Below are 122,043 nucleotides of genomic sequence, written 5' to 3'. Positions count from 1 at the left end.
AAGTTTGTATATGTTGGGGTCTACGACCTAATGTTGTGGTTGGTAGGGAATGACTGCACTCTTTTTTGGGATAAGAGTTGCCTACGTATTAAGTTCCTTGACTAAACTTGAATCAAGTCTTACGTAGTTCATCTCTCTCTACTTATAGATGTTCGAGTTAACCTTCTTTATTTGCTACAGGCCATTGTCATGTGTAGATCCATAATCTGTGCTATCTTGATGATTCGTCATTACTTTTGATATTACAAAGTAAATGTTTTTTTTATTAGTGAGTTGACTGAGCTCTAGAATTGCGCTAGATCATTTACTTCTATATATGGTTGTAACTGATATTTGGGGCAACCTGAGTCTAGGTCGTTGTTACGTCATGGTGGCGTGGTACGAGCTGGTGAATATACGACTTGGATTGTGGACACGTGTGTTGTAGTGATATGCTTGAGAACGGAGGGTACTTACACAACCTCCTTTATTTTATTTATTTCTTTGGACAGCTGTGGTGTGAAAAGAAAGAAAAAATTGGAATAAAGCTTTTAACACATGTACTGTAGCATAGCTGGTTTTGTTTGAACGGTTTGGAAAATGTGCGGGAACTGTTGGATCTGATCAATGGGCCCAAAATTGCGGCGGTTTGTGGGTGAGATTATGATTACATTTTGGAGTAGGTAAAATGTTTTGTTTGCTTTCGAGATTTGTGCAACTGAAGGGTTTTCGCGTGTGAAGCTTCTTCATTTCTTTACTCTATCAACAAAGGAAGAAAAACAGAGCGAAAGAAAAAAGAAAAAACTTTTCCAACCTTTCGTCTTCAGGTGCGTCTTCTTGAACTCCAAAAATTTGATCTTTTGCTTCTTTTTGCTTTTGTAATGTCGATTACTAGTGATAGTTTGAGTGGTGAAGTGGAGTTGGATCAGTGGAGAGAGAGAACGGTGAGTGATGGAGATGATGGTGTTAGGGCATGTAGTGGAGGTGAGGTGTCATCGTCCTCTTTATTAGAGACGATGACTGAGGTGGCAATGTCTAGGTCGGTGTTTGATAACTTTAGAGACTTGAGAAGGGAGTTTGAGATTGATAGCCCCGATCTGATGATATACGACCTGAGTGGTGAGAAGAACGTTTTTGGTTCAGATTATGTGGCTCGAGATGGTGGGGTTGTAATTACGTATGACCAACTGAAGGCGGGGTTGAGGTTACTGTTCTCACGTCTGACCTTGGACGTGCTGAACTTTTGTAGGAAGGCACCTTTGCAATTTGTGGGTAATAGTTGGAGGGTGTTGCATGTTCTGGATCTGTTGGGACAGAGGGGTTACAATATTTGTTTGTCTGACGTGCTGGAACACTTTACTGTGAAAATATCTTATGCTATGAACTTTGGTTTCCAAGTGATGAGGGGTAAATCACCGGTGAGTAAGGAGGAGTGGTGGCGTAGGCCTTTGTTGATTGTGGGGAGTTATTGTCCTCTTGAGTGTGAGTTGGAGAACCGTAGTGTGAGGACTGATAGTAGGTCGTTATTTGATTTAGATTGTTTTCATGTTGTAGGTCGTCTATTTGTGTAGGTCATTTGTTCTATTTATGAGTTTGATATGATGACGTTCTGACACTTGTTTGTTTTTTAGATATCATAATTCGGGGTTGTACATTAACGGGGGCTATTAAAGAGTTTGCAAGGCTGAACTGGGAAGAGAAAGCGTCCATGTTGGAGGAGGTTGCACATTACTTCAAGAGACGAGGTGGTGCAAAGATCAACAGGAAGAAAGCTGAGCAGAAGAAGAGGGCTCGAAAGCTAGTGCTTGACATCTCTGATTCTAGCTTGGATCCTGAGATGGAGAGGGAGAGAGCCAGAAACTAGCACCTGTTTCTTGAGTGAGAACGGTTGGGGGAGGTTATGGTAGCCGTTATAGTTCTAGACGACCTGAGGGTGAAGTTGATAAGGTTGGTCGTGAAGGTGGGAATGCTGGGGGAGGTGGTGATGCTCCTGCTCAGTTTAGGAGGCATAATCTGAAGAGGCGCTCTGAGGTGGTTGAGTTTGAGGGGGTGAAGAGGACCCGAACTAAGTCCGAGGAACGACCTGGTATGGGGGAAGGTTGTACTTCTTCAGGTCGAGCTCCTTTGAAAAAGATGAATTTGAAAGAGTTGGCTATTGATGTGGGAGTGGCTAATGCCCGAGGTAAGAAGAAAGCTAGTGAGGCTAAGCCAGCAGCCCAAAAGTGTAAGGGGTCGGGGAGTGCGGCCCTAGGTGATAAGATTGCTGAGTCTGACGTCCTAGATAGGATGGTCACCTACTACGACCCAGTGAGTAGGTTGACAAAACTAGTGAAGAATAAGGGCTGCAGTTTTAAGTCTTCACTAGTTGTTGGAGGGCTGTTGGAGAGTATTGCCCTGGATGGAGATAGGCACCAGCTAAAGACTGGAAAGGATTTGGAGGTGAACTTGAAAGATATGGATCGCTCCATCTGTTTTGTAAGTGTCTTTTCAATCTGACTTTTGTTTCGGGATTTGAGTTGCTGTTTTTGCTTTTGACTTATTTTGTTGGTTTGTCAGATTCTAGCCATGTATATGAAGCTGAGGGAGATGGCAACTATCTTTGACCTATACAAGAAGGAGCTGGATGTTGCCAAGGAGGCCTATGACAAGCTGTTGGTTGTGCACGAGGTGGAACGGGATGAAATGTCGGGGCTAAGGTCACAGGTCGGGGACTTGGCTGGGAAGGTGGCCTTCTGTAACCATCACTTGATGCTTCAAGAGTGGAGGTTCAGCATTGGATTGCTGAGAGCAAATGAGCGCAGGACATTGCTGAACAAGCTCAACCTGAATATAATGACCTGGTCGATCTGGTAGAGGGTGGGGATGTTTAGGTTCTAGTGGATGATTACATGGAACTAGAACGTAAGTACAAAACCCTCAAGAGGTCGATCGAAAGTGGGGCTACAACAATAGCGGTGGAAAGTGCTGTTGTAGATGCTATTAGACGACCTGATCTACCATCGACCTGGGTGCTGCTCAGCCCACTAAAGATGCTACCACAGAAGTGCTTTGAACGCGAGTGGTGATCCAGCTAGTGGCCTTGTTGGTGAATAGGGCTGCCCACTAGACCCCTTGAATGTGGAGAATCTTCACCGTGTCAACTGATTGTGGCTGGTCTTCTTATAATCTTAAATGATGATGGATAAATTTTTGAACTATATTTCCTTCTGGTACTGATAACTCATATTTTTGATAGGGATGTTGAGGTCGTTTTCTCAGGATAACCTGGGGGCCTCTAGTATCTAACCGAATTTGTAGTAAAACAATTAAATTACTTGTCTTGAATTGAGATTGTGTTTGAATTTTTATAAATGTGATTGCTTCCATTGCTTTTGATTTGTTATTTGACGATCCGGTTGCATAGTAGTAGACTTCGATGACACGTTAAACTTTGTTAAATCGTTAGATGCCTGTAGGTCATGATTGTTTGTTTTACGACCTGATAGATGCGGCGTAGTTGGCACCTAAGTTTTGTCGTGTCCTTAGGTATGTGTATTGGACGAGTCGTTCCTTTTGGGGGAACTTCTTATTGATTTTTGACTAATAATTATCCTTTGAATGGTAATTATAGTTGAACCAAACTTAACCCTTTCAAAGGCCTTAAGTTGACTTGGGGTCCTTTTGGGGGTCCCTGAGTTTGTATTTGACTAATAATTGGCCTTTACGTGGCAATTACAGTTGAATCATACTAAACCCTGGCATTGGTGTTAAGTTGATTTGTGGTCCTTTTGGGGGACCATGGGTTGGATTTGATTGATAATTAACCACTGCATGGTAATTATAGTTGAGTCGTGCTTAACTCTGGCGTTGGTGTACAACTTGATACTTTGATATCCCAGATCGGATAGCGAGTGCAAGATGCGTGGTACTCATGTAATACAAAAGATAATATTTGTACGTGAAATGCTGATGAGACTTTATTCATATTGATTGATACATTTGGAGACAAATCATTGGAAAAAATGTTTGAGGAGAGCTATATTTCAAGGTTGGGGAAGCACATTACCGAGCTGAGTTTTGATCTAGTATGTTCCATTCCCAACGACTTTTGTGAACTATGTATGGGCCTTCCCAAGTTGGGTTAAGCTTGGCTGGTGCTAAGGTCTTTTTAAGGACCAGGTCGCCAGCTTGAAAAGATCTTAGGATGACCTTCTTGTTGTAAGATCGTTGGATTGTTTGGTGGTACCGAGCTAGGGATATTGCAGCTGTTTCCCTTTGCTCTTCTAGGAGGTCGACTTCTTTAGCTAAGATGTTGTTATTTTCTCATGATTCGACGATGTCAGAATGTGTGATTGTGATTGTAAGCTCTGATTGTATGACCGCATTCGAAACAAAGTGTGAAAGGAGACTCGTTGGTACTTGGCTTGGGCTATTGTTCTGTATGCTCATAAAATGTTCTTGAGTTGTTCTAGCCATTGGCTCTTCTTGCTTTCCAACTTCTTTTGGAGATTTTCTTTGATGGATTTGTTTGTGGTCTCTGCTTGGCCATTACTTTGTGCATATTTAGGTGTAGAAAATGTTTGAGTGATGCGCCATTTTTGTAGGAAAGCTTTAACTTGCGTGCCAGCAAATTAGGTTCCGTTGTTCATGACGAGGGTGTGGGGTAAACCAAATCTTGTGATGATATTAGTCCATATGAAGTTGATGACGTGGACTTCTTTGACTTGAACGAGTGGTATTGCTTCAACCCATTTGGTGAAGTAATGCGTAGCTACGGGGCGTTTTGAGTCATGTTTTTTTTTCGTGGGATAAATGGTCACATGATGTCTATCCCCCACATATGGAAACGCCAGGGGCTGACTATGTTGATCAATTCCCGTGCTGGACTTAGATGGTTGTGGCCAAATATTTGACATTGGTGGCATTTGAGAACATACCTCTTTGCCTCGATGTGCATGCCTGGCCAATAATACCCTTGGGCGATTGCTTTTATGAGCCAGAAATCTTGCTCCTGCATGGTTGCCACATTCGCCTTTGTGAATTTTGTCAAAGATGAGTTGGCCTTTGTGTGGAGTTATGCACTTTAGGTGGGGTCCTCCTATAGATTTACGGAATAATCGTCCGTTGATCATAGTGTATCTGGGAGCTCAAATTGTATGGCACGATCATTCCTTGCCTCGGCTAGGTGTTCACTATGTAAGATAGATTTCAGGAATGGGCCTATCCAAGATTGAGTGATCTCTTTTTTGGATGAGGGCTAGAAGTCTGTGAGGATATTGACACTTTCTTGCTGGTAGGCGGGCCTCTCTAGGATGTTAATGTAGACTTTGCTGGGATATGCCTCTTGAGTTTTTGAGGCTAAGAAAGCCAGACTGTTTGCATGTCTGTTACCCTCTCAGGGAATGTGTTATAGGGAGAATGTTGTGAACGATCTGATGATATCATTGACGACCTGGGCATACTTGGCTAAGTTTGCTCCATTTGTCACATATTCTTTGGTGATCTGTTTGACGATTAGTTGCGAGTCACTGTAAGAATTGAGCTTTCCGACTTGTAGTTGTTGTGCCATGCGGATGCCTATGATTAGTGCTTCATACTCCGCTTCATTGTTGGATGTAGCGAAATCGATCTTGATTGACTTTTGTAACTGGGTTCCTTCTGGTGAAGTTAACACAGCCCCCAGTCCACTACCGCTTACTACTAAAAGAAGGGCTTTTTGTGTCACTTATTTTTTTTTGTCACGTGTCACTTAGTAGAAAAAAGTGACACACAGAGTTTTGATGTGTCACTTTTTTATAGAATGAGAGCTGATGTGTTGCTTCTAGGAAAAGTGACACAAGTAAATTTTTTTTTGTGTCCCATTAATTGAACGTGACACTAGTGGTTTGCCTTATTGTGTCACTTCTGGGTGTAAAAAAATTGAAAACAAAATTAATAAATTATTGAAATAAATAAGCGACACACAAGTAATTGCCTTATGCCATATTTTTAGGTTCCATCCAAAAAAGAATTAACTTTTTACTAAACCTAAAATAAAAGAACACTTGGGGTTAAAAAAGAAAAGAAAAGAAAAAACTCTCTTGCGAAAACGCTGAAGATACTCTCTCTTCCTCCCAAGCCCAACTAATTCTCACCGGCGTTCTAACACTACACACGCTCTCCCACCAAGCAGTCTCTCATCCATCCCTCGTTCTTTTAAGATTGTTATAGGGAGTCCATTGGCCGTGATGTTTCTATTTCAGTTGTATAAACTAATATTCCACATTTGTTGCCATTGATAGTTATGGCGATATCTGTTCCTAGTCCTGAATTGGTTCCTCCTCATTTGAATAACCATTTCATTGAACTGAAGGGCGCGCAAGTCAAGGTATGTTTGCCACATTACTGCTTTACTAATTCAAGTTGCCCTGTTTCAATCTTTTAATTTGCAACTTGGTAATTGATAACATAGAATAGCACAATGTTTAAGAGAAATAATTACATCCAACTGCAAACCATGTAGAGTGTGTAGTTGTTGATACTCTAAACCTTGGTTCTATACCTCATCTCACTCTAATTGGAAAAAAAAAAAGTATTGGGATCATGACAGATTAGCTATCAAAGTTATTTTCTTTCATTTGTGTACCAATGTTTTCCTTCGTCCTTTTTGTTGCGGACAATTTCTTTTTAACGCCTATTGAAGAGTTTTTCTTTGATTATATCGGGGGCCTTACGAAGAAAGTATATGTAAAAGCATTGTTAATCTGCTTGTTACTTGTCCCGATTACGTATCCATTAAGCAAGGTAAAGAGTATGATGAATTTACTATTGGTGCCTTTCCCCCCTTTCTCCTGTTAGTGAAATTATCCTTATCATCTTCTTCTGGTGATGAATGCCCCATACATAACTCGTCTAAACGTATATATGATATTTGTAAATATTAAATTTATTAGATTGCCATGAATATTATGATAAACATACTATCTTGAGCATTTTTTTTTTTTTAGGGCGATAAAAGCAAAAGAAATTTCATTTAGCATACTGTGAGAAGTTTACACTATAGCCCAAGAGAAAATGAATTTACCTTATCGCTGCATCCTGATCTCTTACAATTTGATCAAAGCTGAAATACCTAATGGCCTTGAGAGTGGGAGACACCCACAAAGACTGCTGAGAGTTACAATTGCAAATAATGCGTTGAAGCTCACATAATTTGTCATGAAAAATTCTTTGGACTCTCTTACCAAATGGTGATGTATTGGCATGAGGGATGACTTTAGAAAATAGAGCACGTGAGTGACAGAGAAAGAAAAAGCAAAAAGTACTAAGTTTAGGTGATGAATAGATAATGTGTACATGTGCCACGATGCCTGATAAAATAATTTTGTACTTTATAAAGTTCTAAGACCCTTAGGCTTACAAGTATGCCATTAGGCTATAACATAATATGCTACTAAAGATTTACAACACTCCCAATACTTCCTACATTTGATGTCATGATTATTAGTTTCAGAATGAGTTTAAACTTTGATGGATGAGAAGAGAGAGAGGGATGGATAGGGAGATGTTTATGATAGTTTGACTTGATAATCAAGTTCATTATATTATTGAGTTCATAGAATTTGTTTGCTATATAAATTATAAAATGTACTTGTATAAGTGGAAAATTATCCTTATCATCTTCTTGTGTGTCCAGATTTACGAATTTTTCATAAAAAAAATATGGGAACAAACTTGTACGGGTTTATATGGATGGATGTTTTGATCTTATGCATTATGGTCATGCTAATGCTTTGAGACAAGCTAAGGCTTTGGATGATGTGTTGGTTGTTGGGGTTGTTAGTGACGAGGAGATTATTGCTAATAAAGGGTTTCCTATTTTGTTCATGGAAGAGAGGTATACTTATGTTTCTTATTTTCGTCTTACTCGTTCGCTTTTTGTATCAATGTATGTTATAATTTGAATGTGTATGTAGGAAAAACTGTTTTTATTACTATCTAGTTTATGTACCTGCGTAGAGAATACGTCTTAATGGAAAGGTAGGTCATTATGGTATTTGAGCTTCTGATTGATGCTCACAAACACCAACTCGAGAATGAGTCCTGTGATAGGCCACTGTTTAGAAGAAACCCACAAAGTACTGTTTAGAAGAAACCCACAAAGTCTGGGCAGATTTTCTTAGTAGTGTCCCTCTTATTACACTCAATCAACTGCATGGTTTGGAAATGTTAAACTGGTCATCCAGTCATGCATGCATTGCAACAATATCAAGGAGATGTTAACAACTATGTGAGTTTATTCTTTATTTATTGTATTTTTCATTGTATATTTGATTCTATCTTGAAAATAATGAGGATGAAACAAATGCATTTTCAGTGCGATCAAGACATCAAATATGTCCAAAGGAAAGAGAAAGATGAATCCAAATCCAAATTGGAATTATGTGACAGTAAGTTTAGTTTCTTTGGAATACAATACAAAATATCTTCCAATTTGTGTATGTGTTAATGCAAGTATTAATTATGTGTAGTGCCCACAACAACAAAGGGGATTGTATGCGGATATTATGTATTGCGTTTTATGCGAGATTTAGTAGAGGATCCTTGTCCACCACTAAAAAACAAGGTGACTGTAAAGTAGCATTATTTTTCATATAGTCTTAGCTAGCTTATAAATTGGTGCATGTGTAAATATGGTAGGCAATGTATTGCCTGCATTATTCATTTTCATAATATTTATAATATATTTTTCGTTGAACAAGTATTGGAGTTCTCTAGCAAGAAGAGTTACACCACTGAAATAGATGAAGTTCGTCTTGAATTCATCGACTTTATCCAACAATTTATATGAGTAATTAATTTAGGAAAGTGGACTTCCATATTTTCCCTTTCTTTATGTATATTTATTTTTCTTACTTGTGCAATATATCCTTCTTGATTCACTTGTTTTTTTTATTTTATATACTAGTCATAGTAGAATGACGACTTCATGATATGATGTAGGTGCATGGATTAATTAACAGATGAATAGATGGCAGCTAGGTTTTTGGTGTTGGAAGTGCGCACAACATGCTAAGATATTGCTAGGATAGTATTGGCGCTATGCAATTTTATTTATTTATTTATTTTTTTTAATTGTGATTCTTTTGGTATTGGAATGACTTCTTTTGTTGGGAGTCAAGCTAGATGATAAATACTTGGTTTGATCGATGAAATTAATAGAAGTTAATTGTTTTGAATGTTGTATTTTTCTTCTCTAGTGGATGTTGTTTCCGTATCATAAAGCATGTTAAAGTGATTTTGGTTGTGATGTTTTGATAAATGGATGTGGATATTGTTTACGTCATAAAAGCGGGTTAATGGGATTTTGGTTATGGCGTATATATAGGATGGATGGGTTGAGAAATGAATACGATCGGATACAAAAATGAGAAAAAGTTTTTAAAAAAATTATTTTCATTTGTCTCACTTTTGGAAAAAGTGACATAATATCTATTAAAAGTGACACAAATGACCACTTTTATGTGTCGCTTTCTTTTTCATACGAGTTACATGGAGTTGATTCCCAAAAGTGACACAAGTAGCAAGAGGCTTTTGTGTCTCTTTTGACGTACTTGTGTCTCACTCTGGTCCAAAAGTGACACAACTAGTATACTTAATGTGTCACTTTTGACGTACTTATGTCTCACTCTGGTCCAAAAGTGGCACAACTAGTATACTTAATGTGTCACTTTTAACGTACTTATGTCTCACTCTGGTCCAAAAGTGACACAACTAGTATACTTAATGTGTCACTTTTGACAAAATTATGTCCTACTCTGGTCCAAAACGGATACAACTAGTGTCACTTTTGACAAGCACTGTGACACTCTTTCTTAAAAGTGACACAAGAGGCTATTCTTAAGTGTCACTTTTATTAACAAAAAATGACACATTTAGTAAAGCTTTTGTGTCACTTTTGGTAGAAATTTATGTGTCGGGGGCTTATAGGTCACTTCAGAATTAGTTTCAAAAGTGACACAAGTGATTTCTTGTGTCACTTAAAAAGTGACACAAAAAGCCCTTCTTTTAGTAGTGGGTGTTGTTGCACTCTCCATCTACGTAGAGGTGTCATGTGTTTGGGGTGGTTGCATGGTTGATGGAGTGAAGTGATGGGCTCGGGTTCCCAGTTGACATCTTCGACGGGGAAGTCGACAACGACGACCTTTGAGGCGTTACGCTCGGGAACAAAGTCGATGTGATGCTCTCCCGAGTTTTTTAGTCCATTTGGCCATGCAAGGCTGTTTTGTTATTAGAACTTAAAACTGCTTGATGGAATGCGTTTGTTATGACCTTGATCGTGAGCACGGAAGTAAGGTCAAAACTTACTTGGCGAGTATAACAAAGATAGCATTGTTTTTTCTCAATTAGAGTAATACTTTTCTGAATATACCAATGTCTTCTTTGTGAAATAGGCTGGTTTTATTCTCTCGCTTTCATGAAAGAGGACCGGTGATGGCAAAGTCGGTAGTTGCAAGGTAAAGCCCCAGTGTTTCTCCTTCATTTGGTTTGGACAGGACGGGCGGAGTTAATAGGTAAGCCTTTAGGTCGTTGAACGCTTTGTGGCATTCGTCTGTTTAGGTGAATGTTGCGCCTTTCTTGAGTATTTACAGGAACGGTCTGCATTTGTCAAATGCACATGAGATGAATCTGTCGAGGGCTGAAACCATGCCAGATAGCTTGTGAATTTGTAGCTTAAAAGTTGGTTCTGACATTTCAAGGAGAGCTCGTATTTGCTCTAGGTTTGCTTCAATGCGTCTTTGTGAGACAAGGTATTCTAGGAATTTCCCTAAGGCTACCCCAAATACACACTTTGCTGGGTCGAACTTCATCTTGGTTTGGCGTAATCTTTCAAAGGCTTCTTATAGGTGAGAAATGTGATCGCCAGCCTTTTCGCTTTTGATTACCATGTCGTTTATGTAGACTTCCATGGTGTCGCCCAGCAAGTCTTTGAACATCTTTGTGATAAGTCTTTGGTAGGTCGCACTGGCGTTCTTCAAACCGAATGGTAGGACATTGTAGCAGAATGTTCCTTGTTAGGTTATGAAGGACATTTTTCCTAATCCTTTTCTGCAAGTGGTATCTTATTGTACCCACTATATGCGTCCATAATGTAGGAACCGTTATGGTTTCGCCGAATGATTTACTACGAACCGTGAAAACACCCACGTGCAGTGGAATAAGGGGTGTCACGGTTTGGTTAAAAAATTACCTTTTAGATCAGCTTCTTGATATCTCTGAGAATCCAATAGCTATGAAATCAGCAACCACCTCTTGATATTCTGTTGTATCCCTTTCAATAGATTGGACGTTGTGTGGGCAACGATCTACCAACCCCCTTCTTTCTCACAAAGCTAGAACTGATTTTGGATCTATCTTTCCTTGCCTTTCTTTTCAATCCAGATGAATAGTGAATTTTGGCCAGGAGAGAAGGGTTTCTATTTATAGGCTACAACAGGGACCATGAGGAGAAATTAGGGTTGGGCTTCCTGACGGGCTTGGGCTTCCCATGCTCACTGATAAGAGCCCAAAACTGTAGTTTTAACCCCTTAACAATAATACTTTTAGACCAATTATGCGAGTAATAAATAAGAGTTAATGCTAATTACGTGCTTTTATGTATTCCAGGCATTGAAGTCAATTATGTGCAGAAATGTGTCACTTTGGCGATATAAAGGAGCAAGGGTTGGTTGCTAAGAAGTTATGTGATTAAAGGCCAAGATTCAAGGAGAAAAAGCCTTTGTAAAGCCCGGTCGGGGAAAAGTCGAGTCAACGCGGCGTAAAAAAGACTTGACCAAAAGTCGTGAGAACTTCCGAAGATCGTATCTTTGGACTCGAGCCTCGAATTGAAGTACCTTATGTTAAAATGACCGGCTCGGAAAGAACTTTCCAATGGTCCAAACCTTGACCCAATCAAAGGAGAAAAAATGGACGAAAAGCCTATTGAAGTCAAAGCCGGTGAAAAGAGCCCTCGTGGAACTGAAGAAATTGGGCTTTGAGCTCGATTTTCGACCCAAAACATGGACCCTCACCAATGCACGAAAATGTGGATCTGGTCTCCTCCATTTCCACACACAAGACTTAGTTCTTAAGTATCAATTAGCTTAGGATAGAAGGTAGCCATTAGAGAATAATCTAGATCTAGTTTTGAGTTTTATTCAATTAATTAGTTTTCCATTATTGTTTTAGATCTAGTTTTTACTTTGCAATAGATTAGTTAGAACAAGTAAATGATTAATTTAGAATCACATTTAGTTTTATAATAAAGTATTCATCTTTAATTCGATTTAGTTTATTGATTCAATTCTTGTTTTAGTTTTAGTATTCTTAAATTCATAAATTAGTTGTCTTCAATGCTAATTAGTTAATCATAATCTAGTTTTAATTATTTAGTTATCAATTTCATTTTTTAGTTGTTAATTTAGATTTGAATCTATTGATTAGTTAAATTAGTAAAGTTAGAATCTTTATATGATGTCTAGTTTTAATTGATTGGAAATGACAGGTTTCATGAATCAAGAAATAAACCTTCATTAGAGGGTTTGATGAAACCTTGATGAAAACTTGATTGTGTAGTATAGAATGGAAGTTAAGAGTATATTCCACTCTAGAAGGTCGTTGATTCGCCATGAGAATGGGTTGGACATCTTTACATGCTAGTTATGAATTGGTAGAGATGCCATGTATAATTAGGGATTAGAACATCCAATTCTTACCGTAAGAACGTAAGAATTTGATTACAACAATCTATGCTAGTTTATTAAGTTGGATTCAAGGTGGATTCAAACCTTAGTATTCCGTAGCATTTCATAGTTGAATCATTATAGTTAGTATCTTGTTTTTAGTATTCACATCGTAGTATAATCCCTTTGTAAAACTCTTATTGACTTTGGTAGGATTGATAGTCGTAGAAAACTTTGAATGCTAAAGAACTAGGAGTGGAACGAATCTTCTATTCCAACTCTATTTCGATAGATTCGAGAGTAGAAATCTTTGATAAATATAGTATTCGTAAAAGTTTTAGTTTTACTTGCGTTTGAATTTCAACATTTATTCGTGAGTAGAACTATTCAAATTTAATAATTTATCAAATGGCGCCGCTGCCATCTTAGTTCCCTTTAGTATTGTTTTCGTTATAATTGTTAGTTTTCCAAAGTCCCATAACCCACCCACCCTTGTTTGATTCTCACTGTGGTTGTCCGTTTTAGTACTGAAAATTTTCCTCGCAGAATTACACTGAGCGTGACCCGTTCCCTGGGTAAGCTAAATTGGAGCGCCACCAAAGCGCTGAAAACTCCACTTTTTTGGTGAGTCGCGACCAGCGCCCGCCAAGGCAAAACACGAGCCCATTTGGCGCTGGACCTTAAGTTTTTCCCCTGGCCTTGCGACACGTAAATTGCCCAAATGCACGGAACTCCAGCTTGACCTAAAAGCGACTTAAGCCCTACTTAAAAGGCCTATTGTGAGCGACACACCCTCTGGCTTTAAAACCGCCCGATTTCCATATGTTTGTTTCAAATTTCCATTTCTTCATAGTTTTCGGTGTTCTAACTTGTTATATATACCGAAATGCAGCGTAAACAAGGCGCTATTCATAAGAGAAGCAAGGAGGCATTCAGTACTCTTTTCTTCCACACCTCGCATCTCCCACTATACCAAAAGCGGGGATATTCTTAACGGCACATAACCGTTACTAAAAATATTTGTAACGGTTTATTTAAAATCTTGTTTGGGCGTTATTAATATGTTAAGTTATTTACTTACGATTATGAACCGTTACAAATTCTTTTTAGTAACGGTTATTTAGCGCTACTAAAATTAATTACTAATGGTTTTCTAAACTCAATCGCATTAAATATTTTCAAAAAATAGTAACGGTTTCCTTCAATTTCTAACAGTTTGTACCGCGTAGCTTAATGAAGATATTAGTAATGCTTTATTATGAGAAATTAGTAACGCTTTTAGTGTAGTATGTGTTGCTAATTGAATAATTTACTAACAGTTTTTGCACCCATTTCTAACGTTTTTCCTACTTTATAAGTGTTACTTAATGAAGAGCTTAATAACATTTTTTTGCCGTTACAAAACAATTTCATATTGAAAAAAAAATTAATTTTCTCGTGCCACACGTTTACCACCTTCACCAATCACTTGCATAAAATGCCCCCATTTTTTTTTGAAAATTCCACAAAAGTTACCAATTAACAAAAAACCTCACAAATACATCCAATCAAGTATGTACTCCTTTATATTACTACAAATCACAACCAAAAAGTCATACACATAAAGAATATGCGAATTCGGAAATTTGATGCACAAGAAATAAACATTTTAGATTTGTCAGGGAACTCATCCTCTTTTTCTTCGACTATCTAGGCCTCGACATTCCATAAATCTTGAGTCCTGAGAATAAGATAAATTAAAATACGTAAGACATGCAAAATGAAAGAAACATCCATACTTGAATTTAGTGAATGCTAATTTCAAGTCTAATTCCAAATATTACCCAAGTATCTCAAAAACTTTCCAACCAAATGATTTTTTGCAAGACAAAACCTATATGAGTGCAAAATGCCATAATCATACTATTTAATGTTGAAACAGTACCAAATATTCGCTAAAGTGAAAAGTCTATTACAACTAAGAACGTAAAAAAAAAACATCCCAGCCAGCAAGGTGTTTGACTACTGACTAGTAGTAGTCCTAGTTAACTAATGTAGTAACAACTAAACTTTTCTTATTTAAAGGACCCTGGTAGAACAACAACCAATGCACCCTAAATAGCATCTTAATACCTTATTAGGCCACAAACATACCATTATGTGTAAGCACATAGTACACAATGTTGGCACAGAACAACATTCCATAACGATAACACTTTAATAAACCACAAACAACTTCCACGAGAAGTCTTGCACGTTATTTAACTTTGAAGGAAAAAAAAAGAAATAGAGGTGATCCATAAAATGCATAAACATTTGTTCGTTGAAAGCTAAAAAAGTGTTAATGTTACCCCATCAACAATTCTCTTCACTACATTAATTAGTGGTACCCAAAACTTTCTCTTAACTTTTAAGACCTAAATTAACATCAATAACCATCACTATCTCACCATAATCAACAAAACAAATAACAAGACTTTTACACACCTTTAGTAGTAGATTCCCAATGTTGAGTGAAAAACGTCTAAGGCACCGCCATCCTCCCTCCTTTATCACGGGCATGGGACTAGCATTTCAAACCAATAATATTGATTATTAGCAACAAAAAAAAGGACCTAGTTTGAAGGATTTTTTATCTCAATAATATTGATATAAGCATGACATCCTCAATAAGCTAGATTACATTTTCATGATACCCGTTTATCACAATTTTGAATTTTCCTTTTGAAGGTAGAAATCTGATTTCTGCCAAGCAAAAGTAGCCTAAAACCAAAATCGGCATGCATACCTATGTTACATGGACAAGCCATTTTAAAAGACTCAAGACCAAACACAATTCATGATGGAGATCACACAAATTCAATACCGAATTTCATAATCTGAAGACAGAAATATAATTAAAAAATAAAAAAACGAGCACAACTAGAAGTAGAAAATTTGCCCATTTTCAGAAAAGACCACCAAAGTACAGGAATTAATAGAAAAAACATAAATATAAAAAGAAAAAAAACGTTACCTTTGCTGCGAACCACGCTTATATCTTGAACAAAGAGAAGAATATACATAACCTTCACAGTGATCGAGTAAACGAAAGAAAGAGAGAGGTTAGTTTACTGAAAAAATTGCAAAATTTAAATGGTAGTGAAGCCCTATGTAATAAAAGGAAAACAAAAGGAGGATTACAAAGTATTTACGACAATGAGAGCGGCGGGAGAAACATAGTGTACTTGCGGTGGCAATAATCTGGCGATATTCTGCGGATCGCGAGTTCAAACTTGCATTATTGCATGAACATATTGTTTACGGACCACATCAAATAAAACGAAATCAACACTATTAATCAACTCCCTTATTATACTTGTAAAGGGAATATATTTCAGCAGTTAAATTAAAAATAATAACCATAGAAAAGCAATAAAAAGAAACCCAATAAAAGCTAAATAAAGGAAAATAAAATCAAGAATTAAAAAGATTGCAATTAAGAACTTCTCAATGGTAGTAAAACACTCTAAAAGTTACAAACCAAGTCTTTTCGTCATTCAAATTGAGGGGTTCTACTAATCGACGAACCATTATTTGAAATCCAAAGAGAATTAGAAAGGAGAAAAGCTCATAAAAGACTCTAATTCGTTTCAAAATCCTAATACTCTAAAAGCTTAATCACCAAACCTAAGATTCGGAAGATATCAGCACTTTGTTCTATGTACCTGACTGCTACAATGCAGGACACAAAAGCTTACACAAGAGCAGACCTCCATGTCGATACCAGAGAAATTCTCCCACGTAATCATATAATGGACCTACAAATCACGTGGAATCATTAGTAAGGAAAACCTCTCGGATTTTGCTTCAAGTACATAAATAGATTGATCCTGCTACTTGCACAGGTCATTCATATAGCAGGCATAACTTGACTTATAGAGTGTATCAGCAACATGATCTGTGAACTTAGTTAGGTACGCATCTTGTCCCAAATAGGCACAAATCAATGATGAAAATACAATGCAGGAGAAACTAATCTGCAGAATTATAGTATAGAAGTCATTGTTTGGAGTCTTACCGGAAAAATGTTACAACTCAAAGTTACCAAGTGAAAGAGATTGAAAACTTTGCCCCTGAACATAGTACAAAACTTCTCAGTAGCTAAATCAGCGAGTTTATGAAAATCCATACGGACAACACACTTTACTTACTTGAATTGATCGGACAGAGAAATGTCCAAGATCAGCAAACATTGCTTCCGTAATTTCCGTTCCTGATGAAGTTTACTTATAATTACTGAAGTTGATCTAAGGACAAATGTATAGATAATAAGTAAATAAAGAATGAGCGAGCGAGATGCAAACTTTCTAAACAAGATTATTGCTTACATAATACACATGACGACTCCACCAAAGCAATACCCATGCGTGCTTATGATTTACGAAAATAGTCTACTATGTATTTTGGATTAAAAGCACGCAAGATACCAATATCATACTTGAATATGTTGTAGAGACCAATCTTGGCTATAAAGGAACACCACAAGATGATGATTGGGGAAAATGAATAGCCAACTTTATCAGTCCCAAACTATTTGGTAGAAAAGAGAAGGATCAAGATTACCCGCAAACCGAGAGATGCCAACAACAACATCTAAGAAGAAAAAGTTGGAGAAATGGTTCAATCAAGTTTCATTAGTTGCAAAGTTACATTACATTCATATAAGGCGGTATAAGTTGATATAGTTAGTGCTTGATAATGAGTGGATGCTGCGGGTTTGAGTACAAAATACTTTGATCAAGGGACTTTGTTGGATTTGCTGATACCACTCAATCGCGAAAGCATCGCATCGAAGATATAAACCCCAGTCAAATTTGGACTATAAGCATTTGTATTGGATGAAAATAGGCTGGTAGTCTATACAACTTACCCGAGATAGATGGAGTCAAAATTTCATCTCCAATCACCAAGGAACAACCTAGAATCGTGACAAGCAAGAGCATAACTTGAGCCACTTTACTTTTCTCCAGCTTTTCTTTTATTTTTCGAGCTCTCCTTAACTGGTTTGATGGTGTATCTACAAGGAAAACTAAAGGGCTCGTGCACTAGGCTTCAGTATATTTTAGCATAACAAGTTCAGTAATGCCTAAGGTGCTTGTTTGGCATGCTTCAATAGCACATACTTCTCAGTAGTGTGTGTTAGGTATACTGATAAACGTAAAATGCCTAATTTACCTACGAAATAAACGATGAATTCAAAACGTAAGTAAACTAAACTATTTTGATGCTATAAGTTTATCAAAGAATTCTACTCTCAGGTCTATCGAAATAGAATAGAGTGCGAAGTTAGTTCCACTCCTAGTTCTCTAGCGGATTGTTTTCTAATCTAACTAGTCGTTTTAAGTCTATGAGAGTTTTATTTAAAGGAATTATACTTCACGATGCAACTACCCACAAGATCTCTGACTAGTAAACTATCGGTCAACTAAAGGAATGTTACGTTGATTCTATGATAAGGAATTAGAGGGGATTGATTCCACCTTAACTCAACTTAATCCACTAACGATGAATCGTAAGTAATCCGAATTGAGCTGCTTCGAAGAAACAATTGGTTATTCCTAATCCCTAATTATACATGGCATTTCTACCAATTCATAACTAGCATGTGAACAATTAAACCCATTCTCATGGTGAACTAATCATTTCTAGAGTGGAATAGAAAATACGACGACTCTACGATAATCGGAATCAAGCTTTCATCAAGGCTTCACATAATATAACGCATTGAGATTTATTTAATTAAACAATAATGAAATCTAATTTAATGACTAAATTGAACTAAGGACATGAATTGAAATTAGATCTAGAATTGAAATTGACAAAATCGAAATGGATAAAGAATACTACTTTATTGATCTAATCCAATGAAGAACAAGATTCAAGGTTTAATCTAATGAAATGAATTAGATATTGAAACTATACTTAATCAAAAAACAATTAAATAAAACTAGATCTAGAAGCTATTTTAATGGCTACTTTCTATTCTAAGCTAACTATTATTTTTCTCTCTACTTTATCTACCATTAACAAAGACTTAAGCTTTTGTTCTTATACATTCAGATCCAAAATTCGTGCATGGGCTTGGAGCCAGGGTTTGGGCGGAGAATCGGGGCCCAAAACCCATCTTTCGATCCAAAAGGCCTCTTCAGCTGCAGTTGACTTCCACAGACTTTTCGTCCACTTCTGCTCCTCTGATTGGGTCAAGGCTTGGACCATTACAAAGCTCTTTCTGAGCCGGTCGTTTTGACATAAGGTATGCCCAATTCGGAGGTCCGAGTCCAAAGATCTGGCTTTGGAAGTTCTCACGACTTTTTTGCTCTCAGATCTCGCTAAAGTGGTACATTTACGCATAATGGACTTTGAAGCACGAAATGCATAAAAACAGCGTGTCGGTGTTAACTCTTACTTATTATTCACATAATTGGTCTAACAGTATGATTATTAAGGGGGTTAAAACTACAGTTTTGGGCTCTTATCAAACCACCCCCAAACGACATTTTGCTTGTCCTCAAGCAAATATGAAAATTAGAATAAGTGACCAAAAATGGAGTTCTAACTACTCGTTTATTGAGTCGCGATTGCATTGACCATATGCAACAAGGCCTTAAACCACTAGGAATTCCCCTAGTGGACGAGTTATAACCTCGTGAGAGTTTTCCGATGAAGGTACTTCATGAACTTCATCTATCTTCTGACGACTAAGAAAATAAAACTATTGTTTCCTTATTCATGCTCAACTATCTATACATCTCTCTAGCAATTACATCAGAATAACCCGGTCAAAACCCTAAGTTAATATATGCATAATAATCAATCATCTACAATACACATATATCTGATGAGTAGTACTATCAAATGTTTAGCGGGTTTGTTTTCGAGAACTTCGGAATAAATAGCGTCCTTAAGTAGGTTCTCACAATAATAGTCAAGAAACAACACTCGATTTTTCACTCAAGTTTACGTTACTCCGATTAATACAGTGGGCACACTTTACCTTACAATCTCATAATGACAACAAGGAAGCGGGTCGATCAAACACATCCCCACTTACTATCACACTAACCTATTCCTAATTGAGCTTTAGAGGTCTTTATTAGGTGTTCACGGGGGATTAGGAGATGGTTTAAGAAGGAAGGAAATGGATATTCAAAAGGACAAGTCTGAGATAATAGAGTCTTAGATTATGTAACTTAGAAAACCTTGTTATTTTCTTTTTGCTTCTACACTTTGTTTCCATCCTTAGGCCGTATTTTTTTTTTTTTCTTTTCCTTGGCTTTTGACTCCTTTTTATTCTATTTTTTGGAGTTTTTTTTATTTTATTTTTATTTTTCTTTTCTTTGGATGGAAACTTCTTTTCTTTATTTTACGAGCAAGTAACAATTTTTGTTTACACAGGGTTTTCTCTTCTTCTTTCTTCACTCATTCTATTCTCGGACTTATTCTAAATTGGGTAGGTTGATTTATTTTTTTTTTTTTTTGTTTTTTTTTTTTTTGTAACGGGGTAAAGGAATTGTGGTTTATGGAAGGGCTAATGAAAAAGGCTCGAGTGGTGACTAGCGGAAAATAATTCATAGGTTTGAATTTACGGCTATATCGATCCAAAGAAGCGGTCTAAATTCTCACTTAGGATATGGTTTAGTGATCAAGCAAGTGGACGTGTGATTTCTCTATCCGATTTTACTTCTCCTTTGTGTCATTTCTCAAATGTTTAAAGCTCATATAAAGGCTTTAGGCTATATTCTCCGCGATTTGTAGAATAAGTACTCTAGCCTAGATTTGAAACTTCTCTTGCTAACAATCATAGATACTCATGTAATATATTTATAGATAGATGCAAAGATTATTACGTCGCATTATTAACCTAAGTTTCTAACAATTATTACGATGCAACAACTATGTGAGACTTCTAGATTGTTAAGAGCATGGAGAAAAGAAAACAATACCAATATTCCTAAGTGTATATAGCATAAACTTATTTATTTATATTTTTAAATTATTGAAATTTTAACTAGAAAACAAATGCATATTATATATATCTATATCCTAACAGGATGTCTTAATTACACGTGATTCTATGCCCCCAAACAAAAGCATGCTTTGTCCTCAAAGCATTTAAATAAAGAGGGTAGGAAAATACCATTGAAGCGTGAAATTCGAAAACATCTACAAAACAAGGTTAGAACGCGTCTAATATAGGAAATAAAAACGACGCCTTGCTATAAAGAGTTCCACCCATTATGGGGTTAACATAATTAAATTGCTTGGGACATAAGCGGACACTAACGAAACTAAAACTTACCTCCACTCCGTTGTTATTAGGTCATCTTCATCATCCTCTACTTCTATAAAGAAGTGAGGGTTCCTTCAGCGATCTGCCATGCTATGATAATTTGCGGGCTTCACGCCATTTATCATCTATGGTTGCTAACCTATTAAGTGCCACTTGGTCTGATGGGGTGTAGGGTGCAACTGGTGAGGTTGATCCGCCACCCATGCCAAGTCATTGCACGGGAAAGATCGAATAATACTATTGGTGGGTCGACCGTGTCTACCTTAATCCAATCCGTGAAAACGTGTACAAAAAAAGCGGAAAAGAAACATAGCATAATTAGGTGAAATTAAAACAGGCATAAGAAGGTACTTATGCCTCATGGTATAAAGCTCGTGCTAAACTAGACATCAAAGTTAAGGGAAGGTCATAGAATCGGGCGTCCGTTGGCTAAAGCAAAGGAAAACGCTGCAAGTGGCGTCATTCACGGAAGAAAAGCGCCATTCCCCCCTAAAATGTTTAGCATTATCCAAAACATAACAGTTCCTATGTTCATGGACAGGGCTACCAAGAACAACGTTATAGTCCCCTCGGTCCTCAATCTGAAAAATGCCTGCCCCATAAGCCTCGTGCAAAGACTTCATAGGTGTAGACATGCATATTATCGACCCAATAGCACCATGGGTCTTGTATCTCGGCCAGCATAGCAAGTCCAAGAACAAATGCTAGCAAGAACCTGGTAATCTCCATTGGTTCATCGTCAATGTTGATGGAGAACACTTGTTCTCCATCCGGTCTCTCAAAGAAAATGCAGTTATTATAAAAATAATATGCAAGTGCTGGAGAATAAAGTTCAGCCGGTCTTACCATAAGAGGTTCCCAGCCAACATATGTGATCACCTCGCGAAACCAAGCACCGTAAGTAGTGCTTTGGAACAAATCTTCGAAAGATTTCGGTATCAATATTGGAGATGTCATCTCAAAATTACGCTTTGAATAGCTCACTTAATGATCCGAAACTTCACTACGAAAAACTGGAAAATTTCGGTCCGAGAAGTCGGGCGCTGGCGCGCTTCAACTTAGAAGCGCGGCGCTTTGTATTTTTGATTTCCGAACTTAGCGCCGGTCGGCTTCGACTAGAAGCGCTAGGCCTTTTGTATTTTGATTTCCAATAACTTAGCGCTGGTCGCTCGACTAGAAGCGCTGGCGCTCTTTGTATTTTTGATTTCCATTAACTTAAGCTGGTCGCTCGACTAGAAGCGTGGCGCCCGCGACAAATTTTTCCGACAGAATTTTTAGGCTGAAGGCCAACTTTAGAGCGCTGGCGCCGAAAGATTCGCAGAATGCGAAAAAATGAAGTCGAAACGTGGGAATCGCGGGTTTGAAGGGGTGAGTGATGGAGTTTAGGTGTAGTGTGAGTTGTGAGGATAGATTGTATCAAGTTTATATAGGCTTAAAGTTGCTAGAATGGATCGGGAAAGTTGCCAAAACTAATTTCGGTTTAGAATCCTAAAATTTCCAAACTTCAGCGGAAACAACTCATATCACGGATTCTAATTCAAACCCGGATCTCTTATTTGGATATTATGACTGAATGTACCTATTTAATCTAGATTTCATCCTACAATGATTCTCAATCATAGATATGCCTATCGGACCATATTTTCACCTTACTCCGATAAATTCTAACACTAGGGTTTTTTAAAAAAATAAAGCGTGAAATGATCAAACCACCCCCCAAACAAGTTTGGAAGGTGGGATTAATATGAGACAAACACACAAACTGAAAATAACCCTTTATATTAAAATTTTCATTGAATTATCACTACAAAATTCACATTCTTGAAATAAAATTACATTACAATAAAGACAACAAAAGTAAATAAAACAACAACTACTAAAACATAAAAAAAGGGAATATCACTCCTCATCCTCTCTAAACACCTGCGCCATTGGTGGTGGAGGGCACTGAACTTCAGTGGTGGCTCACGGGCTCGAAGGTCGGCAGAAGATCGTCCTTAGGCGGACGGCGCTCATGCCTAGTAGTCTGTGTCCTCGAGGCGAGTCCGTCGAGGTGGGAAGCGTGCTAGCATATCCACTCCACTTAAACCGGGCTTCTTCCATCTCGATCCTCGCCAAGCTCCCATCTCTCATCCTCCCTGGTCGCGGATCTCGAAGTTGTGGTGAATGGTCGCTGTCCGAGTCCGGAGGTCGCAGACAGAGAGTGTTGAGTGAACGCGTGCCCCTATGTAGCATAGTCATGCGCTCGGCATCGGACCAACACCTCGGAAGGCATCCGTTATCAAAGCAAGTGCCATCCTCCTCATCCTCCTCCGAATCATCCTGGCCCCCCCACCTCCCTCTTCATTCCGTTCCCTATCCTCGGGCAATTTCCAGACTTGTTGGACACACTCCCTATAGATACGCGGGTTCCGTGCGAGGGTAATGTAAATCCTCCGGCGGGAGTTGCCTTCATCTTCAACATGATCTTAGTGATAAGCCGCGGAAGAGGTGCCAACGACCGTCCCAACCTCGATCATGTTGACCAAAAACTCCGGGATCTGAAAATCGTACTTCCGCTCTGGAGTATCCATAGGGCGTGGAGGCAGTCGACCGATGTCATCGACCTTGTCCTTGCCTGGGACATTCCGGCCAATCCATTTGGCTGTAGCCCGGTTGGTTGGTCCTCGAGGATGCCTGGCGCCTGATGGGAGTTTGGATTGTAGCTCCCATTGATGACCGATGCGCCCATCAACGGCTCAACCCGTCAAACGGGGATCCTGTAAAAGCGGCATCGAGATTGATTCTAGGCGGAATGCCTAGAATCTCGACCAACAAATCCCGTAGTCAACTCCTCCTCTTCTTCTTCCTCACCAACACAAAAATCTTACTCCCTCCAACTCCACGGTGTTATAGAACCGTCGACCAAGTCTTAAGTGATAGAAGTCCTCGGTTAAAGTACCCTGAACTACTCCAGTCTCTACTAGCCATTTCGTCACGTAAAAGCGGTAGCGAAATGGTCGGCGATGAACACTTTGCTCGGAATAATTCGTTGAGCCATCTAGTGTTTGGAATGGAGTGAGGGTCTAAATATGATGTGGTGGTGGTGGATTAACTTGACCGACCTAAGGAAAAGTTGTGGTGGTGGTATGGTGGCGGCGGAGCAACAAATTTTTGAAATTTTGGTCGTTTTTGTTGGGTTAAATTGGTGGATTTTGTTTTGATTGGTGTTTGAAGTCGATTTGGGGTTGGGGTTTGATTTTTGGCGTGGGTTTATGGTATTTCTTTTTAATTTTGATTTTTCTAGGTTTGGAGGTTGTTAATGGCGGTGGAAGATGGAAAAGATGAACTGTTGCGTGAGAATGTAAAGCGGAAGCTTCTCCATGGGCTGGTGTGAAGCTGGTTGGACCCAAGCCCAAAATCGAAATTTTGATTTTTTTCGATTTTTTCGCGAATTTCAAATCAAAATTCCCGCTTCGTTACATGTCCGATTTTTGCAAATGAGATATGGAAATGATCAGGAGAGAATTTCCTATCCAATGATCCATAAAACACTCTATTCCGACTTCGATGACATACGAGATAGTGGAAAACGTCTCTCGAATGCGTGCATGACGTAAGTTATCGCGAACGAATGAAATCTAAATGAATAGATCATGTCAATCCAGAATCGTAATACAATAAAAGCGGCCTAAGCAACTCTAATGGGACATAAAACATTTTAGTACAGAAACACAACACACCCACCCCAAACAAATTTTTTACAACGAAGCTTAGAAAATTTGTTTTAGCGATGGTCTTTTAAAGTCAGATTCCCGAGACTTCATAGATTACTATGTTTATTTTATTTTATTTTTTATTTTATTTTTTTATTTTAGTTTTAGAAGGAAAAACAATAAGCAATAAAGACATAATTCACACCATAGAAACATGACTAAAAATCCGAAAAACATGCAAGAGTGGAAAACGTGAACTATGTGAACCGTGGACTTAGGATCCGTACTTACACGCCACCCACACACTCCATAGGGAGGGTCCGGTTACCTTAATGGTGCACTCACCAATATATTGGAATGAAAGGAAATGCACCAACACAGAAATTTGAGTCGTTTATAGTCGGATACTCAAGACTTTATCTAAAACATATGTATGAACATGCAGTTGATCATATATCAACAACAACCGAAAATAGTTGTGGATCATTCCATAAATAAATATCGAGGAAACATATCCAAACACAATGAAACACCAAGATTTCCTCGACCGCGACTTAGTGGAATCCAAAACGAAGTCGGATAACCCTATTGTGTAACCTATCATGCACCTTCTTTTCATTCTTGAATGAGTGTGTGTACTAGTAAATAAGTGTGGAAAAGTGAATGGTTGTGAAGGATATGGTGGATATGGATAAGTTTTAGAGAAAGGCTTGTACAAATGATGGATGTGGTTTTAGCATCGAACTCATTCATTGTGTGTGTGGACTCCTCAATTCTGAAAAATGAAGGTGTCAAATAGGTTGTCCTTCCGGAAGTATCCGTTTGCTAGGAGGATTTAAAAATTATGAAGCCTGAGAAGAAACAACAGGATCGAGTGCAAACTCGAGATTCCTTTGAAAGGGTGGAAGGAGGGGCATCGAGGTGGTTGTTGTGCAAGTTAGTTCTTGATAGGGTGAATTGTCACCTACTCGAAGAAACTCATCGAATTCCCCATCTAGATTGGTCATATCCACATTACTATGGTAGTCCTCTGCGTCTTTGAGAAAGTCATCTATCCCATCCTCGTCAATAACATGTGTATCGACTAGTGTAGGAATGAAAATATTGGAGTCTAACTTTCCAAAGGAAAGAATTTTGGGCATATGATCATCATGGAACGTGTTGTTGAAATAATCTCGAGCAAAGCTCTCGATCATGCTAACCTCTCCATCCATATATCGAATCGGATGCTTGTGTCCTTGTTTTAAAAACATTGACTTCAACAGCAAGATGGCCAAAAGACATGGACATTGAACCATCCGCGGCAATTAATGAGCGCGTGGCGGGTTGCCAAGAAAGGACGCCCTAAAATGATCGGACACGAGTGGTTAGCGACTTACCTGATCGAGGACTACAAAATCAGCGGATAGTAGAAATCCTGCACTTTTACAAGCACATTTTTAACTACACCCCTAGGGGTTTAATAGACCGATCGACTAATTGCAACGCATTTTTAGTGGGGTTGCATTTTGTCTAGACCTATTTGTCTATACAAATAAAATGGGAGTAAGTTAACACTAGCCCCCGTGTCTAATAACGCCGTGGTCGTATAGGAATCTCCTAAGGTGCATTATACAAGGGATCGACCGGGGTCCTTGTACTTAACAATTCCATTATGGTGGTGATAAGGTTGGGAATTGTTACGTTAAAAAGCGTCTTTTGGTATATTTGTCTTACGCCTAGTAGTACACAATTCCTTAAGAAACTTAGCATGATGTGGTAGCTTTTAATAGCTTCGAGGAAGGGAAGGTTTATAGTTAGATTCTTAAAACATCCCTAATCTCCTCATAATTTGTATCCTTAGTTGACATGGCTAATTTTTGTGGAAACGGTGGTTTCGCTCTATATTTAGCAATGGTATCACTGGATGTTTTACCGTAGCTTTTTTTGGTTGTGTTGTGGCGGGGTACTCTACGATGGTAGGCTCTTGGGTTTCTATTTCAAGATCTAGTAATATAGCGGTGTAGGAGACTCTTGGTGCGGTGGGGTAACTATAGGCATAGTTACTTTGTTATCAACCACTCTGCCGGAGCGGAGAGTGGTGATGGCATTTATCTCACCTACATTTTCAAATTCATTACTAGTATTATCCGTTACCTCAAAGGCTGTGTTTGTTGTTTTAGGATTAGGTATTATGCGTTACACTGGAAACACACCTTTGGTTTGGGCTTTATCTTGAGCCAACCGTTGGGTTAAATTAGTTACGGATTGTAGAAATTTGTTGGTTGGATTGAGCCATGGTTTGAAAAAGTTTTTTGGCTCACTTGTATAAAGGTGTCAAGGCGATCCGGTTTGTGTGGGTGTAGTGGTCACGGGTGTTCTTTGGAACTATTTCCCGTGAATTATTTATTGGTGGATTTTGATAGTTATTATTTACCTAACGATACCTCTATTAGCATTATAATTATTATAATTACATTGACCTTGTGCTTGACCTTGTCGGGGTGTTGCACTTGGTTGTTATAATTATTAAAATTACCACGACCACGTCCTTGTCGTAGTGGAGCTTGGTTAAAAGCTTTGCGTGAGGCTAACATATTGATTATTGTACCACTTGATGTGTGGCGTTTTGGTTATTTCTCCAACCGAAGTTGGGATTTTGTCTCTCAGGCGTTAGGTTCACTATTAATGGAACAAGCCCGTTCATAGGCTATAGGGATGATGGGATTCGGGATGCTTTCGGGACTCCAAATCGAAACTACATGGATTTGAATTTACATTCATAACGGGGATTGGCTTTTGTTGTACGGATATGGCATCTACCTTTTTAGTGAGGGATTCAATTAGAGTTTTAAGCTCGATCTGATTTAACCTCAAACATACTTGGTAGTCTTAAGCGTGGAAGAAGAACTAGCGGAGCGGGGGATATCATCACTACCCCCGGTTGTTATTTAAGCTTAGTTTGATCCTCTAAAAATTTATAAGCCTCCTCGGGGCTCCTTTACTTAAGAAACTACCCCCCATTCATTATGTCAAGGACTTCTTTATGGTGATGTTGAAGTCCTTTGAAAAAAAGGCCTAACTAACGTGTCTTTTGCTAAGTTATGGTGTGGACACTCTATAAGCGGTCGGTGAAAGCGATTCCAAGCCTCTGAAAATGATTCATGAGGATTTTGTCGAAAAGAAATGAATCTTAGAAAGCATCTCATCCTCCGTCTTTAGGGGTGGGTAAAAATGTTCCATAAACAATTTGAACAAGTTTAGCCCACGAGTCCACGATTAATTAGGGGCAGTTAACCAAAGGCACGCCTTATCGGCTAAGGTGAAAGGGAATACCGCTTAATTTAATTTGTTCGAACCAACCGTAGGATGGTGGAATGTTGTTAGGACTTGTTCAATCCTACATGTGTCTTTGGTAAGGTTTTTCATGGTCTAAACCATGAAACACGGGTAACAAATTAAAAATATTTGGAGGGATTCGAAAATCCCGGTTAGATTCTGCTAGAAACGATGCAAGATTTGGGGCTATCGCTCAAGGCTTTGTAGAAGTCCGAGAGAGGAGTCTCTCTTTCTTCCCCATTATATCGGTATGGTGTGTGTGATAGTAGTTAGAAGTGTAGTGTGTGGTATACTAGATAGACTTGATTGTTGATGTTGTTGTGTATTTACGTTCGGTGTTTTATGCGACCACTGACCTTAATCTCATGCAAGACTAAGTCGAGCTTAACTACACATGCAACACCCCAAACAATTCGATGTACTAGTATAAACCTCTAACGGGAGATCGAGGTGTGGAAGAAAGGAATACCTAATTGCGTCCTTGCTTAAGCTTATGAATAGCGTCTTGTGTACGTGTTCGGTGTATATAAGAGAATAAAACACTGAAAAACTTGACAACTTTCGAAGTTCGAAGCAAAGCTGTGGAAATCCGAAATTTCCAGCTAAAGCGCTGGCTTCTATCTTATCTTAGTAGCGCTTCAGGCAAAAGTCGAGCTCGAAAGATATGGCTGGTCGCTCTCTTTGAAGCGTAGGCCTTCGATGTATAAGCGAAGTCCGATTAAGATAAGCGGGTCAGCTCTCTTTCTTTCGGCGCGGTCGCGCTTTCTCGCGTTTTCATGAATTTTTCCAAAAGCTGAAGCGACAACCACATTATGAATCAAACAAGGGTGGGTGGGTGAAATGGGACTTAAAAATTACTAATTCTATTATGAAAACAATGCTAAAGTGCAACTAAGATGGTAGCGGCGCCATTTGATAAACGTAAAATGCCTAATTTACCTACGAAATAAACGATGAATTCAAAACGTAAGTAAACTAAACTATTTTGATGCTATAAGTTTATCAAAGAATTCTACTCTCAGGTCTATCGAAATAGAATGGAGTAGATGCGAAGTTAGTTCCACTCCTAGTTCTCTAGCGGATTGTTTTCTAATCTAACTAGTCGTTTTTAAGTCTATGAGTTTTACTTTAAAGGAATTATACTACGATGCAACTACCCACAAGATGCAACTAGTCGCTTATCGGTCAACTAAAGGGAATGTTACGTTGATTCTATGATAAGGAATTAGGGGGATTGATTCCACCTTAACTCAACTTAATCCACTAACGACATAAATCGTAAGTAATCCGAATTGAACTCGCCCATGAGAACAATTGGTTATTCCTAATCCCTAATTATACATGGCATTTCTACCAATTCATAACTAGCATGTGAACAATTAAACCCATTCTCATGGTGAACTAATCATTTCTAGAGTGGAATAGAAAATCACGGCGACTCTACGATAATCGGAATCAAGCTTTCATCAAGGCTTCACAACCCCCTCTAATGGAGGTTTAGCCTTGAATCATTCCGCAATCATTTCCATTTAGATTAAAACTAAACATAATATAACGCATTGAGATTTATTTAATTAAACAATAATGAAATCTAATTTAATGACTAAATTGAACTAAGGACATGAATTGAAATTAGATCTAGAATTGGAATTGACAAAATCGAAATGGATAAAGAATACTACTTTATTGATCTAATCCAATGAAGAACAAGATTCAAGGTTTAATCTAATGAAATGAATTAGATATTGAAACTATACTTAATCAAAAACAATTAAATAAAACTAGATCTAGAAGCTATTTTAATGGCTACTTTCTATTCTAAGCTAACTATTATTTTTCTCTCTACTTTATCTACCATTAACAAAGACTTAAGCTTTTGTTCTTATACATTCAGATCCAAAATTCGTGCATGGGCTTGGAGCCGGGGTTTGGGCGGAGAATCGGGCCCAAAACCCAATTCTTTCGATCAAAAGGCCTCTTCAGCTGCAGTTGACTTCCACAGACTTTTGGTCCACTTCTGCTCCTCTGATTGGGTCAAGGCTTGGACCATTACAAAGCTCTTTCCGAGGTCGTTTTGACATAAGGTATGCCCAATTCGGTGTCCGAGTCCAAAGAAGATACTTTTTCGGAGTTCTGGCTGACTTTTGCTCTGTATCTTGCTAAAAAGTGGTACATTTCTGCACATAATGGACTTTGAAGCCCGAAATGCATAAAAAGCAGAATGTCGGTGTTAACTCTTACTTATTATTCACATAATTGGTCTAACAGTATGATTATTAAGGGGTTAAAACTACAGTTTTGGGCTCTTATCATATACATGGATGGATAACCAAGAAAACTAATTGACAAGACACGAGTGGCAACAACTAGGACATGTCAAAATGATGCCAATGTGATTATGTAGCACACGAGTCAATATATCCTTAACCTAGATTTGTACCATCTTCAAACAAGTATGTCTCATTGCTCTAAACATCTAAAGTCAATTTATATTTTTCCAACTCAATCAACAACAGAAATACCATTGGAATTTATCTGACAACATCTATACTCTACCCTACTTATTGCAAAATGATACATATTATACATAAGCCATCCAACAATTAAAGATCATTTCATAAAAAGTACAGTTCTAAATAAAACTAATCCACATTACGACCAAGCACTCAACTGGCATGTTATTACAATAATCAATACAACTAAATCAGACACGTAGATATGTGTAATCTATTATCGATGAAATACAGTTAAACACTAATAATGTCACTCCACAATTCTATATCCCCTTATACAAAACAACAATACCATAGATAGTCATTTGATACTATAGATAGTCAACTACAAGCTGGAAATCTGCTCATTTTCTGAAAAAAAAACCCACCAAATTACTAGATTTAATTGAAAAACATAATGAAAGAGAATAAAATAATAAAAAATATATACCTTTATATTAAATCACAGTATAATACTGAACCAAGATAAGAATTGGAAAATTAGGTGAATCGCAAGATATTACTACGATTACATGACAATACTGTGTAGAGTAAAACATATTAAAGAATCGAGGTTAGTTTATCAAAAATTGTAATTCCCTTGATTTAAACCAAGAAAATAAAACATATCACCACTAAAATCATGAACTCCAACACTCATCAGATTACATATATAGAACACATGATACATGAAAATAAAAAAAATCGGATTTTTCCATTGAAGAACATAATATATCAAAATAAAATCGAATTTTTCCAATCGATGAATACAAAATATTAAAATAAAAATCATACCTTTGGTTTTAACTGAAACAACTAGCACCAACATTTATGGATTAAAGTCCACCTGATTGAAAAGGGTGAAAAAAGAAGAAATTATATTACAAAAATTATCATCAAACCCTAGAAGAAGAAGAAGAAGAAGAAGAAGGAGAAGAAGAAAGGGAATACTACCGGATAGCGATGGCGCGGCGGTGGCAGAAGTGTTAATTGGGTTGAGAGAGAGAGAGGTGATGAAAAAACCAGAAAACAAAATATCATAAGAGATATCATTTTTAGATGGGAAAGAGAGCGCGATCTTTTTATTTTTTCCCTCTCCCCTAAAAATTCTAATTTAGGCCACTCAAAATTTATTTTTGGTCTTTATTTTTTTATTTTCTAAAATAATCGTAACCCTTACGGTTTTTTGACAAAACAAAAGTTTTAAAATAACGTTAAAAAATAATTCTCAAATCAGGAAAAATTAACGTAACACTTTATATATAATGTTAACTCCCGAAAACTGTTAGGAATCTAGTTACGCTTGAAAAACGTTAGGAACAAAAAAAGTGTGCGTTATTAATATCCTGTTTTGGTGTAGTGTCCTGTTATAGGTTCATACTAGCATGTCAGGATTGTTTGGAGTGTTGTTGTGTTTCATTAAGATTGGTTTAGCCTTGCATGAGATTAAGGTCAGGCCGAAGAAAAACGCCTAACCTAATCAACCGGCAACATCAACAAACACGCTTTTCTAGTATACGACTTACTACACCTCTAGCTAATATACCACACACACCACCTGAAATAATGGTTGAAGAAAGAGAGTCTCCTCTCTCTGACTTTTACAACGCCTTGAACGATAGCCATAAATCTTGCATCGTTCTATCAGACCCAGTGGGGGATTTCCGAATCCCCCCAAATATATTTAATTTGTTACCCGTTTTTCATGGGTTATACCATGAAAAGCCTTATCAGCACATGCATATGATTGACCAAGTCCTTACTACATTCCACCATCCTACGGTTGGTGCTGAACAAATTAAACTAAGGGTATTTCCTTTCACTTTAGCCGATAAAGGCGGCTTTTTGATAAGCGCCAAGGGCCTAATTACGTGGACTCGTGGGCTAAACTTGTTCAACTATTTATGGAACATTTTACCCACTCATGAAGATGATGAAATGCTTTCCAAGATTCATTTCTTTCGGCGAGAATCCTCATGAATCATTTTCAGAGGAGGCTTGGAATCGTTTCACCGATCTTCTTATAGAGTGTCTACACCATAACCTCCACGAAAGACACGCTTAGTTAAATTGCCTTTTCAAAGGACTTCTACACCACCATAAAGAAGTCCTTGACATAATGAATGGGGGTAGTTTCTAAGTAAAGGGAGCCTTCGAGGCTTATAAATTTTAGAAGATCAAACTAAGTGTAATAATAACGGGGGTAGTGGCGATTTCTCCCGTTCCGCTAGTTCTTCTATAATGATTAAAGCCCCGGTATGTTTGAGATGAAACCCGATCCGAACTTAAAAATTTAATCGAATATCTAATCGAAAAGGTAGAGGCTATTTACGTTCAACAAACGCTATCTCCATCATGAATGTCAACTCAATCCATGTAATTTATGTTTGAGTCGAAGCATCTCGAATTCTATTGTCCTCTCGCCAATGAACAACAACAATCACAACAAGATAATGTTTGCTTGATTAATATTTATCCTATTCCTAACACCCTTTGGAGACAACATCCCAACTTCAGTTGGAGAAATAATCAACAAGTAACACCTCTAGGGTTTAATAATCAAAATGTTAGGCCAGCAACCAATTATAACCAAGGCCCACCACGACAAGGTCAAGGACAAGGTCAGGATAATTATAATTATAACAACCAAGCTCAACCACGACAAGGACAAGGTCAGGGTAATTATAATAATTATAACAATAATAATTATAATGCTAATAGAGGTATCGTTCCAGTTAATAATAATAACTATCAAAATCCACCAATTAATAATCAACGTGACATAGTTCCTGTCACACAACCAGTAGCAAATGCTACTCCATAACCGGATCATTTTGATACCTTTATGCAATCTCAACAATAGATTTTACAAGCCATCCAACTTTCCTTACAACAGTTAGCTCAAGAGAAAGTACAACCCAAAGGTGTGTCTCCAGGTTAAGTGATAGCTAATCCTAAAACAATAAACACAGCCTTTGAAGTGAATGGTAATACTAGTACGAAAAATGCAAACGTAGGTGAGCTAAATGCCATCACCACTCTCCGTTGTGGGAGAGTGGTTGATAACAAAGTAACTATGCCTATAGTTACCCCACCAGTTGTCCTTACACTGGAGATTGAACTAGATACCGTAAAACCTAAGAAATACAAAACAAAGGTTAGACATCCAGTTGATCCAGATGCTAAATATAGAGAGAAACCACCGTTTCCCCAGAAATTAGCTATGTTAAATAGGGATACAAACCTTGACGAGATTAGGGAAGTTTTTAAAAATCTAACGATAAACTTACCTTTTCTGGATGCAATTAAAAAATTACCTCACCATGCTAAGTTTCTTAAAGAGTTATGCACTAAAAGGCGTAAGACAAATATTCCTAAAGACGCCTTTTTAACTGAATAATTTCCAACTTTAACGGAACACAATGGAATCGTTAAGTCTGAGGACCACAGTAGATCCCATTTATCTGACAATGCACCTTAGGAGATTCCCACCACGACGACCACCACTTTACTAGACACGGGGCGAAAGTGATAAGAGCCCAAAACTGTAGTTTTAACCCCGTGTATAGCAGTCATACTTTTAGACCAATTATGTGAGTAATAATTAAGAGTTAATCTTGATTCACGTGTTTTATGCATTTCAAGGTAAAGTCCATTATGTGCAGAAATGTGCCACTTTAGCGAGATAAAGGAGCAAAGGTCGGTTGCTAAGGAGTTCTGTGATTAAAGGCCAAGATTCAAGAAGACAAAGCCTCTGTAAAGCCCGGTCAAAAGATGAAGAGTCAAGGTCCACGCGGGCAGAAATAGTGCACAAAGTCAACAGAACTTCCGAAGACCATATCTTTGGACTCAGACCTCGGAATTGGGCCTACCTTATGTCAAAACGACCGGCTCGGAAAGAGCTTTCCAATGGTCTAAGCCTTGATCCAATCAGAGGAGCACAAGTGGACGAAAAGTCTGTTGAAGCCAACTGCAGCTGAAGAGGCCTTTTTGGACTGAAAGTATTGGGTTTTGGGCCTGATTCTCTGGCCCAAAACATGGCTCCAAGCCCATGCACGATTTTTGGATCTGAAAGTATAAAACCAAAGCTTAGCTCTTTGTTAATGGTAGCTAGTTAGACCTAAAACAATATAGATAATTCTAGATCTAGTTTTCAGTAGATTAATTAAGTTTTAGTTCCATTTTCAATTCTTGTTTTAGATTAAGTCTTTGAATCAATGTTCTTGATTGAGTAGATAAATAAAATAGTTATTTTGTCAATTTCGATTTTTGTCATCTCGATTTATAGATCTAGTTTTAATTCTTGTTGATTATCATTTAAGTAGTTTAAGTAGATTGAAACATTGTTAGTTAATTTAGTTAAGTTAGAATTTTAATATGATGAGTAGTTATAATTCAATGGGAAATGATGGTTTGATGACTCAAGGCTAAAACCTCCATTAGAGGGTTGATGAAGCTTTGATGAAAACTTAGTGGTATAGTGTAGAAACATTGTAGAATCTATTCCACTCTAGAAGGTCGTGATTAAGCCATGAGAATGGGTGGAGGACCTCCACATGCTAGTTAGTATTTGGTAGAAATGCCATGAACACTAGGGATTAGAACTCAAAATTCTTGCCGTAAGAACATAAGAATCGAGATACAAGAATCTATGCTAGGTTATTAAGTTGGATTCGAGGTGGATTCAATTCCCCTCTAATCCTTTATCTAGATTAAAAAACAATCATATTTCCATAGCATCCGTAGTTTAAATTCAACATAATCAAATTCATATTGTATCGTAGTATAACACCCTTCGTAAAACTCTCATTAGACTTAAGACCGACTAATTAGACTAGAAAACATTCCATGCTAGAGCACTAGGAGTGGAATGAATTTGTTACTCCACTCTATTTCGATAGAATTGAGAGTAGAAACTTTGATAAACATATAGGCTCATAAGATAGTTTTAGTTTACTTACGTTTTGAGTTCATCGTTCATTTCGTAGGTAAACTAGTAAATTTTATGATTTATTAAATGGCGCCGCTGCCATCTTAGTTGCACTTTAACATTATTATCATAGTAGAATTAGTCATTTTTAAGTCCCATTAAACCCACCCACCCTCGTTTGATTCATACTGTGGTTATCCGTTTCAGCGTTGAAAAATTCCGCGACAAAATTACCTTTGGCGATGATGCGCTATATAAAGGCGCACCTGCCTATATAGCACGGAACACGGACGACACACCCTAAGTTCTTTGGAACACGAAATACCACCCCCCCCATTGGAGCTCGACCATACCTAAAACACTGGAATTTCAAGTTACACCGGGGCCATGACCCGCCGCTCTATCTGGCAGCTTCAGCGCTTTAAGCCAAATTTTCGGTTTCTACAAGTTTGTTTTGAACCCGATTTTTAAGTTTTTCGTGTTCTAACTTGTTATTTACACTGAACACGCAGCGTAAACAAGACGCTATTCATAAAGCGAAGCAAGGGCGCTATCGGTATTCCTTTCTTCCATACCTCGCGTCTCGGTTAGAGGTTCATACTAATATATCATGATTGTTTGGATTGTTGTGGAGTGTTTAGACTTAGACTTGCATGAGATTAAAGGTCCAGTGGGAGAAAAACACGAACGTAATTAACCGTCAACGTCAACAAACAAATCTATCGAGTATACCAATCACTACACCTCTAGCTACTATTCCACCAACCACCCGACATAATGGTGAAGAAAGAGAGACTCCTCTCTCCGACTTTTACAAAGCCTTGGCGATAGCCCTAAATCTTGCATCGTTTTAGCGGACCGATTTTTTGAATTCCCCAAACATATTTAATTTGTTACCCGTTTTCCATGGTTTAGACCATGAAAACCTTACCAACACACATCGTAGGATTGAACAAGTCCTTACAACATTCCATCATCCTACGGTTGGTATAGAACAAATTAAAGCGAGGGTATTTCCTTCACCTTAGCCGATAAAGGCAGCGTCTTGGTTAAGCGCCCAAAGCCTAACTCTGTGGACTCGTGGGCTAAACTTGTTCAACTGTTTATGGAACATTTTTACCCACCCCTAAAGGCGGATGAGATGCTTTCCAAGATTCATTTTTTCCGACAAAATCCTCATGAATCGTTTTTCGAGGCTTGGAATCGTTTTCACCGATCGCTTATTGAGTGTCCACACCATAACCTAGCAAAAGACACGTTAGTTAGTTGCCTTTTCAAAGGACTTTAACATCACCATAAAGAAGTCCTTGACATAATGAATGGGGGTAGTTTCCTAAGTAAAGGAGCCTCGGAGGCTTACAAATTTTTAGAAGATCAAACTAAACGTAATAACAATTGGGGGTAATGATGATATCCCCGCTGGCTGATGGTTCTTTTTCAATGAGTTAAGGCCACCCCGGTATGTTTGAGATGAAACCCGATCTAGAACTTAAAAATTTAATCGAATCTTTAACTAAAAAGGTTGAGGCTATTTCTGTGCAACAAAAGCCTACCCCCATCATGAATGTTAACTCCAACCCATGTAATGTCTTTTTGAGTCCTGAGCACCCTGACTCCTATTGTCCTTTCACCTATGAACAACAACAATTAGAGCAAGATAATGTGTACTCCATTAATAACTATCCTATTCCTAATGCCCCATGGAGACAACATCCCAACTTTAGTTGGCGAAACAATCAACAAGTTTCACTTCCAGGGTCTAATAACCAAAATGTTAGGCAAGCGAACAACTATAATCAAGCTCCACCTAGGTAAGGCCAGGGACAAGGTCAGGGAAATTATAATAATTATAACAACCAAGCGCAATCACGACAAGGTTTAGCACAAGGTCAGGGTAATTATAATAGTTATAATACCAATAGAGGTATCGTTCCGGTTAACAATATTAACTATCACAACCCACCCATAAATAATCAACGTGAGATAGTTCGATTAACCACACAGCGGACTACTACACCATCACATCGGATCGTTATAGGCGCCTTTATCACTGAGGTTACCCAACAACTTTTCCAATCAATGACTTCGGTCAAACCAACGGATCTTATAATCCATAAATCAAGGCATATAGCGGTTAGAGAAAGCCAAACCAAAGGCGTGTTTCGGGACAAAGCGATACCCAAACCACAAAACAACAAACCTGACCTTTGAGGTAAATGTAATACTAGTAAGGAAAGCGACAATAGTAGGTGACACGAATGCCATCACCACTCTCCGTTACGGAAGAGTGGTTGATAACAAAGTAACTATGCCTATAGTTACCCCATTATACTCCTACGCAGGATATCGAACTAGATACCGAAGTAGAAACTGAGAGAGCCTACCAGCGTAGAGGTACCGGTTAAACAACAAACTAAGAAACAAAAGCCAAGGTAACACATCAAGTCGAGCCATCACGCTAAATATAGAGTGAAACCACCATTCCCTCGGAAGTTAGCCATGCTTAACCAGGGATACAAACTTTGAGGAGATTAGGAGCGTTTTCAAGAATCTAACAATAAACCTTTCTTTTCTCCGAAGCTATTAAAAGCTCCCTAACCGCTAAGTTTCTTAAAGAGTTGTGCACTACTAGGCGTAAGACCAACATACCTAAAGGCGCCTTTCTAACTGAACAATTCCCGACTTTATCGAAAATAATGGAATTGTTAAGTCACAAGGACCACTGTAGATCCCTATGTAAAATGCACCTTAGGAGATTCCCACATGGCGACGGCGTTATTAGACACGGGGCAGAGTGTTAACTTACTCCCCATACTATTTGTATAAACAAATGGGTCTACGGGAAATACAACCTACAAAAAATAGCGTTGCGATTAGCGGACATGTCAATTAAGTATCCTAAAGGGTGTAGTGGAAAACGTGCTTGTTAAGGTTCGAGTTTTTACTATCCTGCTGATTTTGTTATCCTCGATCTGAAAATTAAGCCGACTCTATACCGATCATCTTAGAAAACCGCTTCTTGGCAACTACCAGCGCACTTATAAATTGCGCGATGGTAAGATGTCGCTTATCTTTTGGCCATCTTACGGTTGAGGTAAATGTTTTTAAAATGATGAAACAATTACCCAGTTAAAATCTATAGATGGGGAGGTTAGCATGATCGAGTTTTTAGCTCAAGATTATTTTAACAACCGTTTCCGAAAACAATATGTACAAATTCCTTTCTTTTGGAATTTCAGATTTTGTAAATGACTCCTACTTAGAGGAAGTCAACACCATCCTTGAGTCCACACCAATTGTAGACCGCCGGTTTGCTCCATATATGAGTATGAAGACTTGCTACCTAAGCAAGTATTCATTATGCAAAATGAGGACCCGACAAAACATCTATTGATTTTCCTTCCACCCCAGTCTTAAACCTCTTCCCCGAGTTAAAATATATTCAACTTGATCCGGATGGTAGTCATCCGGTAATTATATCTTCTCTGTTATCTAAGAATGAAGAACCGCGTTTAATCCGGGTGATTAGGAACATCGGTCTGCGATTGGTTGGTCCCTAACCCGACATTAAGGGAATTGACCCTAATATTTGCACTCATCATTATCCATTTGGAGGATAGCGAAGACTTCTCGCGAACCTCGGCGTCGGCTTGAACCCAGCCATGAAAGAGGTGGTTAGGGAAGAAGTCTTCACGATTACTCGATCGCGGGTATCATATACCCAATCTCGATAGCGAATGGGTAAGCCCCATTCATGTAGTTCCTAAGAAATCGGGGAGTTACCATGGTGCGTAGCGGGAAGGGTGACTATGTTGTCACCTGAGGTCCTATGAAATGGAGGATCGTATTGATTCTGAGGCGTTTAAATGCTATGACACGAAATGATCACTTTCCTTTACCTTTTATAGATCAAATGCTTTCGAGCGCCTAGCTGGTCATGCTTTTTATTGTTTTGGATGGCTACTCGGGCTATTTTCAGATTATTATTGATATTGATGACCAAGAAAAGACTACCTTCACATGTCCTTTGGAGCGTATGCCTATAAGCGAATGCCTTTTGGCCTTTGTAATGCTCATGGAACCTTCCGGTGATTGTATGCTTCATATATTTAGTGACATGGTAGAAGCTTTATGGAAGTTTTCATGGATGATTTTTCTATCTATGGAGACTCCTTCACGGTTTGTTTGTCTAACTTTGTCTAAGGTTTGACCGCGGGTGTGAAGAAAGAGCCTCGTTTTAAAGCTGGGAAAAGTGTCATTTCATGGTGAAAAAAGGCATAGTACTAGGTCACATTGTATCTAGTGATGGCATCAAAGTAGATAAGGCCAAACTAGATAAGATAGCGACTCTACCTAAACCCGCGGATTGTCCATGATATTAGAGCCTTTCTAGGCCATGCGAGGTTTTATAGGCGGTTTATTAAAGACTTCTCGAAAATAGCTAGGCCTTTAACTAATCTGCTTTTGAAAGATGCAATCTTTGATTTTAATTTTAATTGTATGCATGGGCTTTTGAAACTTTAAAAGCCATTACAACCTCTGCACCAATTATCTGACCTCCCGATTGGTCTAAACCTTTTCGAACTCATGTGTGATGCTAGTGACTATCACGGTTAGTGCGATCTTGGGATAAAAACTAGATAATAAGTCCACTTTGTTATTTATTATGCTAGTAAAACCTTAAGCGATGCTCAGCGGAATTATTCAACTTCTGAGAAAAAAGAATTCTTAGGCTGTCATTTATGCTTTAGATAAGTTTAGTCCTTATTTGGTTGGTTCTAAAACTTTAGTTTACCACGGACCATCGCGACCATTAAGTACCTTCTTGCAAAGAAGGATGCTAGCGAGATTAATCCGTTGGATCCTTCTCCTACAAGAGTTCACATTAGAAATAAAAGGACAAAGAGAGGGTCAAAAGCGTAGTTGCCGACCACTTATCTAGACTTCATAAGCGGCGATCAGTGATTAAGTCCATCTGGGACTCTTTTCTTTGATGAGCATCGTATCACGATTTTTATTACCATGGTATCTTGACATTGTAAATTATTTAGCGGCTGATGTTATGCCTTATAATTGGTCAAGAAATGAGCGTAAAAGTTCTTGGCGAGTTAAAGATTACTCTTTGGGATGAGCCATACCTTTTTAAGTATTGTCGGGATCAGATTATTAGTCGTTGTATTCCCGGTGGGAATACAATGAAGTTCTATCGTTCTGCCATGACAAAGAGTGTGGTGGCCATTTTAGTGGGATGAAAACAGCCGCTAAAAGTGCTTCAATGTGGATTTTATTGGCCTACCCTTTTTAAGGATGCCCAAGTGCATTGCAAGGCGTGTATTAGTTGCCAACAACTTGGGCGAATCCGCGAAAAACGTAATATGATGCCATTAAATCCAATCTTAATAGTAGAAATTTTTGGCGTTTGGGGCATTGATTTCATGGGTCCTTTCCTGTTTCCCCGCGGTTTCATTTATATTCTAGTTGCCGTGGACTCGTGTCTCTAAATGGATAGAGGCCACGGCTTGCGTAGCAATGACCATAAGACGGTTGTATTTTTATTAAAGAATATATTTTACGTGGGTTTGGCATTCCTAAAGCCATCATTAGTGATGGTGGAACACATTTTACCTTGAGTTGTTGCATCCCTAGTGAAAAAAAGTATGGAGTTACACACAAAGTAGCAACTCCTTATCATCCACAAACTAGCGGACAAGTAGAAGTTTCTAATAGGGAAATCAAAAGATTTTAGAAACAACTATAAACCACGATAGGAAAGACTAGTCGAAGCGTCTATCGGATGCCTTATGGGCATATAGAACTGCTTTCAAAACTCCTATGGGTATGTCTCCCTTTAGACTTGTATTTGGGAAACCATGTCATTTGCGGTTGAATTAGAGCACCATGCTCGTGGGCTATAAAAGCCTTAACTTCAATATTGATGAGGCGGTGTCAAATGCAAGTTATAATTGAATGAGCTTGAAGAAATCCGTGGCGATTCTTACGATCTCATGAAGGATTATAAAGCTAACATGAAGCGTGTTCATGATAAGCAAATCTTGCAAAAGAGTTTGTGGTTAGGTCAAAGGTCTTGCTTTACAACTCCCGTCTACATATTTTCCCCGAAAACTAAAACCGTTGAATGCGGCCCTTTACAGTTCTTGAAGTCACCCCGCTACGGGGCAATCACCTTGGTAAATCAAATGACAACGGTACCTTTCAAGTTAATGGTCAGCGGTTAAAACATTTTCACGAACCACGTCCCCACGATGTAGAGGAAGTCCTTTTACAAGACCACTGTCTATGAGGATTGACCTTTGTCATTGGTGTACTTCCTTTCACTTCCATATAGTGGTAAGTGCACCATTCAGAATAACGGGCCCTCCTATGGAGTGTGTGGCTATAAGTACGGATCCTAAGTCCACGGTTAACATAATTCCGTTTTCCACTTTTTGCATGTTTTCTCCGGTTTTGAGTCATGTTCCTCTATGGGGTGAATTATGTATTTAATGTTTTCGTTTTTCTTATAATAAACTAATAAAAAATAAAAAAAAAAAAAAAAAATAAAATAAATAATAATAAAAAATCTTAATCATAGAAATAGCAATCAACAAGTCTTGGGAATCGACTTTAAGCGACCAGCGTTAGAACAAATTTTGTGTTTAAAATTTGTTTGGGGGTGAATTAATCGGTCTTTCCATCTGGATTGCTTTCGAACTTTCCATTTTGTGTTGCTTAGGCCCATTACTTGTAGTTCAATTGGGTTGGCGTAATCTAAACTTAGATTTCCTTACGTTCCACGCATAACTTCGTCACACACGCGCCGAGGCATTTTCTACCCTTTTATATCGTCACCCATGGTTGAAATTGAGTGTTTTATGGATCATTGGATTGGAAATTCTCTCTTGATCATTTCCATAACTCATTAAGCCAAAATCGGACGATATACTTGAAGCGGCAAATTGAGTTTGAAATTAGTGAAAAATCGGAAAATTTCGAATTCAAATTGGGCTTAGGCCCCAAACCGCCGCCTGCGTGTGCGTCTCCTTCCTTCCAAAACAAAAAGCCGCGGTTTCTTTCTTTTTAGTTAATCCGCCCGGTTATCAAGGTAAAAAACAAACCTTTAAAAAAAAAAATAAAAAAAAAAAAAAAAAATAGAAGAAAACCTAACTACACCCACACCAAGATAATCAAATCGAACTAAAATCTTCTTTAAACCATTACCATTACCCCTAACTCCAAAAACTAACTTCAAGTAACCACCGCCACCCACCGTTGTTTTAGTTGTTTTCTTCAAACTTCGCCTCCCCATAGTCTACAAAACCATTAGTTGTCTCAAAAACTTCAATGGCACTCTGACGAAGAATTTTCTTAGAACGCGCTTTTTCCAAACGGCTTTAGCCATTTTATGGCGGAGATGATTAGGAGGCATTGGAGCGGGTGTGGTACTTTCGAGGAGTTCTATCACTATGATTTGGTAGAACAATTTTATAAAGCGAGAATTGGAGGGATAGGATTTTCATAAAGGTAGCGAGGAGCGAGGAGGGAAATGCTTGAGGCGGTTGTTGGGTGAACTGTTAGGAATTACGGCAGAAAGCAACACAGTAGCGACAATTCAGGAATCGATTATCTTGGAGTTCTGCTTTGATGAAGGATCTTGTCGTGGAGGGTGAATACAATCCGACATCTCATTAAATCCGCCCGATCGACCACGAGAACCAATCAATGGTTGTAGCTTCGGTGGATTGGTAGGAGCGATCCTCGGGAAAAGACAAAGTCGATTGATATCGGCTGCAATGCGCGTTCTCTGGATTTTGCAAACAAATAAGTATAATTTCTGCATCCTCGATTTAATGTTTAATGTGATTAGAGGTGGGGAAAAAGCTTGGCGCCTCTTCCAGTATTGATCACTAAGATCATGCTCTCCTTTAGAGCTGTCGCCAAGATCTGCTCCTATTAAGATCAAATTGCATTCTAATGCAAGTATCTATCTGGATTGCATCAAAGAGACTTGGCGTTTTATGCGAAGAAAAAATGGTTGAGTCGGAGGATGAAAGGAGGATATGACATGTATGGATGGCGATGCATTAGATAAATGTAGTTCTAATTTAGAGCGCGTGCAAGTATTACAAAAACGCCTTGCGTTGCGTTTATGGTATTTGTGAAGATATCGAGATAGGCAGTTGTAGTTCGAAAAAACAAACAAACCTTCAGACGAGACTTGAAATGCTTTCGAAGGGGTTCGGGGATGATATCTTGTCTAACATGGAGACTATCCACCGGCATCAACAAGCCCGGTTATCGCGATACTCGGTTGAGATGGAAGCCACGGTAGCTTGTTCGAATAGAGATGCTTCGGCGCATGCCACCCGTGGAGGACTCTGTTTCAGCCGAGTCAAGCCGGGCATGGCGTCGTCGCCGAAGAACAGATGGTTCAAGCCATTCTCCATGCGGGACCAATCTCCATCTCGGGCCCATCTTCATCACATGGCTAGGTGTTCACCATCGGTTGTGTTATTTGTTATTTCATGGTTTTGATTGTTTTATTAGTTGGATTTTAATTAAGTAGTTAAATTTAAATATTAATGTGTTTGTTTAATGTTGTTTGGATTTAAATTTTATTTTTAATATAATTGGTTAATTTAGTCTTTGCTTGTTTTATCATTAATCCCACCTTCCGACTTGTTTGGGGGTGGTAATATTTATCCGAGCATAATTAGTTATATGATCATCCAGTTGTAAAGTAGTCTTGAAGGAAAGGTTGATAATTTGGCGATATCGGCATATCTATGATTTGTGTGGTGGTAGCATGAAATGTAGGAGAGTTTAGAAGTTACTATTCTAAATCCGTTATGAAGATACGGGGATTTTTAGAAAATCCGCGAAAATGGTTTGTTTCGTTTTGGGTTTGGAATTTTCTATTTCGGAAATTGCCTTAAAACAATTTGGGAACTTGCCGATTCGTTTTGGAAGCTCAAAACCTATTTAAACTCCTTCATTCTACACTAACAAACCACACTACACCCCCATCATCCGCGCTTTCAACTCCAAGCTTTTCCTTCTTTTTCCTCCAAATTTCTGTTTTGGGACTTCTGCGCTGCGCTGCGCTCGACAATTTCACAAAGTTTAAGTTTAGTCGCGTGCGATGCGCACCCTCCTTGAAAGCTTCGTGCCCAAAACACTGTAATAGCAAAACCAGCGACGGGACCCGGCCCTCTGGCCCAGCGCCCTGCATACGCGCTTCAACCGGAAAATTCCAATTTTGGAGGTCATTCGAGGATTTTTGGAACTGTTCAAAGAGTAGTTGAGATGACATCCCCTATGGTCATACACGAGCAGTCTTTCGAAGGCGTGTTGGGCACGAGACCTATGGACATTGGTTCCGACCACGGGATCCTACCCGATTAGGATGGCGTCATCTACGGTAAGTGATGGCGATTCATATTCGCCACAACTTCTTTGCTTATTTCTCGACCACGTTAAATTCTATTATGTCGGGATGGAGAACAAAAGAATTCTCCGTCAAGTAGTCGATGACCGACGACACATCAATTCAATAAAAATGTGGTGGCTTTAGTTTGGGGATTACCATACGATCCTGTTCACACATGGGCATATATGACCCGATAATGCATATCTTTATGATTATACATATTTCCATGATTATTATGGGGGAGGGTATTTTTGAGTAATGGACTAGAGGCGATATAGCATTGCCCTTGGTAGCCTTTCCACTAAGCGTAAAGCACCACCATGTTATTATTCATCGATGAATATTTTGGGGAATGGCGGTTCATTTACGCAAAAGCGATCTGGCGGTGACATTTTCCTCGCTTTAGGCTGAGGGGCGTCGCCCGATATGACATTCCCGAGTTTTAGTCGCTAGTCTTAAGAGAGCCCGAACCATGAAGTAAGTATCTTCTTATGCTGTGTTTGGTAAGCATCATCGCGTAGTTGTTTACACATTCTATGCACAATTCCGCAGATTGGAAAGGGTTGAAGTCATGAGACCCACCAATTGGGTGGTTAAGCTCATTCGCGAATAATGACTTAGCGGGATGGCGGTCGCGAGCCTCATTTGGTAAGCCCGTACATCCCATCGGACATAATAACAACTTAACAGGTTAGCATTAGTAGATGATAAATGGCGGCAAGCTTGGCAAGTTATAATGGGTGGCGGGGATCTTGAAGGAACCTCATCTCTTTTAATGAGGAGGAGGGCGTTTAAAGCGGGGAGATAAAGGTAAGTTTTTAGTTTTGTTATTATGCGCTTATGTCCCAAGCATATTTAATTCTTTTAACCCGTAATGGGTGGAACTTCTTATAGAGTTCGCGTCGGTATTTTATTTCCTATATTAGTATGTTCTAACCTTGTTTTGCGGATGTCCCAAAATTTCCGCAGCGTTTCCATGGTATTTTTCTACCCTCTTTATTTAAATGCTTTGAGGACAAAGCATGCTTCTTGTTTGGGGGCATAGAAACCGTGTAATTAAAAGGCATCTGTTAGGATATAGATATGTATAATATGCATTTGTTTTCAAGTTAAAATTTTCAAAATATAAATAAATAAGTTTATCTTTATACACTTAGGAATATTGGTATTGTTTTCCTTCTCTCTATGTGCTTAACAATCTAGAAGTCTCCGCGTAGCTTTTGCATCGGAATAATTGTTAGCAACTTAGGTTAATATGTAGGTAATAATCTTTGCATCTATCTATAAATATATTACATGAGTATCTATGATTGTTAGCGGTAAGTTTACGAAATCTAGGCTAGAGTACTTATTACATAAATCTGTGAGAATATAGCCTAAAAAGCCTTATATGAAATGAAACATTTGAGAAATGACACAAGGGAGAAGTAAAATCCGGATAGAAATCACCGCGTCCACTTGCTTGATCACTATGCCATATCTAGGCGAGAATTTAGGCCTCTTTGGATCGATATAGCCAGAAATTCAAACCTATGAATTATTTTCCGCTAATTAAGCCCCTCGAGCCTTTCTTTAGCCTTCCATAAACCACAATTCCTTTACCAAATTACAAAACAAACAAAATAAAAATTCAACTTACCCGATCTAGAATAAGTCGAGAATAGAATGAGTGAAGAAAGAAGAAGAAAAAACACATTAAAAACAAAATTAGTAGTTTAGCTTGAGAAAAGAAAAGAAGTTTCCATCCAAGGAAAAGAAAAAAAAAAAAAAAATAGAAATAAATAAAAACTCCAAAAATAGAATAAAAGGGAGTCAAAGCCAAAGAAAGAAAAAGAAAAATATGGCTAAGGATGGAAACAAAGTATAGAAGAAAAAGAAATAACAAGGTTTTCTCTAAGTTACATAATATAAATACTCTATTATCTCCGGACTTGTCCTTTTGAATATCCATTTCCTTCCTTCTTAAACCATCTCTAATCCCCATGACACCTAATAAAGACCTCTAGCTCAATTAGGAATAGGTTAGTGTGATAGTAAATGGCATATGTGTTTGATCGACTCAGGCTTCCTTGTTGTCATTGAGATTGTAAAGGTAAAGTGTGCCCATGCCTGGCTAGAGTATGAAAACTTGGTGGAAAAATCAAAGTGGTTTTTGTCTTGACAATTATGTGAGGACCTACTTAAGGGCGCTATTCGAGTTTTCAAAGCGAACCTGCTAGGCATTTCATAGTATTACTCATAGTATATATATTTGTATCATAGATGATTGATTATTATGCGTATATTTAGTTTAGGTTTTTAACTTGGTTATTCTTATTGATTTGCTAGTGAGATGTATAGATAGTTGGGACATGAATGAGAAACAATAGTTTTATTTCTTAGTCGTTGTAGTATAGTTGAAGTTTGTGAGTACCTTCACTGGAAAACTCTCCGCGAGGCTATAACTTCGTCCATTAGGGGAATTCCTAGTGGTTTAAGGCCTGTTGTATATGGTCCGATGCAATCGCTCGGTAAAAGAGTAGATAGAACTCCATTTTGGTCACTTATTCTAATTTCTCATCTTTGCTTGAGGACAAGCAAAATGCTGTTTGGGGAGTGGTTTGATAAGAGCCCAAAACTGTAGTTTTAACCATGTAACATCATACTTTTAGACCCGATTATGTGAGTAATAATTAAGAGTTAATCTTGATTCACGTGTTTTTATGCATTTCGGTAAAAGTCCATTATGTCTTGAAATGTGCCACTTTAAGCGAGATAAAGGAAGCAAAGGTCGGTTGCTAAGGAGTTCTGTGATTAAAGGCCAAGATTCAAGAAGACAAAGCCTCTGTAAAGCCGGTCAAAAGATGAAGAGTCAAGGTCCTTGCGGGCGAGAAATAGTGCACAAAGTCAATAGAACTTCGAAGACCATATCTTTGGACTCGGACCTCGAATTGGGCCTACCTTATGTCAAAACGACCAGCTCGGAAAGAGCTTTCCAATGGTCTAAGCCTTGATCCAATCAGAGGAGCAAAAGTGGACAAAAGTCTGTTGAAACCAACTGCAGCTGAAGAAGGCCTTTTGGTTTGAAAGTATTGGGTTTTGGGCGATTCTCTGGCCCAAAACATGGCTCCAAGCCCATGCACGATTTTTGGATCTGAAAGTATATAAAACCAAAGCTTAGCTCTTTGTTAATGGTAGCTAGTTAGACCTAAAACAATATAGATAATTCTAGATCTAGTTTTGATAGATTAATTAAGTTTTAGTTCCATTTTCAATTCTTGTTTTAGATTAAGTCTTTGAATCATTGTTCTTGATTGATTAGATAAATAAAATAGTTATTTTGTCAATTTGATTTTTATCATCTCGATTTATAGATCTAGTTTTAATTCTTGTTGATTATCATTTAAGTAGTTTAAGTAGATTGAAACATTGTTAGTTAATTTAGTTAAGTTAAATTTTAATATGATGAGTAGTTATAATTCATGGGAAATGATGGTTTGATGACTCAAGGCTAAAACCTCCATTAGAGGGTTGATGAAGCTTTGATGAAAACTTAGTGGTATAGTGTAGAAACATTGTAGAATCTATTCCACTCTAGAAGGTCGTGATTAAGCCATGAGAATGGGTGGGCGACCTCACATGCTAGTTAGTATTTGGTAGAAATGCCATGAACACTAGGGATTAGAACTTCGAAATTCTTGCGTAGAGCGTAAGAATCGAGATACAAGAATCTATGCTAGGTTATTAAGTTGGATTCGAGGTGGATTCAATTCCCTCTAATCCTTTATCTAGAATTCAAAAACAATTATATTTCCATAGCATTAAGTAGTTTAAATTCAACATAATCAAATTCATATTGTATGGTAGTATAACACCGCTTCATAAAACTCTCATTAGACTTAAGACCGACTAATTAGACTAGAAAACATTCCATGCTAGAGCACTAGAATTGGAACAAATTTGTTACTCATTTCTATTTGATAAAATTGAGTAGAAACTTTGATAAACATATAGGCTCATAAGATAGTTTTGGTTTACTTACGTTTTTTAGAGTTCATCGTTTTATTTCATTAGGTAAACTAGTAAATTTTATGTTTTTATCGGCCAGTGTTAACTTACTCCCATATTATCTATACAAACAAATGGGTTTACAAGGATACAACCTACTAAAATGGGCGTTACGATTAAGCCGGATCGTCTATTAAGTACCACAAGGGTGGGGTTGAAAAGCGATGCTTGTTAAGGTCCGAGTTTCTACTATTCTGCTGATTTTGTTATTCACCGTCTGAAGTAAGCTAGCGACTCACGATTCCACGTTCATCTTAGGCGTCCTTCTTGGCGACTACCAACAGCTTATAAAGCTGCCCTTAGCGATGGTTCGATGTCGCATCTTTTTGGCCATCTTTTCGGTTGAGGTAAATGTTTTTAAAATGATGAAATAGTTACCAGATTAAAATATAGATGGAGAGGTTAGCATGACCCGAAAGCTTAGCTCAAGATTACTTTAATAACACATTTCGAGGAAAACCATATGCATAAATTCCTTTCTTTTGGAAGTTTAGATTTTGTCAATGACTCTATGTAGAGGAAGCTTACCCATCTTCATACAGGTGTAGACCTTTCGGTTCTTCAGATATCTGAGTTTGAAGACCTGGCGCTAAAGCAAGTATTCATTACTCGAATAAGGATCCTCGAAGCATTTATCAATATTCCTTCCCACCCATTGCTTAAACCTCTTTCTCTGAGTTAAAGTATATTGACTTGATCGGATGGTAGTTACGGTTATTATATCTTCTCTACATTTATCTAAGGAGGAAGAGACACGGTTGGTCCCTAGCTGACATTAAAGAATTGACCCTAATGTATGCACTCATCGTATTCATTTGGAGGATAGCATGAAAAGAATTCTCATGAACGCCGTAATCAGCAGAACCACCGCCATGAAAAGGTGGTGGGGGAAGAGTGCTACGGTTGCTTTCAATCACGATTGTATCATATACCAATATCTCGATAGCGAATGGGTAAGTCCATTCATGTAGTTCCTAAGAAATCAAGGGATTACCATAGTGCGTAATGCCAAGGGTTGAATATGTTGCCATAGCGTGGTCATATAAAATGGAGGATCTGTATTGATTCTGAGGCGTTTAAAATCTTTATGACGAAAGGATCATTTTCCTTTACCACTTTATAGATCCGGATGCTTGAGCGACTAGCTTTGGTCATGCTTTTTATTGATTTTTTGGATGGCTACTCGGCTGTTCAAATTATTATTGATATAGATGACCAAAGAAAAGACTACCTTCGTGTCGCTTTTAGAACATTCGCTTTATAAGCGAATGCCTTTTGGCGCTGTAATGCTCTTGCTAGTACCTTTCGGGTGTATGCTTAATATATTTAGTGACATGGTAAAGTGTTTCATGGAAGTATTCATGGATGATTTTCTATCTATGGAGACTCTTTCATTATTTGCTGTCCCAACTTTTGTCTAAGGTTTTGACATGGTGTTAATGAGAAGAAAGTGTCACGGTTTAAATTGGGAAAAATGTCATTTCATGGTAAAAAAGCTTAGTACTAGGTCACATAGTATCTAGTGATGTCATCCCGAAGTGGATAAGGCCAAACTAGATAAGATAGCAAACTCCTCACCATACCCACTTGGTTTGTCAGGTATATTAGAACCTTCCACAGGCCATCAGGAGTTTTATAGAGACTTTATCAAGATTTTTCGAAATAGCTAAGAACATTAACTAATTTGCTTTTAAAAGGATGCCATCTTTGATTTTAATTTTAACAGCGTAAGCAGGCTTTTGAAACTTTAAAAAGTAAGCCTTAACTACATAGGCCCATTTTCCAGATTGGTCTAAACCTTCCGAACTCGTAATGTGTGCTGAGTGATTATCGGTTTGAATTAACGTCTTGGGGATGAAACTGAGATAATAAATCCACTTTATTTATTGTATGCATTAAAAGCTAAACTATGCTCAAAGGAATTATACAACTCTTGAAAAATAATTCTTAGGCGTTTATGCTTTAGATAAGTTTAGATCCTTATTTGGTTGGTTACAAAACTTTGGTTTACATGGACCATGCCTAAGTACCCATGCTTGCAAGAGAAGGATGCTAAATAGAGATTAATCCGTTGGATTCTTCTCACGCAGAGTTCACATTAGAAATAAAGGACAAAGAGGGGTCGGCGTGATTTACCCAGAGCTATATAGACGGCGTGGGAGTGGTGCGAGTCAGTACAGGACTCTTTTCTTTGATGAGCATCGATGCATTTTCAGCACCATGGTAATTTATTTGTTTGTTTCAAAATGTGGTTTTGTTAACATCGTATTTCGATGCAATCTATAGTAGCAAATCGTTGAAAATCCCATTGAATGTGTAGTTTGTAGTTGGATTCTCATAGATTATGATTTATTAGGAATTTGTTTTAATAGTTTGCCCATTGCTTCATCTTTTGCTAGCAAGTTGTTTGTGTAGAGTCCAATCATATGTACAAAGAGCCTACATCTTCCTAAAATCTATCGAAATTTCATCAAACCAAGCTCTCGGTTTGAAGCATTCCTCTCATATGGCTATTCTAGCCTTTGATGGGTCGAGGTTATTCACAACCTGCCCAAGAAAGCATTGCAATAAGTCGCCTAAATTTGTCTGAAAAAAAGCCCATGTGGTTCTTCAAATTGTATGTTTTCATTTGTTTGTTCCAAAATGTGATTTTGTTAACTTCTCTATTTCAGGTGCAATCTTGAGTGCCAAATCATTATCAATCCCATACAATGTGTAGTATGTAGTTCGATTCTCATAGATGCTAATTTTTGGAATTAAACTTTAATAGTTTTCTTTTCGATTTGCTTCCTCTTTTTTTCTAGCAAGTTGTTTGTGTAGAGTCCAATCTAATGAAGCGAAGAGCCTACTGTGGTTTCTAAAATCTATCGAGCTTTTATCAAACCAAGCTCGGTTTTGAAGTCAAGATTGACTCTCATATGGCTATTCTAGCCTTTGATGGGTGAGGTTGACATGACTCAACGGTCCAAGAAACAATTTAAAACATTGTATTTTGATTATCACACATTGCATCCATTTGATTATTGCAATCATTATCATACTTCTTTGTTTAGCTCCTATAGTTGTGGCGTTTATGGATGATGTTATGATGGAATTGTCTGGCGACACTGTTTGAAGGGAAGGGTCAAAGTTGCTCATGTTAAAACACATTTAAGCGTAACATGAGTAGCTTCCACTGGGATGGTATCACAGCTCTTAACTTTGTACCCTCACATGAAATGCATCATATGTTGTTAATCTAAACTACACCATCTTGTTATTTAATTTGATGCATGGATATAAATTTGATCCTATTACATTAAGTTCTCACGATTTTTTCCCCACTTTTTCTAGATGGTGTTTGTTCTTAAAACCCGGTTAAATCGCAAAGCATTGAGTTAATTGGACACTCAATGGAGCCATTTAAAGTATGGAAGATTGCTATCTCTTTAAATTGGTAAGCTTTTTTCTCTGTTTTATTACTTCATTAAGCTTGGATTTTTCTATGGTTTCCACATTGTATTGGGACTTGGGGATATTTTCTCTACCAATATCTACCTATAAAATGGGAATTTTAAAGCATTGATAAAATGCTAACTGTTTCAAATAAGCTTTTGGAATCGCTTTGCTTTAATTAGAAGGACCGTTTTTCATGGTTATTCATATGCATGTGGGCAAATTTTAGCTGCCATATTAGGGAATGCCACCATATTAGGGCACTCCATTTCAATTTATTTGATGCTTCATTACATTTTAAACTTTGAGGGACTCCGGCTTTATGCTTAGTCGTCTCTTTTTAATCAAGCATTTGTCACATTCATTTTTGAGAGACTTAGAGTTGGTGGAGATGTATTCATATTATACATCAACAACAAGCGTTTGTGTTGGTCGAGTTACTCTGAGTTTGGCCACTTTGTTAAATGAAGAGGTGCGTTCTCTTGCTTGCTTTGCATTTGATTAGGCCCTTTAGTTGTTTTAGTTCTTAATTTGGGTGTTACCCGTATGAAGCCAAAACTACCAACGCCATACCCAACCCATTCGTAACATAGTTGATTACATTATTAGTGAAATAAGTCATTCAAGGGGTAAAAGGGGCCTTTGTGCGAAGGTGGGTGGACCTGTCTTCTTTAGTGGAAAATGGAAGCATTTGAGGCAGCATTATAGCTTTAACAACAACCTCTTTGCCCAAATGTTTGGGCTGTTAAGGGTTTTGTGCCGATATACCATCGTTGAACAATGTAGAGATCAGGAAGAAATCATCAATGTAATTCCCTCAAAGATGATACGAAGTTTGTAGAATTAATCCAAAACTTCAACAAAAAGGAACAGGGCATGCTTGATTGTGTCAAGTTCATTCACGCTATATTGGGTTTCAAGTTCAATGGCAATTCAACGTGAAAAACCAAAAAATTACCTCAACCTTTGTTGTCATTCTATTTCTCTTGGGTTTTGCATTACTTACTTCTTCTTCCAAATTTCCTTGCGACTCACGGGTTTCAAATGTCAAGTGACATTTCGGATAAGATGCCGAGAGCCATAAACTATTTGTGATTTGTGTCTATTTTTGAAGATTGTTAAGCCTCAAGCCCCGGTTGAATCATGCATATAGACAAGTTAAAAGAAATGAAATATAAGTGCTTACATTTATAGTGCGAGCAATATCTTAAGTAAATAAAGTGGTAATATATACCTTTAAACCATGTCCGGGATCAAAGAGGGCTATAAGAATACTAAAGAAGATGGTGAAGGAAAGATTCTACTCACGAGAAGAAGTATGAAGATTTTCTTGATGTTGTTATTGAAGAGATGAAGACGGATGAGCCTCTTTTCAATGTAGATGGTCTTGCCTACTTTGTCTTCACAATTCTTTTACCCAAACTTTGAGACGGTGTCCTTGGTAATAACTTTGGCAATCAAATTTATTTCAAAACACCCTTCAGGGTGTTGAAGGATTTAGAGGTTCGTCGAGCTCCATTTCCCTTCTCATTTTGTCGATCTTCCTATTTGGATTAGTACTAACTTTTGTTTCATCACTAGTTTGTTTTCACCAACTTAGAAACAGAGGAAATGTGGATTCTCCACTAACTTGGAATGAGTATAGATCTATGACCTTCACATCTCATGTAAGTCTAGGAAACATTCGTGTAGTTTATTTCATAGTTAATTTTTCCAATGTGACGTGGTCTTCCATAAATTTGATTCTTAAATTTGATGTTACAGGTTATTGATGAAAACATGGGCTAGGGAAACATTGCTCCCTTGATTTTCAGAGAAGAGCAACAAGAGACATTGAAAGGCGGTATGGAAGTGAGCCAATATTGAACCGACACACACGAATTTTGGTAAAAAGCCTACTATTGTTATGGCTCATAGAGGAGATAAATGGGTTTAGGATCATATGCATCCGCTACTATCATTTTCCAACATGACCCAATTGTATTTGAGTTTCATTTATCAATAAAGTTTGCAATTATCTAACAGGTATATATATTAATACAGAAAAGTATGTAGTCTAACATATTGTTTACATGATGCATATTACTCATATAGTATTACACTTAACCAACTCATTGAATTGAGGTGAAGGATGCTAGCCCTTATCACGCCCGCAGCTTAAGTAGGTTATAATATTGATGTATTTATCCTATCAAGAATTATGCCATGAACATGGGGTGATCCATATTGTAGGGTACACAATTCCAGCTGGTTGGACAATTATGGTCTACCCTCCAGCCCTTCACCTGAACCCCGAAAAGTATTAGGATTATTTTGCCTTCAACCTATGGCAATGGAAGGTGACCAACATGTCATTATAGCTCTTATTTTGATTTTTGTATATTTTGGTTTGTAAGAATGTATCAAAGCCTATGTTTTTGCCTAATTCAAAGTTGTTGGCCAACCTTAGAGTTTCTTATTTAATTCGTTATACCTTCTATTTCACTCATTTCCTTCCTTTGCTTCGGATAAGGAAGCTCAGAGTTAGTCACTTCCTTTGCTCATTGTCATTGTCTACAAATTAAAAGCAATTCCCAGTTGTGGACTTAACATTCTTAACAGGTATTAACTCCTGCGTCTTCTTCTTCCTCAGTTTGTGTATTTAATCTTATGGGTAAATAATATTAAAAACTGGCATTTTTAATATTATATTAAAACTGGGTATCTTCAAGTATCTACTTGATTCCATATTTTTCCCTTTTTTCCTATATTTTTGTTTAAATAGGTTACAATTCTTTTTTTTATTATTTTCATTTGGGTCAGATTCTTCAGTTGGAAGGCAACTGGAAGGTTTTGTAATAGAAGGCTAGCTACTGATTATACACATTTGGCATCAAACCATTTGTACTTACTTATTTCGATCCAGCTTATGGTATAGAAGACTTTTCCACTGGAGTTAGCTTTCCTTTTGTCACTGGAAGTGGCACTTCCCATTTTGTGGTCAGTTGATGGTAGCCAAATTAAGTGCTGATTATCATCATGGCGAGTGCCACAATGACAGCCGTGAGTTGGATTAGAAATTAATTAGCTTCTTAATTGTTAAAAAACCCTTCATGTCTCCAAACTTGGTTCTTAAAAGCTTCTCCTTTCCACCTTTACAGGTCTTGCTCCACTTCCACAACTCCTTATCTTTTGCTATTGCTTGGTTTGATGATTTTGTGTTGTTAGTTTGCGAGGGAAAGAATAGCTTCCGAGAGATCTAAAGCCGTTTGAGGTGAATTTTATTGACCCTCTTATTTGTTTTTTCTTTTTGAATTAAGAAATGGGTATCAAAGAAATGTGTACCATTTTTTTAGCTTCGTGTTGGCGTCGTCGCTATACCGTTTAATGGCGTTGCTTTAGGGTTGTTTTGAGCTTCATAAAAACTGTTCTGTTGGGGGTTGTCTAAGAAATGGACATCAAATATTCTTTTGGCGTTGGTTAGACTTCAACTTTTATAATGGTTGTTTAAGGGGCGTCAAAAGATGATCCTACGGTTATACCCACACAGTCAATAACTTTCTAATATTTCACAAAGAAAAATTATGAAAATAGGTTGTAATGCTTTCAAATTTCTCTTTTTAATTCTAATGACTATTTCCTCTTTTCGCAATTCTTCAACTTCAAGAAGGGGGCTTCGAATATCACTGCTAAAGCTACTCTGGATAGCTCTTTTTGTGTAGTGCAAACCTAATTGGAAAGGGACAATTGGTACGCTCTACTATTTGGTGTACTCATAACTTAATAATTTATCTGTATATGTTGTTGTCGTATGTTTACAAAGTGTTGTTTATTGTGAAATTTGATTCCAGGAAGGCGAGATTATGAGTAGTGGGAATATGATGCTTGGGGAGGATATTGAAGCTGTAAATGGTATGTCAGTTTGTGTACAATTTTGTTATTTTGATATGCAAATGGTATACATACAAGTTTATTATCTAGCATTAGTATTGTGTAAACAATCTGTTTATATGACATTGAGCTACCAGGGTTAAAATTCCAAAGCATAGTACGGATTGAATTAAGAAATGGGTAACAAAGAAATTGTTTTTCTTAATTGTTTCATTTTTAAACTTTATTATAACTGTTATTTTAAGTAGCATGAGACTTCGACTTAAATGTGGTTGTTTAAGTGGCGTCAAAAAAGGATATAACTAATGGTTCTACAATTATACCCACACACGATTTTATCATTGTTCACTTGACAAGTTCTTAGTCATTGGTCGGAATCAACTGGAGTAATATCGAGGAGATTGAAGGTATGAAAGGTTAAGTAACTTATCTACTTACCAATACCAACTTTCTTCTCTTTATCGCAAAAAGAAGAGTGTACAAAAAATAATGTTTGTCAGTGATATATTTTAACATATTGATCCTCTATTCCCCGGGACTCCGGGAGTCCTTGCTCATCAATAATAACGGGGAGAAAAAATGAATAAGGAAAAATTTACAGCGAGAGAGCTATTATAAGATTGAATTATAGAGCCTATCGCCGAAGTTGATTTGTTTATATAAGTTCTTCTTGATATGATACTTCTTATCTTTTATTATTTTGCTATGGTTTAGTTGGTAACTAGGGTGTTATTTATTCCAAAAAGAAATAGGGAAATGGGGGTGTGTCCCAAACTGTCATGACATATGAGTTGTTAGTTTGTAAGAGCAGGATCTATGAAATATGCATTAAACTAATCAAGGGTGTTCAAAGCTTTGGCAATAATGAAAAGAAATTAAAAGTTGCATAATTGATAGCTAAAATAGCATGAGTGCTGGAGTGATGGCTTTTGCAAGAAGGGGATGGTTTGAAATATTTTGATGTACTACGAGCAATGAAGAACAATTGCTTAAAACCTATTTTTTTTTCGCTTTGTTGCTGTTCGCTTTGGATGGTCCATGTGAAACAGTGAGAGTGGACTAAAATACTTACTATATATCTAATATTTCCCTAATTTACTATATTTCAGATTTTGTTTGGTCCTCCCTATGATATTGTTTGGATTTTGAATATTATTTAAGTGATCACCTTTACATTTCCAATTATGCCCAAAACTCCTTGACTTAGTTTTGAACTAATATGTGCTTAATCTTTCAATCTTTAGGGTAAAGGTTAATGTTTAAGGTTCATAGTCAATTACATGCTTTAGGCTGTTTTATGTTGTAATATTTATTTTTTCAACCGTTGCAATGGAATGTTGTTTTTCCATTACTAATTGAGTATGTCTTTTGTGTTTCAAGATTAGCTTTGCATTGGATTAGCTAAGCGAATGTGAAGCAGAGAAGAGGTTCCAAGATTGAATTGTCATTTGCAAATTGGGAGGGTTTGTTAAATACTTTGTTGAATATGACCGAGGAGAAATACAATCTGACATTTTTGTTAAATCATTTATGTTGTAGTTATTTAAAAGCAATGTAGAAGTTTGTTATTGAAGTAACCCATGTTATTATACGACAGCTCTTATCGTATAGAACAAATGAATTGGAATGTTTATTCCTTCAATTGTTTTTTTACTTTTTTTGACAAAGAATGTAAGAAATTTTAAAGATATTCCATGCCTTCATTATGTCGCTGTCGTATGTTTACAGAGTGTTGTTTATTGTGAAATTTGATTCCAGGAAGGCGAGATTATGAGTAGTGGGCATGTGATGCTTGGGGAGGATATTGAAGCTGTAAATGGTATGTCAGTTTGTGTACAATTTTGTTATTTTGATATGCACATGGTATACATACAAGTTTATTATCTAGCATAAGTATCGTGTAAACAATCTGTTTATATGACATTGAGCTACCAGGGTTAAAAATTCCAAAGCATAGTACAGATTGAATTAAGAAATGGGTAACAAAGAAATTGTTTTTTTCTTAATTGTTTCATATTTATGAAGAATTCAACTTAGTTTTATTTTCTGGTGGGTGTAACTTACGTGGAATCCTGAATAGGGCACTTATTTTGGTCAATGTGAGAGGAAGCTGCATATTCAACCTCACTACCTCCACAACCCTTTCGGTTGGTCCGCTCTGTGTGTAAATTGTAATGACTCCCTTGAGGTTATAACTCTGGACACTCACTACTGCCTGGTTGTAATTTTCCTGAGCTACCTGGATCCAGCTTCCATTGTCACCGCCCGCTTATACATTCTCTCAACCATTTCTTTTCTTATAGTTCGAATGCTCCAACTCCAATTCTTTCTCTTGCAACTTCTTGCAGAGTAATCCAATTGTTTGCATCATCTCTCTCACTCACTAACTAAATTGCATTTTTCGTTAGTTCATCTTCAAGATTATCAGTAGATACTTGAGCAAGTTCTGGGCCCAAATGTGTGTTGTCAGTACAATAGCTAAGGTTACATCATATTAGAAGTGTCGGTGTTAAATTCTTCTTTTCGAGGACACTTCTAGGGCACACTAAAAAAGTAGTACCTTCGGCCGCAACTTTCCTAGCTTCATGCAATCCATCAAAACTTATTCACTTATGAATCCATTCCTTTCTCTTTTTTCCCCTCATAATTTAACTTAACCAACTAACAGTAATCAATCTATGAATAAGCAAGTCGATATTTACAAGTCATTGAAGCCAAATATGATCCACGTGAAGTTCCCTTACTGCCCAAAAGATTCCCTACATAGATACCATGCATATCAACAAGTGATCGATAGCCTAAGCCTGAAACTCCAAAGAAGTCGATGACCCCATTCTACCCGAGGCTTACTTGGATATCTCTGGTATGTCATAATTCTTATGCCATCAGGAGTTTGTTGTTCTGAGATATTGAAATGTGTATATCTTCTTAATATTTCTGGTTGGCACGTTTTCTTATTTTAGCCTGATGTTTATATGTGGTTATCAAGTGCCTAACACATCACGTCTGAAATAGTCAACTATTTTTCTTATTAATTGGTTTTGAGCTGAAATTTTGGTTCGCTTACAAAATCTGGCTCACACAGACCATTTTAGTTCGTGGACAATGTCGTCGACCATTTTGTTGTCTTTATACTATTTGGCGTTTTCAATACCTACTCTATGTCTGCAAGTTCTTCTCTCACTAACGCACACCCGATAACGCAAGATATTTGTTAAATAATTAAAACCATTTGCTTAGCTATGCTTATAACAGAATGTACACGCATTTGTTCGTCAGTTCAGATTTGTTTGCTTCTGATTTGCAATGTCGGCTTCCTATGTTACAGTCACTAAAAGATTTGTTAATTAGCTTGCCATATTTACCCGGTATAGTTTTATAGGCTGATCAAAATATATGTTTGAAGTTGGAGAAACACTTTGTTTAAGATAATGTGTTCAAGGTGATCGATAATGTGTAATGACAAATAATTTCAGTTGTGAAGCCCTCCTCTTTCAGGCAGGTAATTTCTCTCTCTGCTGTCGTGCTCTGTAATTGTCCGTTTACTTTCATTGTTTTATTGGATACTGAACTAAGAATGACAGAAAATTGGAAGTGTCTTTCTTTCATTCGCTTTTTGTTCTCATCAAATTCTCTATTCAATCTGCAATTGATTTATTTTTGGAAATAGGTTGTATTCTACAATCTCCTCATTGAAATTCGTCTCAAAGCCTGAACCCTGAAGTCATTATTTTTCTCAGGTAGTATCTCTTTAAATCAAATCTCACCTCTCTCTTTTGCAATTCATCTCAATCCATCGCTGGAAGGTATTCTCACAAGTAAGTAATCTCCTCTTATGTGTTTTGTTTTCACCTGAAAGTCCACACCACAATCAAATCTATATTGAATTACTGATTAAGCTATTCTTCATTGAACTCAGGATGACAAATCTTTTGTTGCAAGAATTCTTGAATAAATTGAAAACGTCCAGGTATGAAATGTCTAATGCTTTTTTGTGGATATAATTTGTGTTCTCCTTCTTTTGTGTGAAGGTGTTTCAAATATGCTCCCATTGTTGAGAAAGCAATCATATTCATTGCTTATTTTTGTTAAATGCTATTGTATAGTTATGTGATGTTTTAATGGGTAAATATTCTCTGCGAATATTTATCTTCATATTAGACGGTATTATCTATTCTAATTAGGTATATATGGTATGATTAATATTGTAGATTTTTTGTCATTTTTCTTCATGTCCCTTCTATGGGACATTTTTTAACAGGATCATAGGATCGAGAACCCGGTCAAATATTTTACTATCAAAATTTTAGCTTTAATTTTATTGAGAGGAAGAATTAGGTTATGGTAATGGCGGTGGCAACTCTCTTGAAGGAGAGGTGGTAAAGTTTGTATCATCACTATAGGTAGTCTGCTGAATTTTTTTTTTCCTTTTAATTAAAATTTTAGTATTATGGTATTGGTCAACTGAACATGTCGGAACCATACACTATCTGCTGAATAGTTTTTTTTAAAAGAAATGTGATAATATTCTTCCTCTAGGGACAATATGATGTTGTTGATATTATTTGATATTTGCGAGTGTAGAAACACGTGTTCATAACTTCAGTACTACCTATTTTTATCGTGCACTGATTTACAATCCATAAGCATAGGGAGCAGTTTCTGCCATGGGTATTGTATAAATGCATTTGCGCAATATAAGGAGATCATAGTATTTTAATCAAGATTCAACGGTTAGTACAGAAAGTCCGTAGCCTTCTACAGGTATGCAATTGTGCCTTTAGGTATGACTTTATAGTTTGATCTTAATATTATTCCTTTCACAATCTCCTCATTGAAATTCGTCTTAAAGCCTGAACCCTGAAGTCATTATTTTTCTCAGGTAGTATCTCTTTAAATCAAATCTCACCTCTCTCTTTTGCAATTCATCTCAATCCATCGCTGGAAGGTATTCTCACAAGTTAGTAATCTCCTCTTATGTGTTTTGTTTTCACCTGAAAGTCCACACCACAATCAAATCTATATTGAATAACTGATTAAGCTATTCTTCATTGAACTCAGGATGACAAATCTTTTGTTGCAAGAATTCTTGAATAAATTGAAAACGTCCAGGTATGAAATGTCTAATGCTTTTTTGTGGATATAATTTGTGTTCTCCCTTCTTTTTGTGTGAAGGTGTTCAAATATGCTCCCACTGTTGAGAAAGCAATCATATTCATTGCTTATTTTTGTTAAATGCTATTGTATAGTTATGTGATGTTTTAATGGGTAAATATTCTCTGCGAATATTTATCTTCATATTGGACGGTATTATCTATTCTAATTAGGTATATATGGCGTATGATTAATATTGTAGATTTTTTTTGTCATTTTTCTTCATGTCCCTTCTATCGGACATTTTTAACAGGATCATAGACTGAGAACCAGTCAAATATTTTACTATCAAAATTTTAGCTTTAATTTTATTGAGATGAAGAATTAGGTTATGGTAATGGCAGGTGGCAACTCTCTCTTGAAGGAGAGGTGGTAAAGTTTGTATCATCACTATAGATAGTCTGCTGAATTTTTTTTTCCCTTTTAATTAAAATTTTAGTATTATGGTATTGGTCAACTGAACATGTCGGAACCATACACTATCTGCTGAATAGTTTTTTTTAAAAGAAATGTGATAATATTCTTCCTCTAGGGACAATTATGATGTTGTTGATATTATTTGATATTTTTGAAAGTGTAGAAACACGTGTTCATAACTTCAATACTACTGTTTTTATTATGCACCGATTTACAATCCATAATCATAGGGAGCCATTTCTGCCATGGGTATTGTATAAATGCATTTTGCTAATATAAGGAGATCATAGTATTTTAATCAAGATTCAACGGTTAGTATAGAAAGTCCGTAGCCTTCTACAGGTATGCAATTGTGCCTTTAGGTATGACTTTATAGTTTGATCTTAATATTATTCCTTTCACATTTTCGTGTAGGCAGTTTTCATGTTTTATTTTTCTTTTTTTTGAATAATTGTAGGATAAGCAGCCCCCACCCACTCATTAATTAATATCTTATCTTCCATTAATGATATGATATTATTCAAATTGCTCGAAGTTTTACTGCCCACCCTATCATGAACTCTTTATTATATTAGAAATTTTGATATGTTGTTTTCGGTTCGTTTACTCATGCCAAATATGGACTTATATTTGAGTATTATGCGTATGCTACTACTACATTAGCTCATGCACTCCTTAGCCTTACTTGAAGAGGGAGGGCTTATGCATCAAAGCCATGGCCAAAGGAACTGCACAATGGTGGGAAGATGGACTCACTCATTTTAGATTTTTGAACTAAATATAAAAGAGTGAAGTCTAACAAAGCTTCCTTTTAATTCTCCTTGGAACTTGATATATATTTTTAACACTATGTAACACATAACCTATTTGCTATTAATACAAGTATCCTTTTTAATTTTTATCTTATATAAGCTTCCTGTTTATTATTAGTTTAGACAGGGCTGATAATGTAAAGTGGTATTAAGGTTCACGTCAATTCGTCACACACGGAGAACTCAAAAGTGAAGCCGTTAGATGTCGAATTTTAAAACCCGCCAAAAGACCACCCAGAAAAGGCCACAGTTAACTGTTGAAATATCTTACACGTATCTAGGTCTCATTTCTCAATTTCTCTTCCTGGGCAATCATTGGATTTTAATTATGACTATGAGGCCTGATCTTATATTGTTGGTGACTTTGGTCAATTAAGTCTATCCTTCGATATAATTGATTTGAGTTTTATGGTTGAACTTTCAAAATTGTTTCGGATTTTTGTCATTATAAACAATAGAAATAACATATTTGAACCAAATTTGGTAAAACTACTTTTAATTATAATTATTAGCGATTCAACTTTATATCAATATGGACAAAACTAATTTTTTTAGTTTCTTATACAACTATGATTTTGTCGTAGTATACTCAATTTGCATTCTTTTTTGATACTCTTAGCTCTACAATTGTCTATAGCTCAAAACAATAGAAATAACATATTTGGACCAGATTCGGTTAAACTACTTTGAATTATATTTATTCATGATTCAACTTTATATCAATATAGAAAACACTAATTTTTAGTTTCTTATACAACCAAGTGATTTTTGTGCGTAGTATACTCAATTTGCATTCTTGCTTTGATACTCTTAAGCTCTACAATTGTCTATAGCTTCATTTCATGATTCAAAGAGTTGGAGTGGTTGATTCAGAATTGCATTGTCGACAAAATTAGTGGCTGATTTGAATCACAACAAACTCATAGAGGTATCATATTTCAATATTTTATTGTACAACTTGCAACATAAGAGCATAAACAATCAATCTATAATAGAATTGTTGTAGTGATGATAAATGTACAATATCTAAATGGATGTTTGGTTAGTTACTTCCTTTCTTAGGGGGTTTGAAGTATTAACGGATAAGACATCTTAATTTGTTGATTGGCAAGTACAAGTTCAGTGGACAAATTTACATGAAACTTGCCAAGGAAGCCAAGGTTTGTGTACACAAAATTCTAATTATTTTATGCTTTAGAATTTTTTTTACTTCAAAATGTTGTTAGTTGTCACTAGCTTACTCGGGCTTAATGGATAATTTGTGAATTATATTAAACTTCGTATAGTTGAAATTGAATGAAGCAACAAACTAAGTACGCCTATTTTTCTATTGGAATTAAATCATGTTGTTTGACTATTTGATGCAATTCAATCCAGTTCTCAATGCAGCGAGCTTTCTTCTTATTTATATCAAAAACCAAAACAAGAACAAAGCAAAATTGAAAAGCTGAGGTGGTGTTCTTTATGGTGATGTCATACTTACGGCATAACCATAAAAGCATAATGAATTGAAATTACTACTAATTTATCGGATATCTCGAGGATTTGGGTTCCGTTGTCGGTTAAATCTCTTCTTTGGGTAAGCATTGTATGAAGAGTAAGGTGGAATAGTAGGAAGAATAGTAATGCGTTAGAAGTGATGGGTTCTTGCTTCTTTTTTTTTTCCTCGAGCTTTGTACTTTAGTGGTAGTTTACGACTCCATGCTTTATTAGGTAGATATATTGGTTCTTTGGTAGACATGTTCCTGCCCACTTAATGGAGTTTTTTTTTTTTTAAACAGGGCGTTTTCATTTTTTCTCTCATTTTATGGTTGGTAGTTTGACCAACTCAAACCAGTGGCGCCAGAGGTCAAGAGGATGAACCAAGCTTTTACCGACTCAAATCAAGAAGTACACTTAATGGAAGTTATTGAAATGAGTTTAGTAATGAATTGTAGATATTTCAGTAGAAGGTTTGGTTGTAAAGCCTGTAAAATTTCCCTCGGATGCATCAGTCTTCTCGAACATATGTTGGTATTCTGCTTGATATCATTCAGAGGCCATATAGCAAGGTAAAGTTATTTTTTGTTCAAATCTTCTGATTTGTTTTATTACCACATATATCTTCTTTCATTAGCTTCTACATGTCATGAGCCTTTTATAGTTATAAGTTTGATGGAATTGTTTTGTCCCATTCAACAGTAGTTGTAGTGATCACCGTCTAGAGCACAAGTGATATGCATTTCTTCTAATGGGTATGTCTCCTCATTTACTTTGAAATTTATTGGATTTGGTTGTTCCAATATTTCTTTTCCTCGGCTGTTTTTTTCTTTTCTTATTGCGAGCATTGCATCATGGGAGTAGCAAGATAAGCAATTTGGGTAGATTTGATTGGATCACGGTGCCAATTTACACTTCCAATTAATGCATAGGGTGCAAGGTCAAATGCAGAGCCATCTCATCTTGCTCCCATCTTTTTTTTTATTTCAAACTGATATAGATAGAGTATGACATGGATGTTCAACTTATAAGATGAAAACTGCAAGCCGGAAGCTTTATGTGATAGATGTACTTCAAAGTAATATGTTAATAAATGTGTTGATTCAATGTCTTGACAAATTTATTTGATGGCAACATCAGGAACTTTTCTTTTGAATTTCTATGGATTTAGTGAGACTTTCAATTTTGGACATGCATATCACTGTATAAAGTTTTTAATTGTCGCTTCTTTAAGTTGTATCAAAACTTCGCCATAGTAATTGTAATTTTAGTCATACTAATTGCTAAATATTTTGGTCCCAATGACTTCTTCTTTTGTCATAATAATCTATGTTGAATTGCTAATCACATAGTTTAGAATTGCTAGCTTGATGTCTTTGTCGTGTCTAGCCCATCTTTGCCAGTTCTTGAAGAGATGAATTGCATATTTGCATGCAAATCAAAACCATAAAGACATCCGTGATTTAAGACTAGGGAGTGCATTTTGAGAGTGATATATCAACTTAACAAAACAGCTCGTTTTTACACTTCCTTGGTGCTGGGATTCATTTTGAGGGGATAAATCGAGGGTCACCATCTTTGCCCGTGGATTGGGAATTAATTAGAGTTTTAATTGTAGAATTAGCGAAAAAAAAACCCGCCGTTTCTCCAAACTTCCGTCTCCCTCTCAATTCTCCACTTTCGTCTCCCGCTACCATCTTAATTGTGAAGTTAAATAAAAAAAAAATCCCTTCGTTTTTGGTGTTGATAAATCAAGGGTCGAGGGACACGGTTAAATCAAGGGTTTGGGAATTCTGAAAACTTTAACAAAGAGAAATGCCTTAGTTTCTCCTTTTGTTCTCTCTCTCCACCACCCCCACGGTTCCTCTTCCTCTCAAAATATCGGTTTTACTCCTTTTCCCTCTTAACTCACATATCCCAAAGGGTTCCTCTACAATCAAATTCTTTTTTTCTTCTCTCTTCTCTCTTACTTTTTTTAGGCTTGGCTCAAGGAGATCTGTCTAAACACCTGAAATCAAACCATTTTTCAAACTCGATGCATTTCCAATTGCATCATTTTCTCGCTTTAATGTATTGGATTCATGGTTTCCGTTTCAGTGCCATTTTGGAGTGGAACTTTTATATAACAGGTAATTATTTCCATTATTTATTATTTTAAATTGTGTGATTAGTTCCATTTTAAAATATATTTTCTATTTTGTTTTTCGAGTGTCTTTCCCGATTGCTTTTACAATTTGATGTTAGTATTGCTTACTTAAATCATTGTTCTCGGGGATCTTTATCACAAGAAATATACCCACTACTTGGTATCGTGTTTCTTTCTCTTTTGTGGATATGTATGCCCTTTGTTCGATCAAAATTATTTTTAATTGTTCAAGACTTTCAATAGTCATGTTTAAACCTTCGAGGATTATTGGTTTCAACTTATGGCATGATTGGTTATTAAATGGTTCGTGTTTCTTCTTTAGTTATTGTTATCTTCGATGGCGTATATTGTTTGTTTGCTTTGGGGTTTGAATTTGGTATCATAATGCTTGAATGTTACTATCGTTAGACATGGTTCTTGTTTGTAAAGCAACAATGTGTTTAACGGGCTGTTTCCTTACTCGCGGCTGGGATTCGATATCAAGGGTATAAATTGAGGGCCACGGTTATGCCATGTGTATTAGGAATTAATTAAATGTCTTAATAACCCTTTGTAGTGCAAACCCTTGGTTCTCACTTTTCGCCATTAAGGGCAGTTATTCCTCCCCGGCGGTGGATTAGATATTAATTACCAGTCTTAACCATTATGGAAACGAACAAAGAGAAATCTTTTGGTCTTCACAATCGACAAAGAGAAATAAACCCCCGTTCCCTTCAAAACCCTTAGTTCTCTCTCACCAATGAAGGGTTGCTCTCCTCTTTTCAATATTCCCTATGACCAAATAAGAAAAATAAAAATAAAAGAAGAAAGAATCATCGTATATTTGCATCCATCACTCCGTCGATTAGCAAGTTGCTAATTTTGATATCAGGTACGTTTCTTTTTTTTTCCCAATTCTCTCGGCCAATCAATTTTCAAGGTCAATTACAACTCTTTTATTCCATTTTCTAAATCAAAATTTTTTCTTCAATGAACCAGTTCTCATGATAAAACAAAGAGATTGAGAGGAAAAGGAAGGAAGAGTTGAGTTGGTAATTCTCTTACCGAACTGAATTTCCTATTTATGATAATTTATGTCAATACTTTTCCTTTTTTTTTTTTTTTTTCCCATTTGAACAACGTAAGTTATAGATATTGGTTCATAAAGTGTCAGATATTGATTTTATTAATGATATTAAGGTATAAACAGTTGGATCCTTCTATGAGTGGAACTGTGGAAGAGGTGAGGAGCCTGTTTTTTGTGACAAAGAAGGTGAGAAACATTCTGTTCAGTATTTAATTTTTATGATTAGAATGGTTGTAAGTTGTAGCACATGCATCTGATAAATTATTGCTCTAGGAAAACACATTGAAGGAGGAGGTCTTAAAGTTACCAAAAGGGGAAGCAAAGCCCAAGGTATTTTCAGACACGATATGTCTTGCTTTCATATCTTATGTTCAACTGTATGAAGTGATTGCCAGTTTTTGTTCATGGGATTTTTGGTTGTGGGTTTACTTTGCTCTTTTTGATTACTCTCTTAAAGTTGTGCTTCCTATTTTATGATAAACTTCTTATTTCAGTGTCTATAGTATATTAGAGTAGTACTATCTATCGCACATGTATGCTTATGCCATCTTAATCATGGTCAATTTGGCCCTTCATTAAATGCCTCTTGATGGAATACATGCCAACTTTTCTAAAGGTTGTTGTTTCCACACTTCAGCACGGAGGTCCTTCTTCCGGTTTTGCATTTGGCATTTGGAATTGCAAGATCATCTTTGGCTTTACACTAAAGGTTAGATGACTACTTTTGTTTAGTTTTTCACGGGCCTTTCCAAAATGAGAATGTTTTATCTCAATTCAGTGAAGTAAACATGCCTTGAAGAATTACAATGTAGCAGTCTAAAAAATGATATCACTGCGATTAGATGAGGTCGAGATGTAATAACAGTGGGGATTTACCTTAGGAGCCTCGCATGAATATGGACTATGAGGGACAACATGATCGGGGTTTGTTACACACTACTATAAGAGATTGGTGGAAGGGAAGGGAATTTACATCTTTTTGTTGATTGATGGCCGATGAAACAACTGCAAAATTTGGGTTCAAACCTACTCATTAGATGGACCACTCGTTCAGTGGGACTTTGCTCAAGTGATGATCAAGCTTTTCGAGCCTTCAAGTCGACAAGGCCATCGAGTCAAATCAGACTCAATTGCTCTATGGTTTCCCGAAGAAGGCTGTGAGAAGGCGACTTTACGCTCGAAGTTCATGTCTATCTTGTTAGTTCTTTTATTTTGCTCTCTAAGCATGTAATGTAGAAGGAATTTTGATGTATTTGTTTCCCTTAGTTTCAACAGGGAAAGCTCATTGTATTACTGTTTCCATACAACCGGGACCGAGTTTTTGTTCTTCAGTGATTTGCAATAAGATAGGAACTAAGTTGGCAACTTGGCACACTTTGGATATATACATCAACTGTGCTATTTTTTTTTCCTCATTATCTCATTCGGATATTCTTTTATAGATTCCTTGATGATTAATGCCTAATATCGATTTGTTAGGTTAAGTTATATATATAAATTAGCTTAATTAAACCACGAGACACACACACACACAATTTGTTGTTTATTATTATTATTATTATTTAAGTCCACCCCATTGAGCTTGATGCGGTGAAAAAGTTTTTAGCAGATTAAGTTGCATTGGAAATTGAGAGAGTATCGATCATCTTGCAAATGCACCTATTTGAACTACTTACATATGAATGTAAGAAGACCAATCCAACCACTACCTTTTTTAAACTTTCTTGAATTCTTATTCGTTCTTTTTTAATCTGGTGAACATTGTCTTCCAAATTTGTTTTAGATGATTGTAAGTAGCATCGTGTAATGCATGAGCATTGTTACATTATTATAATTTCAGGCGATCAAACCACTAATGATGGTTAGGGGTTAGCCAACCATGTGAACTCTGGAGTCATTGTGTTAGTAAACAATAAACATCAATACATGCAGAATATATGAATTCTAAAAATTGATGTGATATAATTCATTTTCCAACATCACACAAATAAAGAATTCTAGCATCACATACGTAGTTCTAACGAATTATTTTTCTATTAGATAAATGCATGTACAATTTTATATCACACACTATTGACGATGTCTCTTTATGAAATCCGTGCCGAAGGCACGGGCATTAACTAGTATATATAACAAGGGAGGGAAGTTTTATGACCTACGGCTGGGATTCAATATGAGCGGGTATAAATCGAGGGACCTTTGTTAAATTACGTGTTGGAGTTTGATGGTAATTAAGACTTCCCATTAATTTACCAAATCAAATAATAGTAATTAAGATTTCTATTTATTAAATCAATAAATAATGATAGTTAAAATTTGTTATTAATTAAGCAAATCAATAAATAATGGTTTAATTGGTAATTAAAACTTTTCATTAATTTATTAAATCAATAAATAATGATAGTTAAATTTTTTTTATTAATTTTGCAAATCAATAAATAATGGTTTAATTAGGTAATTAAAAAAAATTCCAATAATATCAAATTAATTAATGCTTTTAGCAATATTTCAAAAATTAAAATAAAGAACTCAGTTCAATCAAAATTTTCAAATTTTTTTTTTTATTATCAAAGTTGATATTCTCTATTCCATTCTTTAGACCTATTTCAATCCTTACTTCTTATTCAAAATATCGTCTTAGATTCACATGTCTATATTGATAAGCTTTGTTTTGATACTTGTTTCTTTTTGGTTACCAGATTTCAAATGGAGTTTGTAAATTTAATTCGTTGTTTTTTCAATTGTCAAGAAGAAGGCTTAATCATTTTACTGAATCACTTTCAATTCATTGATTTTACTTCAATTAGATTTTCAGATTCAGTTTCTTAATTGGTTAGATTTGCCAATTGTTTTTTTCTTGTTGAGCTCAATCTCTGGTTTTGGTTTTGGTAATTGAAGGAGTGATGATTTTATGAAGGAGACATTATTGGTTTGATTATTCTGGTTATATCAAGTTCAAACAGATCTCAAAATCACTTTCAGTTCGAAAATTTATCGGAAGTGTTTTGATTATTGAAATCAAATGGGTCCCTTTCTCATTGACAAATTAACTCAATATAGTTAAGTTCTTCCTGCTTCCCACTTCTACATCATCCATCTCAACTATCCTATCCGCTTCTTCAGGGCCCATCCATACTAGTGAGTTAGTTCTGCCGAGGTCTATCTATCCATCTATACTCGATTCCTTAAAAGAATTCCCGCCCTACCATGATTTACCCGTCCCAAAATAAGGAAATGTCGTCGGTGGTGAACACGAAAAGCAGGAGTGGCCCACCAGTAATGGAATGAACCACCCGAATTCTACGCTTGCGCTTGGTCGACCAATCCTGGGATCCGAAAGCAGCTCTACCCCCTATCCCTGTTGTACAAGTCTAGTTCGAAAACGATAGAGAAACTGGACGAAGAACTGCCCGAGGCCCACCTATTGCTCCTGTTCGGCACCACTAACGGAAGAAGAACAAAGCCCCGAACCTAGCCCCCCTATCTCTTAAGGGGCCGGCATCAACGAATGAAGGTACAATCTCTGGTTCCAAGTCCGAGTCACCTCTTCTCCAACCGGGAATACGTCTGGCTTCATAGAGCTGATGCCATGCCCTACCCTGCGGGCTCGCAGCCATTCATTCAAGTAGGTAGGGTCAAAACCAACCCGGGGAAACTCATCTTTCTTTCAAAAAGTCTTGATCTTTCGGTGGGTTGAGTTCGATTCATACATGGTACCAAAGCAGAGTCTGACTTAGAGAACGGTCAATTACGACTACGACTTATAGACGTTGACAACCGTGTATCCGCGTTGATAAGGCGCTTTTTGCCCAGCTGCTACTCTTCTCTTGGCAGAGTTTGCACATATCTCACACAGAAAGCGATCAGATCAAGGGTCGAACTCTTTCTTCTGAAGGTGCAGATGGAGGCTTATTGGGAAGAGGAAGCAAGGGCGCGCATCTGCTATTCTATTCGTTGACCAGCGTCCAGTCGGTCGAAACGGAAGAAGAGTATCAAAGTCTACAAGGTGGATAAGGCGGCTTGTTGGGCATTTCTCGGATAAGAGGCTACGTCAAAGGCACAAATTATCTACCTATACCTTGGAAGGTGTCAAGATACGCGAACAGCTCAGTTTCAACTATATAACAAATACAAAAAGGGTGTAGTTTAGGAGTCAAGAGTACTTTGGACTCGTCACATGACGATGATTCTGCTTACGAATATGAGTATACTATCTGCTTACCTTTAAAATCTGAAGAATCCTCTAGCTTCCTCCCCTCCGTCAAGGCTATGGGCGGAAGCGTGGGTAGGCTGCTTAACGACCACGGAAGCAAGATAATATGTCCGTCCTGGTTCTCCGCTGATGAGAAATGCAAATCTTTATCTGCACGAAGCGGCAAAGCAGCAAAGCGCCAGAGATAGCCCCGCCTGAAACGCACTCACTTCCCCAAAGGGAAATTTTTAGAATCTCTTTTTATATTTATGAAGGGTTAAAATATCTTTTTAAAGGGAAGAGTTTCGTCCCCTGCTAGTACCCTGCTTGTTCATTCGGAGGCCACGCTCGGTGTGTGTGATCTAGTGCTTGTCCTATGCTATTTGAATTGGAAGACCTGGAATCGAGGAGCTTCGGACCCATACTATCGAGGGGCTTTCGGACCCATACTTTAGCTACCCTATAGCGGCTTCTTTGCCAGGTACTGCGCTTAGAAATCCACTTTTCGGGAATAATATGGCTGTAGTTTGAGCGGGCTCAGACTTGTTAAGATCATACTCACTACGCTGCCTATCTGAAAGCTGAACCTCACTTACTCCTTTCGGCGGTGATCTGATCCTTAATTATTAATAAGTATAGATCTTTTACTCCGTCCCATGATAGGTCTCTTTTTCGCTCTCGTTCCTTGAATCTCTCGTGGCATACAACAACCTAACTCTCTTCAGTTCAGCCATATATTATACCTAGTAGGGAGGTCGGTCTTCCTCCACTTTTAACCCAGCAGAACCCTAGGATCTTTCTGATCTGATTGGAGGCGAGGATGAGGATCGGGAATATACTTTCCTTTTGTTGGGGGAGAGGATCTACTCACTGATCGGGTTCACGCTGGGACGCACTAATGAGGAAAATGCACCAATGCCAATCATTGATTTTTATACGAAAAGCTATTTGGTGGAGCATATCACTCCAAGCTGTCAGCGGATTAATATTATTATTTAATAATCTAAGAATGATACTAAAACTTATACAACACATTTAGGACAGTATCGAATATTGTTTCTCCCCGTAGAGGGATTCAAAGCTATTAGTGCCACCTGCTGCTGGAACATAAACAGCTGGTGGTCAAGTGAAGGAAGGTATAGTCAAGGTCCGCGGAAGGATCAACTTCAGCATCAAAAGCAGAAGCATCCACTGAAGCAGATGTCGAAGATGAAGAAGATGCAAGTTCAACAAGATCCGATCTTGAGCAGCAGAGCAAGCAAACACAGGTGAACTATGGTATGACAACTCTCAATGACAATCCAATGAGTTCCACTTCTTGGCACAATCATCCAATGAGTTCTTCTTTCACTTGGCGTCCGAAGGACCGAAATCCTTCAAATCCGGACTCGAATAACAACCTATGAGTGAGCCGAAGAAAACCATGAGCACCGAGCCACCTATCCTCCACCTTACTAGCTTATTCCATATACCGACGGGTTCGAAAACCATGGACTAAGCTTTTCTTATGACCACGCTTGTTGACCATGCATGTGTTTGATCCCCTCGACCCGGACCTTGCCCGAGGTAAAAGAAATCATCTGAGTGAGCTTAGAACATCCGCCGGCGAATTTCTAAACAATAACAAAGTGAATATTTGAAATATAATTATCTCAAACATCACTAGGTTCACTTGTTTCAAAACCGGACTATGACGGAGAATACTACATATACAAACCACAATATCCATGTCATAAAAGAAACAACTTTAAATAAAATAATCCCGATAATTATCCAAAATCTCTTTATTAAGATTACATCCTTCCAAATAAAACATCAAACAACTCTCCAAATAAAATTCATCACTACCATGTTCTCATGCCATGAAAAAGGCAAAATCGTTATTACATTCTTCCAACAAAGAAATCAAACCTAAAAGAAAACTAACGGACCGCTCGGGCCACGAATCCCAATCCGCCCAGCGGTTCCGCTTGCCTTCCACCTATGTTCCCAAGAACACACCCCGTTGCCAAAACAAAGCAAACATGGATTGACAAATTTGAATTCTTTGGTATGAGTGTAGACTAAACACATATAAACATTTTAAACTTTTCTTATCCAACTAACACTTTAAATCTATCATAACCTAATCATTTCGGCTTGGAAGACAAGTAGTTAGTCATCTCAAAGCGGCATAGTTTCTTCCCAAGCAAAACTTCCATTTTATTAACTTCCATCTCATTAACTCATTCTAATAACTCCTTTTTAATATCTAAATAATTGAATTACAACTTACCGATATCCATTTAACTTTGTATAAAGGGTAGGACCCGTCGTCCTCGCACAAAATATTATTTAGTCCTACCCTCCTGCAAAAGAAAGTTAGCACTTGTATATAACCTATGTAGATATCCTCAATGTATTCAAAAGTAAGCCCAACACACTCACATAATCAAATCAATTTCCCTTATAAATAAATCAATTACTTTTCTTATACGCCCACCCTTTAGTACCTACTCCACGATTTGCACTCCACACATTTGCCAAATCACACATTCCTGTGTGCCTCTCTCCCACCGAATATCACAATATCATAGCCATCTACGGGCTTTTCATACGCATATTTCCGCGGCCTCTTTGGGCCAAAACTTCAGGTCATTCATGGTAGCATTCAATGAATACCTATCATATCACTAACGGGCCATTCATGGCACATTCGATGAATGCCACAGGTCATTCACGCCACATTCAAGGAATACCCGATCCTACATTCCGTACATTCGAGGAATCTGACTAACCCCATGGCGAATACCTTAGTTCCTCTTTAGGCGGTTCACACAATCACGGTCATTCATGGCACATTCAATGAATACCGGGTCATTCATGGCACATTCAATGAATACCCTTATATAACAACTAGCGGGCCATTTATGGCACATTCAATAAATGCCCACCTACATATGACTTCCGGTCATAAACTAAATTCTAAAACTTGAAGTGGAGAGTTAAAGGGTGCGGTAAGTTTTGTTTATGCATTATTGTATTTTATTGTATAGATTATTTGGAGAAGCGTTAGAAAAACTTGATTCAAATATTTTTGGTTTTCTGGCGTTATTAATTTCATGAATATATAAAGTGTCATAGCGTTGTGTATCATGAAAAGACTAAAAAATCACAAAGCGATAAATACTGCATTACACAAAAGTATATTTATAAAGGTCTAGCCTAAATCAAACATGCTAATAGTCCTAGACTTGTTCTAATAGACCCGAATCATAATTTTAGGAAAAAGTCAAATTTTCGGGTCAAGCTGGTCAAAGTCGACCACGGTCAAAGTCAGCCGATCAACTCTGGTCAAAGTCAGCGATCAACTCTGGTCAGCAGTCAGTCAGTCAACTCACGGTCAACAGTCAATATTGGTCAACCTAGCCTAAAATCAAAAAAACCCAAAAGCCCCGACAAAGGCCCAAAGCCCGTAGTCGAAAAAAAAAAAAAACAAACAAACCATATATAGCCCCCCGCGATTTGGCCCAAGCCCAAATCGTGGTCATATTCATCACCTTCTTCACTAACTTCAAACAAACACCACCGACCACCACCACGCCACCACCGGCCACCCATCGATAAAAACAAACCCAGCGGTTGGGTTCCTCCATAAAACCCCATCTACCCATATCAAAAAACATAGTTACGTCATCTGAGAAAAAATCGACCGGCGCCATTAAAAAGCCAATTCAAGCTTCAATTCTCAAATTTTCCAACACCCAAATCAACCCCCAACCATCAACATTAACCCAACAACAATCAGCAGCAAAATTCCTACCCAACAAACATTCCAAACAACACAAAAATTAGGGCCGGTTTGGGTTCTTGTTTTGAACGACCATTAATGTTTGTTCAAAGCTTCTCACCGTCCATAACATACCTCCCTCCCTTTGCCCGTCATTTGCCCGGCAACCCACACAACCTATCTAACATCAATAACATTCCACGGTAACCATTTCACGGAACAAAAATAAGAACCATACAAAAAGAACCAATAACGGTTTGGTCTTTGGCGATGGCGGCGCCATTGACCCCTAATCGGACCCGGCGGTTAATTGCCAAAGTTAGTCCTAATTCCTCTTGTGGTTCCAAAGTGTATCTAACCCTTTAATGAGTTTAAAAAAGCGGGGTAAAAAGCGTCATTCTTGGTGTGTTTAAATCGAAACCAAATAAAAATATGATATAGTATGACTACTCGCGTTAAAAGCGAGCGGCCCGAGCGACTCTCGAAATCGAAAACCTCCAAAGCTGAAGTCGACCAGCGATCTTTCTTGTTCAAACCCCTTTTTTTTTTCTCTCGATTAAAACTCTCACCTTTTTTTCTTTTTCTCCAAACTCTGCGTGAGAAACCCTTATTTTCTAGTTTCTCTCAAACCTCTCCGAAAAACCGGGTTTTAAACCCGATCTACTTACTTACGGGCTTTTATCCTATCTACTTACTTACGGGCTTTTTTCTAACATTTGGATATCCTATTTATGTATTCTATTTACATTATTATTATTATTAATATTTATATTATTATAGGAAAAATGCAATTAAAAGGCGGGGTGTTATAATATACACACCTTAAAAGGATCTAGATCAGAGATTCAAGGTAGAGTGTCGAGAAGAGTTAGGGGTGCATCTGCCTTATCTTATCTTCAAGTTCCCAGGTCCGTCATTTTTCCCTTTCACTCCTTTGCACTTTTACCAAGTTTACAATCCTCCTCCTAAGGTGTTTCACATCCCTATCTACTATCATGATAGGCCTCCTTTGTAAAAAAGTTACATCATCGTTGACTCAGCTCTGCTCTGTTTGGACAACCTCGATAGGATCTTTCACACATTTCCGTAGCATAGACCGTGGAATACATCATGAATCATCGCCAAGTTAGGCGGCAAGGCAAGGCGATGCAAACTACCAGCGGAGGCTACTATCTCATATGGTCAATATATCGTGGACTCGACTTTCCTTTCATGCCAAACCTCATAACTCCTCTCATAGGGGAAACCTTCAAAAACACAAAATCGCTTCTGAGAAAACTCTACCCGTTTCCTCTTCAAATCTGCATAACTTTTACGCCTACTCGTGCTTTGTCTTAATCCTTTCTCTAATGACTTTAATCTGCTTTCGGATGTCTCTCTCACTATCTCGGGCCAAAGCAACTTTCGGTCTCCCCATCATCGCTTGACAAGCGGTGATCGACATGGGCGCCCATACAAAGCCTCAAAGGGTGCCATACCGATGCTCGGAAGCTGTTATTATATGCAAACTCCACCAAAGGTAAATGCTCCTCCCATCCTCCACCAAAATCCATTACACAAAAGCGTAACATATCTTCTAATATCGATTCACCTCTCCGATACGTCCATACATGCGTGGATGATAAAGCGTACTCATCGCCAAACTAGTGCCCATAGCGGCGAAAACTCTTCAAAACTTTCGGAAGTGAACAAAGGATCTCGATCACGAAACAATACTCACTTTGGAATCCCATGTAACGACCACTTCGAGATGTACAAAGGAAACTAACTTATCGTATTTCTCGTGCGTCAATAGGAATGAAATGAGCAGATTTAGTTAGGCGATCAACAATAACCCAAATAGATTCATTACCTCTCGAGGACTTAGGCAAGCCATCAATGAAATCCATAGAAATGTGCTCCCATTTCCACATGGGTATCTCTAATGGCTGCAATAATCGAAGGCCTCGATGCTCTGCGCTTAACCTGGCGACAAGTTAAAACGAAATATATTCTCCGACATCTCTTTTCATTCCTTCCCACCAAAAGGTCCTCTTCAAGTCTTGGTACATCTTCGTTCCTCGGGATGAATTGTAAACCGAGAGCGATGAGCTTCATATAATATTTCCTTCTTTAACTCTGCATCATCGGTACACATAATCTCTCATGGAATCTCAATCCTCCATCGGAATCTTGCTTGATCGGACGGACAATCATCTAAAATATCAATGACCGGATCATCCAACCCGACTCAAAGAAATCGGTCTTTGTGTTGCATGGCAATCTCTCTCTTGAAAATCACCGGCGACCTCCAAACTGCATATATACCCCTCATGCGTATATGGTGTAGTCCGGACATCATAAGCTGCTATAGTCTCTAAACTCTTCCACTCTTGCACCATAAGAGTGGTCAAAACACCGAGGCAATCGACTAAGTGCATCATGACTACATTGCCCTTGCACGGGTGATCTTGAATCTCGAAGTCATAACTACTTATGAACTCCATCCATCTCTGCTGTCTCATATTCAACTCCTTACGTGAATCTGAGGATACTTCAAACTCTTGTGATGCGTGTAAAGCTCGAACTTCTCACCATATAAATAATGTCTCCACACCTTTAAAGCAAAAAACCCGCTGCCGCTAACTCCGGGTCATGAGTAGGATAGCGTCTCTCATGTATCTTGTGTCGTGAAGCATCACGACACCACATACGGTCTTGCATTAAACACAACCCAAACCGGTTCCACTAGCATCTGTAAAACCACTAACTTTCCGCCTCTGAGTGAGATTACTAGAATTAGGCTGTAGTCAACCTCTGTTTCAATTCTAGGAAAGCTTTCTCACAATCATTAGTCCACATAAACTTCACATCTTTCCTAGTTAACTTGGTGGCGGGCTGCAATAAGTGAGAACTTCTCGATAAATCTCAGATAATATCCGGCTAACCCCAAGAAACTTCTAATCTCGTAGCGATTGGTTGGTTGTTTCCATTCTTTCAACTGCGGCAACCTTTTAGGAGTCTGACAATCCCTTCACTAGATACCACATGTCCCGAAGCGAATTTCTTCTTCCCAAAAATGGCACTTGCTAAACTTAGCATACAACTTATGTTCGGGCGTCTGCATCCTTTGTCTTCAAATGCATCTTATGTTCTTACGTGTTTTGTGAATACACTAAAATATCATCAATGAAAACAATCACAAATTTATCCAAATAGGGCTGAATATCGATTCATCGGGTCCATAAAGAATCTGAGTGCATTCGTCAACCCAAAAGGCATCCGCGAAAACTCATACAACCCATACCGGAGTTCTAAATGCGATCGAGGAATACTCTTCTCTTCAACTCCCATCGGTAATAACCGGTCCTTAAATCAAACTTTGAAAATATCTTAGCCCCCTTTCAGGTGATCCAACAAAGTCATCAATCCTAGGAGGCGGATACTTATTTTTATATAGTCACTGATTCAAATCCACGAAGTCGATACACATCCTCAAAGTACCATCCTTCTTGGAAACAAAGATAGCGGTAGCCCATGGTGAGTGAGTTGCTTTCGATTAAATTATGAACTTTGGTCATACACACCTAAAAGATTCAAACCCATATACTCAAAAGATATGGTTAAGCCAAAAAACAAAATCACTAAACATTAAACTCTTTACCCTTTCTTGAGTAATTCCTCGACTTGCACTTTCATTTTAGATCCGATAAGCAGGGTGCCACACCCTGTAAGCCGACTTTGGCTGAGTGCGGTCCCGGTAACAAGTCTATCACGAAACTCCACCTCCCTCTTGGGTGGCAACCACGGAATCTCTGAAAAACATCTTGAAGTCTCTCACTACTTCCCATCAGCGATATCCCCGTTGGGTATCTATAGAAAACGAGGAAGCTAGACATCAGCGAGTCCTTCTTACTAACTAACAGGTGTGAATCAACCTCGGCATGCGGTGTATTCACTATAACCTCCCTCCTCGCCAATCAAGGTAACATGATAGCGTGTCAACCCGGTCCATACCAAGTATGAAATGGAAACCACCAAACCCCAAACGATCAAGTCTACCATAAAGACGCGTCTAAGAAACATAACTTAAAACCTTTGCACTTTCGTCATATAAAAGGTATGGAACCTCCTAGCGGTGTCTCAACACACAAAGGCTTAGGTAAAGGGTAGTTTTAAAACTTTCTTTCTCAACATCTTGGCGAGATATAAAGGAATGTGAAGCACCGAATCAAACAAAACTCGAGATGTGGCGAGATGAACTAAAGGTACCTTGACATTCCAGTCTGGCATAATATTTGCATAGGCTCTAGCGCGAGTGGTAGTCTTTGGTGCTTTCGATTCTGGCGATTACCACAGCTTGGTAGGGCAATAGCGAGATAAATGCCCCACTGCACACACTCCCGGCAAGCCGCTTTCAGCGGGGAACTATGGTTACGAGCATTGGTCTTTGAGTGCGGGTAAAAGTAATCTTCTTTGGTCGATCACGGAAGAGCGGGGCTTCGACCACGAAGGGGACCCTGCCCACGCCGCGCTGATTCCCACGAGGTCTAAAGCCTCCGATGCGCCCGGTGGCCTATAACCACCTGGCGATGAAATCCTCCACGGGGTCGGAATACACCCTGGCGATGGAAACCCACGGGATGATGGTCTCGAAGCGGAACCCCTCGAGGTACATCATAAGGCCTAAACCGATTCGGTGCTGCTCTCAAAAGGCCTAGGACCAACAAGCGGTATCTCGCCAAACTTCCTCTTCCCCTCGACTCTCTTAGGGCTGCATTACGCTCCTCATATCTCAAGGCCAAGTCGACACCGCGATCAAAAGTGTCCCCGTCAAAAGGAATCAACTTGCGGACAAGTGACTCTCTAACAGCGTATGAACTTTTGGTTTTCTTCTTATCGGTATCCACAAGATAGGGAGCAAACCTCGATAACTCATTAAACTTGGTCACATACCCGATCCGCGGACTTCCCGTCTTGAGTCGACTTCGGAGAAGGCTGTTGAGCCAATTGCTCTTTTCTTGCCTCGGGGAATGAACTTACTCTCAAATCTAATCTTGAAGTCTTCCGAGTCAAAGTTCTAGTGTCGGACTAGGGTGAGAGCTTCGCCACCAAAACCTAGCGGCGTCATCAAGTTGGTGGAACGCTTGACTCCTGCCGAACCTCGGTAAAGGCTGCATGCGGCTCAAAAACATTTTCATGACTTTGAATCAAGATTCGGCTGCAATCGCGTTCCGGCACCGATAAATCGGCTGCCCACCAAAGTACCAAACTCCTTATTTAAAGCAAAAGGATCTCCACTGGCCCTGGATGGTTATGCATAGCCTGCAACAAGCTGATTCAATTTGTACTCGACATGCATCTTTGGAGTGTTCGCTGCGGTCGATTGGTATTACCATGTCGTGTCTCAACCATGATCTACGGTTCAAACAAAACTCCCATTAATATTCACATATATCCAAAACTACCAACACTATAACCCACATTCCACATCCGAGGATCCTTAGACTTTCAACACTAAGCTAACCTAGGCTCGATGCCAAAATGTCGCGACCCGAATTTCTAAACAATAACAAAGTGAATATTTGAAATATAATTATCTCAAACATCACTAGGTTCACTTGTTTAAAAACCGGACTATGACGGAGAATACTACATATACAAACCCTAATATCCATGTCATAAAAAGAAACAACTTTAAATAAAATAATCCCGATAATTATCAAAATCTCTTTATTAAGATTACATCCTTCCAAATAAAACATCAAACAACTCTCCAAATAAAATTCATCACTACCATGTTCTCATGCCATGAAAAAGGCAAAATCACGTTATTACATTCTTCCAACAAAGAAATCAAACCTAAAAAGAAAACTATCGGACCGCTCGGGCGAATCCCAATCCTGCGCCCAGCGGTTCCAGCGCTGCCTTCCACCTATGTTCCCAAGAACACACCCGCGTTGCCAAAACAAAGCAAACATGGGTCGACAAATTTGAATTTTTGGTATGAATGAGACTAAACACATATAAACATTTTAAACTTTTCTTATCCAACTAACATTTTTAAATGCTATCATAACCTAATCATTCGACGGAAGACAAGTAGTTAAGTCATCTCAAGCGGCATAGTTTCTTCCCAAACAAAACTTCCATTTTATTAACTTCCATCTCATTAACTCATTCTAATAACTCCTTTTTAATATCTAAATAATTGAATTACACACAGATATCGGATATCTTTGTATAAGGGTAGGACGGCGTCCCTGCACAAAATATTATTTAGTCTACCCTCTATGAAAAGAAAGTTAGCACTTGTATATAACCTATGTAGATATCCTCGATGTATTCAAAAGTAAAATGACACACTCACATAATCAAATCAATTTCCTTATAAATAAATCAATTACTTTTCTTATCGCCACCCCTTTAGTACCTACTCCACGATTTGCACTCCACACATTTGCCAAATCACACATTTCTGTGTGCCTCTCTCCCACCGAATATCACAATATCATAGCCATCTGCGGGCTTTCATACCACATATTTCCACGACCTCTTTTGGGCACAAAACTTCGGTCATTCATGGCACATTCAATGAATACCTATCATATCACTAACGGGCCATTCATGGCACATTCAATGAATGCCTGGGTCATTCTGCCACATTCAAGGAATACCCGATCCTACATTCCCCGTACATTCAAGGAATCTGACTAACCCATGGCCGAATACCTTAGTTCCTCTTTAGGGCGGTTCACACAATCGGTCATTCATGGCACATTCAATGAATACGGGTCATTCATGGCACATTCAATGAATACCCTTATATAACACTAACGGGCCATTTATGGCACATTCAATAAATGCCCACCTACATATGACTTCATCGGTCGTAAACTAAATTCTAAAACTTGGTGGAGAGTTCTAAAGGGTGCGGTAAGTTTTGTTTATGCATTATTGTATTTTATTGTATAGATTATTTCAGAGAGAGCGTTAGAAAAACTTGATTCAAATATTTTTTGGTTTTACAGCGTTATTAATTTCATGAATATATAAGTGTCATAGCGTTGTGTATCATGAAAAGACTAAAAAAATCACAAAGCGGTAAATACACGCATTACACAAGTATATTTATAAAGGTCCTAGCCTAAATCAAACATGCTAATAGTCCTAGACTTGTTCTAATAGACCGAATCATAATTTTAGGAAAAAGTCAAATTTTCGGGTCAAGCTTTGGTCAAAGTCAACCACGGTCAAAGTCAGCGATCAACTCTGGTCAAAGTCAACGGTCAACTCGGTCAGCGGTCAAGCGAATCAACTCTGGTCAACAGTCAATATTGGTCAACCTAGCCTAAAATCCAAAAAAAAAGCCCCAATGAAAGCCCGTAGTCAAAAAATAAAAAACAAACAAAAAATATAGCCCACCACGATTTGGCCCAAGCCCAAATCGTGGTCATATTCATCATCATCCTTCTTCACTAACTTCAAACAAACACCACCGACCACCACCACAGCCACCACGGCCACCCATCGATAAAACAAACCCAGCGGTTGGGTTCCTCACAAAAACCCCATCTACCCGTATAAAAAAAAACATAGTTACGTCATCTTGAGAAAAAATCGACCGGCGCCATTAAAAGCCAATTCAAGCTTCAATTCTCAAATTTTCCAACACCCAAATCAACCCCCAACCATCAACATTAACCCAACAACAATCAGCAGCAAAATTCCTACCCAACAAACATTCCAAACAACACAAAATTAGGGCCGGTTTGGGTTCTTGTTTTGAGCGACCATTAATGGGTACGTTCAAAGCTTCTCACCGATCCATAACATACCTCCACCACGCCCGTCATTTGCCCGGCAACCCACACAACCTATCTAACATCAATAACATTCCGCGGTAACCATTTCACAGGAACAAAAATAAGAACCATACAAAAAAGAACCAATAGCGGTTTGAGTGCTGGCGATGGCGGCGCCATCTACCCCCTAGTGTCGACTTGGCGGTTAATTGCCAAGAGTCGTCCTAATTCCTCTTGTGGTTCCAAAGTGTATCTAACCCTTTAACAGAGTTTAAAAACGCGGGTAGAAAAACGTCATTCTTGGTGTGTTTTAAATCGAAACCAAATAAAAATATGATATAGTATGACTACTTTCACCGTTAAAAGCGAGCGGACCCGAACGACTCTCGAAATCGAAAACCTCCAAAGCCTGAAGTCGACAACGATCTTTCTTGTTCAAACCCCTTTTTTTTTCTCTCAGTAAAACTCTCACCTTTTTTTTCTTTTTCTCCAAACTCTACGTGAGAAACCCTTATTTTCTAGTTTCTCTCAAACCTCTCCGAAAAACCCGGGTTTTAAACCGATCTACTTACTTACGGGCTTTTATCCTATCTACTTACTTACGGGTTTTTTTTTCTAACAACTGGATATCCTATTTATGTATTCTATTTACATTATTATTATTATTAATATTTATATTATTATAGGAAAAATGCAATTAAAAAGACGGGGTGTTATATTAGCCCTCTTCCCATTAGACTTCTTCTTTAGGGACGGACGGACCTAGTTCAACATGTTAACCGAGCTAAGCAGAAAAAGCCCTATTCTATTGGCTTAAGATTAAGTGGAGAAAGAGCGGGATATGTTGGTTCGAGAGAAGCGGGATTGATTGGTTTAGGCCCGATTCGTATGGGGATTGGGGTGCTTACGTTTCCATATTCCTTATTATTTGATTAGGTTGGATTCGCCGATAGATAATCGGTATCTCTTTCTGCGTCTTGGCTGGCCCGAAATGTGGTTTTGGGACAAGCGGCCGGAGAAAAGGAATCTCTTGGTTCAGATGGGAATCGTCATTTGTATCGGATAGTTCCTCGGGCGGACTTAGCGGACTAACACGGGATAATAGCCCTCTCGTATAAGGCTGAATCAAGACTTCGTGTTCACATCGTAATTTCCTTGAGGCCCCTAACCTTGGCAAGCCATACCTCTCACCAAAGCGGACATCGGGTCGGAAAACATGGATGGTTGAGCGGACCTATCCCGTCCACGGTACCCGTTCGAACAATCCGCAATCGGGCTTCGATCACGCTACCATCTAGTTTGGCGGTCCAAGCGAACAAGCCTCAATGGGCACTACACGGTCACGGGGCATCGGTTATCCAACCTCCCGCATAGGATAGTAATAATAGAACCGTAGCATTAGAAAGGTCGCGAAGCCTTGAAGCAATCAATCGATGCAGTGCGGGGAATAAGCCAATACCAACTGTTGTGCTGGCAATGCGTTTAAGGGAATAGGTAGAGGTCGAGGGTTTTAAGCGATTCGGGATCAACTTGAATCATAGTTCCGCATCCGATCTTAGAGTCAAGTGTTGGTTCAAGATATAGATCCGGAACTTCGTATGGCTTTTAGGGCTGCAAGGGCTTCCCTTTTACGACTGGATATTGGGCACGGGCATCGTTCCATACTCGGGAAGCAAAACCGTACTAGTTCTTCGCGATCTTCATTTTATGTTTTAGAAGAGCTCCCCATCCGATGTCGGAAGCATCGGACTTCGACTATCTTGTGCTTGTCATCGTCCGGAGGGATCAGTCTTTTAAGTTTCTCTATTCGGGGGGAGCGGCCTCGTATACTCTTCAAGCCATGGTAGAGGGGCGTTCTTCGATGTCCGTTGGAGGAATCTCCCGCCGACCGCAAGATCGTATAATAATCCATAAAGATAGTTAAGGCACCCCAAGAACCTTTTGAGCTGATTCTGTCTTAAATTTTACCTTTAAATTCCTCGGCGAAATCGATCGAATGGTTTTAATCCAGATGGCATAACATACCATTAATATTGTTTGTCCCATAGGAGCGGTAAGCGCCATTTTTATAAGCGCTCTTTTCCGCAACTTCGTATTTATCGAAACCGGTTGGAGATCAAACTTCTTGAAAATTCTAGCTCCGTAATCACGGTAGAAGCGTCGGCCCGGTTAGGAGCAGGATACCGATCCATTGAAGAGCATCATTGAGAGGCTTTTATTGATAACTAGCCTCGGAACACCACGTTCTGCTAATTTTATTATTGATCGTAGAACGCTGCGGGGACCAAGGGCTCTTCTTGGGTCGAATAAGCCCTTTATGAAGGAGGTCCTCAACTTCCTTTTGGCGCAGTTCTTGAGGGCATCTGAATGGCTCGAGCTTTTCGTTGGGATCTTCTTTTCATCGAAATCTGTTAAATCTGAAGCCCAACTTCCCAGCGGTGTCTCTCCCAAAATGTCACCGGGGTCGAAGGAGCGTTATGTTTTAAGATAAAGCGCTTCAAACTTGTCCTTAATTTCTTTTATTGGAGCAACCATTCTTTGGTTCCTTGGCTGCTTTCGGAGATTCTTTGGCGAGCCATCTCTTGTTGTAGCGAGGGGGCAATAGTCTTTGTAAGGCTATGTACCCTATCTACCCCCTCCATTCCAATTTGGCTGGAATCGTAACTCTTTCTGAGGTTTTCCGTTGAAGTTGCCGTGAACTCCTTCGCCGTAGATGTAAAGGGTGATGATGGTGGAGAGGAAAGGAGTGCGAGGAGGAGATCATCATCGAGATTGTCTAGGAGAACAAAATCGAAAAAGCGGGCAAAGCGTTGATAGCGGACATGAACTTTCTGAACTTGGAGTGAAACATCGAGCCTTTGTCCACCGGCTTGTTCTCGGATTTTCGCCAAAAATTGGCCAGGAACTAGATCCTTTCGATGCAGTTAAGGTAAAACCGAGTCGAGGAGGGTGTGGCGGGGAAACTCCATACCGCGTATTTTTATAGTGATGGAGATAACCATTTGTTGTCGTAATGGTATGGGCTCATGCTCATGACTCTTTTGGATTATGCGAACCTTGCGAGCTTCAACTTTGGTCGATCGTTGACGCCGCAGATCGGAGAGGCGTAAGAGGTTGTAAGGGCACCTTTGATGATGAAGTCGCTTGCGAGAGGCATTGACTCTTCTTTTGCGAATTGTTCTCTCGATCCGATTGGTCGATGCTTTAGCTGGTAAGATCCATTATAAATGGATCTACCGATCTTAGGCCGGTTGCTTTATCATTGCCCGGGATGGAAAGTGCAAATGGCATAAGCTATCGAGTTCGCCGTCTATATGTTCTCGCATGATCGGTTGATCCTCGGGATCATTGGTAATTGGATGCGTGGTTGTCGGGCTATCGGATACTTCGGCTTCGGATAGGCGGGGGCGGCGAAGATGAGCTTCGGATGAGCACTCGAGTGCTTATCGGTGTGCTCATCTCCTAGAGAGTAAGTCGAAGGATGTCCATATCTTGAAGAGGATCCGTAGAGCTTCCGGATCCGTTCAACGCCCTTCCGGATATGTGGCCCGATCTTTTGGTTTACAACTTAAATAGCTATGTTAGCCCGGTGGTCCATCGGTTTCATAGATGTCCACAAAGCCGGGGGGTTGCAGCAATGCCTTCAATTATGGTCGGCAAAAACGGCGGGAATTACGGTTGTCTCTGGGCAATTCTTCTTGGATAGCCCGGTCGGTCTGGCTGACCATTGAGATGCATCCTTGATGAGGATTGTCATTCGCTGCAGCTCTTCGTCGGCTGGATCGATTGCTTTCGGACCGTTAGCGATAAGCTGAGCTGCGTCGGCTCGATTGTCGTCGGTGTTGCCTTCACACTAGCGATTCTTTGTTTCTCGGGCGGATGGCTTGTGGGAAAAACTTCGCTTGCTTGGTCTTGAGACAAAACCAGGCGATAAACATAATTAAGGAGTGACATGGTACTCCCTGTCACAAAAGCCATCGTCTCGATCTCTTTCCTTTGTCCTTGAGTAGTATTTCAACCACTCTTCTCGTTGAGGATCTGCCTCGTACTTCTTTCTTGAATTCTTCTTGCATGTCCGAAGCTCTTGGTAGCTCGTAAATAGAAACCTCCATGTTAAGGCCACGAAGATTGGACGGTCGCACAAAACCTAACTTTCTGCGGTCTTTAGAATTTTATGGGGCTTGCCAATCCTCCGGATAAGAGCATAGAGCGGAAGGTCTAGCCGAATTTTGGGAAAGGACGGCGATATAGGAGCAGAATCTGAATAAGGAAATCTAGTCGATGAGACCTTGGCTTGGGAAGAAAGCAAGGGTGATTTAATCTTTGTCCTCTTGGCTCTCTGAATGGAGAAGCGAGGCTTTTCTACAGCTGCGAGGGAGTGAAGTCCGTTTTGTAAGGCGGGTTCCACTACCCGGGGAATGAGATCTTATCCGGAAAGGAGGCGCCTTGGGACAATTCGGTGGCCGTCAAAGTCGGCTGAAGGAGGGGGCATCCCATCGCGGTAAGTCGGGGGCTCCCTCGCGCCTTCCTTATTGCGTAAGTAAGGGAGTAAGAGTTATTCCTTTCCTTCCATCCTTCAAGTAAGTCCGCGGGGGTAAGTCGGGGGGATCGGTCGGGTACGGATCGCACTAGAGTGTAGCGAAGGGACTGCTAGGAGGAGGCCCGGCGTAAAGGAACGGGTGTTAGAAGGAGTGAGGGCGAAAAGGATTTGCTGGTAGCGAGGGCCGAAGCTGAACGGGCGAGTCGTCGATGAGTATGAACCGGTAAAGAGATAATCCCTCCTCATGGCCATATAAGTCCGTTAGGAAAATCTTTGGAGTCAATATATAAAGTATCATCCTGCCTTCCCTTCCCTTCTCTCTCTATCGGTAAAGGGAGTCTCCGCTCGGGCGGTTAGACCCATAGGTTCCAGAGTGGGCCGAGTCCTATCTTGCCGAATGGATTTAAGCCTGCCGAGTCTAATGTATCCTACTCTCCTGCGGGTTTGGAATAACTTATTGGATACCTTTTAGGTGGAGAGGGACTCATCGCGATACTCATGGCTACCTTCCCCTTAGGAAAGGGGGTTAGATATCGATGAGTGCTTTTCGGTACCGGTGGGTAGTTATTACGTGTAAAGAACACAGTTGAGAAGAAAGAGTTTGAGCATCCCCGGTAGCCCGACCACTTCACAAGCAGGCGGGGAAAGCCTTCTTATCATCCGGCCTCTCCTCCGAATTCTCCTTATTTCTTACCATCTGGTTTCTCCGAGTCGGTGAGAGAAATCTCCCTCATACCACCCAGAGCTCCCCACCTAGACATGTTGAATCTTCAGGGGCCAAGGGGTGTTTGGTGATATCTCCTACTCCGCAGGCTTGATGAGTGAGATGTTGGGGAGCGCGCTGCTGCACCCTCTAGTCTTTGGCTCTGCAGACAACGAGCTGTGGAACGGATTGCTATGGCGAAGGTCAAGCTAGGGTTTCTCCACTTTCAGGCGGGACATTCTAGAGCCCCAAGTGTGAGTCATCAAGAGCCTACGGTGTCAAGCCGGCGGAAATGCCCAATGCGGCGTCGATTGCTTTGGTACGGCGTCGGCAACAAAGAATGGCCAATTTCTCACTGCGGTGCTTCATGGAGTCAATTGGAGAGATGTCTTCGAGGGAGATGTGGAAATTTTTATTCTTTCGGATTCGGTCTTGGATGCTTTGCTCACAAAGCGGAATTTGATACAACAGGCTTTTGTCCGGGCCGTTTGTATCATATTCAATTCGATCACGTTTTCCTCCGCCTTAGGTGGGGGCCTACCCCAACACCTGCCCACCCTGCGGTCCTTTTGCCCACACATCCTGCTTTTCCACCCCCACCCCGATTCACTCATGAGAGGTCCCCTACCCCACTAATGGCCCAATAAGGGATTTAGTAACCTGGGTGGGAGAAGTCAAGGTTTACCAATATTAATGAAAGTCGATCCCCCGGCATTGGTCGAAGTGGCATGCATACCTCGCAGTCCTATCCTAGATCGATTTGTCCGAAAGCCCATGGAATTCCTTACCCGTTAGGGTAAGATATGTTCTATCCTTTCCATTTGTGCAAGTTCATCATTCAAGTCTCAGTGGATTGGACATAAATACCCCTAAACTCAGGATTCAGGAAGGAACCAACAAGAACTTATCCACAATCTCGATTGGTGACTTGGTGCTGAGAATTCTATTCGTTAGAAAGGTTGTAATTCAGGAAAACGTGAAGTACATGGGCTTCAAATCCAAATTGCTCTTCTCGATGTTTTCAGTGAGGAGTGTTAATTAACTTCATGATGCTAGTACTTCTTGTTAATTGTACAAGTTGTTATTTGGGAATTTGGGGTGATAGCAACATAATAAGAAACAAATCAAGCAATAAGAAAATCAGTGCGAATGCCAAATTGCGATTTTTTTAAATTGTAACACTCCTTCAAACCCAAGTATTATCTAAATCTACAATGGGTATTCATTAGCTCATTTCAATCAACGATTCAAATGGAAGAAAGCTTTATAAAAGAAATAATTGGATCAGTTTCTAGAACTTTCCGATGGGGTTTCATCGAATAGACAACAATTTTTTTTTCTAGGGTGTGTTTGTTAAATTTTAACTCATGGAAAGGAAAAGAAATAAAATGGGTGGTCCACTATGGAATGGAATGGAAAGGAAATAATTTTAAATGGTATGTGTTTGGTAAACTAGAAAAAGGAAAGTAAAAAATGGGGAAAGGAATAATCATGTTTGTTTGCAAAAGTTATGGAAAGGAATAATTGTATTGTTGGGTGTGATAGTAGTAAGTCCTTAGCTATCTATTTCCTTTCCTTTCCACAAAAATTTTAGGGGTTAGCTAAGGACACATTTCCATGATTTTGTTTCCATATGGAAAAGCCAATTTCCTTTCCATGGGCAAACAAACGCCTTAAAAACTATAGAAAAGGTGGACCACTCTTATTTTCCTTTCCTTTCCATAGTGTTTCCATCAAACACAAACACACTCTAATGTAATCGAGAAGGTAAGATTTGCAGAAGATTTTAAGGGATTAAGATCATCAAAGTGATTAATGGTGCAAGAAGATCAATAATATTAATGGGTTTTGTTGCTTTGTTAGTGTTGAAGAATTGAAGATGACGAAATGCACAAGAGAAGTTTCCACGTGAGAAATTGAGCATATCCAGTTGTTTGGAAGGGAATTGAATTAAGATTACACAACTTGTAAATCCGGGTAGGTGTAAAAAGTAGACGTGGAAAAATGCGGTCCCTTAAAAAAACACTAGCATTTCGCCCGGCCCATAGCCGGGATTGTTTCATCGAAGAGGATGGGATTGCTAAATGAATTGTATTAGAGTTAAGGTCCATGTTATGGTCCATTATGAATTTGGACTTTAGGCCTTGGAGGGTTATATTACCAAGTGTTATGATTATCTAACGTGTCCAAAAATATAATCTGAAATAGAATAGAATAGAAACACACTGAAGCTGCCATTCGTGTTTTCCGTGAGAGATATCCTCAAGTTTACTCTAGTGATCGATGACAAATTTTTGATAGATGTTGACTCAATAAGGGTAGCAAAATATCTTTCCTCGAGGCCATGTCACCAATTACTCCTGCTGCTCATAGAGGCTCAGTTGTGCAATCGAGGCCATTATTATCAGTTGTTGCACCATTTCTGCAAAGACATCTCCGGGCAGTCATGGTTGACATATCTGAAGTTTTTCCTATCCTTGCAGAGTCTTCAGATGTGAGCAAGTTTTCCATGTTATCCTATGGTTATGCAGTTCCTCTTGTGTATAGGCATCGACTTCTGATTTGTGGTGATGATAGTGTTGGCCTGGTAATTATCTTCCTTTTGATAATTAGAGAAATTCGTGTTATTGAGTAAACAAAACTAAGTTTACTTACTGATTTAGTTTATCAGGACCATGTTGGGCCTGCAGTTTTACATGAATTGGAGAAGTTTCCTATTCATTCTCTTGGACTTCCTTCTCTTCTTTCGGATCCTAAGCGAAAAGACACGGAAGAAGCGTTGGTATATATATTTGGCGAGGAGAACCATGCCTTCAATTCTCTATATATCTCAATTCCAGCTTTGGTGGGAAACTGTTAGTCCATGCTGAATTTTATCTTCTTCCACCTATTCTGTTCCTGATTCTTGAAGTTCGTTTTTTTTTTCTTCTCACCTATTTAGTGAGGTATGATTCGGTCGTTTGAGCGAGCAGTTGAGTTTGCATTCACTTGTTACTCGCGTATGAATTTCGTGATAATTCCATCACCAAGAGTTCCAATTGGTAAGATATAGGATGAATTAAAACTTGAATTATTTTAGCTTTGTATGCCGTTTTGCTGTGTCTCGCTAGATATCCCGCTATGTATTTTGTTGTTTCTGTGCTTCAACAACAGATTAAAATGGTTAATTGGATAGTGGAGGTAATACTTGCTGATGCACTTCCTTAGAAAGGTAATAATGAATTTTTTCTTTTAATGTAGAAAAGGTAGTAAAATAAACTGTAGTTATCATTCAAAATCAAGGCAATAAGTAGTCATATAGCTACTAATCGAAGGTTCTAAAACTTCTAAACAAATTAAAATGCATGAACATTCCTAATAAAACTTGGCATAATGATAACTCTTTAAATAACTGATGATTCCATGTAACTCTATTCTATTCATCATCACTAATGTTGATTATGTCAGAATCTTCACCAATTGTCGCGTCTATTTGTTTGTCTTCATCATCACTTATGTTGATTGTTTCAACATTAGCAATTGATGTTCACAATTCTTTGTTTTCTGTTTCAACATTAGCAAAGTGTTGTTCGCAATTCTCTATTTTCTTGTCCAATGTGCATGATATCAACATGTAGGCCTTGATTTATTTCATAAAATTGTTCATTGGCTTCTTGAAGATGTTTGATTTCCTTTGTAGCTTCTTCATGAATCTGACGTAGATGATTGATTTCGCTCCTTGCTTCTTTAAGTTCTGTGAAGTTGAAATCTTTGACTTCGAATTTGTACTATTGACATAGTGATGTGAGAGCAACTTGTGCAGCTTCATTCTCGGCTTTATTCTGTGTTTCTTCAAGAGTTCCATAGGATGTTTGCAGGGTTGAATCTTCATCTTCATCATATTTGTCACAATCTTCTTTAAATATTCCTTTCAGAATAGAAACATCTATTGTTACGGTTGATCCAAATTTGCCACCCTTCACTTTTGTTGTGTAAACCGGTGGTATATAAATATTGATTTCCATCAGGATTTGATTCAATATTGCTTTCCTTGAAATAGAAAAGATTGTATTATGATCCATATTGCTGCATATAAATTTTAAAAAAATTAGTATGTTATCTTATGAATAAGTTACAAATTTCAATGTAGCTAATGTGTTAAAATGTTAAATCATGCTCACATATGATGATTGATACCAATCTATGTGATAGTGGTGTAGTTCAATTCAGATAAGTGATATATGTACTAAATATAACAATAAATTTATAACAAAGTAATAATCAAGAATTCATAGAACAATAAATTTGAATGTGTTATTGATTGATTCTCTAGTATTTATAAGTTAAACTCTTTTGTTTATTTAGAATACTACTACTTTGAGTGTTTTATATGGTGTAAAGTTATTGTTTTAGTGTGCTTCTTTATTGGTTATGGTTTATCCAAATAATAAATTTAGGTGGCTTGAATTTTTGGGCGTGGGTTATTGACGGTGATTTTTTTTTGTTTGGTTTATCCATGTGGAGTTACAATAGTCTCGGAGTACAGCGCTTTCCTTGTCTATGAACCCAGCATTTGTGCTCAATGACCAGAATGGCTCAACAGCAACTTGGTCCTAAGTATGTTTAACCATTCAGAAAGAACAGAACTACCTCACCAGTGCATGCTCGAAGCTCCATTAAAGATTTCCAACACTGGTTTTGTTCCTCAAGTTCTAGTCGGCTAGCTAGAGTTGAACCAGAGGCCAATGGTCGTGCTTTGCATCATGGACACTACAATAGTCCATGTTAGTAACACTGCTGCAAAGAAGAAATTCACTTGCTTAGAAGAGAATGCCATTGACTTGTTTAATTAGATTGGCTTGGAGAGGAGCTAGTGTGACTATGTGAGTGAAATGAGTGGGGAAGCTTTTGCTTTATATAGAAGATGTTCAGGGAAGGTAAAGAGACATAAATATTGCATTTTTGTGTTGCTGTTACGTAGTTTTGGAATTTCATGAGGCTTTCAAGTTCATGCATGTAAAGCATCATAGTAACTCTAATCAGTAATCATAACGTATAATCATGCGATGTAGTCCTCTAGCTTATCTCCCTTAATTAATCCTAAATAAGAATATGATTTTGCTAAAGTAAAATTAAAATGAGTAACCATAAGATGTTCCTGATCTGGTCGAAAAACTGGATCAAGATACAGTATCAAAGCTACATTAGGTGTGCAAGATTGCATGCACTGGTGCCTCCCTGGTGTTCCTGATACATGGAATGAGGTTCTCTTTGCACAAATATACGCCATAAAATTTCATACTGGAATGAGAAACAGAAAGATTGTTGTAATCAGCAAAGAAGATTCTTATAACTGACACCGATTGTTTGGTGAAGCAACTGATACTGCTTCCACATCGACATCGTCACATGTAAAGCAGGTTGACAGAAGTTAATGCTATTGAGGTTGTTTTGAAGGATTTCAGATTTTGGAATCCGATATGTTCAGATTATGGCTTTAGAACTTCAGCCCTTTACATTCTATTCTTTAGTGTTGTCTCTTTCTCTATTTGTTGGAGCTGCCGAAAGATTTGGATAGCCAAATTTGCATCTGTCAGTAATGAAAGCATGTGTGGGTCTACGACGGTTGATTGCTTTATACCACTGCTTGTGGATTGAAAAATATCACATAGCATGGCACTCAGAAGTATTTTTACCTGTAAATGTTAAGGTTGATATGAAAAAAAAGGAGAGTTGAAGAAATCAAGGTATATACCGTCTACAGTACTTGTGAGGTTATCCATCAATCTTATTAGGTGCTGATTTTCCTTATTCATGGATTTCATTCCCCCAATTTTTACTATATGTATACATATTCTTCCTTGCCCTATACTTCGTCCAGTGCTCACTATATTAACATGAAAATTGAACTTCCTAATAGAACGCGTCAAATATAAAATAACTTAGTATTCGGGCTGACCCTTCTTTAGAGCCTTGTGCTGACCTTCACTTTTCTTATATCAAATGACGTTCAGTCTGCCTGCACATTTTATGAGAAAATTTATATAAGGTAAATTTTCCTCAAGGTTCATGGACCATTCCATGTAAAACATGGTCTTAGAAAATGTTTATTTATAGAAAATGGTGTGTCCTTCACTCCTTGTTATTAAGACTATATCAATGACGATTGGAGGTAAATCTTAGAGAAAGCAAGTCACAGTATACCTCATGAGAGAAAAAGTACCACACTTTAGTGTGGTGTTCTGACACATCACCATGTATATAAAGATGCCGATTCACGGTTGAAAGCGCTGCCTCGATATCAATAAACCCAGCATCAATCCTCCTCCTCAATGCTCTTGCTTGCGAAGTCTTCCCTCTTAGAGAAATAGGAAAGTTATATTTTGCTTGTGAGGAAACCTATGAAAAGCTCTTGAGTATACTATTGAAGAATGTAAAGCATATGCAGGCCGGATATCCAACTATAAAGCAAACAGAACATAGATCCATGAAAATACATCTTCAGTATATTAGAAAGATCGGACTCACAGAGGAGTTATGCTCAATGCAAACAGACCTGCTTGGTTCATTGAATGGTGATCGTAATTCGGGTGCAGGTATAATGCCAGCAAGCATCGCAGATTCTCCTCAAGTAAGAACTGTGGGGTGCTTCCCAAAGTAAAAATTGGATGCTGACTCAATCCCATAAACACCATGTCCCCAATAAATCTGTATCATGACTATCATCACATTTCCCGTTAAACTTTGCAATGAAAGATTCATAATAGAGATGTGAAAAAAAACTTGCCTTGCTCAAATAGGAAGTGTTTCTTGAGATATGGTATTAGTGTATTACTCATTCAGTAACTGCAACTGGTAATGAGTTGCAACTGGTAATGAGTAAAACTCAATTTGTGAGACTTCGGAATGTAGTCATACCCAGACACTAAGTAGATCACAATAAATGCATGACTGGATGAAGAAATGTGGGTAGCACATTGTAGATTGTTTCAAAGCAACATAATGAACAACCTAGTTAGAGATTGTGACGGCCTACTTGGCTAATCAATTTCTTATTCTTCACTGCGACAGGATTCTAGTCCAAGTCACAAACACAGTGTATTGTGAGTAATACAGTATGTGCACCAATATTGAAAAATATTAGTTTCATAATGAAAAGTATTAGTTTCATAGGAAATAAAGTCAAAACAAACACCTGATTCCCTCAAATGAGGTGGCCTAATTATTACTTGGAAGTGAATATATATATTAGAAGAAAGAGTATTGTTCGATAAAGATGAAATAATATTAGTTCACCAACATAGTTGTAAAAGTATGTTAAAGAAATGGTCATCCACCATAGAGGTCTTTGCCAAGGCCGCACTTACAGTCCTCTGCTTCAAGCAAAGCTGCTTCTTTCGGTTTGGTAAGGCGATCTAATGCTTTATTGTCATCCTGCAGTTTTGCAATCTGCAAGACAGTAGTAATTAATGACGAAGCTTCTTCTATTAGCTGTATCACAAGAGACATTTTTGTTGGATTACGGTATTAATCAGAAGACATGAGAGGCATACCTCCTGCCTAGCAAGCTTGAGCTCTGCCTCCAGTGGTGCAAGAATGGCTTCAATTGGTGGCATTTCATCATCCTTTTGAGCAACATTCAAAGAGTGGCTTCTGCTGCAAATTGAGCAGCCATGGACGCTTTCTTCTCATCATTAATTTTCTTGATTTCAAGGTTCTCGCAGAAATATTTCTGCAAATCAGACTTCGACCTTAAAATGTAATATCTAATAAGGAGGAAAACGTATCAAACATAAGAAAGATATTTCCATTCAAAATTCAAAACCTTGGTTTTGCAGAAGAGACTCATTCAACTTGGCTTTCTCATCCATCTTCTCCAGTTCTTCGGTGAGCTGAGAAACAACCAACACAAACATGGTAAAATTATCCAATCCAAACTTTTTCCAAAAGATAGAATTTCCACAAAACATTACTACAAAAAAATAAAATAAAAGAGAAGAGACGACTGAGATCAACCAATTCTAATGATAACTTGAATCATTGACGTACTATGGTGTTATATCTAAAATTGGACAGTTTTTTGAAACAAAGTGGAGATAACACAAATTTAAAATAAATGGATAACAGTATTATCATCTTAAAATTTCAAGTTTATAATAGATACTGAAGCCTAGAATCAGAAGAAGAATGACATTGGTACGTACCCAATGGCTCATTATTAGAAAGTTGCCAAATATTTTATTAATACAGGTGGGAATAATAAGTTGTTGGAACAACATACAGATTGACTTTTAGATGACAAAGTCAAAACAAAAGTGGTGTTCTCTAATAGATGGTTGTGGCCGATAATTAGGCCATCCACCAAATAGACCAGTATAGCTCATTGATTTGGGGGCTTCTGCACCATCCACAACTATCCTTTTCTCATCAACGTCATGCTTGCAAATGTCTGATTTTCAATTTTTCATTAGATTTCTCTTAATTGGCTATCTTCTACAATAATTTTAAGTAAAAGCGGGAAAGGAGACAAAGAAGTTCTTAAATACATACAGAATAGAAACCTGGGAAGAACCTTCAACCAACCATAGTTGCCGATGGAGCTCGTAAGAGAATAGCAATAAGCAGACTGTTGAGAAAATAATTAAATGTGATTATTATTTGCATACTGATAAAAGGGCTTATGACTATTCGTAGAGGACCTCAATACAAATCATACCGTTGAGAGTTTCTTTGTGGAGAAAGAGTTTTGGTGAATGAAGAGTTTTGGGGTTTTTTGTTTTAGGCTGAACTTTTTGAAGTCGAAGGGGGGTTTTTTTTTTGAATCAATTTTGCTATTTTTATTATTCGTAGATATATCACGAATCTTTTTTTTAAATTGCGTGTAATTATTTTCTCATAATTTTATGGATCTCGAAAACATATAACCAATCTGGAACAAATCCAATGTCTGGTATAAATTTTAGTAAGGACTGATTTATAAATAATCAAAATACTGTCCTGATTTTTAATTAACTTTGGGCACCTACTTAAAAATTGTGCTGAGGTGGCCTCCTAAAATCGCAGATGAGCATTTTCGCCCACTGTGCAATAATGGTTTTAGATAATAAATTAGTATATAATTTGCCAACACGGTATTGAAATTTCGTTAAATGCCCACTATTTATCCAAACAGTTTCAAACTCGGAACAAAAACTCATAAACCTACTTCAACAAGTATGCAAACCATGCTGCGCATTGGGGTTTTTTTTTTCTAAAGTCTTAAAGTCTTGAAACCCTTCCCTCGAGTTCGATAGTTAACATGATTTTTTTGGATTCTAATTGTAATTATGTAGAAAAGACTCATCTATTTTTTGTTAATAGGAAATAATTATGTTATTTAAGTGACATTAGAAAGGTTTTTCTAAATTATTAATAAAAGAGAGCTTGTTCTAATATTAGCGAGGGAAATTAGAGATAATTATATAATTTAAGTGATATTAGAGAGGTTTTTCTAAATTATTAATAAATATGAGGTTTGTTCTAATTTTTGTGAAGGAGGTGTTTCTAAATTGAGTAACTATCGACAGTGGAGAGGGGTTTCTAAATACCCAGCTATCATATAGTGTAGAGATCCCAGTTTCAATTTTGACAACATGATCCCTAGTTTAAGTTATTTTTAAAGTAAAAAACATGGATAAATCTTTGACTGAAGAATGAAGATTGAGCCTTCTTTGAACACTCCTTTGAGAATACAAAAACAATTGTTTTGCCGTTAACAATATACGTATAGGTATTGATGTATGCCACCAACAACATGTGTTAGAAATGTACAATATCATGTGGCACATTCCCCTTTCATCTTCTGACCGATAAATATAATATGCCGACACGGTGTTATTGAAATTTCATTAAATGCCAACTGAGAATATTCAAACTCTTTCCTCCATTTTACACAACATGGAACAAAAACTCATAAACCTACTTCAATCATCACTGCACCAAAACCACTTGAAACAAATACACACCCACACATTAATCTCACCCCACTTTTTCTCAAAAAACTGTTAAACCCACCCATCATTAACTACGCGCGCAAAGTCTTTGATCAAGTTCCTGACCCAGACTCATTTCTCTATGTGTCCATGATATCCACCTACTCAAAACTCTACTTAAACCATGAAGCTATGGAAGAAAGTTGGCTTGACTTGTTTTGCATTTCCACCTGTTTTTAAGTCTTGTGCTTTATTCTATATGAACAAGTAGTTTGGTATTTATCGATGGGATCAAGTCTCAATAACGTAGTTCTATATGAAAAAGTAGTTTGGTATTTATATGTGTAGAGTAGAGATTTATTGTAGTTCAAGTAGTTGTAATTGAACATGACTCTTAATTGATGATTATCTCTTTGATACGAAATGAATCTATACATAAATTAATGTACGTAAGTGGCAAGTCATGCGGCTAGGGTTCAGCCCTAGACACATGAGTTAATGGGCATATACATTGATCCATGATATTACAAATTGGGCTTTAGCCCTGTCGATTAAACGAATAAAGTAGAGACCCCTACCAATGGACGTTTGCCACGTAGGTGGGGGTCGAAACACCGCCCCCTCTTTGGCATTTGAACAAAATTCATATGGCAAAGAAGAGAAGAGAAAATCAATGTGGAAAAATATAATGAGAAAAGAATAACCAGAATGAATAACCAGGGGTGGTGTGAATTTAAACGAATAGTTATATGTGAAAATGTAATGTCGATAAATATACGTGAATCAATGTGAACTAAATAATTTCAAACTAATTTATATGAGGATGCAATGTAGTTAATTGAGAGAGGCTGAAGTGAGAATTGAAATAGGTAGCATAAAAAATCGAAAAAGAAATAGATGACAAAAACTGTATCGAAATAATTATGAAATAATAAAATTGACTTGGACTACGCAGGCTAGTAGATGATTCATATAAGGAATAGAAATTAAGAATTAAAGATAATGGCACTAAAGTAGTAATAGGGTAAAAAAGAACTAAAGGAATGAATTGGAGTAAGAAGTGGACTTGGATATGATTAATGAACTCATGTTAGAATTGTAGTATGTATTGGCAAAAGCAAAGAACATGTATATTAGTGGATTAGTGGAACGTAACGTGAACAACAAGAATTTAGAATTATACTTGGTAAAGAGTGAAGAGACAGAGTTTTGCGAAAATATATATTCGAAGTAATAAGCGAGAAAAAAGATAGAAAAAACTAAGTAGTGAAAGATATACAAGGGTGAGTGATATGGTGTGGCAAGTCATCATGCCATGAAAAACTGGAAATCAAGTTTCGAATCGGTGGAAACGTTTATGCAAAGACAACGAAAAGGAAAAGGTTCGTTTCTGAATGATGATGTGTGTGTGTGATGAATGTATTATGAAGTAGTGGGGTGAAAAACTAATTGGTGCATATACTGTTTGTGGGAAGAGTGGAGAGAAGTAATATGGGCGATTTAATTTTATTAAACTAAGAGAATCAAAGGCAAAGAAACTAAGGCTAACTGTTGCCCATATTTAATTTTATAGAGACCCATATATTGGAAGCCCATATTTGGTCCTCAAATTTGAAGATAGAGGCCCATATGAAGGCCTAGTCGATTCGAGCGTGCTTCAACTAGGAGTGTAAAAAAAAACCGTTGACCCATCATCCGGTAGGGTACCCGGTTTTCACCCCGCCATGAAACGCAGACGACCGAAAATAGACCCGCCGCCCGCCGTTTTTTTATCGCGGTTGGGCTATGGGTGTAGGCTCTATGTTCAAACCCGACCCGTCAAGCCGTCCAACCCGCACCGTGTCAAAAGCCGTTGACCCAACCCTGTTGACCAAGACAATTTCAAGACTTAACTCTAATATTTTTGTATTTTGTTTATAATTTTTTTTTTTAACTTTTGTAGAAATTTGATAAATATAAATACAAACTTATGAATTCAATATCAATTTCACATATTCAAGTTTGAACGTTGGGAAAATATCGTAAATTCAAATTCAACTTTTGAATTTTGGAGAAGATAAATCATTCATCCTCAGTATTCATTTTGAATTATTTTAGTTTATATTTTATTGTTTTGTCTGTGATAGATCGCCCCATCTTCATGCCCGTTTTATCACGCTTTATGAAAAATAATCAATTCTACAAAATGGTAAATCACGATAAATAAGTTTCAAATTTACAAATATGGTTTTGGATTCAAATTCAGTTTTTTTTTATTTTTGTTTATTTTTTATTGATTGATTCCATTTTTCTCTCTTTGTGAATTGGAAATATATTACTTGCGAATTAGAAAGTTTTTTTAGTGAAATTGGGTTAAAATGATAATTTTCACCGACCAGGATGACCTACCAAAATCCGCCCCGTAGGTGACGTCTAACGGGCCGGGCGATGAATCTTACGACACTTCAACTGGCCCCTCACCTGGTCGGGGACCACCTGGATTCAGATCCCCTAACCCCGCCCCATCACTATTTTGACCCGCGGTTGACCCACCCCACCCCGTATTACACCCCTAGCTTCAACAGTTCAACCAACCAGATTCAATTACCCGAAGTTTTCGCTCTCTCTCTCAACCTACGTAAAGCGAATTTGTTATTAAATTGGAAGGTATGTTATTTTCCTATTTCGGATGTAAATGGTAGTTCCTATTCGTCTATGATTCTGTTTCTTATAAACGCGCTTTGTGTGGAACTTCTCTTATATAATTTATAGTCCCGCATCCAACTCTTTAAGCCTGCATAATTATTGAAGAAGATGTTCACTTTCAAGAAACATCAAACCCATATTTTTTCTACTTCCAGACCCACTAGTATTAGCGATTTAGATGATGATACATTAGCGGAAATCATATCCAGATCAGGCGGATTAGCTAACATTAAACATATGGTTAGCTCCCAGGTTGTATCAAAACTATGGCACAGAGTAATTTCTCAAGTTTGTTTACCCCAATTAACCACGCTGTCACCTGTATTCGGATTGATTTTCAACACTTCCGTAGGAGAACCTTGGGGTTGTCCATGGAATTTAGCTTGCATAAATACTTTGCATGACAAAAAGAATACGTCTTGTCTCCAAACATGTTTTAATATATTACCTGTCCAACTGCGTTCAAATGATTTATTTGATTGTTCCAATGGATTGCTTCTCTATTACAATTCTTTATCAAGGTTGTACTTCGTCTGTAATCCTTCCACACGGCAGTTCAATGTTTTCCATAAAGCGCCGTGTAACTATGCCCCTAAAGCTAGTTCTCTAATTTCTGATCCACAGTCAGTGTATAAAGTTGTGTACATCGAACGCTCAGCAAAAAAAATGGATATGTTGGTAATGCATGTTTTCTCTCCGACAACTGAGAAGTGGACGAAACATTACTTAACTGTGGAACCTTGTATTAACGGCTCCCTTTGGTCTGTTCGTTATCACTTCTTTGATGGTTCACTTTATACTCTTTCCATCTGTGGTCATTTATTGAAATTCGATCTCCAACTATCATGTTGTCGTGCTATTGAACTTCCTCACGTAGTGGTCGAAGCTGCTTCCATTGGGTGTTTAGGGGTGTCTCAGGGTAGTCTCCATTATTCTTGGAGTGATGGTCAAAGCTCGATGACAATGAGGGTTTGGATGCTCAAAGTTGATGAATGGGTGTTAAAGCGTACCATCTGTCTCCAATACTTTTACAAACATCCACTCTGCAGTAACTTTTCTAGTGCTTCGTGTTTTTCTGTTTTTGGATTTCATCCGACTTCAGATATCCTTTTTGTTGGAAATTTCGGGGGAATATTTTGTTATGATCCGTGCTTGAACAGATTGGAGAGCATTTGTAGATCAGCGCAAGACAAACCTATGTATAGGATTCCGGATTTTGTTTTTCTGTTCTCAGTAAACTTGATTCCTCTGGAGATGTCAAAATGGATTCTTGGTGAATGAAGCCTGCAGTCAGCTGGTAGAGCCAAATCGAAGAATCAACTGGTAGACCCAAAACTGTTTTCCTTCTTTGGTTTTCTTTCTAGCTCTATGTTGTCTTACTTAAAATTCTTATGTTTTACCATTTCCTACTTGCAGTTCATTTTCAGTGATGTGCAATATGATTATGATGTCTCTATTCTACGCTTTCTATTTTAGAATTTTGTTGTTGTTGAAGTTATGATCTCATCATTGTTGCCTTTCATTGTTTGGTTTCTGATGAAAGATTCAAATATTGTTTTTTAAGTTCACATTTTTGTTGCCACAGTCTTTTTATATTTCAATATCTATATTTGAGAGGATTTTGGATTGATTATGGGTATAAGCTTTGTAATAATTGTTTCAATATATGGAAACCTAAACCATTAACTATAATAGATAGTTGAGTAGATTGAGTCACTGAGGGTATAATCAATAAGAAATCACTTTTAGTTGTAAATTCCCAATGAAGGTTTCAGTTGTAACTTGTAAATCCCGCTCCAAAGGAACCACCCAACTACAAGTTTTTAGTTGTAAAAAACCAAAATAAGGTGTTAGTTGTAACTTGTAATTGCCACTCAAAAGGAACAACTCGACCATAGGTGGAAAATGAGAGGTCACCTTATTCGAGGTAGTACTACTTTTCTTACGTTGATCCCTAATGAAAACAGATGGGAACTCTACTTTTGATTACAGATCATTGCCTTCTTGATGATTTGTTGAATAAACATTTCTTATCAGTAAAAGCTTTAGCCGCCAGAATAATATCAATCTAGCCTAGTGTCGTAACTGAGGCCCATATGGCTTTTGAGGAAGGGGAAGATTGTCAGATATCTTGACAGTGTGTTGGTTTCCCACGAAAGGGTTGATCTAAGAAACAAGGAGTGCAACATAGGCCTTTCATGTCAGATGAATTTTTCTCCAGAGCCTAATACCAAATGAGCAGGAGATCTGTAGATCACATGTTGCTAAGGTGGGTTTTGGTGTAAAGTGGAAGGAGTGGTTACATCAAGGCTTTCACATACGCCTTTCTCAAACTCCATAAAAGGCTTCAGTACTCGTGTTCTTAAATGCTGGAGGGTTTTAGTGGAGGTCCTATAATGTTTCCACTGTACGATGGTTGCAGTGAATTTTACATAGAAACTGTAGTAAGTAGAGTCCCTCATCAAGCATTCTGGCAGTCCCAACATATATATTTTGCTAGTGCTAGGATATGTGGACTTAGAAGTTTTGCATAAAATTCACATCCAAATCAGCCTTCATGTCCTTCAGCTGGCTGGGTTTTGTTCACCTTTTCATCTGTACTTGGACTTTATGGTATTTAAGGAGTAAACAATACTGTAATTGAAAAGGTTAACCCAGTCAAATAATGTTTGGATGAATTAGGTTGACTTGTTAGGGTTTGGTGGTATTTTAGAGTAAAGAACTACCGCTATCCTGGGATCTTATGTCATTTGATTATCCTGTATGCGAGCAGGAGGTGCGTGTATGAGATGTCTCAGTCTGACTGTGGTGAGCTAGTGAATGTTAGGATGGGGCTAATGTTGTCGAAGCGGTTGAAGACTTAGTTCCAACTAGGAATGCAGGATTGTTTTTTTTCTACCTTTCTGGTAAAGAATGATGATAATAGTTAACAAGTTCTTGAATCATGAGTGACAATGTTGATGCCCTCATTCTACATCAGTGGCGTTTGTTGCTATGTAGCTGAGGATGCCTCTGGGCTATTAATGTCAAGAAGTGGAAGTGAATGAGAGCAGGTCAAGAAAGAAGGTTATGGCAGACTGAACCAAACTATTGGAGTTTTATATATATTGTTCTCCAATCTGAATTGGAGTTTAAAATAGTTTTAAGAGTTCAGGAATATTTTATCTCATATCACTGTTTATTTCTTGGAACTTGTCTGTTATTCGTTCTGAGATCTTTGGTCCTCTAATAAATTAGCTATAATTCCATATTCTCTGTTCATACACCATCTAGTGATTCAGATTTTAGACTTGAGGAATCAACGTACTCCTTGTTATGAAGTGAATACTCTATTACTCTGTATGCATGCCTGTTATATTTGATGGATGAGCAAAATGTTCTTCAGGGGCTGATATTGTGGAATGTGATCTTGTCTGTGTTTCCATTTTCAGTTGAACCATAATGGTTAAAATTGGTTTTTGCCGTTCTGTAGTAGGCCTTCTCATCTTACATGATCAGTTATGCTTTTAAAGAAATATAACAAGAAAACATAAACAAAAACCAATTATGTTCGAAAGAAGGGAAGGAGAAAAATTATGTGGACTTTGAGTGCTATTTTCCTTGATGGAAAAACTTTACTTTTGCATGAAGTTGTTTTTTGTTGATTTGCTTAAGTTTGCGGGTGGTGGTTTAATTAAGCTCCTTCTCATGCAGGAAAGGACAGGTTTTCAGTAGACTGAGTATATGTGGGGACTTGCCTATGCAAAGACGTGGTGGATAGTTGGTTAGCTTGGCTATTAAATTGTGAAATTCCCATAATTCTCTGGAATTAAGGGTGCTTTGATTTGTAGAATTGTTCTAGGCTCCTAGCAATCTATCCACCGCAACTTAGGGGTTCCCTTGGGCTGGAATTTACATTATTAGCGAGAACTGTACTTTAAGTGTTATTTAACAGTGGGATGATATTTTCTCTTTTGCAAGTGGCTTAAACAATCTTTGTAACTCTTTCTTTCGATAGAATAATATGAAAACTTTGAATTATCTAAACTCCTCCCAGCCTCACTCTTGTAGCTGTTGCTTCGAGTATGAAATGTTGTAACTTGGTACTTTGTCCTTGAGTATGAAAATACACTGCTCAAAAGTTTAGGGGTTCCGGGAAGAGATAATACATACGAGCTGAGCAACGCACCTGTTACTTCAGATTCCATTTCAATTCAAATCAACACCAACGAAGTTTTCCCCCCAAAGTCTTTCCCAAATTTTGATCTTCACACCTGTTCTTAGGGATGTCCATCTTGCCCGAAACCCGAACAAAAAACCCGCACCGGACCCTACCCGAACCCGACAGAACCCGAACCCGAATCCAGACCGAAATACATAGGGTAGGGTTTGGTCATACTCTCTAAACCCGAACCAACCCAAGCCCGACCCGATAATTTAGCCTGTAACCCGTTAAAAAGGCTAAAAAACCCAAAACCGAACCCGGACTAAAACCGAACCCCAAATCCGGTCTCAATTGCATACTACTAAATTCATATAAAAGAATGAGTTAGATAAATATTTGGATTATGATCTCATTCATGTTTACAATGATGAGTTATTTAATATATTGGATTATGGAAAAATTTATGTCGACATTTCCAATTTTTTCAGTAATTACACGTGATCATTATCAATAGTTCCTTCCGAGTCCATCTATTTTTAAAGCATATGAAAGAATTATGTCCAAGTATAGATAAAAATTACTTCCAAGTTCATTAGAAGTTTTATTTTGTTTGAAGGATTGGTGGATAGCCGAAGAAGGAATAAAATGTTGATATATATTTCAAATAAGGTTTCCTATTGTCTTCTTTTTTCATTTATACCGGGTTTTATCTTACCCGAAACCCGAACCCGAACCCGAGCCCGATGGGTACCCGAAATATAGGGTTAGGGTAGGGTTTGGTCACACTTCTCAACAAAATACCCGACTCCGAACCCGACCCGCTGAAAACCGGTCCGGGTTCGGGTAATCCGATACCCGTTCAAAACCCGAAAAGTCGGGTTCGGGCCGTGTCGGGTACCCGTTTGGACATCCCTACCTGTTCTCCCTTTTAACCTCTTCACTCTCGTTCTTTCACGAGTCTACCAAAACCAGCTTTTACCGTTTTTTTTTGGGAATGTATGCTACTTTCCTATTTCTGATGTAACTAGATTTTGGACCCGGGCATACGCCCGAGATCTATTAAATATTTTGTGTGTTGAAAGGGCTTTACAAAATGTCTTACACAAATTTTCGAATCAGAATATATTTTTATTGAAAATAAACCGAAATACGTTAATGAGTAGCGATTATGATGCATAAGTATTTAGAAACTAAGAGATTAAATTGAGATAGCCTCTTCACTTTGTGGTTTAGGATATTAATCCAAAATTTTCAAATAGAATTATCTTAAACTCGATCTAGCTTGTATAATACTTTTCTTAGATTTATGGTGATTTAGCGGCAAATTTTCGAATCAGAATATATTTTTATTGAAAATAAACCGAAATACGTTAATGAGTAGCGATTATGGTGCATAAGTACTTGGAAACTAAGGGATCAAATTGAGATAGCCTCTTCACTTTGTGGTTTAGGATATTAATCCATAATTTTTAAATAGAATTATCTTAAATTCGATCTAGCTTGTATAATAGTTTTCTTAGATTTATGGTGATTTAGCGGCAAATTTTTGAATCAGAATATATTTTTATTGAAAATAAACCGAAATACGTTAATGAGTAGCGATTATGGTATATAAGTACTTGGAAACTAAGGGATCAAATTGAGATAGCCTCTTCACTTTGTGGTTTAGGATATTAATCCATAATTTTCAAATAGAATTATCATAAACTCGATCTAGCTTATATAATAGTTTTCTTAGATTTATGGTGATTAGCGGCAAATTTTCGAATCAGAATATATTTTTATTGAAAATAAATCGAAATACGTTAATGAGTAGCGATTATGGTGCATAAGTACTTGGAAACTAAGGGATCAAATTGAGATAGCCTCTTCACTTTGTGGTTTAGGATATTAATCCATAATTTTCAAATAGAATTATCTTAAACTCGATCTAGCTTGTATAATAGTTTTCTTATATTTATGGTGATTTAGCGGCAAATTTTCGAATCAGAATATATTTTTATTGAAAATAAACCGAAATACGTTAATGAGTAGCGATTATGGTACATAAGTACTTGGAAACTAAGGGATCAAATTGAGATAGCCTCTTCACTTTGTGGTTTAGGATATTAATCCATAATTTTCAAATAGAATTATCTTAAACTCGATCTAGCTTGTATAATAGTTTTCTTAGATTTATGGTGATTAGCGGCAAATTTTCGAATCAGAATATATTTTTATTGAAAATAAACCGAAATACGTTAATGAGTAGCGATTATGGTGCATAAGTACTTGGAAACTAAGGGATCAAATTGAGATAGCCTCTTCACTTTATGGTTTAGGATATTAATCCATAATTTTCAAATAGAATTATCTTAAACTCGATCTAGCTTGTATAATAGTTTTCTTAGATTTATGGTGATTTAGCGGCAAATTTTCGAATCAGAATATATTTTTATTGAAAATAAACCGAAATACGTTAATGAGTAGCGATTATGGTGCATAAGTACTTGAAAACTAAGGGATCAAATTGAGATAACCTCTTCATTTTGTGGTTTAGGATATTAATCCATAATTTTCAAATAAAATTATCTTAAACTCGATCTAGCTTGTATAATAATTTTCTTAGATTTATGGTGATTTAGCAGCAAATTTTCGAATCAGAATATATTTTTATTAAAAATAAACCGAAATACGTTAATGAGTAGCGATTATGGTGCATAAGTACTTGAAAACTAAAGGATCAAATTGAGATAACCTCTTCATTTTGTGGTTTAGGATATTAATTTATAATTTTCAAATAAAATTATCTTAAACTCGATCTAGCTTGTATAATAGTTTTTTTAGATTTATGGTGATTTAGCTGCAAATTTTTGAATCAGAATATATTTTTATTGAAAATAAACCGATCGAAATACGTTAATGAGTAGCGATTATAGTGCATAAGTACTTTGAAACTAAGAGATCAAATTGAGATAGCCTCTTCACTTTGTGGTTTAGGATATTAATCCGTAATTTTCAAATAGAATTATCTTAAACTCGATCTAGCTTGTATAATATTTTTCTTATATTTATGGTAATTTAGCGGCAAATTTTCGAATTAGAATATATTTTTATTGAAAATAAACCGAAAGACGTTAATGAGCAACGATTATGGTGTATAAGTACTTAGAAACTAAGGGATCAAATTGAGATAGTCTATTCACTTTTTGGTTTAGGATATTAATCTGTAATTTTCAAATAAAATTATCTTAAACTTTATCTAGCTTGTATAATAGTTTTATTAGATTTAGGGTGATTTAGCGGTAAATCATCACCGCTCAGCTTACGTACTAATGTGTACAAATCACTAAAACAGATGGATTGTTTCCATATCATCAAAGAATACACTACTCCCACTTGAAAAGATTTATCACATGAACGTGTCCTACGAACGGGTGCCGTTATATTAAATTATTCTAAAAAATATTAACAACTATGCATAGCTATGAGATATGAAAATTATATTAATTACTCATTTAAATTTCTTGCACCACTCTCTATAAAAAGGAAGCATCAAACCTTGATAAAACTCATCGACTTCTTTTTATTGTTAGGTTTAACAATAGAAGTTTGATTGAAGTTTTGTGAGAATGCCCAATGTAGCGAAGATAATATTGAAGCTACTTGAATAGCAATGCATTTCCAATCACAATAAAAGAATTATGATGAACACTACTTAAAATGTAAAACTATATTTGTCGAGACATTTATTCCCCCTCATATAATACAAATATGTTTTTGGGTTATTAGTTCAATGCATTTGCATCAAGTTTCTGATTTTCTATTAATTATTCTTTGATGTTAGTTTAATGTAGTACGTTGCATCCAGTTTCCAAATTATCATTAATTATTCTTTGAGGTTAGTTCAATGCAGTTGCATAAAGTTTCCGATTTTCCATTAATTATTATTTGAGATTAGTTCAGTGCAATTGCATCCACTTTATGATTTCCTGTTAGTTATTCATTAAAGTTAATTCAGTACAGTTGCATCCAATTTTCGATGTTTCGTTAATTAGTATTTGAGATTAGTTCATTGTATTTGCATTCAGGTTCCAATCTCCTATTAATTACTCTTTGAGGTTAGTTCAATACATCTGCATTTAGTTTTTGATTTCCCGTTAATTGTTTTTCTAGGTTAGTTCGATAGTTTACAATTTCTATACAGTTTGCATACATGTAAGAGTCTAATTTTATAAGAAAAAATTGTCGTTTAGTACCATGAACTTTGCTGGTTTTATCAATTTGGGCCAATAAATTTTTTTTTGAGCAACTTGGGCCATGACCTTTCTTTTTTGTATCAGTTTGGGCCACCGGTGTATTTCCGTTAGAAAATTTGCCTATGTGTACAAACGTCTGTTATGTGTGCTGGACTTACCCATGGACCCAATGGGCCCAAATCCGCTACATAAAAAGACTGAAATGGTTTATTTTTTTCTAACAAACTTAAGCCCAAAGGAAACTTAAGTTTAAGAAGTCGTATGCCCAAACTAAATAGTGATGATGTCATCATGCATCATCTCATCTTCTTCGTATATGAGCACGCACAGATCATCAGTAATGGGTTTTGAGCCATAACCCGAAAACAAATACCAAGGATCATCATCGATCAAAACCCACCAAAAGGTGAAATCATCACTATTATCATTGAAGATACTTACCCTTCCCGCACCGGTCTGATTTTTTAACCCGAGCTACCGCGAGATTGTTTGTGGAAAATGGAGCTTTTGTTGTGATAGCTGATGTTCAAGATGAGTTGGGTCATCAAGTTGTGGAATCCATAGGTGCTGAAAAGGCTAGTTATCGGCATTGTGATGTGAGAGATGAGAAACAGGTTGAAGAAATAGTAGCTTATACGTTGGACAAGTATGGAGGTTTGGATATTATGTTTAGTAATGCTGGTGTTATAGGTGCTATACATGGGATTCTGGAGTTAGACATGGAAGCATTTGATAATACCATGGCTATTAATGTACGTGGTGTGGCAGTAACAATGAAGTATGCAGTTCGTGCTATGGTGGCAAAACAGATTCGTGGTTGGATCATTTGCACTGCTAGTGTTGCGGCGTGTATAGGAGGCTCAGGTCCACATGCTTACACCACGTTGAAGCATGTAGTTGTGGGCTTGGTCCAATCTGTTTGTAGTGAATTAGGAGAGTATGGGATCAGAGTCAACTCCATTTCACCTTTTGGTGTTGCTACACCTCTGGCTTGTTGTCTTGAGGTTGAGCAGTTTCCCTGATGAAGAAGAAAAGAACTCGACCTCTTATTTGCATCTGATTACATTGCTAATTGTTTGTTTGCATTTGATTACAAAAAGCCCCTGCAACTCAAAGTAATAACAGTCCTAACGGATTTCTGTCTGAATTTAGGGAAACACTTTGAAATTTCGGTGAAATTTCTGTGAAATTTCAGGTTTGAAACACTTTGAAATTTCAATGCCACGTCACCGGTGATTAGGTGTGCACTTCAACGGTGACACATGAGCATTTGGTCAGACACATATACATCTGGCACGCCACATAAGCATGTGAAGTAACGGAATGGTAACGGTGGCCCAAACTGATACAAAAAAGAAAGGTCATGGTCCAATTTGTTAAAAAAAAAAAAAAAGTTTTTGGCCCAAATTGATAAAATCAGCAAAGTTCATGGTACTAAATGGTCATTTTTTATTTTTATAAACTCAATCACTTTAGTTTTTGGTTCCTAATTACTCGTAATTACTCATGTGAGAAGGCTAAAAAAGCGGACATTTATGCTTTGAGGTCAGTGCGATGCAGTTACATCCGACTTCAGATTTCCAGTTAACTATTTTTTGAGGTTATTTCAATGCATTTGCATCTAATTTCTGATTTCCCGTTAGTTAATATCTTATTTTAGTTTAATGCAGTTGCATCCAATTTTTGGTTTTCCTTTAATTATTCTTTGAGGTTAATTTAATGCAGTTGCATTCAATTTCCGATTTTATGTTAATTGTTCTTTGAGGTTAGTTCAATGCATTTGCATCAAGTTTTTGATTTCCTGTTAATTATTTTTTGAGGTTAGTTCAATGCAGTTACATCAAATTTATAATTTCCAGTTAATTATTCATTTAGGTTAGTTCAGTGCAGTTTCATCCATTTTTCAATGTTTCGTTAATTAGTCATTGAGATTAGTTCAATGCATTTGGATCCAGTTTCCTATATCTCTTTAATAACTCTTTAAGGTTAGTTCAATACATCTGCATATAGTTTATGATTATTTATGCTTTGAGATTAGTTCGATGCAATTATTATATCCGGTTTCTGATTTCCCGTTAATTATTCTTTGAGATTATTTCAATACATTTGCATTTAGTTTCCGATTTCCCACCAATTATTCTATGAGGTTAGTTCAATGCAGTTGCATTCGGTTTTTGATTTTCTGTTAATTATTTTTTGAGTTTAGTTCAATACATTTGCATCCAGTTTCCGGTTTTCCATTAATTATTATATGAGGTTTGTTTGATGTATTTGCATACTGTTTCCGATTTTCTGTTAAATATTTTTTAAGGATTTGCATTCAATTTCTAATTTCCCGTTAGTTATTATCTAACATTAGTTTAATGCAATTGTACCCAGTTTCCGATTTCTAGTTAATTACTTTTTTGAGTTTAGTTTATTACATTTGCATAAAGTTTCCGATTTCATGTTAATTACTCTTTGAGCTCAGTTATGTATTTGAATCCAGTTTCTAGTTTCCAATTTCCTTTTAATTATCCAATGTGGTGTGTAATACCAACTTCTACTGATCCATTTGTAGTGTCCTTACAAGCATGACATAAAAAGTAAATTATGCTTGATTTACTATGTCGGATCATCGAAGATTATCTAGTTCCCGATTTCCCATTAATTATATTTTAAATTATGTATGACTCACTATGTGGAATCTTCAAAGATTATCTATGAACGGGTGTTGCTATATTAATTATTCTGAAAAAATATTTGCAAATATGCATAACAATTATATATTAATATTATATTGATCACTCAACCAAATTTTTTATAACGTGAAAACCTCACTCTCCATTAAAAAAAAAGAACTCACCTTTGATAAAACCCTTCAACTTTATTTTGTTGTTTAACAATAGAAGTTTGATTTAAGTTTTGTGAAATTGCCTAATAAGGTGAAGTTCATATATATTGTGTTGGGGTTTATACCAATACCAATCGATTCCCCCACTACACAGATAGCTCGTATGAACACAATTCAACTCCAGACAAATTCTAAATATCAACTACAACCTATACTAACATGCCCAACTCGCTAAACAACTATCAACAACAAATAATAATGTAAAGCAGAATTAAACGCATACCACAACACAAAGATATATCGTGGTTCGGCCAATGATGCCTACTTCCATAAGAGCTAGTTCTTTATAAAGTGGAAAAGAAGATAACAATCTCTCCTTTCAGTCTCTCACCTTACTAGATCACTCTTATCTCTTTAGAGGGTTGTATCTCTGTAAATGTTATCTCTCAATCTTGATTGCTTTCAAGATTGGGTTTCTCTCTTTTGTTCTTTGGTTAAGTTTTCCAAAACCTTGATTTTGTTTTTATAGCAAAAAACAAATTTCGCGGTTACTGTAGCGAAGCCCACGAAAATAGACTTGAGCGAATTGACAAGACAAGACCAAGTAGAGGCGAGAGGGCGCTTCACTCTACTCGAAGTCCATCAAGGCACGAGTGCAGGTCGCGCTCCGAGAAGTCAATCAAGGCACGAGTGCAGGGTGCGCTCACTCTACTAGAAGTCCATCAAGGCACGAGTGCATCTGTCAGTAATGAAAGCATGTGTGGGTCTACGACGGTTGATTGCTTTATACCACTGCTTGTGGATTGAAAAATATCACATAGCATGGCACTCAGAAGTATTTTTACCTGTAAATGTTAAAGTTGATATGAAAAAAAAGGAGAGTTGAAGAAATCAAGGTATATACCGTCTACAGTACTTGTGAGGTTATCCATCAATCTTATTAGGTGCTGATTTTCCTTATTCATGGATTTCATTCCCCCAATTTTTACTATATGTATACATATTCTTCCTTGCCCTATACTTCGTCCAGTGCTCACTATATTAACATGAAAATTGAACTTCCTAATAGAACGCGTCAAATATAAAATAACTTAGTATTCGGGCTGACCCTTCTTTAGAGCCTTGTGCTGACCTTCACTTTTCTTATATCAAATGACGTTCAGTCTGCCTACACATTTTATGAGAAAATTTATATAAGGTAAATTTTCCTCAAGGTTCATGGACCATTCCATGTAAAACATGGTCTTAGAAAATGTTTATTTATAGAAAATGGTGTGTCCTTCACTCCTTGTTATTAAGACTATATCAATGACGATTGGAGGTAAATCTTAGAGAAAGCAAGTCACAGTATACCTCATGAGAGAAAAAGTACCACACTTTAGTGTGGTGTTCTGACACATCACCATGTATATAAAGATGTCGATTCACGGTTAAGAAATTTGCCTCGATATCAATAAACCCAAAGATCAATCCTCCTCCTCAATGCTCTTGTTTGCGAAGTCTTCCCTCTTAGAGAAATAGGAAAGTTATATTTTGCTTTGTGAGGAAACCTATGAAAAGCTCTTGAGTATACTATTGAAGAATGTAAAGCATATGCAGGCGGATATCCAACTATAAAGCAAAACGAGAACATAGATCCATGAAAATACATCTTGATTATATTAGAAAGATCGGACTCACGAGGAGGAGTTATGCTCAATGCAAACAGACCTGCTTGGTTCATTGAATGGTGATCGTAATTCGGTGCGCGGTATAATGCCGCCAAGCATCGCATGATTCTCCTAAAGTAAGAACCGTGGGGTGCTTCCCAAAGTAAAATTGGATCTTTGACTCAATCCCATAAACACCATGTCCCCAATAAATCGTATCATGACTATCATCACATTTCCCGTTAAACTTTGCAATGAAAGATTCATAATAGAGATGTGAAAAAAAAACTTGCCTTGCTCAAATAGGAAGTGTTTCTTGAGATATGGTATTAGTGTATTACTCATTCAGTAACTGCAACTGGTAATGAGTAAAACTCAATTTGTGAGACTTCGAATGTAGTCATACCGGACACTAAGCGGATCACAATAAATAAATGCATGGCTGGATGAAGAAATGTGGGTAGCACATTGTAGATTGTTTCAAAGCAACATAATGAACAACCTAGTTAGAGATTGTGACGGCCTACTTGGCTGATCAACACATACCAAATTTAGGGTTTTTTTTGGATGATTGTTTCAATTTCTCAGCCATCCAATGAAGAGCTGAACAATGTGGGCAACAAACATCCATCCGTCCTAGAAAATGACGTCCTTCTGGCAAATCAGTCAATGGTTTCGCTAGGAGATTTGTTGTAGCGCCTTCGCTAATGCAGTCTGAATCAAATGGATTCCACATTTCTTCCCCATACGCATTTGCAGCCGTACAATTAATTGGCTTTCATAGCATCGCCGACCGGGTATGCGTACATGAAAAAGTATTTAGTATATGAGTTTTCTCCAAAATAGTACCCAAGCTTTAAGCGGGTAATCCGAACAGTAGAGAAAATACGTACTTGAAGAATTTTAAGGAGGATGGTCTTCTTTGACTAACACACAGGGGTTGATCAAAGGTGCCAACATCCTTAATTTTTTCTCGGAAAAGAACTTCATTCTCTCGTGTGTAGTCCCCTGTAGATGATGACCCAACCAAATACGTGATTGTGTAATGCCGTGGTTTCGGAGCGGAACAGAAAACTTTGTTCTTCCCGTTATTATGATTTTCATTCTGATCTGATGCAGAACCGCCAACGATTGGTGCGTAGCAAGCGTCCCGATGAGCGTTTGGTGGCACACAGGCGCACTTAATTAAAGTTGACCTAGGAAGGCGGGCCATGTTCTCCCTGTCGCTTCGGGCACGGCGTGCAAGTGTTTTTCGGTTTGGTGTCACGGTTGGGGTCAAATGGATGCGAATATCTTGAGATGATAGTTGCATGCCATGAGATGTGGATGAAGACGAAAGACGCTCTCTTTCTCTTCGAGCACGTTGTGCAATGGTGCGTCGAGAAAGCATAGGAGCAGGTCTTGGAGCCAGCTGGCGTTGGAGCTGCACTCGTGCTGCTTTGTTTGAGTTTGCACGATTCTTTGAATAGCAATTAATTATTGTCAGCATAGTTTAAACGAAACGCTATAACCGGAATAAGAGTTGGTAGCATCGAAAACAACATGGTATGGTCGTAATAAGACATTGTGTTAACAACAACACAATAATCCAATAATTTTTTGTGTGTTTAGAAACCGGGGAAGAAGACACACGCACAATGGGTTCATTAATAGTTTAAGGCAGAAAGGGTATAGTGGGTAACAAAACAAAATAAAAACATGTGCGGGGAATAAACAACGAACAAAATATATGATGAAAAAAAATACAAACGTACGCTAACGTCGTTAACCGCTTCAGATGGAAGTTGCTCCCTCGCCCTTGATCGATGAACATGTAAGACCGACTATAGGTAAAAAAAGAAAGTAGGCAGTTTTTCGGTTGAGTTAGGAACTGGGATAAGATACCCTAGCATCGAACAACACTTTGGAAGGCGGAGATAAGAATTATATACATACCTCAACTTCTTTGACAATTTGAGTTCGGATTTTGTTACGTATTGTCGCCCGGTAGATCTCCACACTCCCCTTAACAGTGAAAATGCAATGTCAACCTCAAAAAACACATAAAAAGTATTTATAATAAGGTGGATAAAATTGCAAAGCGTCACTAATAAGAAAGGCATGGGAAAAAATTGCTCCATATACGGGATACCTCAATTCCAGAAACCGGGTGCCCTCGGCCGGTCCGCCATCTTTTTCTCGAGAAGTCACAAAAGCAAAAGTTAATCTAACCACAACTAACCAAGAAGTAAAAACCTAAAAATAAAAGGTGAGGAGAAAGAAACCAAAGGTGCCTTAAAGTTGTAATAAGATCGAACGTAATGTAAAGGAATTAAGCTAAGAAAGTTAGAAATGTGGTAAAAAACAAATAGGAAAGCGTGGTGCTTCTTTGCCTTTGGCGATCAACGAATGACAAAGAGGAGGTGTAGCTCTTGGTGGTTTAATTTGCCCTTTTTGGGGGTCAACACATTCAAAGGGAGAGGCAGAAAGTGACCTTGTGCGCTTCCACTTGACAAAGCGTATATTTATGAAGAATAACAAAAAAGAATGAATGTCAAGGAAAGAAAGTGATAAGAGGAAAAAATAAAGAGCGAAGGAAGAAAGAAAGAAATAAAATATGGCCAAAGCCGTTAAGTAGATAAGGACTTTGATGAAAAGAACATCTAAGAAGATGCGGTTAGAAAAAGAACAGAGACAAAAATCAAACCGTATAATATTTTTCTTGTTGCCTAGTTAAAGTAGAATAATCGGGTGTTTTTGCATGGTGTGGCACGGCGGCCTCAAACAACAGCCGATGCACATATCAAGACCAGACTACATTTTGCAAAAAGACCCAAATTTTAATTAAAAACTCTAAGTTGATTTGTAATGTTAAAAGCACTTGAGGTTAACCATTCAATTGAGCAAAGCGGCCTTGTGTGGTCCAATTAGGTTAATCATGTGGAATCTGTTTTCATTATATCACCCTCATTCCTTACATTGAGCAATGGAAGAATTCCTCGGAAGCTTTCGGCTCGTTCATTTGGTTGTTAATTCAATTATTGGGTAGCTTCAGCTACATCAAGCAATGGGATAAAAACAGCAGTAATCAAACTAATAACAACAAATTTGGCAAACTGAAATGACTCGAGGAGAGGGCTCTAATGAAAAAGTGAATACAATGGGCGAATTAGGTACCATTAATCCCTAGATTCTTTTTATCATCTACATAATAGGTTTAGTAGCCACTTTTAACATGGATGACCAAATTAAAATAAGCAACTTGAGCATGCAAAACAGCAAACCCAGGGTGAAAAAACACCCTCAAAGGGACACCAAGACTCTTATGACCGTGTGCCCTTCCAATCGATCAAGAGTACAGTTATGAAGAGCAACAAAATAAGGATGAACGCCAAGGAAACAAACAGTGATAAGAGGAAAAAATAAGAACGAAGGAAGAAAGAAATTAAATTTAACCAAAGCCCTTAAGTAGATCAGTCATTCAATGAAAAGTATATCTAAGAAGATGCGGTTAGGAAAAGCACAGTTGCTTTTTTGCATGATGTGGTATAACAGGCTAAAACAATAGCCGATACAAATACCAAGATCAAACTACATATGCAGAAAAACCTTAATGTTAATAAAAAAAACTCTAAGTTGTGGAACAACATGAGTATGCAGAACAACTTACATTTTTTGTTGAACCGTTCCCGAGGAATAAGATGGATTTGCACCGAGTGCGCTGACAATAAATAGCACCACCAATTTGTTGCCCACCGGCGCTACACAAACGCATTAAATACAGTTTCAAGAGAACAACAACTTAGGATGGATAAACTATAACCAATAAGAAAAAGTAGATGTACTATCACAACAGCGCCATGATATAATGATAGATGTAAACTGTTTCAGGTGCCTATGCCGCAACCCTGAATCAGATGTAAACTGAATTGAGAAATAGCAAGACAAAATTAGTGAGGTTCTTATTAATTAAGAGAAAGACACTCTCCTTGCAATCGAGGGAGGGGGTGGTTTTTTTTTATTTTTTAATAAAACAAACTGTTGGCAAAGGGGTGCTTTTTTGCAATGCCAATCTGCGAATGACAAAGAGGTGTAGGTCTTGGTGGTTTAATTTATCCTTTCTTTTTTTTTCTTTTTGGTTGATTTGACCTTTTGGTTTGCTGCAAAACCAATTTGTAAAATGGAGTTATGTTATTATAACAGTAAACTTTCCTACACATTTTCCACAAATAAAACATACGATGCCGCTAAAAAGCGACCAAGCATCTAGAAGACCTTCATTTTAATAAAAACTCGAGTTGTGGCACAACTTGAGTATGCAAAACAACTTACATTTTTGATGGACACGCGCTCTCGAAGAATAAGTTGGATTTGCAGCGAGTGCAACGACAATAAGTAACAACAACAATTCTGCCAACCAGCGCTGCACCTAGGCGTCAAGAGGACAACAACTTAGAATGGATAAACTATAACCAATAAGAAAGAGGAGATGTACTATCACAACAGCACCATGATATAACGATAGATGTCAACTGTTTAAGGTTCCTATGCCGCCACCCTTAAGCAAATGTAAAATGAATTGGGAAAAATAAAGACAAAACAAAATGAATTGCAGGCGAGGGAGGGTGGGGAAAGAGTCCTTTTTGACAAAACTAATTGTTGGCAAAGGGGTGCTTCTTTGCAATGCTAGAAGAGGAGGTGTAGCTCTTGGTGGTTTAATTTTACGTTTTTTTTTTCCTTTTTTGTTGATTTTACCTCTTAGCTTGGTGCAAAAATAGTTTGTAAAATGGAGTTATGTTATTATCATAGTCAACTTCCCTACATATTAATCCTAAGTTCTAAATAAGTTGCAATTTTAAATTTAATATAATACAAAACCTTTTTATTATGCAGTTTTGACTGAATACTATATGACTCAACCAAATCACAGACTCAACATCAAACAAATTAAATAAAAACGATGCATTTTGTTTAAATGGCATTTGTCTATAATAGGTATGTACCTTAAAGAAAAATGGGAGCCCAATCACTAAATTGAAGAGCTATATGGTTTATGACATAACAGGCTTTAAAGGACCTGAAAGAACAGACCCTTTTGAATCGAATAAATATCGAGAACCATTCTCTCCTTCCGAACAACTATTAAAGAAATTTTAATACACAATTGAAAAATGGAATCAACAAAGAAATGAGACCAAAGTTCAAACGCCACGTTACCCCCTCCCAAAGTTCAAATAACAGGCTTTAAAGGACCTGAAAGAACAGACCCTTTTGAATCGAATAAATATCGAGAACCATTCTCTCTTTCTGAACAACTATTAAAGAATTTTTAATACACAATTGAAAAATGGAATCAACAAAGAAATTAGACCAAAGTTCAAACGCCACGTTACCCCCTCCCAAAGTTCAAAGCATCCCAGGACTAATAAGGTTCCTAAGAAAAAGCAATCATAAATTAAAAGTTCTGAATAAATTGCAATTTTAAATTTAATATAATACAAAACCTTTTTATTATGCAGTTTTGATTGAATACTATATGACCCAACCAAATCACAGACTCGACATCAAACAAATTAAATAAAAACGATGCATTTTGTTTAAATGGCATTTGTCTATAATAGGTATGTACCTTAAAGAAAAATGGGAGCCCAATCACTAAATTGAAGAGCTAAATGGTTTATGACATAACAGGCTTTAAAGGACACGAAAAGAACATACCCTTTTGAATCGAATAAATATCGAGAACCATTCTCTCCTTCGAACAACTATTAAAGAATTTTTAATACAAAATTGAAAAATGGAATCAACAAAGAAATTAGACCAAAGTTCAAACGCCACGTTACCCCCTCCCAAAGTTCAAAGCATCCCAGGACTAATAAGGTTCCTAAGAAAAAGCAATCATAAATTAAAAGTTCTAAATAAGTTGCAATTTTAAATTTAATATAATACAAAACCTTTTTGTTATGCAGTTTTGACTGAATACTATATGACCCAACCAAATCACAGACTCAACATCAAACAAATTAAATAAAAACGATGCATTTTGTTTAAATGGCATTTGTCTATAATAGGTATGTACCTTAAAGAAAAATGGGAGCCCAATCACTAAATTGAAGAGCTATATGGTTTATGACATAACAGGGCTTTAAAGGACACGAAAAAGAAGACCCTTTTGAATCGAATAAATATCGAGAACCATTCTCTCCTTCCGAACAACTATTAAAGAATTTTTAATACACAATTGAAAAATGGAATCAACAAAGAAATTAGACCAAAGTTCAAAGCGCCCGTTACCCCCTCCCAAAGTTCAAATAATGGGCTTTAAAGGACACGAAAGAACGGACCCTTTTGAATCGAATAAATATCGAGAACCATTCTCTCCTTCGAACAACTATTAAAGAATTTTTAATACACAATTGAAAAATGGAATCAACAAAGAAATTAGACCAAAGTTCAAACGCCACGTTACCCCCTCCCAAAGGTCAAAGCATCCGGGACTAATAAGGTTCCTAAGAAAAAGCAATCATAAATTAAAAGTTCTAAATAAGTTGCAATTTTAAATTTAATATAATACAAAACCTTTTTATTATGCAGTTTTGACTGAATACTATATGACCCAACCAAATCACAGACTCAACATCAAACAAATTAAATAAAAACGATGCATTTTGTTTAAATGGCATTTGTCTATAATAGGTATGTACCTTAAAGAAAAATGGGAGCCCAATCACTAAATTGAAGAGCTATATGGTTTATGACATAACAGGCTTTAAAGGACCTGAAAGAACATACCCTTTTGAATCGAATAAATATCGAGAACCATTCTCTCCTTCCGAACAACTATTAAAGAATTTTTAATACACAATTGAAAAATGGAATCAACAAAGAAATTAGACCAAAGTTCAAACGCCACGTTACCCCCTCCCAAAGTTCAAAGCATCCCAGGACTAATAAGGTTCCTAAGAAAAAGCAATCATAAATTAAAGTTTAAGCTATTGAGGCTTACCAATTTTGACGTAAAACGTTCGCTTTCCAGTGCTATTTTTTATTTGTGTCAACTTGCTTTTGAAATTTGTCTCGCTTCCCTTCACCATTCAATATTTGATTGCTCTGGGACAATATTTGATTGAAGAAAACCATCAAAGGATTTTAATCCAGCTGCAGTTATATCATTAGCAGAAAAATCCACTTCTTCTGCAATCTGAAGCAGTTCAAAAAAGAAAAAGGTAATAATTAGAAAAAGAACATTGACAAACCTCTGACATAGCAATAAGAAAATGGGGAAACGATCACGAAGAGAATCAGATGAGTAGATTCTTTGAGGACATAGAAGAAGTAACCTGGTTGTAGCCTAAGCTCTCAGCGAGAAAGAACAGTCCAGCATCCCCAAATTTTAGACCTATCAAAAGCATGTCTTTGGTGAGCAGAGAGTATAATTGTACATGAATTTAATAAAACTGGTCCATAACCCAAAAGGAGCCATCTATCATAGAAGACCCTCCTTGACTCAACTTATTAAATTTGACTCAACTTATACCTTCCCATAATAAAACAAAATCAATGAAGAAAGAAAGAAAGAAAAATTAAAGTTAAGTCAAAATAAAATTTGGTTAGTGTTAAATTTGACTCAACTCATAGCATTGAGGTTTGTTTACTTCAACTATTTGGTCAGTGTGTACGCACTATCTTATCACTGGAATCAGGATATCTGCCTATCTGCTAGAAAGTTGAGTTACGGGTTTTAACATTACAAAGTAGCGTGTAAAGCTTCAATGCCATCACCTCTAATCTACAACCAAATTGTTCAAACCTCAATGCCTACCTCGTTCACCTGGGTTCTAAACCATGCAACAAAAAGAGCACCCACCCCAGGTCAAACGCCACTTAGACATATTCCAGGAAGTCTCTGCTGCACCAGCTGGAATGGATTGAGGAAAGTACGGTGGCCTCCTATATGCCCCGGTAACATCTCTGTAACGACCTTTCTGATCTCTGTCTCCGAATGCGTCTGCTGCGTGCAACTAAGAGCTCATCAGAATCTGGCAACCTCAGTTCCTATCTAAACTGAAAGCGAATCAGAACCATGCCAAATAGCTGCTAAAATCAGTGGACATCTACAATGAGTAGCTCCCCCTGGAGCTAAACCGGGCTGTTATGCGACGAACCACGTGACCCCACTATCTGACCAACCTGGATCAAAACGCTGCGGGTACATGGAGATCAATTTCAGTGACGTCCATATTTAATCCTTTTTAAAAGCCAATAGTTCAATTGAATCAAAAAAGAAGCAAAAGAAGAAAAGATGATAGAAACTTTACC

The 122,043-nt window shown here is 37.6% G+C and overlaps 1 protein-coding gene, 5 long non-coding RNA genes and 1 pseudogene across 11 annotated transcripts; 4 read left to right on the top strand and 3 right to left on the bottom strand.

Moving 5' to 3' along the window:
• Positions 1-58,749: 58,749 nt before the first annotated feature.
• Positions 58,750-68,167, top strand: LOC147499614 (uncharacterized). Of its 2 annotated transcripts, XR_015195959.1 has the most exons (16): positions 58,750-59,047; positions 59,567-59,686; positions 59,925-60,002; positions 60,104-60,154; positions 60,837-60,948; positions 61,067-61,144; positions 61,246-61,296; positions 61,986-62,097; positions 63,401-63,495; positions 64,349-64,618; positions 64,749-64,801; positions 67,171-67,223; positions 67,372-67,444; positions 67,532-67,588; positions 67,896-67,967; positions 68,101-68,167. It is a non-coding gene; the product is annotated as an uncharacterized LOC147499614 (long non-coding RNA). The 2 variants fall into 2 exon arrangements; XR_015195960.1 differs by lacking the exons at positions 58,750-59,047; positions 61,067-61,144; positions 61,246-61,296; positions 61,986-62,097 and having other exon boundaries at positions 59,338-60,002.
• Positions 68,168-91,294: 23,127 nt separating this feature from the next.
• On the top strand, positions 91,295-93,246 carry LOC147499613 (uncharacterized). Its single transcript, XR_015195958.1, has 2 exons — positions 91,295-91,457; positions 92,759-93,246. It is a non-coding gene; the product is annotated as an uncharacterized LOC147499613 (long non-coding RNA).
• Positions 93,247-93,407: 161 nt separating this feature from the next.
• On the bottom strand, positions 93,408-95,938 carry LOC147499612 (uncharacterized). Of its 5 annotated transcripts, none has more exons than XR_015195957.1 (4): positions 95,779-95,938; positions 94,430-95,674; positions 94,185-94,244; positions 93,408-93,921 (listed from the first exon to the last, which is right to left on the bottom strand). It is a non-coding gene; the product is annotated as an uncharacterized LOC147499612 (long non-coding RNA). The 5 variants fall into 5 exon arrangements; XR_015195954.1 differs by lacking the exon at positions 93,408-93,921 and having other exon boundaries at positions 94,001-94,244; positions 94,430-94,686; positions 94,782-95,674; XR_015195955.1 differs by lacking the exon at positions 93,408-93,921 and having other exon boundaries at positions 94,001-94,244; positions 94,430-95,077; positions 95,593-95,674.
• A 63-nt stretch (positions 95,939-96,001) lies between these two features.
• On the bottom strand, positions 96,002-97,195 carry LOC147499611 (uncharacterized). Its single transcript, XR_015194494.1, has 3 exons — positions 96,942-97,195; positions 96,776-96,851; positions 96,002-96,117 (listed from the first exon to the last, which is right to left on the bottom strand). It is a non-coding gene; the product is annotated as an uncharacterized LOC147499611 (long non-coding RNA).
• A 3,562-nt stretch (positions 97,196-100,757) lies between these two features.
• Positions 100,758-105,050, top strand: LOC147499610 (uncharacterized). Its single transcript, XM_086559148.1, has 2 exons — positions 100,758-102,204; positions 104,575-105,050. Exon 1 carries the CDS (start codon positions 100,990-100,992, stop codon positions 102,160-102,162), a length of 1,173 nt encoding a protein of 390 aa, XP_086415274.1. The 5' UTR covers positions 100,758-100,989; the 3' UTR covers positions 102,163-102,204; positions 104,575-105,050.
• A 4,504-nt stretch (positions 105,051-109,554) lies between these two features.
• LOC147499609 (short-chain dehydrogenase reductase 3b pseudogene) lies at positions 109,555-110,285 on the top strand (annotated as a pseudogene).
• Positions 110,286-113,020: 2,735 nt separating this feature from the next.
• On the bottom strand, positions 113,021-113,503 carry LOC147499608 (uncharacterized). The gene is made up of 2 exons (XR_015194492.1): positions 113,450-113,503; positions 113,021-113,264 (listed from the first exon to the last, which is right to left on the bottom strand). It is a non-coding gene; the product is annotated as an uncharacterized LOC147499608 (long non-coding RNA).
• Positions 113,504-122,043: the final 8,540 nt, after the last annotated feature.

The sequence above is a fragment of the Coptis chinensis genome, chromosome 5 (assembly GCF_015680905.1).
Source record: "Coptis chinensis isolate HL-2020 chromosome 5, ASM1568090v1, whole genome shotgun sequence".
Lineage (NCBI taxonomy): Eukaryota > Viridiplantae > Streptophyta > Magnoliopsida > Ranunculales > Ranunculaceae > Coptis > Coptis chinensis.
This window is presented reverse-complemented; position numbering and strand designations above follow the sequence as displayed.

Excerpts from the sequence above, each read along its gene's own strand:
- LOC147499610 (XM_086559148.1), top strand. The coding sequence starts at position 100,990 with ATGTTCACTTTCAAGAAACATCAAACCCATATTTTTTCTACTTCCAGA.